A 140,601-nucleotide genomic window follows, 5' to 3' on the forward strand; every position below is an offset into this window, starting at 1 on the left:
TCAAACTAATCGGCCTCCAGGGCTTCTCAGAGCTGCCCTGATGGCTACTCTGTCCACACCTATTAGAACTCTATAGTTCTCCTCCCCTGCAGGCTTTAAAGCTGCAGCCACAGGGAAAAGGGCTTGTAGCAGAAGGAAGGTCCTGCTAGCCCTGTGCCACACAGCACCACCCTTGTCTGCAGGGCTCCCACCGAGACCCCAGGCACAAAACAAGCTCAAACTAGCTCCAGACATAAAGGGAAACAAGAAGACATTTTATAAATATATTAGAAACAAGACGAAGACCAAGGGCAGGGTAGGCCCACTGCTCAGTGAGGAGGGAGAAACAGTAACAGGAAACTTGGAAATGGGAGAGGAACTTAATGACTTCTTTGTTTCCGTCTTCACCAAGAAATCTGATGATGAAGGAATGCCTAACATAGTGAATGCTAGTGGGAATGGGGTAGGTTTAGAAGATAACAAAAAAGAACTAGTTAAAAATTACTTAGAAAAGTTAGATGTCTGCAAGTCACCAGGGCCTGATGAAATGCATCCTAAAATACTCTGGGAGCTGACAGAGGAGGTATCTGAGCTTTTAGCTATCATCTTTGGAAAATCATGGAAGACGGGAGAGATTCCAGAAGAATGGAAAAGGGCAAATATAGTGCCCATCTATAAAAAGAGAAATAAGAACAACCCAGGAAACTACAGACCAGTCAGTTTAACTTCTGTGCCAGGAAAGATAATGGAGCAAGTAATTAAGGAAATCATCTGCAAACACTTGGAAGATAATAAGGTGATAGGTAACAGCCAGCATGGATTTGAAAAGAAGAAATCATGTCAAACCAATCTGATAGCTTTCTTTGATAGTATAACGAGTCTTGTAGACATGGTATACCTAGACTTTAGGGCATTTGATACAGTCTTGCATGATATTCTTATCAATAAACTAGGCAAATAGGGGTTACAACTGCTTTGGAGAATAGGGTTATAATTCAAAATGATCTGGAAAAACTGGAGAAATGGTCTGAGGTAAATAGGATGAAGTTTAATAAGGACAAATGCAAAGTACTCCACTTAGGAACGAACAATCAGTCTCACACATAGGGTACGTCTACACTACAACGTTAATTCGAACTAACTTAGTTCGAATTAGTTAATTCAAACTAAGTTAATTCGAACTAACGGATCCAGACTAAAAAACTAGTTCGAATTAGCGTTTTGCTATTCCAACTAGCATGTCCACATTAAGTGGACCCTGAACCAGGCTTAAGGATGGCTGGAAGCAGTGCCGGCAGAGCATCAGATGAGGACTTAGAGTGTGGTGCTGCTGTCTCAGGCTAGGCGAGGGCTGTGCTTAAAGGGACCCTACCCCCATCCCGGACAGACAGTTCTCAGGGGTTCCCCACTTGCAAAGCAGTCCTGGCTTGGATTGCCCGGAGTACCCACACTGGGCACATCACAGCACTCGGCCATCAGCCCGGCTGCACTTGCCGCAGGCTGCCATCTGGGGAGAGGAGGCAATTGGGGGGCTGCAGGAGAGCTTCCACCCCCAGAAGCCCGCAGAGCCAGCCCAGTCCTCCCCATCGGGGGCTCGTACCCCATTCCTCCCTCACCTCCTTCCACTTACCCTTCCCTAGCCCCCCTTTCTGATGTACAAAATAAAGAAAACGTGTGGTCAAAAATAGAATCTCTCTTTATTGAACAAAACTGGGGGAGACTGGGAAAAGGAGGTGGGAGAGGGGAAGAGAGAGGGTGGGAGAGGGGAGGGCAACTAAAATGATCAGAGGTTTGGAACAGGTCCCATATGAAGAGAGGCCAAAGAGACTGGGACTTTTCAGTTTAGAAAAGAGGAGACTGAGGGGGGATAGGATGGAGGTCTATAAAAGCGTGAGTGGGTGGGAGAGGGTGCATCAAGAAAAGTTCTTCATTAGTTCCCATAATAGAAGGACTAGAGGACACCAAACGAAAGGAATGGGTAACAGGCTTCAAACTAGTAACAGAAAGTTGTTCTTCACAAAGCAAAGAGTCAACCTGTGGAACTCCTTGCTGCAGGAGGCTGTGAAGGCTACAACTAGAACAGAGTTGAAAGGGAAGTGAAATCAAGTCATGGAGGTTGGGTCCATGGAGTGGTATTAGCCAGGGGGTAGGAGTGGTGTCCCTGCCCAAAGTTTGTGGAAGGCTGGAGAGGGATGGCACGAGACAAATGGCTTGGTCACTGTCTTCAGTCCATCCCCTCCAGGGTCCCTAGGGTTGGCCGCTGTCGGCAGAAAGGCTACTGGGCTAGATGGACCTTTGGTCTCACCCAGTATGGCCATTGTAAGCTCAGGCTCAGAGTCGGGGGTCTCAGCGGACCACCTTGATTTTCATGCACACCTGCTCCTGGGTGGCCAGGCTGGCAGCTCTTTTGCCATAGCCGGATACTTTCCTGTGCCTAGTGCGGAGGTCGTGGATGAGGTCCATGATGTCCGCACTAGCCCAGGCGGGTGCCCGACTCTTGCGGTCCCAGGCAAGCTCCCGGGAGCCGCCAGCCTGGTCCCGGGAAGAGGGGGAGGGCTGGGGGGCATCGGTTGGGTGGCTCGATCCGTGCCAGGTGCAGTGTCTGCTGGCTGGGTGCTGGCAGACTTGCACCTGGCACGGGCACCGTAGCCAGCCCGTGCCCCTTTAAGAGGTCCGGGGCCGAGAGGGGGGCCACCAGGGAAACCTGGGGAGGGCTAGCCTCCCACTAGTTCGGATTAAGGGTCTACACAGCCCTTAATTCGAACTAGTAAATTCGAACTAGGCTTAATCCTCGTGGAATGAGGTTACCTAGTTCGAACTAAGCGCTCCGTTAGTACGAATTAAATTCGAACTAACGGAGCGCTAGTGTAGCGCCTATGAAAGTTAGTTCGAACTAACATCCGTTAGTTCGAACTAACTACATCCGTTAGTTCGAACTAACTTTGTAGTGTAGACATACCCATACAGATTGGGAAGTGACTGTCTAGGAAGGAGTACTGCAGAAAGGGATCTAGGGGTCATAGTGGACTACAAGCTAAATATGAGTCAACAGTGTGATGCTGTTGCAAAAAAAGCAAACATGATTCGAGGATGCATTAACAGGAGTGTTGTGAACACGACATAAGAAGTCATTCTTCTGCTCTGCTTTGTGCTGATCAGGCCTCAGCTGGAGTATTGTGTCCAGTTCTGGGCACCATATTTCAAGAAAGATGTGTAGAAATTGGAGAAGGTCCAGAGAAGAGCAACAAGAATGATTAAAGGTCTAAAGAACATGACCTATGAAGCAAGACTGAAAGAATTGGGCTTTTTTAGTTTGGAAAGGAGAAGACTGAGAGGGGACATAATAGAAGTTTTCAGGTATCTAAAAGGGTGTCACAAGAAGGACAGAGGAAAATTATTCTCCTTGGCCTCTGAGGATAGGACAAGAAGCAATGGGCTTATACTGCAGCAAGGGAGGTTTAGGCTGGACATTAGGAAAAACTTCCTAACTGTCACAGTGGTTAAATACTGGAATAAGTTGCCTAGGGAGATTGTGGAATCTCCATCTCTGGAGATATTTAAGAGCAGGTTAGATAGACATCTATCAGGGATGGTCTAGATGCTACTGGGTCCTGCCATGAGGGCAGGGGACTGGACTCGATGACCTCTTGAGGACCCTTCCAGTTCTAGTGTTCTATGATTCTGGGATTATCCTGCAGATGAGGATGGTCTTCACCTCCTGTAGAAGGATACAGACAAACACAGGGTTGCCAGAGCCCTCAGGAATTCCCCGAGCCCAACTCCCTTCCCACAGCAGGCGCAAACCCCAAATTGTCCTGTCCCTGGCAGGGCTTTGTGAAGGCAGGACTGCAAAACCTCCAAGGAGGGAGAGTCCGCTCCCCCTCTTCCCTAGGGAACCCCATTCCAGCTGTTCACCACTCTCTAGGACAATCATAAAAGAATCAAACCTGCATAATCATGGCCCTGACAGTTAATCTCCCCACACTGAACTGGTTCCTGATGGAGCGGTAGCTGTCTGGCGTGGTGTGCTTCCAGAGGGCGAAGGTGGGTCTCATGAGGGTGTCCTGTCATCTGAGACAGGGGCGAGCCACTCACATAGCTCCAGGAAGGTGTCCTCCCACATGCAGAAGTGCTGGAGCCACTGCTGGTCATCCCACCATTCCGTGATGATCCGATTCCACCAGTCGGAACTGGTGTCCCTGTGCCAGAATCAATGGTGCATGGTGTGCAGGGGGAGGGCGGGAGGGATTGTGCTGCATGAGCAGCATGTGGAGAGAGGTTAAGAGATGTCCCACAGGGTGTTGTGGGTCCTGGTCCTGCAGTGCTATGTGGGAGCCTGCAGTAACTGCACCAGGAAGTGCGGCAGGAGGTCTAAGAGCCAGCGAGTGCTTTGCAGCAGGTCTGGTTCCATGGCTGGATTGCTGTGGTATCCACAAGGACAACCAGAGCACATGGGGTGAGTTTGCTGTTCCTCAAGGAGGTAGGCAATGGACAAGAGTCTGAGACATGGCTGTAAAGAGGAGCCCCTTTAAGTAGGAGTCCCAAAAATCCTCAGGCAGCAGCTACAGGAAGTGACTGCTGTCCTGATGCCCTGCCCAGAGTGCTTCCGGAGGGCCTTAAATGTGATTCAGCCTCCAATCAGTGTGGATGTGCAATTTCGATATAGGTCTGCGCTATTGTGATGGGCATTTGTAGTGTAGGAGTTATTCTGAAATAGCTTATTTTGAAATAAGCACGTAGTGTAGACGTACCCTAAGGTGTCACAGGACTACTACTTGTTTTTAAAGTTACACACTAACATGGCTACCACTCTGAAATTATTTAAATCCCAAGCACAGTTTTCATCAGCCACTGTGCTTCAGTGCTCTATAACGGCTCAACGTGCCCAACAGCTGATTTAATTTTACACTTTTATTTCCACAACCACTTACTAGTATGGCCACTTTTCAGCACAGAACATGGGAAATTAGCAGGCAATGCCACTAATAAGAAAAGGTGTTGCACAACTAACTACTATGTATCTCAGTGAAAAGTTACTCTACTGTTTCTTGCTATAACTGGCTACCTAGTAGAGACAGTGAGAAATCATAATAATTAAGAGCAATGATTGCTGTATGTGCTCATTGCCATATGCATCTTTGAAGAATGAATGAGAGTAAAATGTAGGACTAATCCAGTAACTATGGGAAAGCAACTATTAAAAATATGACAATGTCAGGCTTTTACTAGCCTATCAGGTGAAATAAGAAAAGCAAATCCAACTTTAGAACATTTGTAATTGGTCTTTACAGTGGCGTACGGCCCATTTACCTCATCAGGAATACCTAAAAGCTGTGAGCAATTTAGAAGGAACTAAAAGAGAATGAAAGAGAGAAGGTGGCAAATGAAGAAGCAATCTCAGAAATATGGGCATTCAAGATAAGAGCATGTGCACCTAAGCACCTCCATAATGTCTATATATTCTGGGTCAGTTTGTCTCTCAGTATGTCTACACTACATTATTTTGAATTAACTGTAATAGCGTCTACACATACAAACCGCTATTTCGAAATAAATTCGAAATAGCGGAGCCCTTATTTCGAATTAGGTAAACTTCATTTTATGAGGAATAACACCTAATTCGAAATAGCAAATTTGAAATAAGTGCTGTGTAGACACTTATTTCGAAATAGGGGTCCTCCAGCCCTTCCCAGGGAGCCCTGATGGCCACTCTGGGCACAACCAAGAAAACTTACTCTCGTCTCCCCCACCCCCGGAGCCATTAAAGGGGTAAACCCTGGCCACAGTGCCTGTGCCATCTTCAAGCCTGCCAGCTCAGAGCCAGCAGTGGCCACTGGGGCACCTGATCCAGTGGCCCCAAAACATAAGGCAGCAAGCCACTGGCAGCCAGCCCTCCACCGCTCCCCAGGAGCAGTCTGCCAGCTCCCAGGAGTCTGACAGGGGCTGGAGAAGGTGGGCCCCGAAGTTCCATGATCTCAGCCCTAGATGAAGGAACACGGCCGTCTATGGTAGGATAGCTGCCAGCCTGGCCACCAAAGGCTACATGTCAACCCAGGAGCATGTTTGCATGAAAGTCAGGTTGGTCCAGCGAGACCACCAAACCTGAGCCCTGAGCTTCCCCTCCCCCTTCTTCCCCTTGTTTCCCCCTTCCAGCTCCCTCCTCTCAGGTTTCCCCCTCCCCTCTCCCACCCTCTCTCAGTGTGCTGAGCTTGTGTTTGTCTGTTTGGTTGGTTTGTTTGTTTGTTTGAAGGAGCTTCTAAAAGGTTTGAAATCTAGAAGCCTCTGTTAATTGGCTGAGCCTCAGTCAGGGGGAGGGGCTACCAGAGCTATATAAGCCTGTGACTCAGCGACCAGGAAGAGCGCGAACAGGAACAGCTAACAGGAGAGTTTGGAGATGGAGTTTAGAGGGGGAGGCTAGAGGGCAGTAGTGACTTCTGACCTTCTTTAAAACATAACTCTTAGAATAATTTATACTCCAGGGCTGTCTCTACACTGGCCACATTACCCGTAATAGCTATGGAAATGAGAGAAGTCAGAATAGGGAAATGCGCGGGGGATTTAAATATCCCCCGAGGGATTTAAATAAACATGGCCGCCGCTTTTTTCCGGCTTGGGGAAAAGCCGGAAAAGAGCGTCCAGACTGGCGCAATCCTCCGGAATAAAGCCCTATTCCGGAGGATCTCTCTTGCAAGTAGGAATAAGAGATCCTCCGGAATAGGGCTTTATTCCAGAGGACCGCGCCAGTCTGGACGCTCTTTTCCGGCTTTTCCCCAAGCCGGAAAAAAGCGGCGGCCATGTTTATTTAAATCCCACGGGGGATATTTAAATCCCCCGTGCATTTCCCTATTCTGACTTCTCTCATTTCCATAGCTATTACGGGTTATGTAACCAGTGTAGACACAGCCCAGAGGTTTAAAAAGAATCCCAGTTTACACTTAAACTTATTCATTAGAAAAATGGAGACAGAAGCCCAGCAGCCGAGTGGGGGCTATCCTGTTTATTGCGTCAAGTGTAACATGTATGATTACCTGCCCTGTAGGCGGGTGGCGTATGTGTGCACCCGTTGCAAGGAGCTCCTGACCCTCAGAGACCGAGTTCGGGCTTTGGAGGCCAGGGTGGCTGAACTGGAGGAGCTAAGGGAGGTAGAGAGCTATGTTGATGAGACTTTCCGGGACACTGTAGTACTATCCCACCTCCATTCTGAGAGCCCCAGTGCTCTTAAGGAGGACGAAAGTCTCAAGGGAACAGAGCATTCAATGGGAGCAGAGGGAAACCATCCTGTACTTGGGACCCTTCTCCCAGAGGATATTTCGGTATCCTCTCGCACTGAGGATACCTCTGAGGGGGAGGGAATGCCAGTTAGGAAGAGGCAGGTGTTAGTAGTGGGTGATTCGATCGTTAGAAACATGGATAGTTGGGTTTGTGATGACTGGGAGAACCGTATGGTCACTTGCCTGCCTGGTGCGAAGGTTGCAGATCTTTTGAGGCATCTAGATAGACTTATGTGTAGTGCTGGGGAGGAGCCGGTGGTCGTGGTACATGTAGGTACCAATGATGTAGGGAAGGGTAGGAGAGATGTCCTGGAGGCCAAATTTAGGCTACTAGGAAAGAGACTGAAATCCAGGACCTCTATGGTGGCATTCTCGGAAATGCTTCCAGTTCCACGCGCAGGGCCAGGTAGGCAGGCGGAGCTTCAGAGTCTCAATGCGTGGATGAGATGATGGTGTAGGGAAGAGGGGTTTAGATTTATTAAGAACTGGGGACACTTTTGGGAGAGGGGGAGCCTATACAGGAAGGATGGGCTCCACCTAAACCAGGGTGGAACCAGACTGCTGGCACTAAACATTAAAAAGGCCGTAGAGCAGTTTTTAAACTAAGAGATGGGGGAAAGCCAATTGGTGCAGAGATGCACGTGAATCGGAGGGAGACTTCTCTTAGAGGAGAATCCATTGATAGAGATTCTCTAAGCTGTAGTCAGAAAGAGAGCAGGGGAGAGGGCAAACCATGGGCCAGAGCAGACAAACAACCACATACAAAGGAATCCAATGCATCAGGGAAGGGCAGACAAATAACCAGTGGCAAATTTTTAAAGTGCTTGTACACAAATGCTAGGAGTCTGACTAATAAGATGGGTGAACTAGAGTACCTCGTATTAAATGAGGAGATAGACATAATAGGCATCACTGAAACCTGGTGGAATGAGGAAAATCTGTGGGAAACAATCATACCGGGATATAAAATATATAGAAAGGATAGAGCAGGCTGGGTGGGTGGCAGAGTAGCAATGTATGTGAAAGATAATGTAGAATCAAATGAAATAAAAATATTAAGTGAATCAATATGTTCCATAGAATCGCTATGGATAGAAATTCCATACTCCAATAATAAGAAATTAGCAGTAGGGATATATTACCGACCACCTGACCAGGACAGCAATACTGACATTGAAATGCTGAGGGAGATTAGAGAGGCTACCAAAATAGAGAACTCTATAATAATGGGGGATTTTAATTACCCCCATATTGACTGGAAACATGTCACCTCAGGAAGAGAAGCAGAGATAAAATTTCTCAGTGGCTTAAATGACTGCTTCTTGGAGCAGCTGGTGCAGGAACCCACAAGGGGAGAGGCAATTCTCGATGTAGTCGTCAGTGGAGTGCAGGATCAGGTCCAGGAAATAACCGTTACAGGACCGCTTGGGAATAGTGACCATAATATAATAACTTTCAACATTCCTGTGGTGGGAAGAACACTTCAGCAGTCCAGCACCCTGGCATTTAATTTCAAAAAGGGGAATTACACAAAAATGAGGAGGTTAGTTAAACAGAAATTAAAAGGCACAGTGATTAGAGCCAAATCCCTGAAAGCTGCATGGAAACTTTTTAAAAACACCATAATAGAGACCCAACTTAAATGTATACCCCAAATTAAAAAACATAGCAAGAGACCTAACAAAGTGTCACCGTGGCTTAACCACCATGTAAAAGAAGCAGTGAGGGACAAAAAGGTATCTTTTAAGAAGTGGAAGTCCAATCCTAGTGAGATAAATAGAAAGGAACATAAACACTGTCAAATCAAGTATAAAAATGTAATGAGAAAAGCAAAAAAAGGTTTTGAGGAACAGCTAGCCAAAAACTCAAGAAGAAATAACAAAATGTTTTTTAAGTACATTAGAAGCAGCAAGCCTGCTAAAAAACCTGTGGGTCCCCTAGATGATCGAGATATAAAAGGAGTAATCAAGGACGATAAAGCCATTGCGGAGAAACTAAATGATTTCTTTGCTTCAGTCTTCACGGCTGAGGACGTTGGGGAGATTCCCGAACCTGCACCGTCCTTCTGAGTGATGAATCTGAGGAACTGTCCTGGATTGAAGTGTCATTAGAGGAGGTTTTGGAACAAATAGAAAAACTTAATGTTAACAAATCTCCGGGACCAGATGGCATTCATCCAAGGGTTCTAAAAACTCAAATGGCAAATTGCTGAGCTATTATCTGTGGTTTGTAACCTATCCCTTAAATCGGCTTCCGTACCTAATGACTGGAAGGTAGCCAACGTGACACCAATATTTAAAAAGGGCTCTAAAGGCAATCCTGGCAATTACGGACCGATAAGTCTAACTTCAGTACCGGGCAAATTAGCCGAAACAATAGTAAAGAATAAAATTGTGAAGCATGTAGAACATAATTTGTTGGACAAAAGTCAACATGGTTTCTGTAAAGGGAAATTTTGTCTTACTAATCTATTAGGGTATGTCTACACTACAAAGTTAATTCGAACTAATGGACGATAGTTCGAACTAACGTTCATAGGCGCTACACTAGAGCTCCGCTAGTTCGAACTTAATTCGAACTAGCGTAGCGCTTAGTTCGAACTAGGTAAACCTCATTCTACGAGGACTAAGCCTAGTTCGAACTTACTAGTTCGAATTAAGGGGTGTGTAGCCACTTAATTCGAACTAGTGGGAGGCTAACCCTCCCCAGCTTTCCCTGGTGGCTGGCCAACACCAGGAAAACTCGTATGCCCCCCTCCCGGCCCCGGCCCCCTTAAAGGGGCATTGGCTGGCTACAGTGCCCGTGCCAGGTGCAAGCCTGCCAGCACCCAGCTAGCAGACCCTGCACCTGGCACGGCTCGAGCCACCCACCCGATGCCCCCCAGCCCTCCCCCTCTTCCCGGGACCAGGCTGGCAGCTCCCGGGAGCTTCACTGGGACTGCAAGAGGCGCGCACCTGCCTGGTCTAGTGTGGACATCGTGGACCTCGTCCATGACCTCCGCACTAGGCACGGGAAAGTGGCCATCTAGGGCAGGAGAGCTGCCAGCCTGGCCACCCAGGAGCAGGTGTGCATGAAAATCAAGGTGGTCCACTGAGACCCCCGACCCTGAGCCCTGAGCTTACAATGGCCGTACTGGGTCAGACCAAAGGTCCATCTAGCCCAGTAGCCTGTCTGCCGACAGCGGCCAAACCTAGGGACCCTGGAGGGGATGGACCGAAGACAGTGACCAAGCCATTTGTCTCGTGTCATCCCTCTCCAGCCTTCCACAAACTTTGGGCAGGGACACCACTCCTACCCCCTGGTTAATACCACTCCATGGACCCAACCTCCATGACTTGATCTCACTTCTCTTTAAACTCTGTTCTAGTTGTAGCCTTCACAGCCTCCTGCAGCAAGGAGTTCCACAGGTTGACTCTTTGCTTTGTGAAGAACAACTTTCTGTTACTAGTTTGAAGCCTGTTACCCATTCCTTTCGTTTGGTGTCCTCTAGTCCTTCTATTATGGGAACTAATGAAGAACTTTTCTTGATGCACCCTCTCCACCCCACTCACACTTTTATAGACCTCTATCCTATCCCCCCCTCAGTCTCCTCTTTTCTATACTGAAACATCCCAGTCTCTTTAGCCTCTCTTCATATGGGACCAGTTCCAAACCTCTGATCATTTTAGTTGCCCTCCCCTCGCCCACCCTCTCTCTTCCCCTCTCCCACCTCCTTTTCCCAGTCTCCCCCAGTTTTGTTCAATAAAGAGAGATTCTATTTTTGATCACACGTTTTCTTTATTTTGTACATCAGGAAGGGGGGCTAGGGAAGTGGAAGGAGGGGAGGGAGGAATGGGGTACGAGCCCCCGATGGGGAGGACTGGGCTGGCTCTGCGGGCTTCTGGGGGTGGAAGCTCTCCTGCAGCCCCCCAATTGCCCCCTCTCCCCAGATGGCAGCCTGCGGCAAGTGCAGCCGGGCTGATGGCCGAGTGCTGTGATGTGCCCAGTGTGGGCACTCAGGGCACTCCAAGCCAGAACTGCTTTGCAAGCGGGGAACCCCTGAGAACTGTCTGTCCGGGGTGGGGCTAGGGTCCCTTTAAGCACAGCCCTCGCCTAGCCTGAGACAGCAGCACCACACTCTTAAGTCCTCATCTGATGCCCTGCCGGCACTGCTTCCGGCCAGCCTTAACCCCGGTTCAGGGTCCACTTAATGTGGACATGCTAGTTCGAATTAGCAAAACGCTAATTCGAACTAGTTTTTTAGTCTGGATCCGTTAGTTCGAATTAGCTTAGTTTGAATTAACTAATTCGAACTAAATTAGTTCGAATTAGCGCTGTAGTGTAGACATACCCTTAGAGTTCTTTGAAGGGGTTAACAAACATGCGGATAAGGGGGATCCAGTAGATATAGTATACTTGGATTTTCAGAAAGCCTTTGACAAGGTCCCTCACCAAAGGCTCTTGTGTAAATTACATGGCCATGGGATAAGAGGGAAGGTCCTTTCTTGGATTGAGAACTGGTTAAAAGACAGGAAACAACGGGTAGGAATAAATGGTAAATTTTCAGATTGGAGAGGGGTAACTAGTGGTGTCCCCGAAGGGTCAGTCCTGGGACCAATCCTTTTCAACTTATTCATAAATGATCTGGAGAAAGGGTAAGCAGTGAGGTAGTAAAGTTTGCAGATTATACAAAACTGTTTAGGATAGTCAAGACAGAAGCAGACTGTGAGGGACTCCAAGAAGATCTCACGAAACTGAGTGATTGGGCAACAAAATGGCAAATGAAATTTAATGTGGATAAGTGTAAAGTAATGCACATCGGGAAAAATAACCCCAACTATACGTACATTATGAAGGGGGCTAATCTGGCTATGACAAATCAGGAAAGAGATCTTGGAGTTATCGTGGACAGTTCTCTAAAAACTTCCACGCAGTGTGCAGCGGCGGTCAAAAAGGCAAATAGGATGCTAGGAATTATTAGGAAAGGGATAGAAAATAAGACCCAGAATATCTTACTGCCCCTGTATAAAACTATGGTACTCCCACATCTTGAATACTGTGTACAGATGTGGTCTCCTCACCTCAAAAAAGATATTTTGGCCTTGGAAAGGGTTCAGAAAAGGGCAACTAAAATGATTAGGGGTTTGGAACGGGTTCCATATGAGGAGAGGTTAAAGCCACTGGGACTTTTCAGTTTAGAAAAGAGGAGACTGAGGGGGGATATGATAGAGGTCTATAAAATCATGAGTGGTGTGGAGAGGGCCGATAAAGAAAAGTTATTCATTAGTTCCCTAAATAGAAGAACTAGAGGACACCAAATGAAATTAATGGGTAGCAGGTTTAAAACTAATAAAAGAAAGTTCTTCTTCACACAGCGTGTAGTCAACCTGTGGAACTCCTTGCCAGAGGAGGCTGTGAAGGCTAGGACTATAAAAGAGTTTAAAGAGAAGCTAGATAATTTCATGGAGGTTAGGTCCATAAAAGGCTATTAGCCAGGGATAAAATGGTGTCCTTGCCCTTTGTTTGTCAGAGGCTGGAGAGAGATGGCAGGAGACAAATCGCTTGATCATTGTCTTCGGTCCACCCTCTCTGGGGTACCTGGTGCTGGCCACTGTCAGCAGACAGGATACTGGGCTAGAAGGACCTTTGGTTTGACCCAGTATGGCCTTTCTTATGTTCTTATGTTCTCTCTTCCCCTCTCCTACCTCCTTTTCCCCCACCCCCAGTTTTGTTCAATAAACCCAGTTTCTATTTTTGAACTTACGTGTCTTTTATTTGACATCAGGAATGGGGGTTACGGAAGGGTAAGTGGAAGGAAATGAAGGAGGAATGGGGCACGAGCCCCCGGTGGGGAGGACCAGAGAGGCTCTGAGGGCTTCTCGTGGTGGACGCTCTCCCTCAGGGCCTCCTGGATTCTGACAGTCCCCTGATGGACCCCCCGGATGGCAGCCTGCAGCAAGTGCAGCTGGGCTGATGGCACCATCCCCACGAGACGCACCGGCATACCCAGGGGCAGCTCTGGCTCCATGTGGCTGAGTGCTGTGGTGTCCCAAGTGTAAGTACCCAGGGCCCTCCAAGACAGGACTGCTTTGCTGTCCCTCATCGAGGTAAACAAGCAAGCAGGGAACCCTAAGAATTGTCTGTCCGGGGTGGGGGTAGAGTCTCTTTAAGCACGGAGCTCAGTTAGCCTCAGGCAGCAGCCCCACACAGAGCTCAGTTAGCCTCAGGCAGCAGCCCCACACACTCAAGTCCTAACCTGATGCCCTGCCAGCACTGGTTCCAGCCAGCCTTAACTTCGGTTCAGGGTCCACTCAGTGTGGACGTGATATTTCGAAATAGCAAAATGCTATTTCGAATAGTTTGTGTATAGATGCATTATTTCGAATTAGCTTAATTTGAATTAACTATTTTGAATTAAGTTAATTTGAAATAGTGCTGTAGTGTAGTCATACCCTCACAGAAAAGTCATTGTTAATTTCTGTTCCTTGGGTTTTTTTTTAATTTCCCCATTACTATCACAGAGGTATGAATAAAGAAATTGGCTGGATGGCCCACTGCATTCGCATCCTAATGACATAAAAAAACCAAACAATTGGTACTTAAGAACAATTAGCACTTTCTCTATCAGCTTCATGTAGCATGGATACTATTTCTTTCCCTTTTTTCTTCCTTCTCCCCCCATCCGCTATTTATTTGGAAACTGGACCTTTAATAACTCCATTCATCTGAAGAAGTGGGTTGCGACCATGAAAGGTCATGATATCATCTACATTTTTGTTAGTCTCTAAGGTGCTGCAAGGCTATTTGTTGTTTTTTAAGTTTTCCCCCTGTCATCAATGCAGCCTGATTTCTATCATATTTAACCAGCTTTCAGGGAAATTCATGGTGTCCTTCCTTACTGGAGGGGAGATAATACTGACGTCAACAATGGTTCTTTCTCCCTCTCCTTTCCCCCCTCCCCCCAACAAATAGTATCTGATGCTTGATGGTTTTGGTTCACTTAGATAGTTATGTCTCCCAAGCATAATGGCAATTCCAAAATAGCCAATCATTGACTAGCTCAAACCAGTTTCTGACAAACCCAAATCACCTAGATGGGCTGAATGGTTTGAATCCAGATTTTTTTTCCATTGAAAAGAAGAACAAAGCAATGGTTTCTCTCTTCTGCTATGTGTGCCCTAACAAGAGTTCTTTGCCATAGAAATCAGGTATGGTTTAATAATAAAAGGAATTGTCAGAGGCACTGCAATAAATAATGATTATTATATTCAGACCTGCTGAATTCCATTCCAGCACAGGAGGATTTTCTCATGACTTTGGAGAGTGATCAGGATATAAAATCAGTTCAAAACCAAAGCCATTGGCAGTCTCTTTACAGCAGCAGATGTTTATCAATAAGCAGAAATTTAACTGGGTCTCTCTGATGTTTCATTATCCAATGAAAAACATTGCTAAATATTTCAAATTTATATAGATTAATCTATTCTACATTACTTTGTAATATTCAACAAGCTCTAATGTTTATTGACAAGACCTCTGCATTTCCCTGATGGGAAAGTTAAATTCTATTAATATGAACATAAATAGGTTCTATCTGTATTGCATTCCTGGTGGCTATTCCCCAGCATATTTTCAATTTACTGAAGGACAAGATCCTCTTGTTTATTATGGAAAAGCCGTTGACTTAGAATTAAATACAGCAGCCTTGCATTATGGAGAAAGAAGGGAGGTCCTGCTCTTCCCCACTTTTTTCTATATTATCTAGTAGGTCAGTTCATGGCAATTCCATGTGATAGAGAATTTATTACAACCATAGTAATTTGTTTCAGTAGCTGTTTATGCTCACTGTTATGAATGATTGTTCAAGAAATGTAGTGTTTTTACTCTTTATACAACGTAAGGATGTGAGAAAACCACATGAATATAGCTGGGTGCCAAGTACTGTGTTTGCTACTTACGTACAAATATACAAGGCCTAGTACATATACACGGTTTCTCTAATAGAATCTGGTTGTTTGTGCAATAAAAGACAGGGAGGCCCATGAGACGACCCACAGACTATTTTGAAGGGATATTTCCTAATGCCTGCACACTCAAGAATCAATCTATTATTATTTTGTGTAACTATATATTTTCCTTGTTCCGTTTTGAGCTTAGATTTTCTTATTACTTTCTCATGATAAGGGAGAGAATAGAGTTCAGATAAGTTTCACTAATTAATTATACACTTTCAATCTTTTCACTAGCCCAGTTCTGTTGATTAAGATCAGCCTTTTAAAAATAACTGCTATTTAGCCTCTTCAGTTTCTCTCACAGAAATTCAGACATAGAACCCACCTCCCACTTTGAGAAAACAGGATTCCCCCTCCTCATAGCACAAAGAGAACAGGCATTTAGGATGTAGTTCAAAAAATGTATATTTTAAAATTGTTGTCCAAAGTCCACTGAAGTCAGTAAAGAGCTTCCCACTGACTTTTGGATCAGTCCCCAAGAGAGTAGGAACAAGAATTTCAGGTTGATATAGCATTTGCTTTCAGTAGCTTTGTCCATCCTGCCCATTCTCCATTATTGACTGTGTGGTTTTCAAAATGTAGCATCACTGTAGATGGTTGTGGATAACCTTGTAATATAATATACATTATGATCTAAGCATACTTTGGTCTTAACTTAGTTTACCTGGAACCACTGAATTCAGCAGGGCAAATGTAGATCCTCATCTTTGCAGGAAAAAAGGAACAATCTCCCAAGGCTGTTCTACACTGGTGCGTTCTTGCACGAAAACGGCCGATCTTGCACAAAACCATGCCACCGGTCTACACTGGCCGCGCGTTCTTGCGCAAGTAAACTGACGTTGTACTGTAGAAAATCAGGGCTTCTTGCGCCAGAACTCTGATGCTCCCTCTCAGGAAGAAGCCCTCTTGCACAAGAGCTCTTCCATAAGAGGCCAGTGTAGACAGACAACATGAATTTCTTGTGCAAGAAGCCCCTATGGTTAAAATGGCCATCAGAGCTTTCTTGTGGAAGAGAGCGTCTATACTGCCATGGATGCTCTTGTGCAAAAGCACATGTCAGTGTAGATGCACTCTTGTGGAAGAGTTTTTGCACAAGAATTCTTCCACAAAAGAGTTCTTGCACAAGATGCTGCCAGTGTAGACATAGCCACACAGATTACTGTGTGATGGATTTCAGGTGAGACTTTATAAATGGAGATCTAGCCAGTTCTGTCTCCACATAGAATCATAGAATCATAGAATTATAGGACTGGAAGGGACCTCAAGAGGTCATCGAGTCCAGCCCCCCGCCCTCAAGGCAGGACCAAGCTCCACCTACACCATCCCTGACAGATGTCTATCTAACCTGTTCTTAAATATCTCCAGAGAGGGAGATTCCACCACATCTCAGAGCCCATTCTTCATGACAACAGAAGCTTAACTAGTGTCTTAAATCAAAATGTCCTCTTCTCCCCACTGTCATTCTGCACTGTGTTGCACATAAGTTAATTAATGCCCTTCAACACTGGAGATGGATGTGGTTTTAAGTGATGCTGTCTACTCATAGTCTGCAAAGGACTTTGGGGTCCTCAGCGGTAATAGGTGTTATATACTCATTTTATTTATACAGTAGACATATGCTTATATTCTATCACATAGATATATAATAGTATAATAGTATAGTTGAAGTTATATTCACTAGTACTCACACAACATTAGAATTAAAAGTATTACCACTCTTTTGAAAATACTGTGCATGCAAAATATTCTCCACCCCACCTTTTGTGCCAAATTTATTTGATGTTTAGACTCATAACAATTTGAGATCCCAAACTAGAAGAAATGGGATAAGAAGAACCTCACAGAAGAAAGAACTAAGAAGAGGCTTTCAATTTTATCATATTGCAATAGCTGTATGTGATGGATCAGCAATGGGCTGAGCAACTTCAAAGGGGAAATTCAAGGAAGAATTCCCTATTAAACCCCAAAGCACATATTAATAATCAGCTAAAGTATTTTGGAAGCATCAGAAACTATTTGCAGCTCACTCTAGCTTTGTGATGAGGAGCAATTCAATGAACTGCAGTGAACTATGTCAGGCTATGTTAATGCTACAAAACAATGTAGCTTACACACAAATTGATTTACACAGGTTTGGGTTTTTTCAGTAGCATTTACTTACCAAAGTGACTTGGATTTTCTTCAAAAGAGAAAGTTATTTTCATTAACCTCACTACAGCTAAGCAACAGAGTTAGACAACTAATTTTCTGAAATGCTGAGTACAAATAAAGTCTACAACTAGGTGGCCTAAGTATTTTCAATTAAAGCAGCTCTGTTTGCAATTAAAAAAATCTAAATATTTTAGCATCTATCCAGTAAATCACACTCTCAAGAGATAATTGGATTACAGTAAGAAACCACTAGAAAAACTTTCTGCATATGGAATTCTGACTGATATTCTGTTTCCCAACATACACAATTAAAACCTGTTAGTTCTGTCTCTCTATAGCAAAAAGAACTTCAAGAACTTTAAGTAACAATAACTGTAGTTTCAACTTGAGAGCACTTTATAGATATAAATGAATTAATCCACATAGCTCTTCTGTAAACTGTGGAATTTATTACCCATAATGAAGAGAATGAGGAAATTGAGGCAGAGAGTTAAGTGATTCGTTGAGGACATAAAACTTCATGGATTAGATCTCAGGCTCTATGAAGAGTATATAAGGGATAAAAAGGAGAAACGATAGTCTTATGCTTCTGTCCCCATTGCAGAAGTTTGTGTAGATGATGGGACTAGGGGCAGGAGAATGTTGGAGAGGGTGTACCCAAAGTGCTTAAAATTACAGGGATTTTTGTCTGCCATCAATTAGAGCTGCCTCAGTGCCTAGGCCTATTTCAGCCCAAATAGCACACAGAAATCCAGCTCCTCAAGCAGAACAGAACAGTCTTCTGCTGATAAAGATATGTTGGATAGTGAACCCAGAACCCATCACAATAAGCAGACACTATTCTGCTGTAACAAAAGACAGAACTATATAGCACTTTAAAGACTAACAAGATGGTTTATTAGGTGATGAGCTTTCATGGGCCAGACCCACTTCCTCAGATCAATTCGTGGAAGAAAACTGGCACAACCATATATACCAAAGTGATACAATCAAAAAAATGAACGCATGTGAAATTGACAAATCAAATATTAGAACAGAGTGGGAGAGAAGGGGGAAGGTTAGTGGCTGTGAAGGATAGTGTCAGAACTTCCAGAACAGCCCAAATTCTAGACTTTCTGAGTGTGTTTTAGAAATGGTCTGTTCTGTATTTGTGCACCTGTAATTCATGGATCATAGTGGTGCTTAGGTAGCATGTAGTCAGTTAAACTTTGTCCAAAATTCTGAGAGCTCTCCATATTCAACAGTACACCAGCTTTAAACTATTTTCTTAAGTGGAGCTACTCTTGCTTGCTGGTTTCCTGCTCAATAGGGCTGGGCCCTGGATTCCTAAAAAGATCATCTCCAGGATCCAGTACAAAGACTGTGGTTGACAATTGTGCTTCCCAGGCATAATGGTGATGTTTTTACACAAGGGTATAGCTTGTCTGTGCTGAAGACAAAACTTCCTGGTCCAAAGCAATGGAACCACATCCCCCAGGATTTAAGAACCACCACCAACCTCTTTGCTTCCTATTCCAAATGTAATATGCAGTTCAGTTATAAACACAAAACAGATATTAAACATATAATAGTAATTAAATTGAGTTGAAAAATCTCATATAACCTATGTCTAGACTGCAGACACCTCCAAGGAATGCGTCCGCTTTTTCACAACAATTTCCAAAAAAGCGGACACATTCTTTTGCCATCCCTGTAATCCTCGTTCTATGAGGAAGAAGGAATGTGCCAAAAGAAGAGGTTATTCCAAAATTTGGCGCCATGTAGCGGGGCCAAATTTCAGAAACGCCTCTTTCGAAAGAAAAATAGAAAAAGATTTGCAAATTACGGTTCGCAATTTGTGTATCTTTTTCCGACTTTTCTTTGCAGTGTAGACCTAGCTATAGTTTCCCCATTGGAGAAAAAAAGGGAGAAAGAGAGCAACAGTCTTATCGGATACATCACTCACTGCACTGCTGGAAGGCCAACAGATGCTATGGTAATGTCAAGAACCAGGGTAGTACAAGAACCTGAGTAGACTGCAAAAGAAAAGAAGAAACATGGCTAGCCATTCTGCTACTCCCACTAATGAGGTAATATTTGTTCCAAAAAATGACTTCTCCTGGTGTGTGCCACGCCACCTTCTACTTGCCATCTTACTCACGTCACTAAAAAAACCTATTTTGGTCCTCATATTAATCAACTGTTTTAAATAAATACGATGAAAATGTTTGAAAGAATGCATATATTTGCTTCTTTTCTTACTTTTCTTTTTGCCATTTAATGTAATTGTAACTAGCCTTTTGAAACTGGGAAAACCATCAACATTACACATCTGCCTTTCTAAGAAGCTTACTGAATGCAGGAATAGGAAGATTTGAGCAGAGTCACTCAGGGATATTTTAGAGAAGGACAATGTTGGTGATGTGTTTATGGCAGGAAGTCCTGTGATACTGAAGTTAGCCAGTAGTAAAATGTAACTGGTGTCAAAGAATTAACACCTCCAGGGTTCGACTTTCATGTATTAATGGTTAGGCTAAACTTTGTCAACCTCAAAAAAAAGTGTTTTGAATGATATTTCAGGGTAAAGTCTAAAGATAAAAATGCCATCAAGAGTGGTAAGCAGAGAGCATTCTTAGAGAAAAACTTGAACACTTTATACTGAGGTATGCTAAGCACTCAAAAATAAATCTCAGTTCCCTATCTACCAAGGGAGAAGCTATAAAATCTGGATGGAGAAATAAAACATGTTAAAAAGCAAACCCAGGCCATTAGACATTTTTCAAAGGATCTGTCTTTCTCCTACCTATCTTGCTTTCAAAACCTTATGGTATTTTAAAGCATCATGCAGATCAATTCTCTCACTCATTTTAGCTCCACTGTCAAGAATCAAATCCAGTGATGATAGCATAGGGTGCTTACAGAGGTTTGGTAGATTTTACTTCATATCCTATGGCCTCAGTTATGTTTTGGTCTGTTTGCAGGATTTACCACTGTGGCAACAATTCCTTTTAGAAAAAACAAACGCAGCAATTTACAAAGGAAACACATTCCCACCCAGGCAAAATACATGGTCTCGGAGAAGTGTTTATTGAAATTTAAGTATAATAAGATGGGGTTCAGTAGGTTTCCAATATTTATCATAGCATTTTCTTTCTTTGAGAGGTTCTTTGTTTTGCCTTATTGTTCTTGACATTTCACACAGCATGTTATGAATTTTCTCAGAGGAATGCTGCCTTTTTCCAGAGAAGCACAAATTGCTGGGTTTTCTGTCATGCTAAGCATTATTAAAAGACACTCCTTTCCCAAATAATAGATGAAAGGCAAAGTGAGGTATGTGTACTTGCATAATGGAAGCACAAAGCCTCAGAGAGAGATGTGGTCTAATTTCCAATAATAAAAAGAAAATCCTCTGAGCAGGTTGGTGTGCATTAGCACTTCCCTTTATGCAGGTCTTCTGTGACTGTGATGTAATGCTTCACCAAGACTCATGATAAAAGCCATGTGAGACCACAGAAGCAAACCACTGTCCAGAATTTTATATATGTGGTATATGCCTAACGTTCTACAGGCTTCAGCTGAAAGATTGGAAAGCTCATCACTCGAAGCACAATTCCAGGGAGTCTGAAAGCCTAATCCAACTTGCATTCTCTTCAAAAACTGCAGAAGCAGACAAAAGATACAAATAAAAATAAAAATTTAGAATTTTAAGCTAGATCCATGTTCCCTCCTATAGTAAACAATTGTGATTTAACTATCTGTAGTGACTGTTAAGAAGATTCTATATAGTTAGTGGTTGACTTGCAAAAGTGTTTTGTTGTTCTCTGGCTGGACTTCTTTGGTGATTGCTCTTGATACAAACTGCTAGCACATCTACGTAGGCTGAAATTCTTAATCGCAATTATGCTTTTCAAAAGACTCAGTTTAGTCAGACATTTACTAAAGATCACAGATTACCTGGGGGTAAATACTAGGTTTTTCTCAAACCTCCCCTCTCTTATATCAGCTTCAATAGAAAAGCAGTTAGGGAACTAATTATTTATAACTTGTGTCAGAAATCACATGATGCCTGGGACAAACCCTTTCTAATTACACTCTTGTATTCAATTAACATACTTGTATTCCTTTTCTGCCCAAATCCTCAGGCTATTCAAGTGCTTTTCATCCTTACCTCCTTACTTTTTAGCAGTTTCCATAAAATCACACATTAATATAAATTGCTAATTAATTGACATAGTGAGCAATATTGCATCTACTTTTCTTTGCACTGGCCCAGTAAGGAGTAGAGGCTGAGAGTAATTAAACGTATCAGCATAAGCAGTTTGTTTCTGAAGCTCCTGCCTTTGTTTAATGCTGTGCTGTGGATAACAATCACAGATTAAGGGCCTGTCCCTACTGAAAGATTTGCAACTGACCTCCATAGGAGCAGGATTCCCATCTCAGTAATGTAGAGCTTTGAGATTTCTTATAATTTCTTATAATTTTCCAACCAATTTCCAGCTACTGTTAAGGAATTAAATTCTAAGCTTGCAATGATATATAAACAGTATTGCACTTAGAACCTTCTTTTTCAATCCACTTTATAAATAATATACTAATACTTTTCCAAACCCTGCTAAAACAACCACCATATGGTTACATATGGGAAAGAAGCAGAGGGCGGGTAATTACTGAATTACTCCAGGTTGTATAGTGAATCATTGGTAGAACTTCAGTCTTAGTTCCCTGTTCTTACTACTTGTCTATGTTTCATCTGTAGCTGTGGACTCAAATATTTTTCTTAACTAATCCCTTCACAGATGTTGAGTTTTCTTTTTGGAAATTGCAGTATCATATGTACCTATTCATCATAATGCTTGTGATCTGTGATTTGACAAAATCAATTTACATGTTTTATAGAGCCTTCTTACAGCGTGACCTAGCATCCCAACGGACAGTTAACAATTTGTTGAGACCTAATCGCCGGCTCCTATATGATTCCAAGCAAACTGGGTCTGCATAGATCCCAGACACTGTTTCCAGCTCTGGGACTTTAGGCACACTCACAGGCTCAGCCCCTTTGGATGACGCCCTTCTTTGGGATGGTGATACTGTCACATGATTGCCCTTACACCCTGAAATCAGTGTCTGAGGCCTCCTAAGCTACCCCTCCTCTCTGACATACTCGTTCAGAGTTCTACCTAAGATGTGAGCACTCCTGGTCTCTAGTGTAAGAGGAACATGGGCTTAGCAAAGGAATTTCTTAACCACAAATGCTTTACCTTAAAAGCAATTGAGAAGTACAGGACTCTGAAAGAAAAGAAAAAAAAAGGCCTGAAACACATCCTGCCTGAGGCTAAGCTCAGTGCTTCTTGTCAATCTCAGATTTTACAATGCTGGGTTGAATCTCTCTTGTTCTCCTTCCCCTGCAAACCTTTCTTAGGTATGCTGAGAGTTGGCCCCTCTGTTCAGAGCAGAACCCTGTCTGTAAGTAGGTCTCCATCTCTCTGCCACATGCTCCACTGGGAAGCCCCAAACCTCTCCCAGTCCACCTATCTGTCCCCGTGCAGAAAAAGTATGGGGGCAGGCTATTAATGGACAGTTATTCAACTAGTGTGGTGAATGGCTCCAGATCTAGGCCTTGAAGATTCTTTGTATTTGTCCAGCAGGGAGGTGTCATCTAATTTTTCCTGGGGGAAGGCAACTATCTGTATGTAGTGTAATAGGTTGTCTTTGCCAGTCTTGTGTTCAATAGAAGGTACAAACTGGAGTTCATGATTTGATACAGAAACTACACTGTCATAGGCCTGACTCCATTTTCGGATCCATGGACTATCACTAGCTCTTTTCCCCAAAGACAGCTCCTTATACATTATGCAGAGTCTCACTGAAGTCCCTGTGGATGGAGGAGTCCTTCACACAGCCTCAAGTCTGAGGGCCTTAGGATTTAAGTGCTTTCTTGTACTTAAATAGATAGATAGAAAATGGTGGATAGAAATGGTGTCCCTGGCCTCTGTTTGTCAGAGGCTGGAGAAGGATGGCAGGAGACAAATCGCTTGATCATTGTCTTCAGTCCACCCTCTCTGAGGCACCTGGTGCTGGCCACTGTCGGCAGACAGGCTACTGGGCTAGATGGACCTTTGGTCTGACCCTGTACAGCCGTTCTTATGTTCTTATGTACTTCCTCCTTCATTTTTTCTACTTTAATATATATTTGAGAACTCTGATCCTGCTTTGTTTTTACACACTAAACTAAGTGTACTTGTAAACTCAAGGAAGAGTTGGTCTGAAAAAGTTTCTGATTTGATTTTCCATCTGGAAAATTTAAACAAAAATGGAGTGGGAGAAGGGAATACATTTTCATTTACATTTTCCATGGAAAAATGTTGATTTTTTTTCAGTGAAAATTCAAACACTGAAAATTTTTGACCAAAATCATAAATATTTCAATTGAGGAATATTCCTCTGGTTCCTCATGGGAGTTGAAATTTAGGTGATGATAAAAATGTGCAGATAATACAATATTGCTCAAGATAGTTAAGTCCAAAGCAGACTGCGAAGAGCTTCAAAGGGATGTTGGAAATCATTAAGAAAGGGATAGAGAATAAGACACAAAATATCTGATTGTTTCTATATAAATCCATGGTACGCCCACGTCTTGAATACTGCATACAGATGTGATCGTCTTGTCTCAAAAAAATATATTTTGGCACTAGAAAAAGTTCAGAAAAGGGCATACAAAATTATAGGGGTAGGGAACGACTATCATGTGAGGAGAGTTTAATAAGACTAGGACTTTTCACCCTGGAAAAGAGATGACTAAAGGGGGGATGTGATAGAGGTCTATAAATTCATGACTGGTGTGGAGAAAGTAAATAAAAAAGGGTTATTTACTTGTTTCCATAAGACAAGAATGAGGGATCACCAAATGAATTTAATAAGTATCAGATTTAAAACAAACAAAAGGAAGTATTTCTTTACATAATGTTCAGTCAACATGAGGAACTCCTTGCCAGAGGATGTTGTGAAGGCAAAGACTATAACAGGGTTCCAAAAAGAGATAGATATATTCATGGAAGATAGGTCCATCAATGGTGAGGATGGACAGAGATGGTGTCCTTAGCCTCTGTTTCTCAGAACCCATGAATGGGCAACAGAGGTAGATCACTTGATAATTTCCTGTTTTGTTCATTCCCTGTTGGTTATCAGGCATTAGTCACTGTCCAAAGACAGAATACTAGGTTAGACGGCCCTTTTATCTGGCCGTTCTTATGTCCTTCTGTTTCATACTCCCATTCTCCTCCAATGACTGGATCCCTGATTTGGCTTATGTCTTCTGTCATTGCAGTACCCTTTCTTGGAGAAAAGATGCAGTGCACGATGAGAATTCCTGCTCATGAAGCACTTGGGAACATAGTTCAGCCAGGAAACCTAACACTTACAGAATGATGGGATTTAATGCAGCTGAACTACAGTTCCCATCAGACACCACAGCAACCCAATGCAAATGGAAATATTTCAGCTCTCGGGCATTCAGTTTTTCAACAAAAAAGAGTTGAAAATCAAAATTTTCCATGAAAATCAAACACTTGATGAAAAAAGTTGATTTGTCAAAAGCCCTTCCTTCTGTCAAAAAACAATTTGGACTAAAAAATTTCAGACAGCCTAAATGAGAATTCTGGGGGCATAGGGAATGTAGCATTTATTTCTTCTTTACATAGTCACCATTCTCTCTTGGCTTGTAATGTATGAACAAAGTCATTATAAAAAATAATCCTGGATCATCTTCTACATTCAAGCTGTGCTGATACTATAGCATGCATGCAATTTTAAGTAATAAGACAAAATGTGAGTTTTGAGGATTGTTTTACATATGGATGGAGTTTTGGAGGGCACATAGTTGTGGTAAAAAGGGTTTGTTTTCCTTAACTGAATAAGCATGAGTTATGGATTAAAGTGAAGCACATCCCATTTACAGTTGACTTTACCCTATTTAGAGCTGAGTTGCGTATTCTTGGTGCATAGCAGAACTGTGGCTACTTGTGCCAAGGGGGGGTATGAGAAGTTAATGGAATGCATAAAACTCTGAGGTTGTCTGGAGTGAAGCTGATCTTAAACCCACATAAGTGATGCCACACATTTTTGTGATACTGTTTTGAACTTAAGAAAACCAGCCATAATGTCTGAACCTCCTGGAAGAAATAACTAGTGAGCATCTGGTGCTAAGAACTGAATTCCTGTTCTAGAAATCATAGGCTATGGCAGGAAAGGGGCTCTGAAGATTTTCCCTAAAGATGCAGACAATTAAAACTTCTCTTGAAATTTGAGCCTGTAAGATGGAGCAAAGCTAAATGGCTGTATCTTCCATCCAATGATTATGAAAAAGATGCGGCAGATTCTGATCTCAGTTATACCAATTCAACCAAAATCAGACTTTGGACCAGCAGGTTCAATCCTGTGTTCATTACAAGCACCGGTTAGCAAAGGGTCAGATACCTTGTGGTTTTACTGCTCCCTCTGGGTATGTCTACGCTACAGCATTATTTCAAAATATCTTGTTTCAAAATAGTTAATTTGAAATAAGTTATTTCAAAATAGCACATCCACACTGATTGGATGCTGAATCGCATTTAAGGGCAGCTGAAACCGGTTCCAGCAGGGCATCAGGTCAGTAGTTGTTTTGTGTGGCTGCTGCCTAAGGCTATCTGAGGCTTGTGCTTAAAGGGTCCCCCCCTGGACAACCAGTTCTCAGCTTTCCCTGCTTGCTTGCCTACCTTGCTGAGGGACAGCAAAGCATTTTTCTCTCTGCTTGATTTGGTTGCCCTGACTCAGGACACCACAGCACTGGGCACCATGGAGACAGAGCTGCCCCTGGGCACTCTGATGCTCATTTTGGATGTCTTGCTGCAAGCCTGGCTGTAATTACTAGAGACTGCCTGGCAGCATCTGCTGCAGCCCAACCCCCAGGCCCTCTTCTGGACCCCACTGGGGGCCGGGGAGGAGCAGCAGCAGTGCCCGGATGCCATCGTGCCCCACTGCATCTGGTGTCTGGACACAAGCAGCGACTGGTGGGACCACGTCATCCTGGAGTGCTGGGGAGACCAACAATTGACCCAGAACTTCAGAATGAAGAAGGACACCCATCATGGAGCTCTGTGAGTGGCTCGCCCCTTCTCTGCGGTGACGGGACATGCACAAGAGGCCCGCCATTCCCCTCCACAAGTATGTGGCCATCGCGCTTCGGAAGCTCCCCATGCCGGATAGCTCCATGCCAGATAGCTCTCCATGCTGGATAGCTACCATGGCAAACCAGTTCAGCATGGGTAGATCCACCATCGGAACAGTGCTCATGCAGGTATGGCAGTCTCCAGCCACTGTTCCAGGAGGGGAGGGGGGTGCAAGGAGGGGATGGGATGCCCTAGGGAAAAGGGGGGGAGGTGGTGCAAGTCTCCTCCCCGGGAGGTTGTGTTCTGTCCCAGCCACACTACGGACTGCCCACGGTGGCCAGGATTGCGGGTGGGGGGGAGGGGTTGCTCCTGGGCAGTAGGGGGTGCAGGGCAGTGGTGGGGAAGGAGCACTCTCAGCCACCCTGGCACCCCAGTGACTCTCAGTTTTGTGTGTCTGTCTGCAGGTGGTCAAGGCCATCAATAGAGTGCTGCTCTGCAGAGTCATCCGCCTCACTGATGTGGATGTGGTCATCAAGGAGTTTGGTGCCATGAGCTTCCCCAACTGAAGGAGGGCAATCAATGGGCCGCACATCTCCATCTGTGCCCCGGAACACCAGGCCTCCCTGTACATCAACCAGAAAGGATACTTCTCGGTCATCCTGAAGGCTGTGTCTGACCACCGGGGCCAGTTCGTGGACATCAACGTTGGCTGGTTCGGCAAAGCACACGATACGTGGGTTTACCGCAACTCCTCCGTGTGCCAAAGGCTGCACTCCAGGACTTTCTTCCCCGACCACCACATCAAGGTCGGGGATTTGGACATGCCTGTGTGCCTGGTGGGGGATGCAACCTATCCCCTAGAAGCCTGGCTGATGAAACCTTACACGGGACACCTCAACCCCTCCAGACAGGCCTTTAATGCCAAGCTCAGCAGGGCCTGCATTGTGGTGGAGGGGGTGTTCAGCTGGTTGAAGTCCCTTTTTAGATGCTTCCTCACTCGCCTGGACCTATCCGAGCAGAATATTCTGCATACGGTGGCAGCGTGTTGTGTGCTACATAATTTGTGCGAGAGAAAGGCGGAGGCTTTCCTGCCAGCCTGGATGGCAGAGGCCAACCACTTGGCTGGCTTCTACGGGCAGCCCCGTATGGCTGCCAGCCGGGAGGCCCATAGGGGGGCTGTTCGTATCTGGGAGGCCCTGCAGGAGAGCTTCCACCGAGAGGAGGAGTGACGTCTCCCTGGCGTGCCCCTCTGGGACCTTATGTCTTATTCCACCCTCATGTCCTTCCACTTTCCCCTCTCTAACCCCCCTTCTTGATGTAAAATAAAAACACATGTGCTGCCAAAAACAAACTCTGTTTATTGACCATAACTGGGGTGAGGGAGGAATGAGGGTGGGAGAAGGGAGGGAGAAACCTGGGAGGAGGGAGCTGGAAGGGGGAGGCAGGGAAGGAAGGGAGAAGTTCAAGGTTGCGGGTCTTGCTGGTCCACCTGTCTCCCAGAACTGTGGTGCGGGGGCCTCGGCATCCCTGGGGGGGCGGGTGTGGGAGGGGGAGCAGGAGTGAGAGGAGGAGCGAGAGCTGGGGTGGCCACAAGGGCTGGAGCGGCAGCAGGGAGCAATCTCTGCACCAGGGTCTGCAGGTCGGCATGGATGGCACTGCCCTGGTCAAGCAGCTCCTGCAAGCTCTCCCACTGCAGCTGCAGGTCTTCATGCACCCAGTGCTCCTGGCTGTGGACCTGCCTTTAAAGTATCCCCAGGTGCTGTCGCTGGTATTCCTCTTGGTTCCGGGTGAGCCTGCTGGCCTGGGTGCAGGAGGCTGTCCTAGGCGGGGTGGCGTGCCTGGCACTCACAGCTGCTGCAGCTGTGGAGAAACACGAGAAGTGGTCAGTTCTCCCTGGGACACAATGGGTTAAGCCCAGTCCCCCTCTGCAAGGCAAGGATAGCACCATCATGTCCTGCTATCCCCGGGAGTGTGAGCTGGCCCCTGTGCTGTATATAGGTTGGGTGTGGGGGGAGGAGGAGGGAAGGGGAGACGTGCCCTACCTCTGCGTAGAGGGGGCTTCTGGGGGGATGGCATCGTGCAGTGCCCCTCCCCGGGGTCAGGAGCATGTCATGTGCCTTCATACAATCATGCATGTGGGTAACAGGCCAGGGTCCCTATGTGGCAGACAGCCAGGGCCACATGCCCAGGATGGCACGGCACATGCACAGGTTGCTGTGTGCTCCGTGGTTAGCAAGGCCCACACGTGCGGTTCCTGGGTTCCCTCTTCACCACCACCACCCCCCCCCCCCCCGGCCCCGCATAAGGAGACAGTGATGGCAATTACATGTCGAGGCCTCCCCGGCCTTGGATTACACCGGCGACAGGCTTGCTGGGATGGCTCGGGGGTCCTGGGTGCGGGGCATGCTCCCTCCAGGCTCCTGCGGCTCCTGGCCGTCCTCGTCCTCCTCGTTGTCATAGGCATGGCCCTCTGCCCCAGAATCGATAACCACCTGGGGGGCACAGACCATCTGACCCCCCCAGGATGCGGTCCAGGGCATCATAATAGGAGCACCTGGTTGGGAGCTGCCCTCTGAGGCCCTGGCATAGGCCTGCTGCAGTCTTTTATTTTCATACGCACCTGCTCCTGGGTGTGCATGTGGCCTTTGGTGGCCAGGCTGTCAGCCATCCACCTATAGATGGCCACATTCCTGTATCTAGTGCAGAGATCATGGACATTGGAGGCCTCCCCCAAACTTCAATGAGGTCCATGATCTCTGCACTAGACCAGGAAGGCGCCTGCCTTTTGCTGCCCCTGGCAGACTCCTGGGAGCTGCCAGCCTGCTCCTGGGGAGCAGGGGAGGGCTGGGTGCCACTGGGTTGCTGGCTCATGCTGGGCAAGGTGCACAGACTGTTGGCTCTGTGTTGGCAGACTTGCAGCTGGCACAGGCACTGTGGCCAGAGTCTACCCCTTTAAGGGCTCTAGGGCTGTGGGGGGAGCAGAAGAGTTTTCCTGGTTGTGCCCAGAGTGGCCACCAAGGCATCCTGGGAAGTGCTGGAGACCCTCATTTTGAAATAAGTATCTACACAGCACTTATTTTGATTTAGTTATTTCGAATTTGACGTTATTCCTCATGAAATGATGTTTATCAAATTCAAAATAAGCGCTCTGCTATTTTGAATTAATTTCAAAATAGCAGTTTGGCTGTGTAGATGCTAGGAAAGTTATTTCAAAATAACGGCTGTTATTTTGAAATCACTTTGCTGTGTAGACATGTCCTCCGTGAATAGTGCCAATACAGAGCTGTCAATATGCCAAAGGTGAGGACAGCCTTGTCCGTTTTGTGTTGCCCCTGCAGTTGAACCCTGCAAATCCAGCAGATCTTTATATCCACAGAGATCCACCTCCGCAGACGTCAATGTGGATATCCACAGCTCATTTTTGCGGATACAGATGCAGATATACATTTGCAGGGCTCGACAAACAATATAATCTACTTGCCCGTGGCAAGTAGATTTCAGCCGCGTGCCCTGTTCATTCACGGCGCGTGCATGCGCAATGCGGCTCTTGCGCATGCGCAGTACAAGGCTGGTGAGCGGTTTTCTCCACCGTTCGTCAAGCCCTGTACATTTGTATCCACACAGAGCTCTACCCTGCAGAAGCCCTTAGTACAGAGGGAATCTAAAGTTTGTAGAGAGTGGGAGAGAGCAGGCAGTGGGTGGATTGTTAGCTGCAGGACCTGGGGCCAGGACATTTCTCCAGCGTAGTGTATCTGCTGCTACACATACTGGGGTACTTTGGCAGTGAAGTCTGCCCTAGCCTATGGTTGGGGCTGGAAGAGACCTGAATGCAGAGATCTGCAAGTTCTAAATTGAGAAGATACAAACGTGGTTTCTGACATCTCTTAATCCAGTCCTTTGCATTAAACCTAAGCACATATGTTGTGTGTAGCTGAATGGTGTCCTTGGTTCTGCATGCAGATTTTCTATGCATTAGAACAAAACTACAGAAGTATATTATATCTAATAATCAATATTTTCATTTAGGAGACCCAGTAAAATCATTCCTCACAGGGGTATATCATGCTATTAATTTTTAAACCATTTCAAACTAAAGTAGGCCTAGGTACTTCAGATCCAGTACCTGGAATGAGCTCAGATAGCCTCAACAGAGACACAAAAGTACTTAATTTGCTAGATCAGGGACTCTTCTTCTTTTTCTCTTTTCCTTCTAGATGCTTTGGCAACAGCTGGAGAAATTATTCATGACAGATAATTCACTGTTCTTAATATTGCAGAAAGCAAATCAGAACTCACGAATAGAGATGGAACGGACAGCAAAGATTCAGAACAACAATCATGAAAATAAAAAGTTCATAACCTTCTTAGTACAAGGGAAACATGATTGTGTTGTATATGAAGTATCAGAGGGGTAGCCGTGTTAGTCTGAATCTGCAAAAGTGACGAGGAGTGCTGTGGTACCTTATAGACTAACAGATTTATTGGAGCATAAGCTTTCATGGAGCAAAGACCCACTTCATCAGATACATGTAGTGGAAATTCCAGAGGCAGGTATAAATATACAGGCATAAGAAAAGAGTACCAATCAAGAGTAAGGCTAGAGATAATGAGGTCAATTCAGTCAGGGAGGATGTGGCCCACTTCTAGCAGCTGATGTGGAGATGTGAACACCAAGAAAAGAGAATCTGCTTTTGTAGTTGTCTAACCATTCACAATCTTTGTTTAATTCTACACTGATGATGTCAAATTTGTAGATGAACTGTAGCTCAGCAGTTTCTCTTTGAAGTCTGAAACAAAATACAGGACTATGTAGCACTTTAAAGACTAACAAGATGGTTTATTAGATGATGAGCTTTCGTGGGCCAGACCCACTTCCTCAGATCAAATAGTGGAAGAAAATAGTCACAGCCATATATACCAAAGGATACAATTAAAAAAATGAACACATATGAAAAGGACAAATCAAATTTCAGAAGAGGGATGCGGGGGGGGAGGGGGAGGTAAATGTCTGTGACTTAATGATATTAGAGGTGATAATTGGGAAAGCTATCTTTGTAATGGGTAAAATAACTAGAGTCTTTGTTAAGACCCCAAAGACTCTAGTTATCTTACCCATTACAAAGATAGCTTCCCCAGTTATCACCTCTAATACCATTAGCTCACAGACATTTACCTCCTTCCGCCCCCGCCCACCCCCCGCATCCCCCTTCTGTTCTGAAATTTGATTTGTCCTTTTCATATGTGTTCATTTTTTAATTGTATCCTTTGGTATATATGGTTGTGACAATTTTCTTCCACTATTTGATCTGAGGAAGTGGGTCTGGCCCACGAAAGCTCATCACCTAATAAACCGTCTTGTTAGTCTTTAAAGTGCTACATAGTCCTGTATTTTGTTTCAGCTACACCAGACTAACACAGCTACATTTCCATCACTCTTCGAAGTCTGTTCTTCAAGGTTTTTTGTTGCAGGATGGCTACATTTAAATCTGCTGCTGTGTGTCCAGGGAAATTGAAGTGTTTTCCTACAGGTTTTTGTATATTACCATTCCTGATACCTGATTTGTGTCCATTTATTCTTTTATGTAGGGACTGTCCAGTTTGGCCAATGTATATGGCAGAGGGGCACTGCTGGCACATGATAGCGTATATGACATTGGTAGATGTGCAGGTGAACAAACCCATGATGGTGTGGATGATCTGATTAGGTACTGTGATGGTGTCGCTGGTGTAGATATGTGGGCAGATTTGGCACTGAAGTTTGTTGCAGAGATTGGTTCCTGAGTTAGAGTTACTGTAGTGCGGTATATAGTTGCCCGTGAGAATTTGTTTCAGGTTGGCAGGTTGTCTGTGGGCGAGGACTGGCCTGCCTCCAACGCCTGTGAAAGTGAGAGATCATATGAAAGCATAGATGTTAAATCATCGAAACAACAGCAGCTTCTGCTTTCTATTATTATTATGCAGATCAACATAAAGCAGCCAGAGAATATGGCTCTGGTCTATAGATTAGGTGATATTGCTACTAAAGGAGAGGGTTTACACAACAAGCAATTGTTTACATAGCAATTTGAAGCAAAGATCTGAAATTTAGTAATGAAAATTCAGATAACCAGGGAAATGTTCTGACTGTAAGAAACACACTTAATACATGCTACTTCAAACAAAAATAGAAATACCAGGAAGCTGTGGGATAGTCCCCCAAAGAGCATTGTGTTATCAGAGACATTTAAAACTAGCCTGGACAGGGCACCAGTAAATGTGACATTTCTGCACTAGTAGTGGGATGGAGTAATACTGTGGCTTAATAATGAATAGAGGTTTATCGCCCCCTTGTGCAAATGGAAAAAAATGCAACCTTGCAGGAAAAGGAACCCAATTGTTGCTTATAGATAATACTGAAAATTATTATAAAGTATGATTATACTAGGTACCTAAAGCAATTTCACTAAACCTAATAATAACAAAGCCAGAGGTACTGTTCTTATTAACAGACTGCAATAATTTTATGTGAAAGAGGTAAATACTAAGCATAAAAAAGGAAACTACAGGCATGAGGAATACAGTCAATTGGGAGTTTTCTTAAAAAGCAATTTAAACTGCCCAGTGCTCTATCCCCAAAGTTGTTTGTCTCAGTACTACCTATAAGTGGCATGAACTGGCCCATCTGGAGAAATCTGGGGCCCCAGTATAACATGTTCACTGTTTTGTGTACTGGCCTTCCACTAGACAAACATCCTCTCATTTTACCACTCATCTGTGCCCAGGTTTCCTGCATGGGCAGCCCAAGGACTGTCTGGTGCCTATCATTCCTCAGAAGCTCTAGAAGAAGACAGAGGGCCCTATGTATTTGATCTTCTTTACAGACTGTGTTGCCATCAAGATTCTTTACTGAGAGAAAAACTTAAAAAACAATGAATAGTCTAGTAGCACCTTAAAGACTAACAAAACATGTAGATAGTATCATGAGCCTTTGTGGGTACAACCCACTTCTTCAAATGACTGCAGTATTAGAAGTCCAGATCCAAGAATAAATAAGGGAGGCGCTAATTGTTCTTATCAGCCTCTTGTAACTGCTAACTAACTCATCTACTCCTCTGAAATTTATTGAGTGAGGAACTGTGACATATATGGTCTACCTCCTGCCTTCCACTGGGTGCATCTCTCCCCCCCCCCCCCCCCACACACTGTACAGTCTAATTCATACCCACTCACCATTAACCTCTTCCTTTTCATCTCCCTCATTTTCTGTTTTCTCATCCCCTTCCCACTTGGCCCCTGTCTTCTCCACTCTCTTTTCCCTGGCCCCTTACTACTTCCCATCTCATTTTCCCTCTCCATTGCTGCATCTCCCTACTTTCCTGCCACACAAACCACTTCTTCCTTCCCTCTTGCTTCTCCCTGAGCTTCTACCTACATCACGGAACACTCCTTAGATAAAATGACCACACATACTTACCAGCTTTCTCCCATCCTCTGCTGTCTTATCGATGTTAACTGTAAGCTCTTCAGAGGGGAGGAATAGTCTCTTGCAAAAACGGGGATTGCCTACCAAAAGATGCTGATGGCAGTTGAGGTCTTCTGGGCACTATGGCCCATATTGTTAAAAGTATTTAGGTATTGATGTGCTCAGCATTAACAAAGCCAAGTGATTTAGGAGTGTTACACTAGAGTCTTACACAGGTAGGAGCATAAATTCCATTGACATTCAATAAGACTTATGGTCCTAAAGTGTCCACCTTTAAAAATGAGACTTAATTCTGAACACAGTATTAGCTAGATACCTTTAAATATCCAGGCCAATGTCAATGCAAATCAGTACCACTACTTCTAATAATTAATAAAAATAATCATGATTAACATAATGTTTCTGTAGGTTTTTTTAGAATGAAATTCCACTTAAACACTAGTTTGTGAGATTTCCACCAAGTCATGGTAGCAATTCAACCCTAAATATGGCTTGATCATAAGTAAGGGGAATTACATTGTGAGAAACAAAATATATAATTCCCTCCTGCAGTAAGCCTGTCACTTCTACTGTGCTACATTGGGTTATATTGCCTCCCCTGATACAGAATAAACAAAGCATAAATCCTAGCCGAATAAAGGTTTTGCTAAGTCCTGCTAGCATAATGTAATACCCACTCATTACCACAAGCAGTGTATTATTACCACTTAGCTTAATAAATATTTAAAATTGTATTACAGTAAAGAATACAAATTCACCTACGTGCCTTTACTGAGCTTAGTTGTGACATTTAATAAACACAGTTTTACAGCTACTATATTTAAATACAATTAGTTCCATACATTTCCAGCTTAATAAGAAATAATGCATATTCATTTCTGTTCATTAACAGTCAGTAAATAACTCTTAGCTAATGAACATTCAATTATGCTCCATGCATACATTGTGGGATAAATTCTCTTTTTGTTGCTCATATCAGTTCACTTCAATTCAGTTGCTTTTAATTAAAATTATTTTGCCTCATGTAGACAAAACTGCGGTTTTTTTTAGTCCCTGGAGATGTCTGCAAAACTTCTTTTTTATCTCTATGTACTGTCAGCTCCCTGATTAATGTTTTAAATAGGGTAAACTTTACTGTTCCTCCTGGGTTTAGTTCAAAGAGGGAAAAAACCAGCATGATTTTATTTTTCATACACATGGAATTCACTGAGTTTCCCTTTTTCTTGTAAATCTACTTTTTTCTTTTGTTTTAAAGTGAACTCAGTGATAATGAAAGAAACATCTGAGAGCTTTGGAGCTGGATACCTAATCCTCCATTACCAATTTGGAGTCCCTCTGACCCAAGGAAATGTTCACATGTAAGACATTTTTATCCAAGTGTCCAGTTTTAGAGCTGCCTCAGGCAGGGCATCCTTGATGTAAATAAGAATGACATGGGCAGTGGCTGTTGAATTTGGCCCTAAGTGAATACTAACTTTCATTAAGAATCAATAAGCCACAGCTAATTGAGCTGCAATTTCATTTAGCTAACTCTTCAGCTAGCTTTATAGGCCTTGATCCAGTGAAGGATTTAAGCAAACGCTTCTCTTTAAATCCCATTGACTTTCATGGGACTAATCACATACAAGCTAAGCACACGTTTAAGTGCTTTGTGGTGGCCCTGTGCTGCACGTCTAATACATGACTTATAATCCTAAGGGACCTGATTGTGGGTGCTTGTTTTTTCCTTCTTTATTCCACTCCAGCCGAGCCATGGAATTCTCTCAGTATAGGGGAGTCTCCTCCCTGTTGTAGGATGCATGATAATGGGGATCAGGGCATTGCTTTGCTATCATTATATTCCAGCTATTCTTGGATGCCTGAATGACCCTTTAGAGAAATGGACAGTCCAACGCAGTAAGGCTGTTCTAACTTATGCTATGGATTGGGCTAGATCCCAATAGCTCCAAAATCCAGGAGGCTATGTATAGTTAATTACCCTCTCCTATTAATTACTAGTGCTCTAGTCACAGATTTCAAATTATTTTGCTAACTTACCCTGGCAGCCAGCATATGTGATGTCTTCTTGCTTCCGCCCAGGATAGAAAAGCTTTGAAAGTCTCTGTAAAGCAGAAAGAACAAGGGATGGAGTCAGAAATGGGAATTGTCTGAAAATACTCTAAGAATAGCCAAGCTCTAGAAAATGCTTAGATTTAGATATTATGTTGTTTAACAAAAAAGGAAACATACAGGCATTAGATAAGTTTGGATCACAGCCAAATTACCTGTGTTTGTGTTTTTGGAGGCTAAAACTTTGCAGACCTAGTTTCTTCCTGTGGGGAGATTTTGCTTAAAAGCTGAGGGAAAAAATACACCTCTACTATAATATAGGTACATAGTTTGTACCAAATCTTCAGCCTATTAAAGTCAATCTCAGAGATACACTATCTGAGTATATGGCCCTTTGAGCATTACATATAAAATCTGGTTTTATTTGTTTCATAGTTAAATAGATATTATTTCTAGAAACAGGACTCTCCTCACACATTTTACATTTCATCTTCTCTAATATGACTTTTTTCTGTTTCTAGATTTGCCATTTAAAATGATCCTTTATCTTTATGGGCCATAGATTGTGCTACTGATTTTTGTTTCTCAGTATTTTTGGCTACCTAACTAGTAGTAATTTCTACACGGAGTCTGATTCTTTTCTCGCACCAGTTTTACACCAATATAAGTGAATTGATTTCAACCAAACTACAGTACTTCTAATTTACAGCAGTGTAAACAAGAGGAGCATAAGGACTACCAACTTTAGTAATCTATTATGATACTATTTTGGCAGGGTTATTGTAGTCTGCCTTGAAAAAGGCCCAGAGATTCAATTACTGAACAAAGTGATAGAAATGTAGCCGTGTTAGTCTGGTGTAGCTGAAACAAAAAACAGGACTATGTAGCACTTTAAAGACTAACAAGATGGTTTATTAGGTGATGAGCTTTCGTGGACCAGACCCACTTCCTCAGACCAAATATTATTTTTCAATTTGATCTGAGGAAGTGGATCTGGCCCAAGAAAGCTGATCACCTAATGAACAAAGTGCTGAGTTTTGTTGTGGTAGAGTATTGTGACCACCAGATGGGGCTCGTTTTTCAAAAGCAAATGGAAATCTGCTTGAAACATAAAGTGGGTTTTCAATTTATAAGTTGAAAACACCTTTGTGAGTGTTTTATATAGCTAAGGCACAGGGCTAATTAGGATTATTAATCAGTGAAAGGCTATAAGGAGCAACATCTCTTAGCTTCTGGTATAGAGGAGAAATAATTGACAGCAAATTTTAAAAATGTGTGAGTGCATGTATTTAGTCTTACACTTCAGAATATGTATTTCTTCTGTTCCATGGTTATTTGGAAATAAATACTAAAATGAGTTTCTGATGTTTTATTTCCCATCATTATGGCATGAGGATATATAGGAACAAATTCTAGCTATTGCAAACAAAAGGAGAGTTAGTTCTTTCCAAAACATGTGCTAAAATTGCCATGGCTCCACTGACATCAGTGATGAAAATTTACACACCAAAGGAAGATCTGCCCTCTAAAGGATATATTCTGCAAAAGTGGCATTATTAGGAGTCCACAATCTGCTGACCTGTTTAGCAGAAGTTGTAAGAACACCATACAGCTATACTGTACAAAAGGGTTCAACATCAGCAGATTTAACTTTAAGAACAGGATCTTAGAGTGTAAGCTCTTCAGGGCAAGAATCTATCTTCCTACAGTCCTGCAAAGTGCTTAGAATAGTTTTTTGAGCTACATATTTTATAGTAATAAAAACAAACTATGATTAAATTGTATATATATTAAACTCTAAGCTTATCTGTGGATTTTGGTGATGTACAATAAAAAACACCAGACAGGCATAACATTCATGGTGGCAATATTATTTTCCATAGAAGTCATTGGTATTATGGCTTCACATAGAAACTTCAGTCATAGACCAGAACCTGATTGTGGTAGGGGATGTACAAACATAGAACAGCTGGTTACAGTCTAACTCACTGACAGAAATTCAGGAACTCTGGCTGGATTACAAATGAATGCCAATAAAACCTTTCCAATTCACCATCTCATTCTGCATCCTGGTACGTTACATATTTTACAGAAAGGCTATTTCAGAGTGTTAAAACATTTTATTTGTATTATGTGTTTCTTTCTCACTGCAAAGCCAGGATCCCTCAGTGTTACAGTGCAACAGTACTGACTACAGAAGGAAAAATAATATAATCACTACTTTTTAAATTGTGTGAAATAGCCTAACATAGATTTGCTATATACATATTAGGTATCTTTGAAGCAACACAAGAAGTGAATGAATTAGAAAGCTATGAATCTCCTCTTTCCAAAGGGATACAGCTCCTGGACAGCACTGGCAAATGGAAATGCATTTGATATAGAAAATAAGGGTCTGGTATTTGGAGATGCTAAGCATCCAACTCCCAATGATTTAAAATATCCTTATCACCAAAGCACTACATAAAAAACCTGGCTGTGCTCAAGAGATGGAAGGTTAGGGAGAATAAGCAACAGATATCACTCTTGAGTTGTTGCCAACAGGAACATTTATGTTTACTTAGCTTCGACTTGCTGCTTCCTGTGTGAAGACCACACTGTATCACTGTAAAGGGTAAAAAAATTGAGGCTCAGAATAGTTGGTCATGTGAAGTAAGGTCTAACCTTCAGCTTGATGTAAATTCTGTGTCTCCTGCATTAAGATGGGAGCTAATTTAGCCCGTACGCTAAAACTACAACCCAGATTTCTTTTCATCTCAGTTTAATTATAAAATGGACCATTAATCCACTCTGTCAATCCACTATAGAAACAAAACTTTCCAATGCTACAGGAAATTCCAGTTTCCATCTAGTTCTAGCCATGGTCCATGGAGTCAGGGCTTTAAAAAGCGATCAAGGATTGACAGAGGTCACTTTTGAATTCATGACATTGTGACTTTGGGCCTAGAAGCTTGACTCTTCGCATCATCCCAAATGGGAGGAATATGAATCAGAGATTTAGTACCTGAGGGGCTCTCATTATAAGTGAGAGAGAGGTCACAGAGGGAGAATTAGGCCACATCTTAATCTTTCCACAAAGCTCATTAAGCACTGTTATGGTGATTGCATTCTCTACGGAAGACTGGCTGCCAGTGAGAAAGGAATTGGTTGCTGCTCACCTAGTCATGCAGTCGGGTTTTGAACAAACTGTTATTGGTAGAGAAACTACAGCAATTACAGAACAACACACAATAAAATCTGCTCCCCATTCCCTCTAATTCCCTTGTCACTCAAAGAGCCCTTTGGATTTTTGGTCAGCCTTTTTGGGGGCCTATCGTCTCCTCTCCTCCCTGTCAGCATTTAGGTTTTCTCTTGCTCCATCTGTAACATTTCTAGATAGTTCAAGTGTGGCAGTCAAAAGGCCCCCACGACATTCCATGTTAAATCATTTTTTTGGTTGTCCTGTAGCTGTATCCTGACAGGGGGTGTGACAGGTGACAGTGAGAAACCTTAGCAATAGTAGTGAGGGGATGGCAGTAAGGACAGCAAGGAAAATCTTAGCCTGGTGAATGTTCCATTGCAGAGAGATGCTGCTGTGTGTGCATACCTGAGGTCAGAATTTGGCAGAATCCTTGTATCATTAATTAGTTGTAACACAGCACTTTGCGCTTTCAAAGCACAAATACTATTAAAAATCATTTGTGAAATGCAGGCCATGGTAGTACCCTGCCTCACAGGGATGTAGTGAGGAGAGAAATAGTAAAGACTTTGAGGCATTTGGAGGCCAGATAATTACTACAAATAGAAAGATGTAAAATTACCCAGGCTTTCTGTGTGCTACCTCTGTCCTGGGATGAATCCTATTCAACTTTTTTATAAATGATCTAGAGCAGTTGGTCTCCAACCTTTTTAACCACAAGATCGCTTTTTCAATTTAAGATCTACCTCAAACCCAAATGTGGCTTCCCTCAGGCCCTGCCTCTACTCCACCCCTTCTCTGAGGATGTTGTAAGAACTATGAGTTTAACAGGGTTCAGAAAACAACTAGATAGATTTATGGAGGTTAGGTCCATCAATGGCTATTAACCAGGATAGGTAGGAATGTTGTCCTGAGCCTCTGTTTGTCTAGAAGTGGATGAGAGGAGAGGGATCACCTGATGATTACCTGATGTGTTCCCTCGCTCTCAGGCATCTGGCATTGGCCACTGTCTGCAGACAGGCTACTGGGCTAGATGGACCTTTGTTCTGACCCAGTATGGCCATTGGTATGTTGTTCTCAGAGAGGCTGCACTCAAGAGTCCATCGAGGTGGAAACTCTGGGGGCCCACCTTCCTGCGTTAGCTTTGGCCACAGCTCCTGTAGGAGGAACAGGGACTCTACTCCTGGGGCAGTTTCTTTCCCAGCCCCCAGAAGAGGGGCCCACAAGGGCTCTGGGGCTGGCTGTGCTCGCTGGGCAGTGCCCACAAGAGACCAGTGGCCAGTCTAGGCTGCCTTTAACACCCCCCCCCCCCTTCTCAGCCTTCCTGCGGCTCTGTAGCCACCGACACCCGGGGCGGGACGGGAGAACCCAGGGCCCCCCCGCCGGGACAGCCTCCCACGGCCCCCGGGCGGCTCATGCGCACGGGGCTGCAGGAGGTGGAGCAGCCCGGCGCCGGGTTCCGCAGCAATGTCTCTGTGCACAGAGGCGGCAGCCGCCGGAGCGGGGCGCGGCGGGGCCATGGCGCAGCGTCTCTTCACCCTGCCCAGGCAGCAGTCCCTCTACCCGCCCAGCGTCCTCAACCCCTTCGTGCTCGAGCGGCGCCTGAGCGCCAAGGACAAAGTCCGGGTAAGGCGGGAGGGATCCACAGGGCAGCCACGGGCTCATGCAAGCGGGGTCCAGGGGAAGGGTCTGGCCCCGGCTGCGCGCGGTGCTCCGCTTCCCACCCCGGCCGCGCGCGCAGCTAGCGGCGGAGGCGCTGCGGCTAGTTCAAAGTGAAGGGAAGGAGGCTGCTTATGCCTGGGCGGGCGGCGCTAGTTACCCGGGCGGCCCTTCCCCTGCTTAAGCGCACCTAGCCGGCAGCAGGACTAAACAGTCTCCCTCCAGCAACTCTCCCTTGGGGAAAGCGGCCCGACTGGCCCTGCGGGTGTGCTGGCATGGGCTGGGCAGCATGCGCAGTGTTTAAACAGCGCGGTTTGCCTTTTCCCTCCATCAGCTTGTGGGGTTGTTGCAAGGTGTTTGCAACACCCATCTAAATTGAAAGGAAGGGGACCTCCTAAATTGCATATCCATATTGCATCCGGAAGAGTACAAAGTGCTTCCACTGTGTGATTAACGTAGGAGCTGTTCATACAAATAACCCCCCCCCCCCCAGCTCCACAGTATCTATACAGCTGTCAGTCATCTTACACAGAGAAAGTATCACGGGTACTGTATTAGTAAGTCTTGGTTTTGCCCTAAAAATTACCTCCCGTTGCGCTGGGAGATGTTACATTTTTTGGTCCAATGGATCAGAGATAGGCATAAAACTTCAGAGTTACAATCCCTTTTGATGTTGGCATTCTGGCACCTTCAGATCAAAACTGGCCCACGATTTGGTTCTAACACTGCAATTAGATCCAGTTGCAGCACTGGGTTTTTAGATTCTGGTGGGGGAACATTTATAAAATGTAATAGCAGAAGAAATTTTTCCAGGGAAAACAAATCCTATGGAAACATTTACTTTCCAATCAAAATCTAATTCTTCTAGTTCATGTCACCTTGAAAGTGAAATCATTAGCAATTAAAATGCACATGACTAGGCTGTTTATATTACCAAAGCTTAAAGGAAATGTAAAATAAATCAGCATAAAATATAAGTCATTGTTTAAAATGATCACATTTTAATAATCTAATGACCTGGACCTGCAAACGAGCATGGGCCTTGATGACAGACTTTTTTCCTTCATCTTCTGAAATTTAAAAAAAAATGTAGAAACAAATAAGAGTTTACAAGAATTTTAAAATAATAGTATTAAAATCTAAACTTTTGAACCAAATTTGACCTGACATTTCTCAATAAAGACAGTCAATACAACACAGTATGGCCTAATTATCTTCCACATTCTGCTGATACTTTATTAAATACCTGGGGTGAGTGTGTAATGGATTTCTAAATAGTTCTATATCATACAGCATATTTAAATCAGTAAAAGTACTAGTTGGGTGAGGTGGAGGAATGGTAAGACACTTGCATAATAACATGCAATTTTTGTTTACTCTACTCTGTTTTAATAGTGGACTGACATGCTTCAGATACAAAACCACCAGGATATTTACTCATGGACATGTCTGGATAGGTCTATTCACTTTAGTGTGATTTCTCCAAAGGTATATGTTTCCATGCTAGCAAAAACTTGTTTTCAAACAGAAGCCTGCAATTTGAAGCCATGGTCCATTACTCCAGGTTTCTATAATAATCTCCACTTTGTTCAGCAGTTGACATATGAAACTATAAAACTGGGGGTGGGAGGGAAAGGTGAGCTTATAAAATAGTACAATTTCAGGCCAGAGTGCTTCAAGGTGCACTGTGCAGTGAGCCTGGCACTCACTCACAGCCATTGGGTTTCTTCATGAGTGCAAAGTTTCGCCTTTGGTGCACCTTGCAGGTCAAGGCCTGACAGAGAAACTGGGGGCAGGGGCTATGGGAACTGAAGATTTTGCTTTTCAGGCACATTTTGCTATCTCATCTATGATCTTCAGCATAAAAAAAACCATATTTCTAGTTGAATCAGATATGGGCTCTCCCCTTTCTTGTACATTAGAGACTGTCTCAAATAGTTCAGTTCCCAAATCTGAGGCGGCTTTTCTGGCTTTAAAAGTTTTTTGACTCTTTAACAAAGCTTAATAGATAAAAAAATAAGATTTTAATGGTGTGTTGAGACTACTTTATTCTGCTGTATACCAAGGGCTCAACCAATGTGATAATGTATGGAAACTGGAAAATGAAACTTGTTAGTCTGTTTTCATTGTTGGATTTGAGTGCAACGCAAAAGGTAAATAGAATGTCAGTGATAATGAAAAGTGAAGTCAGCTGTAAAAGATCTCAAGCTTTATATATGGCAACATAGCAATTTACTTTTAAATAATATTTTTAATGTCAGAGTGCACCTGTTTAGAAGAGTAAGATTCTGGGTATGGTTTGCTTGTCACACAAGTTTAGTTGGATTTGGAACCACCTGAATAAAGTAATATAAATCTGTAGAAACAAGCAGCGGATGTTACCTAGCCTCGCATCCCACAATATAGGCAGTCATAGCTGCTGGAATAGGTTTAGCTGCTCAGGAGTCGTAAGACAGTAGGTTTAGTGGTCCTAAATTTGTCTGAGTACTTAATAATTTATTTACTTCCATTTATGATGTATCCCTCTAATATTAAATGTGTGTGTCCTGTCCTATAGGTGATGGAGAAAAAGGATCATAGTAACTTTGTTGTGTTAATTTGGATTTTATAGCTCAATAGCCCTCCATTAAAAATCTGTGCGTGTTAATGTCTGTAACAATAAAGGGGTGTTGTATCAGAATAGCCTGTCAAGTCAAGCAGAACACAAATGCTATTATTTATATTGTGGTTGTCATCAGAGGCACCAATTAAGATTTAAAAAAGATTATGCTGTACAAACTGACCAGGAAGATGTAGCCTTTGCTGCAGAGAGCTTGTAGTCAGATTTGAAACAGATGTAACAAACATGATTAAACAAAGTTAATGATGGAGAAGGCTGTTTAGAAATAAGATCACATGGCTGTACATGGATTTAACTATTCCCAAGCTTGATGGTGGCCTGCTATGTCCAGTCTGGAGCTAGTTCATTGAGGGGGTTGTCTTTTAAAATACATAAAATCTGCTAGCCTTGACTGCTGCACGATCTATCATTGACAGGTTGGCTGGTTTTCATGGGCCTAACACCAAAAGAGTGTATTGAGGAGACGGTAGTAATTTTGTAGATTAATTCAGAATGCATATTTATGTGTAACAGGCACCATCTTGGCCAACATTAGGAATTGAACTGGAGACCACTAGGGCTAAAAACTTGAGTCTCTGCATCTTGAGTTCAGGGTACACTCTCTAGCTGGGAGCTATCAGAGGCTTATCTTGTATGGCATGGGCACAGAGGAAAACACACAGACCAGTGAGTTACATAAGCATAATTGGTATCATGGAAGAAATCAGAAACACTCGTGGGAAAAGTAAACAAATGGAGTTTGCCTTAATTGGCAAAGTGAAGTAGGTAGGGATATAAAATTCCATTTAATCAGCTATAGGCTACGTCTACACTGGCCCCTTTTCCGGAAGGGGCATGTAAATTTCATGAGTCGTAGTAGGGAAATGCGCGGGGGATTTAAATATCCCCCGCGGCATTTAAATAAAAATGTCCGCCGCTTTTTTCCGGCTTTTAAAAAAGCCGGAAAAGAGCGTCTACACTGGCCCCGATCCTCCGGAAAAAGTGCCCTTTTCCGGAGGATCTTATTCCTACTTCAAAGTTTACATGGGATCCTGTGGATGAGGTGCTGCTCCCCCCACAGCTGGGTTGCCAGTAAACCGCGTAACTGCTGATATCCCAATAACAAAATGTGGGGGGGAAAAAGACTAGAATACCATATGTTAGAGGGACAGAATTTTGAAGAGCAGGGAAGATAAGGACAGGAAGCTTGAATCTGAAGGGCTGGAAAATGTGGACGGATTCAGAGAAAAGGATGATGTAGTGGGAGCAAAGGGTAAAGAACATGTTCTTGTCAACAGTATTTTTAATGGATTAGCAGGAATGGGGGCAATATGCTTGTCAGAGAAGCTAGAGAAGAGGAAGAGGCAGATGATACAGGCCTAGCTGGGTGGAGAGAAAAAGGGCTAGATTTTAGTAATGTTTTGGTATAAAACTTACCGTGTGAAGACATAGGGGAAGAAGGAGCCAAAGCTAACCCCAAGACTGACAGCATGTATTTTCAGATACTGGCTTAGAGCACTGGATTTGGGAGAGAGTCTAATGAGTTCAGTTTTGATTTTGTTCAGGGTAAACTAGTGGTGGACATCCAGGAGGTGGCAGAAAGACAGGCCAAAGTATGAGATTACATGAATGGAGACCAATGTGGAAAGGCAGAATTATAATTCATTGCTTTAAAGTTGGTACCTGTGGGCAGAAAAATCATCCTGGAAGTTTATAAAATAATGAATAAGAAGAAAAAGTGAATAGGGAAGTGTTATTTACTCATTCATATAACACAAGAACCTGGGATCACCTAATGAAATTAATAGGCAGTATGTTTAAAACAAAGAAAAGGAAGTATTTCTTCACACAACTCAGTCAGCCACTGGAACTCATTGCCACAGATGTGAAGGCCAAAAATGTAACTGGGTTTAGAAAAGAAATAGACAAGTTCATGGAGGATTGGTCTTGCAATAGCTGGTAGCCAAGAGGGTGCACCCCCATGCTTTGGATGTCCTTAAACTTCCACCTGTCAGAAGCTTGGACTGGACAACAAGAGTTGCATTACTCAAATTGCCCTAATCTGCTCATTCCTTTTCAAACATTGGGTGTGGGCCACTGTTAGAGACAGGATACAGGGCTAAATAGACCATTGGTCTGTCCTTGCGTGGCCATTCTTATGTTCTTAAGATCACATTGTAAGCAATTTGACTCAAAGATTGTCTTTTTTTGTTATGTGTATGTACAGTGCCTAGCAGAATGATAATATAAATAATTAAAGCCAATGCTACCTATTCTGTGTGTTTGTAATAATCACAGACCCTAGCGCTTTTTGGCCTGGGTAGCTCTCTTCCATTTTGGGTACGTCTAGACTACAGGCTTTTGTCGACAGATAGGGTACATCTAGATCAGGGGTCTCCAAACTACGGCCCGGGGGCCGGATGCGGCCCGCGAGGCCCTCTCATCCGGCCCGTGGAGACCTTTTTGGATTCAAAGGCAGAAGAAGTGAGATTGTTTCAAAACCCATTTGAAGCAGATGTGGCCAGTTGCCCAGATGAACTGCAGCTGGAAGTCATTGAGTTGCAAGCAAATGACCTCCTTAGGGACAAGTTCAAAATAGGACTGGTGGGTTTTTACCAGTTTTTGCCCAAGGAAGACTTTCCTAATGTCAAAACTTTTGCATCAAGGTACCTTTCAATCTTTGGAACAACATACCTGTGTGAACAAACATTTTCAAGAATGAAATACGTGAAGAACAATTTGAGAACAAACTTGTCCGATGATAATCTCAGGTCACTGTTGATGTTAGGGACAACAAATCTAAAGCCAGAAATGTCTGCTATTTTGGCATCCAGGAAACAATTTCACCATTCACACTAATACAGGTGTTCATGTGTAGTGTATGAATGTGTTATTAAATAATAACTGAATAAAATAATATTAAATAAATAATTAAAAACAACATCCATGTTTTGATTGTTTTTTATTTGGACCTCAAGTGTGTAGTCGGCCCCCGAACTGCTGTTTGATAGTTAATGCGGCCCTCGGGCTGAAAAGTTTGGAGACCCCTGATCTAGATTACATGCCTCTGGTGACAGAGGCATGTAGATTAGACTACCCGGCATAGGAAAATGAAGCAACGATTTAAATAATCGCCGCTTCATTTAAATTTAAATGGCTGCCGCGCTGAGCCAATCAGCTGTTTGTCGGCTCAGCGTGGTAGTCTGGACGCTCCCCGGTCAACATCAAAGGCATTTGTCGACCTCCCAGGTATGCCGGACTACCGTGCCAAGCCGACAAACAGCTGATCGGCTCAGCACAGCATCCATTTTAATTTAAATGAAGCGGCGATTATTTAAATCGTCGCTTCATTTTCCTATGCTGGGTAGTCTAATCTACATGCCTCTGTGTTATCAGAGGCATGTAGTCTAGACGTACACATACTGTCGACAAAGCTTCTGTCGACAAAGAGCATCTAGACTACAGCCAGTTCTGTCGACAAAGCAAGCCGCTTTGTCGACATGACAGTGTAGACGCAAAGCTCAGTGTAGATGCAATAAAGCCTTCTGTCGACAAAAGGCATTATTCCTCGTAGAATGAGGTTTACAGCCGTCAACAAAACTGCTGAGTTCTGTCGACGTTATGTTGACAGAACTCAGCGACAGTGTAGACGCAGGTATAGTTTTGTTGACAAAAGTCCAGTTTTGTCGACAAAACCCTGTAGTCTAGACACACTCTTTGTGAAAATAAATCTGGAGGTGTGTATGCATTGCCTGTGGTTAAAGGTTTAAAACAGCTGGAAGAGAAGGCCGTTCAGAAATCGTAAGAAATGTATTAATCTATTTCAGGCAGATGCACAGAAGGTGTTGATGCCAGGTGTTTGCTTTCTGGATCACTGTGTGGTTGATTTCTGCTTCATCACCTAGTAGAGGACAGAAAATAGCTCAGGCTAGATTTTGTGAGGTTAAAATAGGAAACTTAAAACTTATGGGCTACTGTGTCTGCTGATGTATCATACCATACCTGCTGTCATTCAGGGTCACTCGCGTAATCTGCCCTCTGGCTTGTGAAATCAGCCAAGAGTCTTCTACTGAGAAAAAAAATACTTTTTGCTACTGTCCTAGGGATGTTAAATTGCAGATAATTAGCTAATTGAGTAGTTAATGGAATTTCCATCAACTACTCAATTAGCTGATGGGGGAGGGCGGGGCATGCTCACTACCTCTGTTGCGACTCTGCCTTCCTTGCCCCTCCCCCCATGCAGACAGTGCTAGGGGGAACTGGCTTTTAAGCCATCTTCCCCCCAGCACCAGCTCCTGCTTCTCCCTCACCCTTTGCTGCTGCTGATATAGAGCCAGCAAGGGGAAGGGGTATGCGAGTAGTCAACTCAACTGCCCGATGAGCCTGGGCTTACTGGGCAGTCAACTGTTCGACTACCCTTTTACATCCCTTTACTGCCCACTAATAATTCATGTGGCTGATACCAACCTCATTAAAAGAACAGATTGCCATTAGCCACAAGTTTGTGATTTTTAACTCGTGACCATGGCATCTCTCAGATATGGATTCATTGCAGTGCAAATAATTAGAAGTGCACTCTCAAAGGCAACAGTGCCACTCTTCATAGTGCATTTTTTTAAACCAGCAATATTTGCTCCCATGTTGCTATTTCCATATGGAAGGAGTTCCTCCTGCGTATCTACAAAGCCACTACATTGCCCTCCGTCAAATCCCTCTTCAAAACTCATCTCTGCCACAGTGCTTACTCCATAATAGAGAACGGTTAGGCAGCTGGTGTATTATGACCACTCCCTTGTATGGTACTGATAATAATCACTCACACATTGTGTTTTCCCTGTTGCTTCTGTGTGTAGTTTTGTGCATTGCCTTGGGGGCAAGGACTGCCTTTATGCCTAGCACAATGAGCCCCAATCCTTGTCCTGGGCTTCTAGGCTGAGCAGTATTAATATTAATACTTCGAAAATAAATAAGGCCAAATTTACTTTTGAATGAAGAAGATCCAGTTGTCTTTGGAGCAGGGGGATGCCATGACAAGACTGAACGAATTCTGAAACAAGTGCGTGAGAGACAGACAAAAGGAACGTTGGAGCCAAAGGAATGTATGGAAGAATAGGCAGAGCTGTTCCATCCATAAGATGAATCGGGGCGGCTGCCCCAGACCCCATGTTTTTGGGGGCCTGCGGAGGCCATCCCAACTGTCCTATGGATGGGAGGGTCCTGCAGGATTATGGCCCAGCACAGCACCAGCAAGGGTCACCTTCCCCCGTTGCACTCACCACGTGCGCAGCGGGAGCCAGCGTGGTCTGGCAGCTCTCTCCATGCTGCCCTGCCACCCTCTCCTGGTCTGCTGTGCACGGCTGCTCAGTGGCAGCAAGAAGCAGAGCACTGCAGCCACGGTGCGCCCAACTTCCTGCCACTGTGGGGAAGTGAGGCACAGCAGACTGGGAGGGTGGTGTGCTAGAGTGGAGCAGGCTGCTGGGCTGCTCTGGCTTCCGCCCGCCGAGTGGTGAGTGTGTGTGGGGAGGGGACTCCTGCTGCCACTGCACTAGAGCCCAGTAATCCTCTGGGCTGTGTTGCTTCGGAGGTGGGGGTGGGGCAGTTGCCTCGGGTCCCATGACTGGGGCACTGGGAAGTGTTGCCCAGGCCCTGTGCCCCCCCTTGCGATGGCCCTAAAAATAGGATGAATAATACTTAGAAATGTTTTAAATCTCCAGCATGAATTATAAACAATAGTTCATTTAAAAGGGAGAGGTAAGAATCAATACAGCGGATTGATAGTTTGGTAGAGATCATTCAGCTGCATTAATGTTTTCAGAGGTTATTTCCTGAGTGGGGCAGATGTTTGGCCTTTATTTACTGACCACAAAGTAGTCATTTGTAAAAATCAGATTAGAAATGCTGTCTTTGAGGGAGGAATGCTGCTACTGGTTTAAAAATGGTAATGCTTGCATGGTTGCTAATTAGAGCCAATTATCTGATCTGACGCTAAAATAACTTGCTTGTTTTTTGCATGATACACTTCTTGCTGCAATGCACCTGTCTAGTGTTGGAAGTTCATTGGTAAATGGATATGAATGTAATGATAATTGAGATATAACTTTCAAAATGAGGGGTTCCCAAAATAGCTACTTTTGTTTATACTGAATTTTGTTTTTGACCTGATTGAAAAACATTGTGGAATTATTTCAAGATTTCTTAAATGATTAAGTAATTATCCTATTTCATTGTGATTAGTTATGTTGAGAGTCTTCATGGCATCTAGTCATATCTTGTGATGACTATGATTTGCGCATATACATGTTATACACAGCAGCAGTATCTACTATATATTTTAAGAGTTTAAAATCATAGGGCTGGAAGAGACCTCAGGAAGTCATCGAGTCCAACTCCAACTAAATCATCCAAGGATTATATCAAGGGGCTTTGTCAAGCCGGGACTTAAAAACCTCTAGGGATGGAGATTCTACCATCTCCCCAGGGAACCCATTCCAGTGCTTCATCACCCTCCTGGTAAAATAGTATTTCCTAATATCCAACCTAGACCTCCCCCACTGCAGCTTGAGACCATTGTTCCTAATTCTGTCATCCGTCACTACTGAGAACAGCCTCTCTCCATCCTCTTTGGAACCTCCCTTCAGGTAGTTAAAGGCTGCTATCAAATCCCCCCTCACTCTTCTGCAGATTAAACAAGCCCAAATCCCACAGCCTCTCCTCGTAAGTCATGTGCTCTAGCCCCCTAATTATTTTGTTGCCCTCTGCTGAACCTTCTCCAGTGTGTCCACATCCTTTCTGTAGCAGACGCAATACTCCAGATGTGGCCTCACCAGTGCCGAATAAAGGGGAATAATAACTTCTCTAGATGTGCTGGCAATACTCCTCCTAATGCACCTTCTTGGCTACAAGGGCACACTGTTGACTAATATCCAGCTTCTCATCCACTGTAACCCTCAGTCCTTTTCTGCCGAATTGCTGCTTAGCCAGTTGATCCCCATCTTGTAGCAGTGCTTGGGATTCTTCCTTCCTAAGTGCAGGATTCTGCACTTCTCCTGTTGATCCTCATCAGTTTTCTTTTGGCCCAATCCCCCAATATGTCTAGGTCACTCTGGACCAGGGATGGGCAAAAGGGCCTCCGTGGGCAGAATCCGGCCCGCCAAGTGGGTGGATCCGGCCTGCGGAGGCTTTGCCGCTCCCCTGCCACTAGGCCAATTAGGGCCTGGGGGTGGGGGGAGTGTGCGAAGTTTCCTCTGCTCTGCCAGGAGCATGCTGTGCTTGGAAGCGCCAGGCACTCCTGGCAGGGCTGGAGGAGGCTTTGCACACTCCCTCATCCCCAGGCCAGTTAGGGCCTGAGGGTGGAGGAGCGCACAAAGTTTCCTCTGCCCTGGCCCTGCCCTGTGAGGAGCACGCAGCACTTAGAAGTGCTGCATGTTCCTGGCAAGGCGGGAGAAGACTTTGCGCGCTCCCCTGCCCCCGGCCCTGATTAGCCTGGGGGTGGGGAGCACACGATGCCTCCTCCTGCCCTGCCAGGAGCTTATGGTGCTTTTAAGCGCTATGCAGGGCAGGGACAGAGCGGAGGAAACTTCAAATGCTCCCCCACCCCCAGGCCCTGATTGACCAGGGGGCGGGGGAGCATGGGAAGTCTCCTCCCAGCCAGGGGCATGGGCACCTAGGGAAAACGGGGAGGTGTGGACGGTTGGACAAAGGTGCTCTCCCACCCCCAGACCAATCATGGTTTCGGGTGGTGGGGAGCCCGGAAGTATCCTGGTCTCGCCCCTTCTGCTTGAGGCCCCGCCAAAAATTATTACAAAAATTACAAAAAATTATTGCCCACCTCTGCTCTGGACCGTATTCCTACCCTCCAGCAGTTTGTCTGTTTGCTCAAGAACTTCTCCTAAACAGTAAGGGCAAGGACCACCAAATTCAGTATACAGTTTCCTCCTATCAGAGCTTAAAGCAAAGTAAGGGTTTGGTTGTACCAAGAAATTGGGATATGCCTGGAAAGGTATTGCTTCTCATAAAACTATACAGGAAACAGTCAGAATCACCAAGCCGGTGAGAGAGGGTGGGGAGGGACATGCCCCCCTCTAGGACTGCCACAGCCTCAAGCCCCACCAAGGGCACCCTTTAGGGAGGGCGGTGGGGCTGAAGCCCTCCTCTCTCCCCGATTTGTACAAGGACATTGCTGACTGTTCCTCTTCATTGGGAAGTGAGGGGAAAGTGCTAAGGATGTGAAAGGTCAACCAGTAAGCCTCACCCTAAATGGGTAATGCTTACTGATCCCAGTTTACCAATAGGGGCTGGAGGGGCTTCCCATCCACCCCTGGAAGGGGGCTGCTCCATCCTTGCAGAGCCTGCCGAAGCAGCCTCTTGTCTGTGGTGCATTCAACTGCCAGTATTTAAGCAGAGCCGGCAGCACATGCAACCATTATGATTCAGAGTGGTTATATGGTTACATTTTTAATCACATTTTTACATCTCTAGAAAGTGCACAGTTTGCTGCATTCCTCAGTCTGGATGGTGAACGCAGGGGGCAAACTTGGATCTAACCCAGCTGGGGGATACGCACTCCTCCCTTGGCTGTGCCTGTGGGAGCTGCAGCCACCATAGAGAGGTGCTTCTTCCCTAGCCCCAAACTGCTGCCATAAGAGAGTGGGGTAGTCCTCTTTCTCCAGAGCAACCTGCAACCCCTCATCCCCAACTCCATCCCAGAGCAATGATTCAAATTATGCACGGACATTTTCATTTTATTTTCCAAAACATAAAAATGAAGTACCTGTGCAACTAAATCTTCTAGTTGTAGAATAAAGCAGAATAGAGTTACAGCATAATAAAGTTTAGTACTCTGTCAAATATTTGCATTCCAGATTAGTTTGTGGTTCTGCTGAGGCTGTTCCAAAATTAGGCTTTGCATTGTGGGTGTGTTCCCTAGGACCAGGACTGAGAAAACAAAAAGATGGTAATGCTGTTTGGTTACTGACTATCTCAACTGGATGGAAATTTGTCATGTAGTTCAATCTTTTCTTTCTTTTTTTCCCTCTCTGCAGACTGTCCTGTTGGGAATTATCCTGCTTCCACTTCGTGCTATATGCATTGCATTAATTTTGCTGCTAGCATGGCCATTTGCAGCACTTGCAGCTTTCTGCTCTTCTGGGAGAGAGTCTGTGCCACTCGTGGGATGGAAGAGGTAAAAAGCAATTGTCAAACTTTGGGTAACTTTTAGTGGTGTATTTTAAAAGCTCCAAACTTTAATAAAATGTTTCCTTTAGAAATAACCAAAGATATTTTAAATGATAGATCAAAGAAGGATTGCAAATACATGTTGTGGATAATTGTGTTTGCTTCACATCTTGAAATTTAACAGCATTTTTGGTGCATTTGTTCTGAGTGATTGTAAAACAGAAATAAGGGTTTTGCAGCCTCATGCAATTTTCAAATAATCTGTGTGGCGAGCTATGTAGCATGCTCAGCTCATTACTGCAGAGACTTTGGGATTAATTTAGTTGTTAAAGACAGGCATTTTGCAAGACAGGCCTTTCCTTACAGGTGGTGCGGGAAAGGAATATTTGGACTGTGGATTGGAGTACTTACTAAGAAAGGAAGTAAAAACACCTTTGGATTTCTACTCAAGAATGATGGGAACAAGAAAATACATTCATGTATATTGCTGATGTTTCATTATAGACAGAGTTTATGTTTGGCCACCTTTGTGCTCAGATTGCTCAATATTATTATGGATGACAGCAAAAATGTGACACCTCACAAGTCTCTTCTAGCTGTGATGTCACCAAAGAGCTGTTTCACAGTTATGTTTATTAAGTAGGGATTCTGGGATTTTATCACTCAGCTTTGGGCCTTTCAATATCTTGGGTGCATTCCAGATTCTTCCCTCATTGCAGTCATATGATACCAGGCGTGAATAACAAATCGGAAATGGGTTGCAGAAAAACTGTGGAGTAGCTAAGAGTTAAAATGCCTCTTTAAAGGAACATGATCATTTTCTATCTTAATCAGGGTTTCTTTATTAAAACTGATCATTAAAAAATAAGATTGATGCTATTTGACAGGATAAGTTTGATTCAAAGTGGAATCTGTACGGTGTTTAAAATAAAAAGGAGCAGTAGCATCTGGTTTCCCACATAGATATAGTTCCAGTATGGAAACCCTACTTACATGCTCCTTATTTTAAGGTGGGAAAGAAATGATGGCCTGAGCAACTAATGGAATTTATTCACTTATGCATGCTATTTATTTTGTTTTTAAAGGACAATGACCCAGTGTGCCCTCCAGTGCTTTGCTCATGTTATTTTCTTCTTGATGGGCTTCCAAGTTAAAGTGAAGGGGAAAGTAGCAGGACCCTTGGAAGCCCCAATCTTCGTTGTAGCTCCTCACTCAAGCTTCTTTGATGGAATTGTTTGTGTCATAGCTGGATTGCCGTCCATGGTATCCAGATTAGAGAACCTGTCAGCCCCAGTATTTGGCAGTAAGTATTTATGAAGTTACAGATAAAGGATTAAAAGTATCATAGTGGCATAGGAGCCAAAGTCCTATTTAAAAAGTGCCAGATGTTCAGAGATTTAGGCACTTAAAAATGCAACTAGGTCCCTAGTGGGATTTTTGGAACTCAATGGAAGGTAGGCTCCTACCTTCCTTAGGCTTTTCTGAATATCCCACCATGCATCTTAGGAGTCTAAATATCTTTGAAAAGCTGACCTATATCTCCACTGTCTTACCCTACTTAACACTGTCTTGTCATTCTTTTTAGCTCCATTAAGACAATGGACATGACTTCTGTACATGACTCAAGTGACCTTTGACAGTTATCCCTCTAGTCATGAGCCAGAAGATTCTCCTGTTTGATGGTGTTTGGCTTTGGGCAACCTGAATGGAATGGGGAATGGTTGGGAGCTTCCCAGAAATTCCTGACTGTTGGGTGGAAGGAAGGAGGAGAAAGATAAAGGGGCTGTAAGTTGGGGATGTCGGTTTAAAAACAAATGACCTTATGTTCGATATATATGGTAACCTTATGTTCTATATATAAACTGATAGTTAAGCTGCCCACTTGCCAAGCTAAGTTGTCCTCTTGCCATCCTAAATTTATTACTTGACAGGGATGGATGAATGGATTTGTCAGGTCCTTAAAATGCTTGATTTGCAGATGAGCTACAAATTACTTAGTGTGTTGGGGGTGGAGAATTATATAAAGAAAATGCAGAACAAATCCATACTAAGGAAATTTTAAAAAATGGCATATTCTTGCCACTGCTTCCTAGGCTTAAGCTCTCTGAGTATTTCTGCTTTTTGTGTATGTGTCACAGGGCTGTGAAGAAGTTATGTAAAAAAGAAACCAGTTTTTAGAATAGGATATATGCTTGATTTTTCCCTTTGTCTGATCCTCCTCCGCCTCTCTCCCCAAGAAAAAAGAAGACTTGTACTTTTATTATTACTTTGGGACATATATATGCTGTAGCCCTTTCACTAATCTCACATCCTTTATTGTTTATGGTGGCCAGCCTGAAGTTTACAGCATTTTTCAAAAGCAATATAACTCAAAGCCCAACTCCCAGTAGGCAACTAGGAAAAATAACCCAAAAACACTAGGCTAGCATGAGAGATGTACTTATATTTGCTATGTAGCGTAGGGAGTACAGGGCAGGAAAGATGGTCTCACAGTCAGTGCAGGATTGGGACTTGGGAGACCTGCATTCAGTTTGTGCCACAGCTTGTTTGAACTTGGGTAGAAATCACACAATTTCTCTTTATTAGGGGCAGTAATATCATGATTTTCCCATCCTTGGTCTGTCTTTTCTATTTAGACTGGAAGCTGATCAAGGCAGGGTCTGTTTCTTACTATGCACTTATTCAGTGCCTAGGACAGTGGCACTTGATCTCAAGTTGGATTTCTGGGCTATTAGTCTGCTATGAATAATAAGGATAACTGGAATCTTTCTTTCACAGCAATTCTCAGAGCCCTCCAGCCAGTAGTGGTTTCACGTGTAGACCCAGATTCTCGAAGGAATACAATCAATGAGATAACTAAACGAGCAACATCAGGCGGCCAGTGGCCACAGGTAAAATGGGCTGTAAAGTGTCAGCTTTCCTTTTAAATTGTGAAGCTTAAGCTTTAAAAGTCCTATTCACGTGGGTACCGGCCTGTAGCTGTAACACTCAAACCAAAGGAGATAATATCAACCCTTTAGGATTTATAAAAGGCTTTTAAAAAAGGAAAGGGAATTAGTTCCAGCATAATTACTTTTGAATGAATTAGGAATCAATTAAGAAGCTAAATGTACTAATGTGAAAAATACATGTCCAGGACACTCACGGGGATGCTTTTTTCCCCTCTGTCCACCCCCAGGTTTGGGGCCTTGAGCCTGTTGACCAGGTTGCTTGAAATTTAATAGGCATTTGGCTTCACCTATATTTTGGAAGCCACTTTACCCTCTGTAAGAACATAACATAAGGACAACCATCCTGGGACAGACCAAAGGTCCATCCAGCCCAGTATCTTATCTTCTGACAGTGGCCAATGTCAGTTGCCCTAGAGGGAATGAACAGAACAGGCAATCATCACACGCAGGGCTCGCCGAACCGCGGCAAGCCCCGCTCGCCAGCCGCACTGTCCGGCGATCTGCGCATGCGCAGATCACCTGAACCTGGCTCTTCCGGGTTGAAATCTACTTGCCACAGGCGAGTAGATTATATTATTTGTCGCACCCTGATCACATGGACCATTCCCTGTAATCTAGTCCCAGATTCTGGCAAATAGAGTCTAGGGACACCATCTCTGTGCATCCTGGATAATAGCTGTTGATGGACCTATCCTCCATAAATTTAGCTTGTTCTTATTTGAACTCTGGTATAGTCTTGGCCTTTGCAAAATCCTCTGACAAGGAGTTCCACAGGTTGTGTGTTGCATTAAAAATACCTCTGTTTCTTTGTTTTAAACCTGCTGCCTATTAATTTCATGTGGTAAATCCTGATTCTTGTGTTATGAGAAGGACTAAATAGCACTTTCCATGTTTACTTTCTCCACACCAGTCATGATCATCTTATTTCCAAGCTGAAAAGTTCCAGCCTTATTAACCTTTCCTCATATGAAAGCCCTTCCATACGCCTAATAATTTTTGTTGCTCTTTTCTGAACCTTTTCCAATTCAAATAAATATTTCTTGCAACCACCCCTGCACACAGTATTCATGAAGTGGGTGTACTATGAATTTATATCGAGGCAATAAGATATTTTCTGTCTTATTATTTATCCCTTTCCTACTGGTTCCCAACGTTCTGTTAGCTTTTTTTTCTCGGAGTGTTGTTGCACAGCGAGTGGATGTTTTAAGACTCATAGACTTTAAGGTCAGAAGGGACCATTATGATCATCTAGTCTGACCCCCTGCACAGTGCAGGCCACAGAATCTCACCCACCCCTCCTAGAATAATCCTCTCACCTATATCTCAGATATTGAAGCCTTCAAATACTTTGAAGACCCCAAGATGCAGAGAATCCTCTAGCTGTGATCTGTACCCCATGCTACAGAGGAAGAGAACTATCCACAGTGATACCAACGTCTCTTTCTTGAGTGATCACAGCAAATTTACACCCCTCATTATCATTTGTCTGTCAAATTCAGCATGAGAATAATGAGACATCTGCTGCACACATACTTGCGTTGGGCAACTTTTCAGCACCTCTGCTTCGAGGATGACACCCTTTCCAGCCTGAATAGCTGGATGCTGAGGACCTCTGTGGAGAATTTCATGCTTGTGACAAATGGAAAAACAAAGCTGCTCCACAGTTACTGTGCCAGGCTAAGGGCTGGGCTGGGTCCTGGAGCCTTAGCATACCCCATTCTTCTTGGAAGAGCAAAGCCTAAAGGATCGCTGTAGAAAATGACCCTCTAGCTCTGACTTGAGCCCACTGCTGCCCCTTCATAACCCATTCCCCAGCTGAACTCCCCTAGACTCTCTGACCATTGGAATGGCACCTCTTCTACTATGTGTGGAGCTTTGAAAGACAAAGGAGCATCCAAGGTAGAAATCTGCACAAGATCTCATGCTGGTATCTGTGGTGTTTGCTTTTGTTTTTAGGGAACTGATTCGGTGGCTGAAATATCATGGGAGCTTTTTTTCTCAGAGCTGGTCCCTTCCTGAATGATTGGAACAGCATGAGGAAACTGGCTCTCGGTTTGTTTTTGTTTCTGAAGGAAAAATGAAAAGCCTGTGACAAATCAAAGACTCCACTAGCAAGATATTTGTGCTTCTGTTGAACTTGAACGTACAGCCCTCATTATAAGGGAGATGTTGGGACAGACAGCAGCCATAGATTCCCATTTCCAGGAGCAAAAAAATCCCACAATATATGTCATTTTCTCCCCAGGATGGATTACTTAAATGTAGCATGCATCATTTTCATTTCACAAGCAGCTTGCTCCAGGTTCTTTAGTTACAATTTAGGCTTCTTAAATTTGACTTACAAGTGCATGTTCAAATTTGCACTATGCGTTTATACAGCCTTCTTTGTTGTTTTTCCATTTGTCTCAGGTATGGAACTCTACCAGGCAGGCATTTTCATCAACCCCCTCCCCACAGGTCACTTCTAGGAAGGCTTTTGAATAATGTTGTGCTTAGAAATGGAGGTGTAATTGAGCAAGTGCAGTTCATTGTTTTGCATGAAATGCATGGGTGGATGGCATGTAGGCCGGTGCACCAGAGCTCTGCTGAAGACCAGGTCAGACACAAATATGGCTTTAAGATAGCTTTGCGCTATCCCACGTCCCCACAAGTATTGGGGGCTTCTTAGGCTTGTGGCATAAAGTAGAGTAGCTTTGTGGATTCCAGGCTGACCAAGGAGGAATAGCTAAGTGACCAACCCAGAGTTGTGAAATGAGACAGTGGCCAAGTTGAGCCCACGCTTCTCTGACTTTCTGTCCTGGGCATTACCTTTTCTCTTTTTTGGAGGAACCTGACCATGAACATACCTTGGGCCAATATGTAGGGCCAAATGCTACTACTATTACACGGATGCAGAGCAATCCACAGGCCCCTTCCCTTAGAACAGAACACATCAACAGAAGGACGCTCCCGTTAGCAAAAAGGGGGCCAGCTATTCTGGTTGTTTGTTCTTAGCATGTCTGCTGATATAAGTGGCAGATGCTAACCTGGAACACCTGCTGCTGCTGCTCTTATCATCTGTTTCCTTTAATTCCTCAAAAAGTGTTGCAACCTAGGGAGAACTGGCTTTATTTGTCCACTTGATTCTAGAGGTAGGCACATAAAAATTCCTCTGTCTGAGCACTAAGCCCATACCCTTTCATGCCCAAGTACCCAGGTAGTAGTTTTTGTTCTGTTTGCATTATGGTTGATACAGGAATGGTCATGTGTATACCACCTTCTTGCTTCCTCCTTCTTTGGAATTGCTCCTCTGTCATAAATTGGAGCAGCCTCTGGGTTTCCCTGTTTACACTTATGTGCCTATGGCCCCAAGTGGAGTGTCACTGGAGCATAGGAATGCTCACCCTCTCTTTCCCCAGCACTAGTAGGAAGCATCTCTGTGTAATGTTTGTTATGGTGATGCTGTTCAGGAGTTGCATGTTCTTGTCCAGAGAGTTCAGAATTCCAATAGAAATCCTTTGCCCCGAACAGGCAGAACCCTTGTTGTGAGCTATTTCCCTGTAAGGGTTGGCTGCACTGTGTCACACAGTATCTCTTTCTAATCCATTGGCTCCAGAAAAGGATTCTAAGTCCTCCTGAGTATCCTGTGTGTCTGATTCTGCCAGACGCCAAAGCCATTCAGAACTACGCAATGCTTGCAGAAGCCATCACATCACAGATGCCCCCGCCCTACAGCTGTGTTTTGCTGCTACTCCTTGAGCCGTGATCATATCCTCACAAATGGCATCTAGATTCATGTTGATAGCATCTGTGTTAAGTGCTTGAGTGCCTCCTATGCACTTGATGTCAACCCAGACTCAATGTGCATACAGCTTACAGATCTGTAAGGAGCTCCTAGCAGAAGAAAGAAACAACCACTCATTAAATCCAGCACTAGGTACTTCATGGGAAGCATTGGAGGCCTTTTGTTATCTACTTCAGATTTGTCAAATGACTTCTCCAACTTCCCTCTCTTACGAAGCATTTATTTCCAAATCCAGATGAATAAAATCACTGTCAATCATAGGCACCCTTCACTATTGCTTTCATTTCCTTGCTGACAAACTTGTGATAAACTTGTGATTCAGTATCAGGGCTCATCAACAGCTCAGAAAGCTTGAGTAAAAAGTCACACCTTCAGATATGTATAAGTTGTTACGGTGAAAGTATAAAATCTGTCTTTTATGTATCTTTTTTTCTAATCCAAGGTACTGATTTTCCCAGAAGGCACCTGTACAAATCGTTCTTGCCTGATCACCTTTAAACAAGGTGAGAGTCATTATGTTGCATTGCTTTTGTTAGAAAATTATAGGTAGACATGGTTTGCAAAGTCACTTCAGTTAATTCGAGCCAGTAGGTTTGTTTTGTTTAGTCTAAAAGGTAAGGTACGGTCAAATCAAGCACCGCTAAAAAAAGCTACTTTTTGTGCCTGTGCTAGTAATAGATTATTAGAATATTAAAACTTCAGTAGTTTTTGAAATCTCTACTACTTTATACCATTCGCTGCAAGTTTACTTTTAAATTTCTGGCAGCTTGTGGATTGATAATAGACTAGTTATTTGCACTTTGTTTCAGCAGTTTCTGAAACTTTTCAGTTGTTCAATTTTACTGTGTCCTTTTCATGCTTTAGAGCTGTGGCTCCCAAAACTGCTCTGTACGCCTGCTTTGGGAAAGCTGCTAGCAGGCCCCTGCCGCTTTGTTTACTTAACAGCTCCATAACCACATAGCCTTGTGTCTCCCATGGGCTCCAGTTTGTGGGCTGGGGCAGAAGCATGGGGTGCATGAAAGGGTAGGAGGTGCTGGCTCTCAGAGAGGGCTCAGGGCTGGGATATGGGTTGCTGGCTTTGTGGGGGGGAAGAGATGTAGGCGGGGGTGCTGGCTCTGGGAGATTGGCTGGGGATTGTGGTGTGGGTGACACTTACCGGCAGTTGCTACAGGTCGATGGTGCAGCGAGGCCAAGGTAGGTTTCCTGCCAGTCCTGGCTCCATGCTAGGGCCTTGTGTGTATACAGAGGTCTACCCATGGATAGAGATTGGTGTCCACTGAGCTGCAGGGCTCTGCTCTGAGGAGACGCTGTTAAGGTTGCCAGGTGTCCGGTATTGACCCGGACAGTCTGGTATTTTCGCCTCCTCTCTTGTAAATAAATTCAGAAAATACCAGACACCTAACATGTCCAGTATTTTCTAATTTTTTTTCCCAGCCAGGAGGCAAAAATCCTGGGTGCTTACGTGGTTCCGCAGGGAAGCTGTCTGTCCCGGAGCAGGGAGACAAGATGGCCGACGGCCGCCAGCAGCCTGTTAGGGCCAGAAAGCGTCATAAAGGGGCCATGCTGGTGTTTTGCTTTTTAGTTTTTTTTGCTGAACAACTTTGGTTCCCCCTCCTTTTTTTTCCTCAACAGAATCTTTTCCTCAGTGGTTATTTTTTGGGGGAGGGAGGTGTTCGGTATTTTTGGTTAAACCATCTCACAACCAAAGGAGAGGAGCACAGTGCCACCGCTGTCAGGATCCAGCTCCCCGCATCAGCAGCTCCTCACAGCATCAGCTCCTCCTAACCATGTAGCTGCACCACTCAGCCCCATCCCACCACTCAAATAGGAGAAGTGGCTGGTGGTGAGGATGTGGGTGTTGCATCTGCTTGGCCTGAAAGGACTCTGGTATCTCTTTTATCTGGTATCTGACTAGTCATGCTTTTAAAAAATAACTGTCAAGCACAACTTTTCTTTTTTTTACATTTCCACTTTTAAATTTAATTTCTCCTCCTACACCAATCCTCCCTTGTCTTAATCATTTAAAATTCTCACGTGGTATTCTTTTATATTAAAAAGTGATTTGTGATTTCAGGAGCCTTTATTCCAGGAGTTCCTGTGCAGCCAGTGCTGCTCCGATATCCAAACAAAGTGGTAAGTAGAATGTTCCCCTTTTTGCAGCTACCAAAGCCAGAAATCAAAACATTCTTAAAAGGCACTGAGGTAGTAGGCAGTCCACTGTCATCAAGTTTAAATGCATCATTAGAGGCCCAGCTGTTTTGCCTTTAAAGGGTGGTTGAGAATTCTCCTGACACGGAAAACTTCCATAATGGAAACCTGGTGTAACTGGCTCTACTGTATCTTTCCTCTTCCTTAATGTGACAGGAGTGTGAGGGCTGTCCTAGGATTGTGGGGAGAGAAAGGTTGCTTAGATTTCCACTCATGGCTCCACCAAAATTACACTTGGCACATCGGAAGACAGGACCTACCCAGGGCCGGCCCAAGCCTTTCTTGTGCCCTCGGCGCGTGGCCAGGGCCGCTCGAGCCATTCCTGTGCCCCGGGCAGCGGGTGCGCGATGCATGCGCGGCCCCACCCCTCGGCGCTATACACTTTACAACTGCAATCGGGTGCACGGCGCCTGACGGCAGCTCTAAGGGGCAATGCGCGGCCGGGCATGTGGCACCCCTTACAGCTGCCATCAGGTTCCCCCCATAGGTTGGCACCCCAGGCAGCTTCCTGGCTAGACCCCCCTTTAATCCAGCCCTGGACCTACCATTGTGTAATACAGCAGAGTGCGCTTAATAAATTAAATACTACTTTAAGAGCACTCTTGCCATATTTTGTTTACGATGTGTGGAAAGCAAATTTGTAAACTAATGTACAACAAGTTCCTTTTTGATTGATTGCAAGCAGGCTCGGCAGTGGGGAGGATGCGTGTGCAAAGGGGTATTTGCCCTGGGGCCCAGCAAGTAGCAGTGGCGGCCGGAGCCCTGGCCCTTTAAATCACCACTGGAACACCACATGGTGCTCCAGTGGGAGCTCGCAGTGCGGCATGACACACTCTGGGCAGTGCTAAGCGTTGCCCCAACTACACCCCTTCCATTTGAGGTCCCGCCCCTTCCGGGAGCATGGAACTAGGTCCCCTTCTCACCTTGTCCAGGAACCTGGCAAGTCTGTTGCCCCCCGACTGTAAGCCACTTGGAATCAATTCCCTCAGACTAAATTTGTTCTTATTTTTGGGGGGCAGGGTGCTTGGTCTTGGCTTGTCATACTTCTATAATTATTTTCCTAGTACAAATGAGATTACTGCATTCCTTTAAAGCATGTGCTTTGGAAATGCCCTGTTTAGTGCTTCAGTATTAGTATTTGTTTTTGCAATATCTTGTAAAAAATTATGATAACAACACAGTTATCTTTAATATACTTTTCATATTGTAGTATATGTGCAATTGGAAATCAAATACAGTACATTAGAAATGCTTGGGTCCTTCTCCAATGTAGTTAAGTTATGCCTCCGGCATAATTAAATTATTTAGAATAATAAACTCTGCTTTCCTTTTTGTTTCACACTAGTTTAATTAATTGTAATATGCCATAACTTGGTTAGCTTTGAGACAGAAACCATGCTTAATCTGTGTTCTGTAAAGCTGGATACCAGCTTGTGGCTATGTATCTTTCATAGTAATGTTGTGGGGCCCTCGAGAAAACAAATGTGATCTATTAAGAGAAACAACTTTGAAATAATTTCATAAGATAATTACTAGATGGGCCACAAATAGAGAGAGTACATTGCCTCTCAGAAACTTTTTATTAGGAAAGCAAGGAATTTTAAGAATTGTCCTTGATTGCACACCTTGTTCCATACTGCTGAAATATTTACATGGTTGTTTAAACTTGAGGAATACTTTGAACCCCCTGATGCATATATATAATCCCTATTAACTACTTACTCATACATCGGGCAAAACTTGCTGCCCCTGCTCTTACATGTACATAAGAATAATAGGTTGCACGGCATCCAAGAAACTCCAGAAACTTAGACATTAATGAATTTACCTTCACAACACGTGTGAGAAAGGTGAGGTAAATGTTACCCTTAGTTTACAGATGAAGAAACTGAAACATTTTGTCCAAGGTTCCATAAGAGGTGGGTAGCACAGCTGGGAATAAAATTGTGGTCTATTGACTCCTTCAGTGTTTTAATTAAAAAATAACCCTTTTACCTCCCCTCCCTCCCCCCCCCGGTGTATCCGCCACTGAATTGTCCTTATGTATTGGCTCCATCAGGCCCCAGTGGCAAGGGGGAGAAAGTCAACAAGAGTGATTACTAAAGGAAGAGTAAAGTCCTTTAATATTTACAAAGCTAAGTGTTTTACATCAGATTGGAAGTAAGCTGATTGAAGCCTTGGCCTTCTTAATATCATTAGATCCTGATCGAAAGCTTACTGAAATCAATGGAAATGTTCCCTTGACTTCAGTGGGCCTATATTGGATGTAGGTAAAATCCTGGCCCTATTAAAATCTATGAAAATTTTGCCATGGACCTGAGTGGGGTCAGATGTTACCCTAGTCTGAAATATACATAAAATGAAATACATTTTTCTCATCACCTCTCACAGTTAATTAAAGGTAACTTCAGTTTCCTATCAGTAGGCAGCTGCAAGCACTTGTCATATGGGAATTTGGGGACTTCTGATTCACAGTTTTACTCCTAGTGTCCACCACTCTATCCTTCCAAATGTTAGTAGCTATTAGAGCAATTAATGTCATTGAGCAAACATCAAAGACCCCATGTCACTTATTTAATGGTCATTGTTATAATGAATTAAGCTGTGATTTGGGAGGTACACTCTTCTTCCCTGACGCTTCATTATTAGTGCTTTAATACATTCAGCTTTCAGTGGTGTAGACCAGTATACTCCTGTTGTTTTCCTGCTGCCTCTGCACCTCCCCTCCTCTTCTCCGCATCATCACCACATGAAGCATCAAACATTTTGAGGTGGGAACCTGCAAATGGGATCACTTTTGTCGGGTTTTTTAGGGTAGGTGTACACTACTGTTTAAGTTGACCTAACTTACATCACTCAGGGATACCATCCTCCCTCCCCGAGCGATGCAAGTTTTTCACTATTTATAATCGCACTGTATTAGTGGGAGACAGTCTCCTGCCATCATAGCTTTCACTTCTTGCCATGGTAGAGTAGTTATGTCGATGGGAAAGCGCTCTTCCCTTGGCATAGCACATCTTCACCAGACATGTGACAGCGGTGTAGCTGCATCAGTGCAGCTGAGCCAGGGTGGCATGTAGTGAAGACATGCCCTTAGATGTCAGTACTCTCCTCTGATGTTATTTCTCCACACTGGTATTGGGAAGGAGCATTAGGTGAACTCTTTACTACCCTTGCTTTTTCTAATGCTACTTCCCATGCAGTTAAGTAGTGAATCACTTGATTACAATGCATGAATGTAATTTTGCTACTGCCACAAGATTTAGAAAGGTGTCCTTCAATTGACTTCCGTAGTGAAGTTGCAATCATTTCATTCCTTGCCACACTGCAACGTAGTCTGCAGGTTCAAATTAAGTTCAGGGGCAAAGACCCAGCGCAATTCATGATTTTTTTATTATTAAGAATAATGTTTGAAAATGAGTTTTGGTGGCTTCCTTTGAAGGAAAGGAAGGGTGTACAATTAAATGTTACAGCAGGAAGGGCCAGAAATTCAAGATGGGTGACAGAAGTTGCTGCTCACAGAGAAGGATGCAGAAATTGTTTTTCCGATTAGAGAAAGAAGTAGACAAGTAGTATGCTCACATTGCTGTTGTGGAATTTGACAAAATAGGTAAAATTAGTAAAATAGGTCATAAGTGTTCAATTAAGTTATCTCTTAAGTCTTTCTTAAAAGCTTGCTAACTGTGTTCTTGGATAATGTCAACTCATTATTAGCAGATCTTCTGTAACTTCCTGCACACAATAGAGAGGATATTTATAATAGCATGATAGCATAAAGCAACTGGCAAGGTTTTGCTTTCAGTTGTTAGCACTGGGTTATTACTTGGCTTGTACGCTCCTCAAGGGAAGGTGTATCTTTTCCCCCCTTGTGTTTGTTCAGCACCTAGCACTTCTGGTTCCTGGGCTGTGATTAAGGCCCCACAATATTGTAGTAATAAAAATAAAAATTAAAATAAACAGTTTAAAACCTGTAGAGTAGATCTTTTTTGTTTGTTTGTTTTTATAGAATCTGTGTCTAGAATATAGGTTGATAAAATAGGTTTTACAAGGCACCTTGATGAAAAAAGACTATGGTTGATTATTCATATGATTTTTTTGTCTTGTCCCACATTTAAAAGGCACTTTTATCATTTTTCATGATTGGCTGAAGTAACCTTGAAAATGTGCTTATCCTTGTAACAGTTTTGATAATGCAGCATAATTCATTAATGCAGGATTTGCGAGACATATTTTTAGTTCTGAATTTAAGGATGTGTAGATTGCAGGAGGCATCAGAATATCATGCGTTCAGAGTCTCCAAGCTTTCTTTAGAGTAGCTTTTGTAGAAAACATCTATAAATACAGTTCAGTGTGTTGAACCAACATTGGCTGGGTTGATGGATGGAACATATGAAGTTAATTTCTGTACCTAGTTACTGAGGCTTATCACAGCTCAGGGCAACCACATCTGTTCCCCCCTTCCCTCCCCCCCGATGGTCCATTGTCAGAGTTCTAGCTCTTGGACAGAGACAGAGACACACATTTCACTTCCTGTCCTGGGTATTTCCAGGTGGAATGGATCCCTGCCATTGCTGACTTCCCCAGTAAAGTAGACTCCCTCAGCAAGCCTACTCTGCCTTTTTTCATCAGAGGCTATAAGCAGCATAATGGCTCAGTTATCACACAGCTCTTCCTCAGCAAGCACTTTTAAGGTGAAAGTACCACAGAGAAAGTATATTACAAACAATAAAATAACCTATATCCTACTTTTAAGCTTAACTGGATGCCAACAAGGGCTCTGGCAGGTGAACAGTCCTACAAACTCATCAAAGGGTTTGCTGTAGTTACAAGTTCATATCAGCTGTTAGCCCAGAACAGGCACCCTACAAATTTGCTAGACACTGCTTTGTGCTTTGAGGCGCTTTGATCTGAGAATCAGCAATTCGTAGACCATAGTTCTCCTCAGGGTGATGCTACAAAAGGCTGAGTTCTTGCATAACAGAAGGGGGCACATTTTTATATGTTCCTCCCCTTAGAGATTTTCTGGAAACTTACTTAAAGTTAAGTGTTCAAATTGTTTCAAATAGTCCTTTGAAGTCCCCAACACCTTCCCATGCTTTACATTATTCATGTCTCCCTCTAGAGATGTTACATACATCCCACAATACTACATCAGTGTTTGCATTTTTAATCCAATGAACTCATGTTCTTAAACATAATTTGGTAAGGTTTATCTTCATCCTATCATGTATGTCCAGGATATTGCAAGAAACTGCTATATCTGTGCACAAAGGTGTTCAAATATGTTTGTGTTCTTTGATTCCACTAGTCTTCTAGATCCATACTCAATTGACTGGGACTTATTTCCAGAGTTTCAGAGCAAAATCCTCCTTCAGAGATCCAGTAATCGGAATCACTTATATAGTATTTGGGTACGTCTACACTACAGCGCTAATTCGAACTAACTTAGTTCGAATTAGTTAATTCGAACTAACGCATCTAGAACTAAAAACTAGTTTGAATTAGCGTTTTGCTCATTCGAACTAGCGCGTCCACATTAAGTGGACCCTGAAGCGGGGTTGAGGATGGCCGGAAGCAGTGCATCTTTTTAGCATCAAAATTTGGTTGCTTCTTCTCAGTTGTGAAAACCCCCGATAGTTGGGTTCTTTAGTTATTAGATGTAGCTGAAGTAAAACAGTAAGCAAAAGAAGTTAGATTATAGCAGAAGTTGGACGTTTCTTGCCCGCCTCTTGAACCTTAGATTCCCCCAAAGTACCATCAACAATTCTTCTGGTGTTTCCCTCTTCTGTTAAGATTCCAGTATTTCATCATAACAAGTTTCAGCAAACAGGGTCAAAAGAGTAGATACAGACAAGAAGGCCATAACCTAATTGAACATATAGTCAGATTTTGTTATGTTTGTACTTTCTTACAGGAGTATTTTCCACAGTAATGTCTCTCTGGCATACAGAGGCAGGCATTACAGTCTTATTTCAAATACATGAAATAACTGTTATCTATGATACCATAAGGTGATCATGGGGGATATTTAATGGCGAATGCTTTAAATATAGAAGTGGCTTTGATCAAGTGATGTAGAAATGTTGCCTTCATCATGAGATCTGAGTCATGTGTGGTTGTTTTGCTGCAGATTTGATGCTTTCTATACCAAGCCTTTTCAAGACTCTTTTAGGGTATGTCTACACTACAGCGCTAATTCGAACTAACTTAGTTCGAATTAGTTAATTCGAACTAAGCTAATTCGAACTAACGCGTCTAGAACTAAAAACTAGTTCGAATTAGTGTTTTGCTAATTCGAACTAGCAAGTCCACATTGAGTGGACCCTGAACAGGGCTTAAGGATGGCCGGAAGCAGTGCCGGCAGGGCATCAGAGGAGGACTTAGAGCGTGGAGATGCTGTCTCAGGCTAGCCGAGGGCTGCGCTTAAAGGGTCCCAACCCCCACCCCGGACAGACAGTTCTAAGGGGTGCCCCGCTTGCAAAGCAGTCCTGGCTTGGATTGCCCGGAGTACCCACACTGGGCACATCACACCACTCGGCCATCAGCCCGGCTGCACTTGCCACAGGCTGCCATCTGGGGAGAGGGGGCAATCGGGGGGCTGCAGGAGAGCTTCCACCCCCAGAAGCCCGCAGAGCCAGCCCAGTCCTCCCCATCGGGGGCTCGTTCCCCATTCCTCCCTCACCTCCTTACACTTACCCTTCCCTAGCCCCCCTTCTTATTGATGTACAAAATAAAGATAACGTTTCTTCCAACATTGACTCTGTCTTTATTGAACAAAACTGGGGGAGACTTGGAAAAGGAGGTGGGAGAGGGGAAGAGAAAGGCTGGGAGAGGGGAGGGCAACTAACATGATCAGGGGTTGGGAACAGGTCCCAGATGAAGAGAGGCTACAGAGACTGGGACTGTTCAGCTTAGAAAAGAGGAGATGGAGCGGGGACAGGATAGAGGTCTCTAAAAGCAGGGGTTGGGTGGAGAGGGTGCATTCATAAAAGTTCTTCCTGAGTTCCCATAAAGAAGGACTAGAGGACACCAAAGGAAAGGAATGGGTAGCAGGCTTGAAACTAGTAAGAGACAGTTGTTGTTCTTGACGAAGCAAATAGTTAACCTGTGGAACTCCTTGCTGCAGGAGGCTGTGAAGGCTAGAACTGGAACAGAGTTTAAAGGGAAGTGAGATCAAGTCATGGAGGCTGGGTCCATGGAGTAGTCTTAGCCAGGGGGTAGGAGTGGTGTCCCTGCCCAAAGTTTGTGGAAGGCTGGAGAGGGATGGCACGAGACAAATGGCTTGGTCACTGTCTTCGGTCCATCCCCTCCAGGGTCCCTAGGGTTGGCCGCTGTCGGCAGACAGGCTACTGGGCTAGATGGACCTTTGGTCTGACCCAGGACGGCCATTGTAAGCTCAGGGCTCAGGGTCGGGGGTCTCAGTGGACCCCCTTGATTCTCTTGCACACCTGCTCCTGGGTGGCCAGGCTGGCAGCTCTCCTGCCCTAGACGGCCACTTTCCTGTGCCTAGTGCGGAGATCGTGGACAAGGTCCACGATGTCCGCACTAGCCCAGGAAGGTGCCCGCCTCTTGCGGTCCAGGGCAAGCTCCTGGGAGCCGCCAGCCTGGTCCCGGGAAGAGGGGGTGGGTTGGGGGACATCGGGTGGGTGGCTCTGTGCCGTGCCAGGTGCAGGGTCTGCTGGCTGGGTGCTGGCAGGCTTGCACCTGGCACGGGCACCGTAGCCAGCCCGTGCCCCTTTAAGGGGTCCGGGGCTGGGAGGGGGCATAGAGTTTCCCTGGTGTTGGCCAGAGTGGCCACCAGGGAAACCTGGGGAGGGCTAGCCTCCCACTAGTTCGAATTAAGGGTCTACACACCCCTTAATTCGAACTAGTAAGTTCGAACTAGGCTTAATCCTCGTAAAATGAGGTTTTCCTAGTTCGAACTAAGCGCTCCGCTAGTTCGATTCAAATTCGAACTAGCGGAGCACTAGTGTAGCGCCTATGAATGTTAGTTCGAACTAACGTCCGTTAGTTCGAACTAACATTGTAGTGTAGACATACCCTTACAGATAGAGGAGACCTGAGTTCTTGTCGGAGTGACTAGTCTTGTTCAGATTGTCAGACTAGAATTGTATTAACCAGTATTTCTCCTGAAGAGTTTGAGATAGCATATGGTCAGCTGCAGTTAGAACAGTGCTGAGTCTGACAAATGACAATAAAGGGTGACAGAATGGACTATTAGTGGTTGGGGAATGGCCAGTAAGTCAGATCTGGGTTCTGTTCCTGCCTTTGCCACTGGTACACTGTATGTAGCTACATCTTGCCTTGCCTTAGCCTGACCACCAGTAAAATGGGGATAATGATATTTTTTGTAAATTACCTTGACATCTATGGATGGAGGTAACTAATTAAAATATTTTTACTAGGCAGAAATATTTACAACTTAAAAATACACCAGACTATTTATAGAGAGAACACTAAAGACAAAATTGGAGGAGGAAGCTAAGAGTTCATAAAGCAGTTTAATGAGGCAGTCAGTAAGTTCAGGGTATTGAGAATAAGATACAAATTGGCAATCTTGTCTATAGAATACGAATAGGGTAAATCTGTTTCCTTATATATAGAAAGTTTGAACAGGTATCAAGCCATTTTACAGATTAAAAATTGAAATATTATAGATGCAATAGCATTTTTTGGCAACATTATGTAATAATGGCCAGACTAGATCACACCATCTAGCCCAGTATACTGTCTTCCACCAGTGGTCAATGTTAGGTGCTTCAGTGGGAATGAAAGAAACAGGTAATCCTCAAGTGTTCCATCTTCCATTTCCCATTCCCAGCTTCTGATAAACAGAGGCTAAAAACACTTCAGAGCATGGTTTTGGTAAATTTTAATCTGCAATATAGTCATCCTCTAGTTATAAGAACATGAGGAAATGTACACTACATTTTGTTTCTGGTTAGGGCCCTTTTTTCTTCTAATTGTGCTCAGTATGGAAGATAGGAACTGCCTATAACAACTTTTTTTTAAAATATCATTTCAAATAAGCTGTGTTTATCCCCGGTGTGATTCTCTACAAGATGTTAGGGAAAATAAGGGTTCATGCCTCCCTTTAGCTTCTTTGTGCTGTGTAAAGAAAGCCTGAAAGGTAATTATTGTGGTTGGGTTTGTTTGCTGTTTTAAGAATTTCTGAATGTTTCTACCCTGGAAATTCAGATAATGTCTAGATTCATAGATTCCAAGACCAAAAGGGATCCTCTAGAGTGATCTCTTGTCTAACACAGGCTATCAAGTTTCCCCCAAAAATAATTCCCAAAGAAAATCTTTTAGAAAAATATCGTATCTTGATTTTAAAAATGTCAGAGTTGGAAAGTCCACCACAAACCCCGTTAAACTGAATCAGTGGTAAATTGAACCCTCCTTGTCAAAAAATTGCACCTTTTGTCCAGTCTGAATTTGTCTCGCTTTAGCTGCCAGTCTAGCCTGGAAGACTTTTTGATGACTAGAGTCTCTTGTATAAACGATGAGCTCATACATGCCAGAGGAGTAAAAGCATTACTGTTAAGTGAGAGAAGATCATCTTAGACTGTGTAAAAATAACATCTCTTTGACCTCACTAATATTTCTGAAAAAATGAAAAATGTGTTGAAGACTTGACATTCTTTCAATAGGAAGATAAGAAGTTCCAAATAAACCGCCTTAGTACCTCCCACTTGTCTTCCTGCAATAGCAGAGAAGATCAGACTTCACGTTCCTAAAAACTGTCACATCCATTCGGACCCTAAACTAAGTTCCTCAACTCCTCATTTGCCCGCTCTCCACCCTATCCCACCTCCCACCCTCCCCCCTTTTTTTTTTTTTTTGGTAACCTTTGGAGGTCAACTTTAAAACACAGGAGTGAAGATGTAAATACGTTTGCTTTAATAAGCCAAGGAAATAGGCAAGTCCATGCATATTGTAGAACGATGTTGTGGCACATCTTGTGCTGACATCTCAAGCAAAACTACTTGTTCTTCCTGAAAGACAAGGAATTGATTATAATTAGTTTAGATCTGAACATGACTTTATAATAATGCCTTTTATAGGGCAAATACTAAATACCAGTGAAATTTTTTAATGGGAACACAATAAAAATCACAGTAAGGTTTTTTTTTTTCTACTCCAGTTTATCTGAAGAAGTGGGTTTTGCCCACAAAAACAAATAATACTATATATAGTTTTGTTAATATCTAAGGTGCCACAGGACTAAATTGTTTTTTAATAAGAACTAGGTGATGGAAAACATCAGTCAGCACAGAAATGCATGGGCAAGCTAAAGCATGGATTTAATTGTTTCTGCTGCACACCTGTCACATTAACCTTCTTTTTAAAATGATTATCATATTAAAACACTATCTGCCTCACTTAATTCTATGTTTATAATTTTCTATTGTGTCCTTTCTGTTCTTCCTTTGTTTTGACTTGACATACATTTCTGTTTTTCTTTAGGATACTGTGACCTGGACATGGCAAGGGTATTCATTGTAAGTCTCCTAATGCTATTAAAAACAACACACAAGAATTTTCCCCAGTAGTAAATATACTGGCAATGTCAAAACAATTTCTTGTTTTTTTCTTCTAATGAAATGTATTTGTATCACACTTAGACTATATCTAGACTACAGGCTTCTTTCAGAAGAAGCTTTTCCGAAAGAGATTTTCCGAAAAAACTTCTTTCGAAAGAGAGCGTCCACACTGCCAAAGTGCATAAAAAAAGTGATTTGCTTTTTTGAAAGGACACTATCTCGCATGTAAGCTGTGATTACTATGGGCGGAATGGCCACCAGGGCACCTGTGCTTTTTCCTCTTTCCTCTTCTTGCAAAAGAACTCCCTCTTCCCCGTCCACACACGCTTTTTTCCAAAAGAGCTCTTTCGGAAAAAGGCTTCTTCCTTGTAGAAAGAGGTTTACCAATGTTGGAAAAAATCCCTTTGTTCTTTCAGTTTTCTTTCAAAAGAACATGATTGCAGTGTGGACGTAAGTGAAGTTTTTTCAGAAAAATGGTGTTTTTTTCCCCCAAAAAAACTCTGTAGTGTAGATATAGCCTGACATTATGAGACAGGCTCCAATATTTAATATCTTAACAGCTAGATTAAACTGGGATTCCAAGACACCTGCCATTGGTTGGCTGGGTGACTTTGGGTGAATAACTTCATCTCTCTGTGCTTCAGTTTCCCCATCTATGAAAAGGAGTTAATAATGCTAATTTCCTTTGTACAGAGCTGTGTGATCTCCTGCTAAAAAGCACTGTATAAAAGCTAGGTATTATTATTGTGGCACCAAATTTTGTACTTGTTTTATTTTTCTGCTCTATAAGGATTTGTCCTTTTCCAGTTATACCACCCTGAGAATCCCTTTGTTTTTATTAGTTTCAGTTTGGAGTAACTCTAGTGCATTCAAAAGTTTTAAATCCGTATGCAAAGGGTGATAATAGAGGGAAACCAAGTGCTATTGTACGTAGAGCTGCAGGTGCATTGCATTCGTATAATTTCCAAATCATTTTTTCAGTTATTCAAGAATTAAAATTTATAAATGCCCCAGTTGTAGTAAGTTCAAAGAAAATTCTAGGCTTGACTCCTTTAAGCTTTTGCATTGCAGCTAAATCAGAATTTTCTGGTTCTAGTAACATCAGAATAATAACTGATATAGAAGAAAAAAGTTATAGTGAAATGACTGTTTAGATATTGTCAAAAGCTGATTTCATTTACTCATACTGGCTTTTTGCTTTTTCACATTTTACAGTAAAGCAGTCAGGGACATGAAATACTTAACATTTTTGTTCCCTTTTCTTTTAGACTGTCGCTATTGAAAAACCATAGGCATCAGCAATTTACATCATTTTTATCTTTTTTTAGTATTTTAACCTATAGCATACTTATTTTTCTATATGACTTGAAGTTCCACCCCAAGGCTATGTCTAGACTGCAAGCCTCTTTCGAAAGAGGCTTTTTCGAAAGATACATGTGCTATCTTTTCCTTTTCCTGACCCTAGATTTGGAGCTGAGATTTGTTTGCCTTAAGAAAGTAGTTGCTTTTTAAAAGTGGCATCTTGGTACAGTCATGGGTACATTAGAAATACTGAGATTAATTAATGGGCTATATTTATCAGAGTAATAGATGAGAAGATTGGGATATTGTAAACATCCATACAAAATTCCATATAAAATTATAGTAGACCCTTGCAATTAGACCATATCTATCAAGCCATTTCTTTAGCCAATTATTTCAAGTATCCTAAGAGAGAATCGTGCTAGAAAAGAATTTTACAAATACATTTAAAAGAAAATGCTGGAAACAAATGAGTGCTAATGGGATCTAATAGAATTGTATATGTAGATATACAATTGCACAAAACACATGAAAAATCCCACACTTATTTAACAGTAGCATGAGTAAATGAACTATGTATAAATGTTAATAACATATATTGCAGAGAGAGAGTTTTAAAAGAAACATGATGATAGACTAATAGGATATTACTTCCTTGTGAAAAAAGGACAGCATGAAATGGCATAGGTCGATGTAAACAGATATAAACGAAAAATCTTGATTTAATACTTGAATAACTGAACATTTAATCAAACCTTTTAAAGCTGCATTCCTTACTCAAATATGACATCAGTTTTTAAACCTTAAAAGGAAACCTCTTTAGACTGATAACAGCATAAAAAAATAAAACTCTCTCTGGGAATCAGTCAGTAAACCAGAGTATGAGAAAATGTCTAGATACAAGTATAGCTGAGACTTTTTCTTCTGCTTCCCATACTGGGTTCCTCTATTAGTTACTCTCAGTTCTCCTCCTGGCACAAACCCTTATGATTAGTAGGATGTGACTGAAGAACTTAAGACTTGCCAGAGTAGATATCGAGCATAGGGCAGGGATTCCCAAACTTTGTGACACGGAGACCAGTAAATCCATTCACGAGCTTTTGGATGACCAGTAACATTCATTTGCATATTTGCATATTTATTAAGCAAATGATGAATATTCAAATACGTTGTTTCTGGTCCTCCCAAAGCCCCCAGTGCCAGCGTTAGCAAAGCTTTTGATACAGTCACCCACAATATTCATGCCAGCAAGTTAAGGGAATATGGATTGGATAAATAGACTGTAAGATGGATAGAAAGCTGGCTAGATCAGGGTTTCCCAAACTTTTTACTTTAGTTGCAACCCGTTTTTTTTCAGTACTGTCTTTTGCAGCCCAAAAATATTAACGCATATTAAAAAAAAGAATGAAAAATGAATAAATGTTCAGTGTTTCACCCGGCTGCAACCTCCACCCAGCCTGGGGCAGGGCTTAGGGGACCCGGTGCCACATGAGCACTTCAGGAGGTGGGAGCAGGAGCAGATTGGGGGTAGGGTATCTGGCTAAGAGGGAGGGTGCAAGGAAGGGAAAGGTTGCCAGGTGTCCGGTTTTGTACTGGACAGTGCGGTATTTGAAGGTTTTGTCTGGGGAAAAAACTGAGAAATTACCAGACATATAAAATGCCTGGTATTTTCTAATTAGGTGCGTTTTATTATAATTAGGTGTATTAGTCCTTAGCTGCCTGGCTGGTAGATATGCTCACGCTGTCTGAGTGTGTCTACCTGCCAGGCAGTTCGCAACTACTCCAGGGAGGGTATGTGGCGGGGAGGGGACAAAATGGAATCCCCGTCCAGACTCACTCATCTGCCAGGGTCTGCATGTCCCCAGGTCAGTCCCGCCCTCCCCCCTTTCTCTTCCCGATCTCCCCTGTCCAGCCCTGCTTCCAGCGGCCAGTTCCCCCTGCCTCCCACCAATCTCCTCCGGTCAGCCCTGCTTCCCCAACGACCCCCGCCCCCCCATCCAGCTTTGCTTCCTGCAGCTGGTTCTCCCATCCTTTCCTCCTGTTTTCCCCTGGCTAGCTCCCCCGTCCAGCCCTGGTTCTGCCGCCTGCCCTCCCCGATTTCTGCTGGACAGCCCCACTGCCTCCAACCCTGCTTCTGCCACCCGCTTGTCCTCTCTTTCCCCATCTCCACGGGACAGCCCCGTTGCCGCCAACCCTGTTTCTGCCACCTGCCCGCCTGGATCACCACAGGACAGCGCCGCTGCCTCCAACCCTGCTTTCGCCGCCCACCCACCTTGATCTCCACGGGACAGCCCTGCTACCCCTAACTGTGCTTCCACTGGCCACCCACCTGCCTGCCCTGATCTTCGTGGGACAGCCCCGCTGCCCCCAACCCTTCTTCCCAGCGGCCGGTTCTCCCTTCCCTCCACCGCCACCTCCTCCCAGCCCACCCTGCTCTGCTCCCCTACCGGCAGCCACGCTGAGGCCCGATATTTTTTGTACTGGGCCGCGGCCCATAGTTTGGGAAACACTGGCATAGGGAATGCATGATTGAAAGGTTGGGAGGAGAGGATGAAGGGAAGAAGGTTTGGGAAAAGCATAAGGGACAAATGGGGAAGGTAGCAGGAAATGAGAGCAACAGTGAAGGGGAGATTTAGACTCTTGTAGGCCCTCGAATGAAATCTCGAGATATCACAAATAATGTTTCTCTTCTTTCTCCATCTGGAAATAGTGCCAGAAGACTAATAAAAGAGCTAATCAATTGTAGCTTGCAGCATTGGCATGAACTTGGTACAGCACTTCTTGGCCCCTCCCTGAAACCTTTCTGCGCCGGGTCTACTTTCACTTACTCCTTTTGTGTAACCCTTTTAACTATGGGATAGGTGCCTAAAATTGTTTTATATATTATAAACTCAGCTGTTAACATTAATAAGAAAGGACCAAATGGCCCTCCTCCTCCACCATCTCTTCTGTACTCTTGCCTTCTCAGAAATCTCTTCTGAAACAGAGTAAAGTTGTTTCTAGGATTTGCCTTCAATATTTACTATGTTTGAGGTTACCAGGAAAAGCTTCTCTCTTTCTTTCAGCTTGAAAGTGTTAACAGAATGAGAATTTTGCAGTCAAATATGGAAGTGGCTAACCGTACCTCATTTCCCAACTTCCTCATGTTAAAACTACGTACTGCCTTTTAGACCATTCAACACCCAAAGTGCACTGGTGGTTTCTCATAATAATAATATTTAGCATTTAGAGACTACTGGAAATGTGCAAAATTCATATAAAACCTTAACCAGTCCTTCCGCTACTCTCAGGACAGTGGTCAATAGGTATTAGCCTCACTTTTCAGAATGAACACACAGAGATGAAGTTAACCTCAGCTCTGGCTTTTACACATTTTATGAACAGTTAAAACTCAAGATTTCCTGTTTGCCAACCCAGTAAACTTCACCTCTCATAGAGTGATAGATTTTAAGTGCAGAAGGAACTGTTAGATCATCTTATCTGGCTTCCTGCATGACAGATCAGTAACCCCGCTGTTGAGCCAAACAATTTGGGTTTGAATAATATCTTCCAGAAAGGCAGTCAGTTATGTTTTGCCATGTCTTAAATGCATCTTCAGCCTTTTTTAAAAATAATAATTGCTAGCAAGATGTGAACTCTTGACTTTTATATAAAGCATAGTGAATCTCTGTGTGAGAACTACATATATAGCCCTGTAAATACATCTAGCATTAGAAGTGCATCACGTTCTTTCCCCCAGAGAGCTTGCAACATAAATCCTGCTAAAATGGCTTTAACTTTAATACAAGCAGGAACCAGCTCTATGAGGAAGAAAAACCTTAGATAGCAGCTCAAGAAAGTTCAGCTCAGGGTGTATAGAGATTATTGCCAAAACTAACAGATAATGAAAAAATGTTTGCAAATGGTATTTGTAAGTCAGCTGTAAGTAGGTTGCTACTTTAAAAAAAATAACATCTTTTTCCCCCTTCCCTAGCAAACAACTTTGTGCAATGACTTTATGTCAACTGTTCACAAGGGTGGAAGTTGAGGTAAGAAATAGAGAAACATTATTAAGTTTGGATTTTTTATGAACAAATTGTTCTTGTATTTTTTTCAATATGTAAAAGGAAACAAATGTCTTTTGGCAACAAATACTGTTTATGGCTTAACTGATTAGCTCACTTTACAGGGAAATATGGTGAGTGCAACTTTTAATCTGCTGCCAGTGTTTACATCTTTTAACTTGACAAGAGCCTATTAGTGTAAGTGGTCAACTTGAAAGATTAACATAAAAGCTGTTATGAAATTGCTATTAAATATCTTTGCTCACAAACATTTGGACTCGCTGTTTTTGTAAAGATTGAAGATGGAATTGCAAAGTAACTTGTTCCCCCTCACCGCCCCCCCCCCCCCCCGCCACTCTAGAAAAGCTGTAGAATGCCATCTAGACTGACTTCCATCACGTGGCAGTTGCCAGGTGATCTGTGTAACATGTTTACATTACTCGTTCCCTATCGCTCAGAGCTAAATACCTTTAAGGAATTCAAGGACTACAATGAATAGTTTCATTCTCAAAAAAGTGTGCCTTTTCTAATGAACCTATTATCTTCTTGCTTACTCTTAACTTTATTAACTCATACAAAGAAGTGTATTTGATTAGAGAGAAAAATAAATGCAAGTCTTAGATCTCGATGAACACGAAAATGAACACTCACATCTCAGCAAAGACTTATGAACCAAGTGTAATAGCGAGGGACTATCTTACTCATTATTTTGGCAAAAGATTCAATATGGTACTTATTAATAAACCAGGAAGCTCTAAGAAATAATGTAAGCTAATTTATACCTGTTAAATAGAAGAACAATGTTCGTTTTGTTGGAATACAGTGCCCTCTCTGTTATTTATTTCCAAAATTTAAGTTATAGCAATGGGTCTTCCAGTAAAGGTATGTATCAGTGAGTTTCCTTTTTGGGAGAGCGTTGATATTAATATGCATAAATTACTTTATAATGCCAAAGAAAATACAGCATTCCCATTGTATATTTGTATGCAAATACTGTGGCTTTGGTTCTTCTCTCAACTACAGTATTGCAGTTTTACACAAGTGTAACTCATTTGACATAAATGTCCTTAGTAGACATAGACAAAATAGTTAACTATGTTCTGTTCTGTGGTGTATTTTTAAAGGACTGTTTCTGTTTCAGAATTTAATACTAGTCCACCTGTAATTAAACAAAACTGCCCTCTAATTATAAAATTATAAAAATTAGACATTGAAGTATTTCACTAATATGCATATCCCCCAACAGAAAGAATTAAATTCACTGAATTAAAGTGAATTAAAATAAATTAGATATCACCATGAGCTTCCATATATTTCTATACAGAGATATACGGCAATGCACCAATTGTATTTTAAGAACATACTGACATATGTTCATGATGAATAGTATATATTGAATATGAAACAGTTACACTGAGAATCTGATTGTCAAACTTATTGCAAAAGATATACATGGTAAATATCATGGAAGAGAGGGATAGGGACAAGAATAGGTTAGGGAGGATTTTTCATTACTTGAGTGAGTTTCAAAGGATTTTATCTCACAGGGCTGGAATTTCTCTCTGCCCATATTCAGAGTACTTATTAATCATCAGCTGGAAAATAGTTGTGAAGCCCCAGTCACTGGATGGGACAAGTCCTTCTTCTCAGTGTGTGTGGTTTGGGCAAGTCACATGCAGTGAGTCTCAAATATCATCATTGCCTTTGGAGGAGCGAGAGAGAGGTATAGTCCCAGTCGGTAAAGAGTACGTTTGTTCTTTCATACCAGGACCTGCAACACAAGCAAGCAGGCTTATGTAAATCATTCATGTCTGTGGTCCACATTTCTTCCAGTGTGCTTTGACTTCATCCTCCTTGCATGCCTGCAGCCAGGAATTGTGTACAGTGTGACTAGCTGTGACTCAGAGGGTGTCAGTGCTTTGCTTAGCAAGCCTGAGAGTGTTAACCACTGTTTCGCTCAGGAAATGTGGAGGAGGAGTTAATTTAATAATGAGCAGGGCAGTATCTGGCTCAGAACAGTGTGAGAATGGTCATCCTCAGGGATCAGCTCCAGAGCCTTCCATGCCGGAAGGTAAGGCCACTTATACACGTCCCATCTGAGAGCACTCTAGCTGGGAGTAAGTGGTTGGTTGTTAGCACCACTTAAAAAGACATGCTTACAGGCAGTTAGCCAGGGTGTACACAGGCAGCAGGAAGGAGATGGCTCACCAAACTGCAATAGAAAACTTTTGTTGTTCAGACTGTGTTTATACAGAAAGTACATGCACTACATAACATTACAAATGATTAGCATATAGCATTATATGGCAAATTACTTACTACACAAGGCTGTGTGATTTAGCTAGAATTTTGCATGCCTCCATACTGCTTTGAAAATGAACTTTTGCTTGTTTGTTTTACATGGAAGTCAACTGTATTTACACAAGACAAGCCCATTTTTATTGTCCTCCTTAGGGCTGCTAACTTTCTACTTACACAAAACCTCTTTCCCCGCCCCTGCTCACTTTGTCCCCCTTTCTCTGACACTTACTTTCCCCATCCTCACTCACTCACTTATTTTCATTGGGTTGGCAGAGCAGGCTCCAGCTGGGAATGTGGGCTCCAGGGTGGAGCAACAAATATGGAGTTCAGGATGTGGGAGGGGGCTCGGGGCAGAGGCAGAGGGTGGAGCACAGGTGGTGAGAAGGTAGGGCTGGGAATGTGAGTTTGGGGTGCAGGAGGGGATTCTTCAGCCTGGGATCAAAAGACTTGGAGGGAGATCAGGACAGAAGGTTGGGGAGGGACTCAGGGGTGCACGCTCTGGGTGAGGCTTACCTCAAGCAGCTCCCAGAAGTAACGGCATGGCCCCACTCCAGCTCCTCTGCAGACCAGGGGGACGGGGGGGGCAAAGCAGAGCCAAGCCGCGGAGCGCGCGGTCAGCTGACAGAGCAAAGCCACGGAGCTGTCCCGCTGCCCCCGTGCTCCATGGCTTTGCTCCGGACACCTGTGGTACAGCAGCTGGGGCGCTGCCAGTTGGTCCTGTAGCGCCGCTCTGGGCGCTACTGGACCAACCAGGCAGCACCCAAGCTGTTCTGCCCCAGGCGTCCCCAAGTCAGCCACTGCTGAAACTGACCAGTGGCTGACTACAGGAAGCCCCTGCCCCAGGCTTCCTGGAATCAGCCGCTGATCAGTTTCAGCAGCAGCTGACTTGGGGATGCCTGGGGTTCTTAAGTTGAATCTGTATGTAAGTCAGAACTGGCGTCCGGATTCAGCCGCTGTTGAAACTGATCAGTTTCAGCAGCGGCTGAATCTGGATGCCAGTTCCGACTTACATACAGATTCAACTTAAGAACAAACCTACAGTCCCTATCTTGTACGTAACCCGGGGACTGCCTGTACATAAATGTTATGCATTTATGCCCCCAAAGTGGATAAAGACTCAACTGTTTCAAATAGCAGCATACAAATGATTTCAGTAATGCCCATTTGGGGTCCAGAAGCTATCTTTTGGAAATTTTCTGTCACCCAAATATGAGTCTAATAATTCTTTGCATTTGGTCAGCCTCTTAACTTTGTAATTCAGATTTCAAAAAAGGAAAATATATAATCTACTTCGTCCTGAAATAAGACCATTTATATTTTTTTTTCAATTGGGAGGATTTCTAATAATTTATTTCTCCATGTCACTAATGATGGGGCATCTGCCCTTTCCCAAAAAACAAGCTATAGAATACCAGTACTGAAATTTCTCTAATTTAACTGCAGCATCAGTATGTTTTCAATAGATTAGTATAAGTATGGACTGAACTTAAATGATAATATAGTAGTAGGTACCTTAGTATTAAGGACACAGAGTTTTAAAAGTGTGTGTACAGTCCTGAGCCCTAAATACAGGATCACAATCCTAATTTTATGAAGAAAAATGTATTTAGGCTATTTGTCCCATTGATTTTGGATTTTGTGTTAAAACAGCTACAGCAGAACTGACCAAAGCAACAAGTAGCAGTAGTGGAACAAATCTTCTGGGGGTTGTTTGTTTTTGTAAGTTAACAAAACACTGAGCTGTTTCTAAGCCTATGGAGACCTCTAGTGGCTGATTACTTAAATGTTTGATTGGTATTTTTTCCCCTTTAATGATGCAAAATCCTGCTCATTTTCTATCCGTAATAAGTAAGTGGCTGTGCAGATTTACTGAATATATTATATTTTTCAGTTTCTACCTGTTCATGTTCCTACTGAGGAAGAGAAAAAGGATCCTACTCTTTTTGCCAACAAAGTCCGTAATACCATGGCAACGTATGTATCCATATTAAAAAAAAACAAACCCTCAAGCCCTTACCAAGAATTGTTCTTATATACACTGGGCATTGGTTCAAATATATTTTGAATGGTTTTAGGGTTCTAAAATATTTCAGGGAGTGATTGACAAAGCCATGATTCACCTGAGTCCTAGATTGTGTGTTTGAAGCTTTACATTAATTGTATGAGGTGTAATGCCTCTGTGACTAGACAGTCCCTAATTAGCAAATTACAACTGACTAGTAATAAGTTAAGTGTTCTGTGTTCCACTATAATGCATTTAATTGGTGAAAAGATGCATCACAAGACATACGTGCAGATTGCTTTCTCTGCTATGGTTAATGGTCCTAATTCTGCTTTGTTTAAATAGTGTAAATCTCAAACAATTGTCTTGACTCCAGTGTACTGACTCTGGATTTGCACTGGTGTAGCTATAAACAGAATTTGACCCAGCAACTATACTAACTGTGTAAGTGGTGCAAGGATAAATTCTCATCTTGGCTCCTTACATATCAACTTTGAGACCAGTACTGAGGAAGATTGGGGAGATCGTACGATTCAAAAATCTCCTTAAGATGTTTGTCTTTCTACAACATTTCAGGGCTTTGAATGTTCCAGTTACAGACCATACTTTTGAGGACTGCAGACTCATGATTTCAGCAGGACAGCTGACCTTGCCTATGGAAGCAGGCCTGGTGGAATTTACCAAAATCAGCAAGAAACTGAAGTAAGAGAGGTTTTGCTATCCAGAGTTGTTTAATTACTTCAGAGCTGCACAGGACATGGTCATGTTCTCCAGCAACAGAGAACAAATTGCCTGGTTGATGATTTGATTGTATGTCATGTTATTTTAGGGTTTGAAATGTAATATAATCTCTGTGTAAATTACAGAAGGAAAAGGCCCAAAGAGGCGAAATTATGTCTTGGACTATGTGAAGAAGTGAGAACCTGCCTATTGTAGTTACATAGCCCCTGCTTAGCACTTTGTAGCCTTTAATGTGTTTATCCCCATGGCTCCTCTGCAAGGTAGGGAAGTGCTATTAACCCCATTTCACAGATGGGGTGCTGAGGTACAGAGACACTCAGTGACTGTCTCTCAGTCACACAGGGAATTTGAACCAGAGCAGGAAATTGAACCTGGATCTCCCAAGTACCACCTTGTACCCTGATCACTGGACCACACTTCTCTGAGTTGGGTGTTAGGAACTGTCACTTTTCCTGGCTGGCTGAGATGTGTATTCCTGGGTGCACCAAAATCATTACTCAGCTGGTGGATTAGTTACAGAGCTAAGAGATGCTCTCTCCCATTTGTGACCTAATGGTGTGATATAAAACAATGGGTGAAACGGGTGGGTGAATTCAAATGTAAGGCAGTTAAATGTTTTCTTTAGTTCTGTTGCCAGATGTTGCTTCTGAAAACTCTGATCTTCTGTGCAGTAAGTGCTAAGATACCTAAGCACAGAATTATCTTTAATAAAAAAAATAGTTTTGTGGGTTTTTAAATGGTGATTTAGTATGAAATCACCCATTGAAAGCCCCACCTTTTTATTGTAGTACACACTCCAATCTAGCCAGCTTTCTCTTTAGAAACTGCAATCACTCTCATGTTACTAAAACTCTGTCTGTCTTTAGCTTTGCTGTGAAGAAGTTAATTATTTCTCCCTCTGATTTTTAGTCTAAAATGGGATCCTATCCGAAATCGATTGGATACATTTGCTGCTATTGCAAGTGCCTCCAAAGGGGGAAGAATTGGAATTGAGGAGTTTGCTGAGCACTTGAAGCTGCCTGTCTCAGATGTTCTCAAAGAGCTCTTCCTACTCTTTGATAGGGTAAGGATTTATGATACTGCCTGAGGTAAGGTGTCTTTGGAACATTCTCTTAAGAATCATTTTCTCTAAAGATATTTGCAGGCATAAGTCCAGCTCAGTAAAGTAGTGAATTGCTAATCAAAATCCTTTAGATTAGAGAAACAGTGGCTGCCTTTCTACATTGTTTAGCAATACAAGTTTAGGTTAATACCTTGCTTGTAAGACTCCAGTCTTGGAACATAGACTAATAGACTCATAGACTTTAAGTTCAGAAGGGACCATTATGATAATCTAGTCTGACCCCCTGCACAGTCCGGGCCACAGAATCTCACCCACCCCGCCCAGAATAATCCTCTCACCTATATGTCAGATATTGAAGCCCTCAAATACTTTGAAGACCCCAAGATGCAGAGAATCCTCCAGCTGTGATCTGTACCCCATGCTGCAGAGGAAGGCGAAAAACCTCCAGGGCCTCTGAAGTCCTCTGGTTGCCCTAAAAGTGTAGCACAAGCAGTGGTATACCACAACATGCAAATGATACAATAAGAGCTCAAGAGACCTTGGCCTGGAGGGGGCAAGACAATATCTGCAGATAAAGGAATAGTCTAGTTCTCGTGTTCTTTCTATACTTGACCTTTCTGTTCTACAAAGGTGCTAGTTGTGATGAGTATGTGAATGTGTTTGTGAACTAGCAACTGGACTCAGTCTTTTCACATAGGCCACTGAGCAGTCAATAGATGGCAATAACATAGAGTTTGTCAGACAGATAATTCACTTTGCTCCAGTGGGTCCAATTCTGAGAGTCAGATTCTGTGCTTTGTTACAGCTGGGTAGTGTCATAGCAAACTGAGAGGATTGTAAGGCTGCAGGTATCTGAGGGAGCCCTACACATGTATGCGAGGGCACGTTCATGCTTGTGAAAACATGCTGTATTTTGAAAGGCTGCCATTCGGCACTATGTGCTGTGTGCAAGCAGTATGGTGGTGCTGCAACAAGCACTCAAGGATCTATTGCTCACATTTTATTTTGGGAGGTTCACAAACTCAGCATGTTTTTTCTAGTCCTCCTTTTAGTAAACAACCCCTACCAAGGGATTGTGCAATATAGCTTTGATACAGCTTCCTTTGAGATTCTCCAGATCTTAATGAATTCATCAGCAGAAAATGAAAGGTCCAGTTTCTTCTTTGTTTTAAACACAAACTGTATTGCAAGTGCCTGACCTACAGGAATGTGTGAACATTTCAGCATCATAGACCATAGTTACTCCCAGATGTCCTGTAATGACCCTAGTGTATCTTTCTGGGAAACTGTTGGCTAAGGACTTTCACATCCCCAAGCTGGAACTTTCTGTATATGAAATAAGCAGTAGTCATTTGAGGATCACTCTCCAGGCTTACAACATAGTATTTATTACCAGCCGAAGGCAGGGGCGGCAGGTTTGTATAATTTTTGGTGGTGCCCCATTAGCCACACCCCCATTGTTGTTGTTCGTCCATCGTATTCGAAGAGGACCTTGACATCTAACAGGTTATGGACTGTTCATGGTGTGTCCGCAAATGGCTGATAAGGCCGATACGGGCACGGAATGTTCTACCACAGGTCGGGCAGACATGTGTGGGCACCACTGTCGCAGCTTTTGCAACTCTGGCTTTACGGAGTGCTCGCTTCTCTTGTGCTATGGTTGTCCTTCTGGCTTCAGATGTTTGACAGCCTTGGTAGATCAGCGTGTGCCATGTTGATCGGTCTTGTGCCAGGGTCTCCCAGGAGGTGGTGTCAATATCCAGGGACTTGAGAGAGGCTTTAAGCGTATCTTTGTATCGCTTCTTTTGTCCCCCGTGCGATCGCTTCCCTTGAAACAGCTCACCATAGAAGAGCTGTTTAGGGATGCGATGATCTGGCATCCTTGCAACATGGCCTGCCCAGCGTGTCTGAGCTTTCATCAGCAGGGTGTAAACTGACGGCAGACCTGCTCTAGAAAGGACTTCTGTGTCTGGCACCTTATCCTGCCACCGGATCCTCAGAAGTCTGCGGAGGCAAATCGTGTGGAAGTGGTTCAGTTGCCTAGCGTGCCTCCTGTATACAGTCCAAGTCTCACTGGTGTACATCAGGGTAGTTAACACTACTGCTCGATAGACTTTAAGCTTTGTAGCAAGGCTTATTCCACGGCGGTCCCACACTTTGGTCAACAGTCTGCCGAACGCAGAGCTTGCCTTGGCGACTCTGCAGTTGACCTCGATGTCAATTGTCACTGAGCGGGAGAGGGTGCTGCCAAGATATGTAAATTGGTCCACTGCTTGCAGCTTTTGTCCCTTCACTGTGATGGTGGGCACTTGATGCTGAGCTTTTGGAGCTGGCTGGTGCATCACTTCGGTTTTCTTTGTGTTGATGAGAAGGCCGAAGTTGTCGCATGCTGCTGCAAATTTGTCCATGCTGGCTTGCATTTCCTGCTCTGATCCAGCATTCAGGGCGCAGTCATCAGCAAAAAGGAGATCTCGTAACACAGTCTCTTTTATCTTGGTGACAGCCTGGAGTCTTCGCAGGTTAAACAATTTCCCATCGGTCCTGTATCTCAGTCTGATTCCCAAGGAACTGTTCTGAAAGGCGTCTGACAGCATGGCTGAAAACATTATGCTGAACAGGGTCGGTGCCAGCACACACCCTTGCTTGACGCCGTTTGTGACAGGAAAGGCCTCTGAAGCTTCTCCATCATCCAAAACACGAGCCGTCATGCCGTCGTGGAACTGACGTACCATCAAGATGAATCTGTCAGGGCACCCAAACTTCGACATGATGCGCCACAGACCTTCGCGACTGACAGTGTCAAAAGCCTTGGTGAGATCCACGAAGGTGGTGTACAGTTCACGATTCTGCTCTTGACACTTCTCTTGAAGCTGTCGGGCTGCGAAGATCATATCCACCGTGCCACGCTCTTTGCGGAAGCCGCACTGTGTCTCGGGTAATAAACCCTGTTCCAAGTGGTTAATCAGACGATTCAGCAACACTCGTGCAAGGATCTTACCTGCGATGGAAAGCAGTGATATTCCTCTATGATTATCGCAAACTTGTCGATTTCCTTTCCTCTTGTAGAGGTGTACGATAGACGCATCTTTCAGTTCCTGAGGAATAGATCCTTGATTCCAGAAGGACTGGAACAGCTGAGTGAGTTTGTTGACAAGCACTGCACCACCACCCTTATAGACTTCCGCTGGAATCGCATCAGATCCTGGGGCCTTGCCACTGGACAGCTGGCTGATGGCCTGTAAGGTTTCAGTCTCTGATGGTGAGACATCCAGGCTGTGGTTGATATCCGCCTGGGGCATTCTATCAATCGCCTCGTTATTGATGGAAGATGGGCGGTTCAGTACGGATTGGAAGTGCTCAGCCCAACGCTGTAAAATCAGAGCCTTCTCAGTAATGAGAGTTGCACCATCTGAGTCCAGTAGAGGGGAACTCCCTGAGGGCTGAGGTCCATACAAGGATCTAAGGGCTTCGTAGAACCGTTTGGCATCGTTTCTATCAGAAAACTTCTGGATTTCATCTGCTTTGGCACTCAACCAGGAGTCCTGCATCTTACGAAGCTTGTTCTGTACGATCCTGCGAATGTTGTTGAAGGCATTTTTCTTAGCTGTTGACGATGGGTCATTCTGGTGAGCACGGTGAAGGCGATGCTTTTCAGCAAGTATGGCCTTGATCTCTTCATCGTTTTCATCAAACCAGTCCTGCTGTTTCCTGTGTGAGGGTCCAAGAACCTTTAGTGCAGAAGAGTGCACAATATCCCGGAAGCGTTCCCAGTCCTTCTCAGCATTTTCCTCTAATTGCAGCTCTAAAAGTTGGTTGCCAAGATCTTCTGCTAGTAAAGTTGCTGTGTTGGGGTTCCTCAGTCTACTGACATTGATCTTTTTCATCACAGCTTTGTTTCCCTGCGGACGTCTCTTTGGCTTGATGCGAAAGCTTAATTTGGAGATGATAAGTCTGTGGTCAGTCCAACAGTCAGCACTCGGCATGGCCTTGGTCACCCTTACATCCTGTCTGTCTTTCCTCCGCACAATGACATAATCAATGAGATGCCAGTGCTTAGAGCGTGGGTGCATCCAGGACGTCTTTTTGCAAGTGGGCAGGCGGAAGATGGTATTGGTGATGATCAAATCATGAGCCGCACATGTCTTCAGTAATAGTAGGCCATTGCTGTTACATTTACCGATTCCATTTTTTCCAATGACGCCATCCCAGGCAGTGTGATCAGATCCTACTCTCGCGTTGAAATCGCCAAGTAGAATCAGCCTGTCAGTGCGCTTCATGGATGAGAGTAGGGCATCGAGATCTTCATAAAACTTGTCCTTTACTTCATCCGGATTCGTCATTGTGGGCGCGTAAGCGCTGATCAGTGTGGCTTGCTTTCCTCTCGGTAGTGGAAGATGCAGTGTCATGAGTCGGTCATTCACGCCCTTGGGAAGACTGGCAAGTTTGCGGACAAGATGATTCTTAACCGCAAAGCCAACTCCAGATTCACGACGTTCGTCACTGCTGCGTCCACGCCAGAAGAATGTGTAACCACCTCCTGTTTCCATGAGCTGACCTTCATTTGCTAGACGAGTTTCACACAGTGCCACAATATCGATGTTAAATCTTGTGAGCTCTCTGGCGACCAGGGCTGTTCTTCTTTCTGGGCGGTCTGCTGAAGGGTTGTCCTGAAGCGTGCGTACGTTCCATGTGCCAATAGTGAGTGGTGTCACCTTGCATTTTGTTCAAAATTTTATTGTTCGACCGCATGAGATGGGATCCCCTCCAGCCGCGGTAAGCTGGCCAGGGTTCTGTGAAGCAAACAATGTTTAGGGCACCTTTTCTAGCCCCTTCCTCTTACTACGGAGGTGAGCAGTGCAATCCTAAAGAGGGCTGCTCAGTCACTCAGGTAGACGCCGAATCCAGCTGTTGCTTCCACCAGCAAGAAGACGACCATTAGACCTGAGCCGCCTGTGTGCAGGTCCGCGGCTACAGCTCCCAGTGTATCCACACCTGCTGCTTCGTCGCTCGCCCGTCGCCACAGGACTTAGGAGATGTCGAGATGTCAAGACTTGCGCGTGAATTGGATTAAAGTGAGGGAGAGGTGCGCATAGTCAGCCTCACTCTCTCTTCCCAGATTCCATCTTACTCCAATGGCAGGACTAAAGTCGAGACGGTTGGAGATGGGCTGGGCGCAGTGGTTGACCAGGGCATCTTTCATGTCTTGCCGTGCTCTTAGCGTACCACATCGCTTGCAGAAACCACCTTCATGACCGTTGGTCCTATTCTAGTAGGTCTCATCCGCTCGATCCGCCGGAGTCTGTCTTCACATGCTCGGGATAGACAAGTCCCTATCTCACCGAAGGTCGATGACCCGACGGCTACTCTCAACCTGGTTTAGCCAGCCTGTCGAAGCTGTTGCCCGGGGTGTGGCCGCTGCACATGCTACAGCTACTAGGAGCCACAGGTGAGAGTTGAGTGACAAGTGGGGACCAAAGGTGGACGAGCTGCCCTAAAAGGACACGACATGCCCGTACATCAGAGGTGCTACCCCTCCCTGAACACCCCATACACCCCCATTAACCATGCCCTGATCCCCATTAGCCACACATCCTAACCCCCGTTAACCAGGCCTCTGGAGGTAACACGCTTGGGGCAAGATGGACACATGACCAGAAGTAAAAGGTTTCATGTCACCCCTCTCGAAGGATTTTTCCCACCATCCTCCTACCAACAGGGGTTAGTTTGGCCCCCACCAGTCCCCCCTCATGTAACTATCCTGCAATTGCATTAACCCAACGTGTGTGACATTAACTCGAAGGCAGAGAGGCTGGGGGAAGTGTACCTTATAAGGCTATGTCTACACTCACGGCTTCTTGCACAAGTACAGCTGTTCTTGCGCAAGAACCCACAGAGCAACCACACTGCCCGCCTGCTCTTGTGGAAGGAAATTTACAGTATGGTGTGGTAAGAGAGGACGTCTTGCACAAGAGCTATGCTCTTTTCTAACAGGTGTAATCTCTCTTGCGCAAGAGGGCAGTGTGGATGTTCGGCAGGGATTTCTTGCGCAAGAAACCCCTATGGCTAAAATGGCCATTGGAGCTTTCTTGCGCTAGAGAGCGTCCACACTGCCATGGATGCTCTTGCGCAAAAGCACAGCTCGCACATGGCAGTGTGGACGTGTTCTTGCGCAAGAAGCTGCCAGTGTAGACATAGCCTTAGAGTTTCCTCCCATGAGCAGAATGGATTTTGTGTTGTGCACCTGTACTGAGTTCATGTGGCTTGTTTGGATGTGCCACTGTGGCACCCAAGTTATTAATAAATATTTTATAAACCTTTACCTTTTCTCTCTGCTGCCCTGTCTCCTCCCCTTGCTCTATCAGATCCCCTGGTGCCTGCTGCCCCCCAACTCCTCACCCTCCTCTGTTGTCCTGACTCCTGCCCTTCTCACTGCCCTCAGCCCTCCTGCAACCTGCTCCCCTTCACCAGCCCTTCTCTCCCCCCTGTGCCCACTCCTCCAGTAGCCCCACTCTGATCATGTGAGCTACCCCTCCTCATCCCCTCTTCTAACACCTCCCTCTACACCTGCCCTGTCTCCCTCCTCTGGTGCTGGTCTCTCTCCTGCAGGTATCTGCCCTTCTGCTTCACCCCCAGAATCCCCTGGCACCTGCACCTTCCCTTAGCCCTGCACCCTCCTGGTGCCTCCCCCTTCCCTTACTGCCTCTGACCCCTTTTCCCTCTTTTTCCCTGATGCTCACCCCTGTTCCCCTCTTGCCCCTCTGTGTCCTCACACATGACTTGCTCCATCCCCACCTTTCTCATGCCCACCCCTTCTTTCAAGCCTTCTCCCAGCATCTCCCCCTTCCCCCTCTAGCCCCCAATGCCCTTCCCCTCTCCTCTCCTTTCCCAGCATCACCCTTTCCCCCCTCCCACTGACACCTCCCCTCCTGCCCTTTTCTTCATTGTCTGCACTTGGCCCCCTGGCATTTGTCTCTCCTCCATGCTGTCCCTTGGTGCCTTCCCCTTTCTTTCCCCTCCCCTCTGCACAAGCCCCTTCCTCTCCCACCTCTTCCCCCTAGTTTTCCCCCTCCCTTACCTTCTGCCTTCCACTTTGCGGGGCCGGAATCTACGCTCGGGCCCCGGACTCCGAACCCGGAGCTAGGCCGAGCGGCACAACGTGGCGCCAAGCAGTTTTAAAGTCCCACGCCATGACGTCACGTCACACCCGGGTGTTTCCCCACTCACCTGGGAACGCTGCGCATGGCAGCAGCAGCAGCCGGCAGCGCACGCCGGCGAGAGGGAGCCATAATAAAAGCTGCGCATGGACGGGACGGGGCTGAGGGGGACGCTCTGGGGCCCGGGTGGGAGGATGCGCAGGGAGGCCGGCAGGTGGAGTCCGGGGACTGCTCCAGGCAGAGCCAGGGGAGAGACCCAGCTCCAAATATTGCTGGAGCAGGGCCTCTGGCTCTGCATATTGGTGGAGCATGGGCAACATGAGCCCATATAACTTGCCGCCCATGGCTGAAGGTATGGCTGCATGCAGCAGGGTCCTAGAGCATTAGAATAGCTGAGATTTTTATTTTCACTGAGATTTCTATATACTTGTCCCAACTGAAATCGGCTATGCTTACATGCTTAAATCACAGCTCTTTGATTCAGGAGAGCAAGCATAATGCTCATACTTACGTAAGTCTGGTTTAAGCATCTCATCAGCGTCCTTTTCTTCCTTCCTTTTTTTAAATTTCAAAACACTCAACTTGCACACAGGAATTCATCTGTTTGTGGAAGGAAGGGAAATGGGTCATGCCAATTCTCAGCTCTAAGTCACTGACTTGAACCTCACCCAAATTTGTAGGCAACAAAAGGCAATCCAAATCTCAGTAAAATGACTGGAGAGGGACTATAATAAACAAAACCCCATCCGACTTGACCGTTGTTCAGTCCTAGCAAAGAGTCCACAAATAAACAAGTGAGACTAAACTATCCTGACCATTAGGCCATGGCCATCACAATAAGTGGAGGGTTGAGGCCTTCTGGCATATCTGGTTGAGCAATCTGCTATTGTTGCAGGCCACACTGCACCTATTTGGACATACAAGTGACTTCAATTTCTGGGTCTGTCAATGCAGCACTCAACTCCAACAAAATTAAAGACATTGGAAAGGAGAATGCTGGGATGGATACAGCCGTGGCAAACTGAGCCGATGTCTTTGGGAAGTGAAGGGAAGAGATGTCTAATCTTGGCTGTGTTGCATTGCTCACTGTGAAACTGCTACAGTTAAAGGAGACGTATCATCCAAGGACATTTGGAACATTTTGCTGTCTGGTTTTCAGCCTCTCGGTTTTACCCTAAAATGGTTTTGCGTCAGCTAAAACGAATCGGATCTATAAAATTTAAAAAGGAAGCACTGAGAGAGAGAAATACTTTATAACTTTTCAAAAACTGAGTATGGCTTCAGGGAGCTGATGGAATTCAGGTAACCAAAGTCTGCATCAGACATGTCTGGGCTTGGTGAATACTAATAGTTCAGACAGATAATCTGCATTTTGCTCACACCCAGCTGCAGCTCCATTACAGCTCTCAGAGGCTGCAGGATTTTCAGCTCTCATCTGGTTAATTCTCTGTAAAGAATTCACCATGTTCCTCGCTCAAGCCTTGCTTGGTGGAGGTAGTAGTGGTGGAGGGAACCTTGTAAGAGGCCTTGGGGGTCTATTAGCAGGAGGCGGACAAGGAGGAGGAAATCTTGGGGGGCTCGTTGGAGGACTAGTCAACATTATTAGTGAGGTAGCAGCTCAGTACACACCAGAGCCACCCCCACCTCCTCGCAGCCACTTCATGAATGTGGAAGCCGGTGAGACCGAGGAGGAACGTCAGTTTCGCCGACTGTTTGTCCAGCTGGCTGGAGATGACATGGAAGTGTGCGCCACCGAGTTGATGAACATTCTGAACAAAGTGGTTGCCCGACATCAAGACCTGAAGACAGAGGGCTTCACCCTGGACACATGCCGGAGCATGGTGTCGGTCATGGACAGTGATACAACTGGCAAACTGGGCTATCAGGACTTTAAGTACCTGTGGAACAACATCAAGAAATGGCAATGTGTGTACAAAGAACACAGCACCAGCCAGTCAGGAACTGTTGAGAGAGCTCAGTTGCCAGATGCTTTCAAGGCTGCAGGATTCCAGCTGAATGAACAGCTCTACCAGCTGATCATTCGCAGATACTCAGATGAAAATGGGAGCATGGATTTCAATAACTTCATCAGTTGCTTGGTGCGACTGGATGGCATGTTCCGTTCCTTCAAATCCCTGGACCAAGATGGAGACGGCCTAGTGAACATGAACATTCAAGAGTGGCTGCAGCTGACCATGTACTCTTAAGAGAGCACGCTGGAATGGAATACACTTCAGCTGCATGATGTTGTTTATATCTGTGTTAACTAATTGGAGCCTTTCTGCTTGTTGTTCAAAAGCAACTGTTCGTGTAAAGTCAAACAAGTTTTGTTGCTGTGAAAGAGCAGGCAATACTTTAATGTTTAACAAACCCTTAGTTTATTGTGATTTTGGGGGGCTTTTTTCTTATTATGTACATTTTACAGTTGTTTAGATTGCTGAGGAGCTAGCCAATGGAAAAGTTGTTGAACTGTTGAAGATTGTGTGTGTCTGCACGTGCATACTAATGCATATGGGTACCTATAATAGAAAACTAAGTTTGGAGTAAAAAAGTAAAGAATATTGGTGGAGCAGAATAGTTGTTGTTAAGGCTTTCTTTCTCATATAGCATGCTGTGGCTAGTGAATGTATACCTATAATACAAAATACAATTATGTTTTTTTCTTAAGGTTGGGGTTCTGTATGTGTTATCTATCCGTGCTTATTTTGCTGAAGACAGAAGCTGTGGTTGCTTATAGGGAACTTGCTAGTAAATAGAGGTGTATTGATTTCTAATTTGTAAGGAATTATTTGTAACGGGGAAAATAAATTGAAGTTGAAATTATTATAACAATTTTGAAAGATGAATTAAATCTCTTTTCTATTTTTGCTGTCTCGTTTTCAGTTGAAATGCTTCCTGGGGATCTGGTGCTGCGTTTATACTATTTTTTCCTTGCAATCTTCTAATAAATATTTGTTCTGTAAAGCGTAGTAATTTGAGTAGCACGAAAGTACAGAATTGCCTATCCAGAAGGCTGCTGAACTGCTGCTGTCAGCTATTAGACAGACAGACAAATTCAGCTGTGGCTTATCTCCATTGAAGTGGAGTTTCCTCAGGGATAAATTTGACCCACAATTTCCAACAACAGTAGCTCCATTCATGTCAGGGCAGAGATGCTTGCAGTGGAGGTAAAAGGCAAGAAGCAGCAAGTATATGCCTGCAGTTCAGCGTGTCCTTGGCTGCTTTAAATCAATATGTATTTTACATCTGTCTAGTCGATATAAAAGTGAGTGAGTGTGCGTGTGTATGTCTAGTCACAAATATCCAGCCGCCTACGCCCTTCCCAGACCACCCTTGTAAGAACGTGTTATCAGTAACTAACTAGCTAAACAATAGGGGGATTGCATTTGATTAACAACAGAATGAGGCAACTTGTCAGTGAAATCTGATCACCTGTTTGTATTGTATGAACTATCATTTAAATAACTTACAGTGCACGATATCAGACTGAATAACGGAGCTTAATAAAAAGAAAAGAATAATCAAATTATGACAAAATAGGCTAACTTCTGAACAACATGAACCACTCATCTACACATTATTAAATCACAGAAGGCCCATTTTTATCTCTGTAAGCATTAAATGGGTAGTAATCCCAACAGAAGAGTGAGTGAAAGGCAGAGAATGACTTTTTTTTGCAAATGTTGCTATATTAATGTTTGCTTTAGAATCTTTGTCTGTCAGGCTAGTGAGAGCTCACCTGGGGTACAGATAGTTGTTTGCCAGGGAAGGATTAAAATAACAACCTTCTACATCATATTCCCAGTTATGAAAATGAGACATGTAAAGGCTTATGTGTGCTGTGTCCAATAGGAATTCCTCTCTCTCTCTCTCTGTTGCAGACCTGTAAGTGACTGTTTTCTTTGACATGCACGAACAGTTCTAGAAAATATGGTTTCTAAATCAAACTAGAAACATGAAAACTAGCTCCATTATAACACTTTTTATAAGCACAGTGCAAGTTGGGCCCCTTGGGCAGTGGCACCATATCCCTTTTCCCACTTGGCCTTGGAAGAGGTTTTGCTAATTGGGGAAAAAAGGGTAATTTGGGTGCCAGTGCCCTATCTTTCTCCCTATGGGGAACCTAACAGACCTTTTACTTGGAAGGCAGAATACAAGCTTTACTGCTACTGAGACCAACATACATGTTAACTGAGCTCATGCCTCTGACTCAAAAACACAAAATACTTCTTAAATACATAGTGACCCATACTGAAAATGGCAATGCAATGCTGAAGTCTGGTTTAAAATGAGAACACTTAGTAAACTTAAGTTATATCTAACACTTTATTTTTGTTTAACAACATACAGATATTTAAATGAGCTATATTTTTTCTATGTCATATACACAATTAATAATAATAGTAATATCTGGGGAGTGGTATACAACACAGAGCAGGTTTCCCAACGTCACATTGGTCAGCCACTGCTTCATTCATGCTTTCCAGACCCGTATAAAACACAGTCCAGTGTCATAGCCACCCTGAACTCAGCTGGCATTTAGCAGGTGGCTAGCCCATGGAAGCCTGGTAAATGCTATGATTAGAACAGTGACGGACATTTCACTGTACAATAGCAATGAGTTAATGTGATAGGCCAGACCATGTGTATGATGGAATTGTAAATTCTGGAAAAACAATTCTAGTGGAATCAGAAAATGAGGCAACTTGTCAGTGAAATCTGATAACCTGTTTGTATTGTATGAACTATTATTTAAATAACTTTAACTAATTATGTATAATACAAGATTTCCTGCACGTTTGATGAGAAATTAACAATGCTAGCATTCAAAATATAAATCTACACAATAAAATGCAATGATACATTTAATATCTAGTGCTTTGGATGTCACAAGTTCCATAATGTTAAAATGTCTGGCATCAGAAACCATTGAACAAAAAAGCAGGTTTGGGGTATACTAAGGTAGCAGATGACTATTAATTACAGAGGCTGAAGTGCAGAGATTGACCACAAAACTGCCAATAAACATCAAATATATTGTGCTGCCAGTCTAACAGAATACTTTTATAAGGGAACTTGTTTTGTAACCTCCAGGTCTCTAACCAGTAGGTGATATGTTCAACATTCCAAGTGCTTTGACAAAGATTAATTCCCCCATCAAGAGAAAACAAAACATGGGTTTCTGTAAACTGGCATGGTATTAGCTTCAGAAGCTGAGTAAACTTGGATCTAGGTAGCAGTTGTTTTAAATCTTGCTAAATGTATTGGTTATTTCTATTTGTTAAAGAGTATTACATACTTTCTTACCACCTATCTGAATCCAGGACTGTCCAAAGTACAGAAGCACTGATTCAGTAATGGAAATCTGCAGTATGCAGTTCTCATGGCACTCTACAATTTGGGGTTGGCACTGTACCATTGGGGTAACTTATTATTCCATTATAAGTCTGATCCGGGAATTGAGAGAGGCTAAATGTGTTATGTTCAAGAGGACAGCACAAGTGGGTAGCAGATCCTATACGTCATTCAGATCTCCTGACTGCTATTTGTGTTTACCCACAAGATCATTCTTTCTTCATTTGTCTGCAAATAGTTTGACAGTGATCAACTTTGGAAGTTTATTACATTATTGCTTTGCCTCCTGGAAGAATATTTTTATTCAGAAATGGCCCGTTTTTATTCATAAATTCTGTACCATTAGAATTTAGTTTTTTACAAATGTGTTTGCTGTTCAAAAATTTTTTATGAATGTCTCATGGGAGTCACTTTAATCAATGCTTTGAGTGCTTGGTCTGTGTCTGGTCACCCAACTCTCAAATTCTGCTGTTTCTTACAGGGATGTAAAGGATAACCAGGAAGCATCACTCTTAACAGGTTATGATTATCTGCTCCGATTAACTGGTGGGGTTTGGAGCAGCTCCCCGCAGGGCCTGCCACAGACAGGAGCCACTCCCCTTTTCCTATCATGACAGAATATCTTCCAAGCCCACAAAATTTTTTAAAATGGTCATGTAATTACAATCAACTCAAATATGCACATGTATTTCAGTGCTTTCTCTTACTGCAAATAAACTTGCAAACGATTTCACCTCACCCAGGCCTGATCACCCAGCCCATCAAGGGACCTGCAGTTTAGGATTAAATGAATGTATTATAATATCTTTCTACTTAACACAATCTTTTTTTCCTAGTTCCAATACAGGCCATTATGATTAAACAACAGTATCTTGTAGTTTGACTCATTAAGTGTCTCATATTTTAACAGCACTGTGAACGTAGTACTTGCTCCACAGAATACCTATGTAGTCTTCTTGGCTATGCATATGCTGTATCATATCTCAATGTGTTCTATTTCTTATCACTAAAAGTACTTTTGGGGTGATCAAAAGCCAAAACTCTCTTCTTACACTGGTAATTGTAATCCTTTTGTGAACAGTGCTTAGAAAACACCATTGAGAAGTTAATTGTTAATCTGTAGAAATGATTTCTCCAATAATTTTTATATGGTACAAATGTACAGACTTTTTTCCAGAAAAAAAAAGAAAATAATAAATTAAGCATTAGTACAGATTGCATCGCTGAATTATATTTGTCATATGTTGAGCCTTTGAAGTGATCCAAGCTATTAACTCTAACTTGCCATCTGTCTTTGTGGTTACAGAATGGAGATGGCACCATAGACTTCCGAGAATATGTGATTGGTTTGTCTGTTCTTTGTAACCCTGCCAACACAGAAGAGACTATTCAGATGGCATTTAAGGTACATTCAATGTAATACAGCATTGTAAACTTGACAAACCTGGGCTGACTGTAAATCTGTTATCTTTCAAATCATAACATAAAAGTATAGATTCAGTCTGTCAGGCAGATATGAGTATCGTTCTTAAATCAATTGACATTTGGAGTGAAGAAAATGCAGGTGTCAGCTTCATAGCGAAGTTCTTCAAAAGCGATGTGAAGCCACTAAGGAATATGAAGCTTGGCCAGATAACGCCAAAAAATGATTTGGCAACGTTATACACTTCTGTGAGGTGTTTTGTGAGCGATACGTAGATCAGGATAATGTGATGGGATTCAAGTTCTGGCTGCTCTTTTTTAAAAAAATCAGTGGACATGGTCAAGGCTAGCAAATCAAAAATTAGTTATCAGCTTAGACTTTGGACACTTAGACTTTGATTCCCCACTTAGACTTCTCTGCTTTCCCCACTGCTCTGTTCTTGTATATTCATCATGCAGTGTCTTGAGACGTGAAGGACAGTTACCCTGAATAGATTCTTATAAGAGAGACCAGTGTTTACTCAACAAGCTGCCTATTTTTTATGTGAAATTATTGTATCCTATTGCTTGTCTATGTAGATAAGTTTTCCAGCCATCCAGCCCATTCAGCTACTGCTCCAAAAGGTAGCTGTGCTTTCTCACAGATGTTTTGTCTCTGAAGATCCTCAGAAAAATTGGCCTCCAAACTATAGCAATCACCAATGAAATATTAACTGTTGCATTTACTTTGAAGGAGATAATGTGGTCATCATTACGATTCTCAGTTGCACGTGTTCTGCTCTGAAATGGAGTTAGGACTTTTCTTCCATTAACTACTGTCAGACTTGGTGTCACTTGCAGTGGGTTCTAGGGGTGTCAACATATAGATGACTACATGATTAACCGATAAGCCTAGATTTATTGGTTAATCCTGTCGACTACACACATGCCCCTGCCGTCCCGCCCCGTTTCTTCTGTATGAAAGGCAGCAAGGTGGGGGGCAGGCCGGAGCTGGTGCCAGTGAGGAGCTGGCTTTTAAGCCAACTCCCCACACACAGGATCCACCTGGTCCTTTCACTCCCTCCCCCCTCCCCGTGCTGCTGCCTCTGATAGAGAGGCAGAGCACGTAGGGTGAGGGGGGCAGGCAGGAAGTGATGCATGCAAGCAACTGGCTTTCAAGCATACAGAGGCAGGGGAGGCTAGGGGGAGCTTGGGCACCCTGCAGACAGGGGCTGCTGCTGCCCCACTCTGCCGCCTCTGTATCTGGTTTTTAAACTGGCTCCCCTCACGGACCGGCTCCTGCCTGCCACCCTGCACTGCTGCTTCAGATAGAGAGGCAGCAGCACAGGGTGGCAGGGGTTCTACGGGAGTAGGAACATTTTCGTCCTCATAGAAATGGCATCAAGTTCAGTCATTGTCTTAAGTTTAACTTGCAGAAAAAGAAGACAAAAGCCTGATGGTATCTTTTTTATTACTCATTTGCTTGTAATAGGCTAGCCAGAGGCTGTCTATTTTGTAGCTTATCTGTTTTAAATATAACTGTTTATAACTATGGTCTGTACTTCTAAAAAAGCTAATTTAGAAGTATTTTTCATGGCTAGTTTCTAAGCATATCCTCTAGTACAGCATATTTATATCCAGTTACAGGTTGAATTTCTCTAGTCCAGCACCCTTGGGACCGGACTGGTTCTGAACTAGAGAATTTTCCAGACGATGGGAGGTCAATATTGTCTAGCAGCATTACTAATACTTCCACTGCTTACTGGGCTGTTAGAGGACATTTAGGGGTAAATTAGAGCTAAGTAACAGCAAAGAACACTGACAGCTAGGACTGGTGTCTGTAAACAAACTATGGGACCACAGGAAACTTGGCCTCACCCATGAAAAGTGGATATCTGACTAGCCAAAATCATTCCGAACGACAGATGTTTCTGCACTAAGGATGTTAAATATTAGTTAATTTTCTAGTCAAGTAGTTGATGGAATTTCCATCCACTAGTCGATAGGTACTTCCGCATTCCTCCTTTGAAATGTACAAGAGCCCCCGCTGATTCCTGGCTGCACGCAGGCGTGCCAGCTTTGAAATGCCACATGGAGTCTGGGGTCAGCTGGGGACTCCCAGGTTCCACAGAAATGCCGCAAGGAGCATGGATTCTGTGTGGCATTTTCCGAGAACCCAGGTTCCATGGAAATTACGCAAAAAGCCCAGGATCAAATGGGGACTCCCCAGCTAATCCCGGGTTCTGTAGACATGCTGCACAGAGCCTGGGATGAGCTGGAGTCCCCAGCTGACCCTGGGCTCCACACAACACTGCTGCTTTGGAACGCAATAGCGGCATTTCAAAGGGGAAGCGCCGCACAGCTGATCCCAGGCTCTGTTCAGCAATGCTGCTTTTAAGTATTCCCTCTTCCCACCCACCCCCACCACCTGCTATCTGGTAGAGGCAGCAAGGGAAGGGGGAATTGTCTAGTCGACTTGACTATCTGATAAGCATTTGCTTAATCCTTATCATCCTTATTCTGCACCAGACAGTTCTGCACTAGAGAGGTTCAACCTCTGATACATTTGATATCGGTAATGTCTGTCTTTGGAAAAGTTCCTTGAAAAATGTCCCATCATTCTCTGAAAAAATATTTATTTTAAAATTTGTAATAAAAATTAGCTGTTGGGACTTCAGATCACAGTGGAAACTGCTGAGACATCTTGAATGACAGAGACTATTACTGTGTGCTTTCAAAGTGTAATTTGAATAGGCAAATTGATATGAGGGGTGTTGACATTACAATTTTGTAAACTTTCTGCTTCAGCTTTTTGACATTGATGATGACGGCAGCATAACAGAAGAACAATTTGCTTGTATTCTCCGGTCAGCTCTTGGAGTGCCTGACCTTGATGTTTCTAAACTCTTTAAGGAAATAGACACAGATAATTCTGGGAAGGTCACCTATAGTAAGTATATTCCATAGAACAAATAAGCTTACACTAAGAAAGAGCTTTGATATTATTACTCTAAGACTTCAGTCTCTGATTATTACAGAGTCAGAACTCTTTTTTCCACAAAAAAAGTTTGACAGGTGCTTAGACACCTCAAATGTTGTAACTTTTGGAATAATATGTAGATGGGGAGCATGGACCAAGATGATGTATTAATATATTTCTCCTTAAGGCTATGTGTATCCTTAGAGCTGGGGGCGTGAGTCCCATTTGAGAAGACTTGTGCTAGCATGCCAAAAACCCTAGGCACACACTCAGGGCTGCTAGCCAGTCCTGCTGTTCTCACTGCCAGAGCTACATTTTGCTTTTAGCACAGAAGCTTAATGGGAGCAAATGCAAGTATTTTTTCTCACGCTGGCAATCACACCCCAGCTCCAAGTATACAAAGCTTAAGAGATCTTGCAGCATCATTTTGTTTATTTTCAATGCCCTCTCCATCACAGTGAGCTTCTTAAAAGAGATTCCCACAAACAATTAATGGATTAACTTCCTCTGTACTTCCCCTGATACAATCACAACACTTTGTATATTTTCTTTCCATCTGTACTCCCTTTATTCTTCCTTCATTGCTGGTTTTGTTGTGTCTGAAAGAAAGCTATACCGAAGCAACAAGCTTTGCACTTCCCTTTTAAGGAAACAAGACTTGTGCCCATTGTAAACTCCTGTATTAGGCAATTCCAAAGGATGGGATATATGCTGTGAAGTCCCACTCTGCCACATAAGTGAATTCCACCATTGAGACTGACCTCTTATGCCTCATGGCAGCTGTGGACCATTATTTGTAATGAAATAGTCCAGAATATTCTCACTTGTTGCCAGAGTTTTGACAGATATAAAATTAATTTTTCAAGTTGCCATTCAATTGGCACTTCAGCTTCTGGTTTTTTAGGAAGACTTAAATATAAAATAACCACCAATAATCATTCCAAAATTGCCCTCTCTGGAGCTTGTTGCCCCTTCCTCTGAAACATCTTGTCCTGGTCACTGTCAGTGAAGAAGTACTCAGTGTGACAGTCACTATGATTTTCTTTGTTATAATCCTATTGTTGTGCAGCTGTATATTTTGCATAGCTGCTGCTCAGCACAGTGTTTTTTATTGTCTTTCATTTCAGATGAGTTTAAGGACTTTGCATTCAAACATCCAGAATATGCCAAGTTATTTACTACCTACCTAGAACTACAGAGGTACCATGTACAGACATTAGATGACAAAGACAATCCTCAGACATCAGAATCCACATACTCACACTATACAACATCAGTCTCAGAAAAGACCCCAATTGCAAGAAATAAAGTTTGTCCAGAAGATAATGAAGAAGACCTCTCAAGTATGTCAGACAAAAAGGATGACTAAGTATAAAGAACCTGATAATTTTGCATTTACACTATGCAGATTTCACTGAGCTTATTTTATATCAAATGTGCTTGTTGAATATAGATACAAATTAATATTTTAAGATTACTTTTTTTTGTATTTCTCTGTATGTCAAAATGGGATGAGGGTGTTTAAATAATGTATTGCATTCTGACATTTGGCGGTGTGAGTAAAAATGTTCCCTCTTAGATTCAGATTGTATTGGGCAATTTACCTAAGTGAAATGAATACTATAGCTTCTGTTTTTCTTGGTGTCAGTCTCACAGGATTGTGAATAATGTTTACTCTCTTCCAAGCAACATATTTACAAGGTAGCAAACACTGCTGGGGTAGCCACTGAGGAAAAGTAATCCCCCAAAAGTGGGATGAGACAGCTGTTAGTGGGCCTTCCGGAGAAGATTTCCTGTTCTTCCTCACTATCGGACATATAAATGTCAGATGTTTTCTTTAGTCCGTGGACACCCTTCAACATTTATGAAATTTCAAAGGTATAAAAATTTAGAATTCACAGGAAAACAAGTGTGAAATAGTTGATATTTTCTGTTAGTGCATGGCTGCTGTAAAGCTTTCCTTAATTTGTTGTCAATCACAGTCAAAATCTCTCAGCAAAGCCATGTTGATTGCAACTTCTTTGGACTCAGGCCTACTGAAGATGGAATGAGTTGTATTTGCAACAATAAATATGAATTGGAGTTCAAAAAGAACAGATCATGATTTGAATAGGAAAACAGGGTCTCAATTATTAGAACTCTAACTGAAAAAGGCACCTGGCATATCGAAACTAGAGGAAAATTTCAAACTAATTGTAGTTAATTGATCGTGGTCTTGTTCTAGATAATTAATAGGCAGTTGTCAAGCCATAGATTAATAGTTAGAATCAACTGTAAAATATTATTTCAGAACCATATGTGCACTTAATAAACCCTGAGAGTGTGATCCAAAGGCCATTTAATGTCAGCAGAAAGATTCTGATTAACTGTAGTATTTTTTTGCCTCTGGCCCCTATCATGCTTGTACAATCTAGGACCTGAGTTTTTTGAAATGCTGTTCCTTTGTCCCATTAACTTGTAAGGGGAGTTAAACTCTTCCTTGCATAAAAATCTATAAGGGAGACCTGGCAAGTTAGCGTCAATTAGAGCCTACCTGCCAGAGATGAACAAGAGGCTCAGGAACATAACATCAAAATCCTGGGATGTAATGCGTAGCATCAACAAGAGACCTGCTTCTGCTATTTAAGGTCCATCTGCCATGGTTGCATCTGTCCTTTGACCAATCAATGATTTTACTGTCCCAGGGTACGTTTACATGTTTTATCTTTCATGTATATTCTTCTGTAAGATTGTGGCTTTCCTCATGTTCCAGATGCTTTAAATAAATAAATATTTTTCTAAAGTGTGTGAGTATTGAGAGAAGGACGCACTGTCAACATTGGCCGCTGTGATTTTCCAGCATGTCATCCCTTGCAATATCTTCACATGGAAGGTAAAAATGTAAGTTGCAGTCAGCGGTGAAAGTAACTTAAAATTCCTTAAAGGTACTGTCCTATTGCAACCCGGGGTCCTGCAAGCTCTTTAAATAGCTCTTGCCAGAGCTGCACACCAGGATGCACCCGCTCAGTTTCACCTCTGGTTGTAGTTGCCATTTTTAGCTGTCACTTACTGCAAGACGAGAGACGTGGGATATGATTGCTGCTTTCCTGGAGAAAAATGGCAGACAATCCTCCCTACTGACTCCCCCAGCAAAAGGGAATATTGGCACAAAGGAACAGGACACAAAGGAAAAAGAATTTTCCAGACATCCCTTTTGTGGAGCTTCTGAGATGCTTTCTGTCCACAGAGAGTGAATGAGGACACGTCATAGGCAAGTAAAAGGAATCAGTGACTCGAACCATAATTCATACATAGAAATTATGTCTGTAAGTTGAACTCTAGGAATGTGCGCTCTGACCCTCAACAGCTGATACCAGTAGGAGGATCTAACCACCATGATTTCTGAGACACCTTCCTACATGCAGAGACAGTTGTTCCCCCACTTTCAGAATTTGTAGATGAGAGTGTGCATATGGATCCAGCATGTTACAGATTTTTGCCTTGCCTGTTCAGCCAGCTAAAGAGATTTCTTATTGTCACCTGTTGCTAAGTGAACAGATTTCTCAACAAAATTAGGAATTGCCCTTATTTTTTAAAAAAAGTTACCTATGTGTGCGATCCAGCTGAAACTTCAGTCTCAAGAACTTCCCTGGGACCACTTCCCTACCACCTTTGGCCTCAGCATGGCATGGCTATATAGCCCCCCATTTGCTGAGGGCTTGTCTAAATGAACACTTACTGCCTGTGAATCTACCTTGCACTAGCACGCATGCCGTGCATTATGTGTACTTTATGTGTACATGTATGTTACGTGTACCTGCTGGTGTACTCTAATACTTCCCTCATGCACTTTGAAGTACTACTGCTTAAAACAACAGTACATCAGTGTGCTCTAAGGAACTTCCAACATGTATCAGTAAGGTCCACATGGAAACTGTGCTGGAAGCCAGTTCAGAATAGTTTCAACCCCCAGCTTGCAATGTAGTCAGTGTTCATTTAAACAAGCCATTAGAGGAAAAGTAAATATGAATGAGCAAAGGGGATTTTGCCTTACACACGTATCAAAGGGGACTGGAAGTGTAGCTCATGAATTGTGTCAAGATAGAGAAGGGAGGCTTCTGTTCCAGGTAACTAAAGTAAGAGAGGTAGTGTTAGTGGATAGACAAAACCAATTTTTCTCTAGAGCTTTTATATGGTGAGAGTTGCTTATCATACACTCCTTGAACATAGTGGGAGGCAATAAGTGAAACCCCACATACTGTAGAATAGTGTAGTGCATAGAGGCAATTGTGTTACACAGTGGACAGATCCCACAGCTTAAATAGTATATAGCCCTATATATTAAATAGAGAAGGCCACAAGTGGTTGCTGAATGTAGCAGTGATTCCACTGGAGAGAATCAACTGGACACGAGAGACACTAACTCAGTATATGCATAGCTGGCTCGTGTACAAGAAGACAATAAATAATTTCTAGGCACCCTCAGGGCTATTGGGTGCATTTTACAGACAAACTAAAAGCACTTTGCTGTAATCAGGGAGGGTACGTCTACACTACAGCGCTAATTCGAACTAAGCTAATTCGAACTAACGCGTCTAGAACTAAAAACTAGTTCGAATTAGTGTTTTGCTAATTCGAACTAGCGCATCCACATTAAGTGGACCCTGAAGCGGGGTTAAGGATGGCCGGAAGCAGTGCCAGCAGGGCATCAGAGGAGGACTTAGAGCGTGGAGATGCTGTCTCAGGCTAGCCGAGGGCTGTGCTTAAAGGGACCCGACCCCCACCCCGGACAGACAGTTCTCAGGGGTGTCCCGCTTGCAAAGCAGTCCTGGCTTGGAGTGCCCTGAGTGCCCACACTGGGCACATCACAGCACTCGGCCATCAGCCCGGCTGCACTTGCCGCAGGCTGCCATCTGGGAAGAGGGGGCAATTGGGGGGCTGCAGGAGAGCTTCCACCCCCAGAAGCCCGCAGAGCCAGCCCAGTCCCCCCCATCGGGGGCTCGTACCCCATTCCTCCCTCACCTCCTTCCACTTATCCTTTCCTAGCCCCTCTTCTTGATGTACAAAATAAAGATAACGTGTCTTCCAAAATGGAATCTGTCTTTATTGAACAAAACTGGGGGAGACTGGGAAAAGGAGGTGGGAGAGGGGAAGAAAGAGGCTGGGAGAGGGGAGGGCAACTAAAATGATCAGGGGTTGGGAACAGGTCCCAAATGAAGAGAGGCTAAGGAGACTGGGACTTTTCAGCTTAGAAAAGAGGAGACGGAGGGGGGACAGGATAGAGGTCTCTAAAAGCAGGAGTTGGGTGGAGACGGTGCATATAGAAAAGTTCTTCATTGTTCCCATAAAGAAGGACTAGAGGACACCAAAGGAAAGGAATGGGTAGCAGGCTTCAAACTAATAACAGAAAGTTCTTCTTCACAAAGCAAAGAGTCAACCTGTGGAACTCCTTGCTGCAGGAGGCTGTGAAGGCTAGAACTGGAACAGAGTTTAAAGGGAAGTGAGATCAAGTCATGGAGGCTGGGTCCATGGAGTGGTATTAGCCAGGGGGTAGGAGTGGTGTCCCTGCCCAAGGTTTGTGGAAGGCTGGAGAGGGATGGCACGAGAGAAATGGCTTGGTCACTGTCTTCGGTCCATCCCCTCCAGGGTCCCTAGGGTTGGCCGCTGTCGGCAGACAGGCTACTAGGCTAGATGGACCTTTGGTCTGACCCAGGACGGCCATTGTAAGCTCAGGGTCGGGGGTCTCAGTGGACCACCTTGATTCTCTTGCACACCTGCTCCTGGGTGGCCAGGCTGGCAGCTATCCTGCCCAAGCCGGCCACTTGCCTGTGCCTAGTGCGGAGATCGTGGACGAGGTCCATGATGTCCGCACTAGCCCAGGCGGGTGCCCGCCTCTTGCGGTCCCGGGCAATTTCCCGGCAGCCGCCAGCCTGGTCCCGGGAAGAGGGGGAGGGCTGGGGGGCATCGGGTGGGTGGCTCGATCCGTGCCAGGTGCAGGGTCTGCTGGCTGGGTGCTGGCAGGCTTGCACCTGGCACGGGCACCGTAGCCAGCCCGTGCCCCTTTAAGGGGGTCGGGAGGGGGGCAGTAGAGTTTCCCTGGGGTTGGCCAGAGTGGCCACCAGGGAAAGCTGGGGAGGGCTAGCCTCCCACTAGTTCGAATTAAGGGGCTACACACCCCTTAATTCAAACTAGCTAGTTCGAACTAGGCTTAATCCTCGTGGAATGAGGATTACCTAGTTCGAACTAAGCGGTCCGTTAGTTCGAATTAAATTAGAACTAACGGAGCACTAGTGTAGCGCCTATGAAAGTTAGTTCGAACTAACGTCTGTTAGTTCGAACTAACTTTGTAGTGTAGACATACCCGGACTCTGTCTAGCTGACTAACGAGGGGAAATTGACTTGGACATGAAAGTTTTAAAAAGCCAGGCTAAAATAAAGGAAGTAGTTCTTCGTCTAGCACTGAGGGATGGTACATTACTACGTTAGCACAGGTTCAGCGTAAGAGTTCAGCAGCAGTGTATCCCTGGTATGTAGGATTCTCACCATGTAGTAAAAAGAACATTATTTTGAACCCCATTTGCCTCTGTGGGATGAACTGAATCAATAGCCAGAGCTATTACCAGGCAGGTCAGGTCATCCAGTTGTTTATTCGGCCCTATCAGTAATACCTTCTTATGGGGAGTGTTGCATACAGTTGTTAGGCATGCACTGTTCTCTGTCAGCCAAGCAACATGATGACAAGTCAGCTCAGAAACAGAGATAAAAGAATACCAGTCTGGCTTACCCATGCACCTTCAGAGACATTCAGCAGCAGTGGGGATGTAACAGACTTGCTCAGGAGTCCATACAAGAGGGCTTACAGGCTGATGAGAAATTACCCAACACCTCTGATGGAAACTTACCCAGAAAGGACTGGACAGGATCAGTGAGGTCAGTAATACATTGATGGCTAGCAGACAAAGCATCTAATAGTTTCTCTATAGCCAGCTGCCTAGCATCCACCACAGATGCCAAACCAGCTCTGATTCACTTGTGCCTTGAGCTGTTTCCAAGATTGTGCTTTTGTTTTGTTTTTACTCTAGAGCTTTTGTACTTACAGTAACTAAGCCTTCTCCCCACTCTCACTTTTTAAATCCCTCCTTTCAAAAAAATCCCCGGTAGTTCAGCTTTTGACCATAAAAATGAAAATTCATAACAGAATTAAAATTAAAATCCTAGGGCTTGGTGGGAATTGGCATTCATAACTGTGCAGGCAGCATACTAAATGAAGTCGCATGTAATCAGAGGATGTATCTGGTTTTAATGACATTTAATTAATTAATTTTAAATCCCTGGAGTAAGAGTACCCTTTCCAATGAAATCACATTTATTAGATTGATTAACAATGAGGTGAAGTTTGTCAGTAGCTCTTAAGTTAGCAGAGATGCTGTTACTATACATAGTCAGAGAAGCGGAAAGTAAACATCTTACAGGCTTAGTAACTATGTTCATAGCGTGGTTGAAATTTGGCCATTTCATTAGTACAAGACAGATTCTGACATTTCATAAAGCCAAAATGCTAACAAAAATTAATCTGCTACAAATACTGTATGAGATAAAGTTCAAGACATGCAGTACAATGAGCGCCACAATGGAGAAAGAGTAGAGTGTTCATTTAGGCTCCAATTTGGCAAAACACCTAAGCCTGTATTTAATCCTGTTGCCATGAACTATATATTTTGCTGAATTGGGTCCTTAATCAAGAGGGCCATGATAATAATGCACAGCATGAAAAAAATTGCACTGACACTTTATCATCAGCATTATCAATAATCATATATCACAAACAGTGAATACAAATGGTTGAATAGCACGTACATTTTGATTTATAATGTGACTTTAAACCTTATTTTTAGACTGTTATTTTCTGCTCCTTAAGTTTATATTCAAATGGCTTGAAAAAATTAACTCATTGTGCCAAGGGTGAAATGTTCAGATAATCAACTGAATATTAAATTATTTGGCTATCTGTATAATGTTTCTTTCTGGCCCCTATTTCAAATGTAAAATGAGGGGTTTATCTTTAAAAGGTTGGGTTTTTTTTGGGGGGGGCTATTTGTATGATTTTGGTCTAACATTAACAGGGTTCAAAAAAGAGCTAAATAGATTCATGGAGCTTAGGTCCATCCATGGCTATTAGCCAGGATGGGTAGGAATTGTGTCTCTAGCCTCTGTTTTTCTGGAGGAGGGTGACAGGGAAGGGATCATGTGTGATCTGGGGCACCTGGCATTGGCCACTGTCAGCAGACAGGATACTGGGCTAGATGGACTTTTGGTCTGACCCAGTATGACCATTCTTGTGTTTTAACCTGAATAAACATACGTAGAACATCTTATCACCTTATTGTGTAACCAGAGCTTGAGTGTGTTAGCCTATTAAGGCAGCCTTATTCGTTTCAGTCCTGGAATAGTATATATAAGCACTGGGCATTTTAGTACTTACACAAGTTTTGTTCATCATCAGACCCAATCCTGCAACCCTTACAGTACAAGGCAGGTTATTTCTCAGCTTCAGAAGAAAAGTCTAAGTGTCAATGTAATTATTATTTCAGAGGCTTACAGAAAGATAATGTTCATATAACATAACCCTATCATTACCATTTTTATCCATTACTGATATTATCCATTTCGAAGAAGGTGATAATTGTCCTTAAGGATTGAGAGAACTAACGTGAAAGTATTTAAATCTCAAATCTGCTATTAACTGTATTCTCTTAAAGGCCCCGATTCAGGAAAACTCAAACACATATTTAAGCAGCCTTCCTGAATAAGGATGCTTACATAAAGTGGTGTCATTAGGCTTGATCCAAACCCCAATGAGACATCTCAGCTTGCCATGCACTAACTTAATTTATCCACGAAAGCTCACAATGTCATTTTTATTAGTCTTTAAGGTGCTATAGGACTACTTGTTTTTAACTTCATCTAGACAAGCAGCTTACTGAGGGTCACTCAATTGGTATACCATGCACAAAATAAACTGGCTTGTGAGCCTATTCCTCCCTGTCCCATGCTGTTGGGGGGTGGCTGCAGAATGGGGCGAGACTGAGCTTGTGTGGGGTGTTGCTGGGAGAGGAGTATTTCAACTCCAAGTATTCAAACAGGCAAGTTCTGCCTTCCTACTGGTCCCCTGCTTGCACTGGAGCACTTAGGTCATTTGTCCTATATCTTCATGCAAAGTCAACAGGTTTCAACCAAAACTCAAGTTACAATTTAATCTATGCTGCTTGGAACAGCAAGCCGAGGCTTAAAGCATCTCCAAACTTAGAGTGAGAGGTCTTTGCATGTGGACTGGAGCAAGGTTCAGTCTAAAACTTAGGTAAGAGCCTGAGTTAATTGTACAGTATATGTATATCCTTAATTAGATATTGGTTTATGCTTGTGGTGTTCAGAGAGTTCTGAAGCAGTTGCTACTATAGTAACTACTATAGTGAACTAGCCACATTCAACTGGCCAAATAGGCACATGTGGCTAGTGGCTAGCATGTTGGACACCATGGCTGTGTCTACATTGGCACCCCTTTCTGGAAAAGGGATGCTAATGTGACACTTCGGAATTGCAAATCCACGGGGGATTTAAATATCTCCCGTGGCATTTGCATTTACATGGCTGCCGCTCTTTTCCGGCTCGGGGTTTTGCCGGAGAAAAGCGCAAGTCTAGACGCGATTTTCCGGAAAATAAACCCTTTTCCAGAAAATCGCGTCTAGACTGGCGCTTTTCTCTGGCATAACCCTGAGCCGGAAAAAAGTGGCAGCCATGTAAATGCAAATGCCGCAGGGGATATTTAAATCCCCCGCGGATTTGCAATTCCGAAGTGTCACATTAGTATCCTTTTTCCGGAAAGGGGTGCTAATGTAGACACAGACCATGGGTTTAAGCCATGGAGCACATTGCTGTTGACTGTGTTTTAATGGGGAAAAAAGCACCGTAAAAGATTTAAAATTAGATCAGCTCAGGTTTTTTTTTAAGTTTTCTTTAAAACATCCCTACAACTTTCCCTGTTGTTTCTTGACATTACTGCTCCGAATGTTTCCGAAGCATTGGACAGTATGCTAAAAGCAAAGTGATACAAATTAGAAAGTCATGGTTATAGCAAAGGCTTTGAGACTATAATTATTCCAAAAGAACAATTCTTTTCCAAAGGTAAACATCTGCCTTGCAAACAAAGATAAGGCCAAGTGCCCATTAAGACTACATTTCTGCTCATATTTCCCGCTATCAAAGATTTTAGGAAAATTCAAAATGTTTGCTAAAGGGTAAAAAAAAAAAAGTCAACAAGAAAATGTGTATGGGAATAAATGGAGTCACTAGACACTGCTGACAGCTTTCAGAGCAACTGTTTTTTTCAATGTAGGAATCCTTTTTGAATCTGGACATAACCAGCCATGAAATAGAGCAGCTTTTCAAAGGAGAAATAGCGTAAGTGTTGAGGATTTGCACATTTCTCTTTGAACAAAAACATGCTAGTGTTGAAAGATGTTCTTGAATTAAATTTCATCAACAACTTGGTAGCTAAAACCTTTGTAACAGAAAATATGTGAAAAAACGATATTTAATATAAACAACAGAAGATAGAGTGGTGCTGTAGTACTCATATCCATGCATCTTGAACCTAGGTTTGGACTAGTGCCAACTGAAACCCAATCCAAACCTAGAATCCCCTGTGAAGGTTTTTTTTATCTTTGCCTTTTCCACTTTAAATGTAGGTAAGACATCCTTCAGTGTGAACCATTTCTTAATAGATTAACCTCCCCACCCCTCCCATGAGGAGCCACCACCCAGCCCAGCTCTGGCCCCCTCTGTGAGGAGCCACCAGGGGAGCCCAGCCCCAGCAAAGAGCTGTCAGGAGGGGATCCTGCTAGAAGCCAGCTCCCCCACCCCCAAGAGGAGCTACTGGGGGAGCCAGGCAGCCCAACCCTGGCACCCCCTCCAAGAGGAGCCACCTCTGGGAGGAACTGCTAATAGAGCAGTGCCACCGCTGCCACCATGGGCAACCCCAGTAAGCCTGCCTGACCTCCCAGCACCCTGCCATGAGCCCCCCCATCCTGAATCCTACACCTCTATCATAAGCCTCCCCGCACCTCCCACCCCCCTGCGCTGAGCCCCCAACTCCTGCCCTGATTCCTGCACTATCCACACCCGCAGCCCTTGCCCTGAAGGAGCCACGCAACCCCAGATACATCTTGTAGTAATTTGATAATTCAGTGTCAGTTAAACCCTTTTGCCTTGCTCCCCAGGTCTCCTCTCTGTTTTCTCATAAAGAACCCATGTGCCTTTCATCAAAGGCTTGGACTCTAAGCCATTGTTTTCTACGTTTGTTAATATTTTCCTGCCCATATCACAGAAGAACCTGCCAAGAGAAATACATTAACAGGAAAACAACTGACAGGCAGCATTTGGCATGCATTACTCCCAGTTTGGATGGATAAATAAACCGTAGATCAAATATTGATGGGGGAAAACAGTGTTTATCCATAGTGGGTTCATTTCTTACGCACATCTCTCCCCCAGCATGGGGACAAGCACGTTCTGTACCTGGGAAAGGGCTGTTGCTGTGAACTGGACAACATATTCTCTCCTTACCAATTGTGTCAATCTCTTGGGGGAAAGCTATGAGTTTATATAGTGTTGTTAAAATATATTTAAGAATTTAAGCAAGCCAAAATGCAGCCTTTCAAAGTAGCACTGTAGGAGCACAAACATTACGATATGATACAAGATCAAGCCATCTATTCTTGTATCCTATCTCCAACGCTGGTCAGGAAAAGGTGTGTCTCCATCTTCTCTTCTCTCTTGCATGTATCAGGCCAATGGTGCCCAACCTTCCCAGATTACTGCACTCCTTTCAGGAGACTAATTTGTCATGGCACTATGTAGGTTTCACCCCATTTCAAAACTATTTGCTTACAAATTCAGATATAACATTTTAAAAAAGTGTCCTAGCTCATGATTACGGAAAAATTTCTAACTCTCCTATTTTACTATATCATTACAAAGCAAATCAACTGGAATATCAATATTATATACTTACATTTCCATGTCCAGTATATACAGCAATGAATTTTAGTTTGTACAGGCTTTGCTAGTTCTGTTTGTGTAGCCTGTTGTAAAACTAGGCAAATATCTAAGGGTGTGTCTACACTACAGCATTATTTCAAAATATCTTATTTTGAAATAGTTAATTCGAAATAAGTTATTTCGAAATAACGTGTCTACACACAAAATGCATTTCAAAATAGCATTTTGCTCTTTTGAAATACTGCGTCCACACTGAGTGGACACTGATTCGGAGTTAAGGCTGGCTGGAACCAGGTCAGAGTTTGGGCATCAGGTAAGGAGTGTCTTTGTGTGGCTGTTGCCTGAGGCTATCTGAGGCCTGTGCTTAAAGAGCACGCCCCTTCCCCAAGCAGCTGGTTCTCAGGTGTCCCTACTTGCTTGCCTGCCTTCCACTTACCCCTCCCTAACGTCAAATAAAATACACGTATTTTCAAAAATATAAACTCTCTTTATTTAACAAAACTGGGGGGGGGGGTGAAACTCTGGGGAGACTGGGGAAAGGAGGCAGGAGAGGGGAGAAGAGAGGGTGGGAGAGGGGAGGGGGGAAATGGGAGGAGGGAGCTGGAAGTGGGAAGCAAGGAGAAGAAGGGGGAGGGGAAGCTCAGGGGTGAGAGTCTCGCCGGGCCAACTGTCTCCCAGCACGGTGGGTGAAGGGGCCTTGGCGTCCCCAGGGGGATGGGGAGGAGGGTGTGCAGGTTGAGGAGAAGCGGGAGCTGGGGAGGCAGCAGGTGCTGGAGCGGCATGAGGCAGCACACTCTGCACCAGGATCTGCAGATGGGCACAGATGGCACGACCCTGGGCAAGCAGCTCCTGCTGGAACTCCCGGTCATCTTGCACCCTCTGCTCCATGGTGCAGTGCAGAGCTCACAGAGCCCCCAGCTGCTGATCTTGTTACCCCTGCAGTGTTGCGGTGGATCTGCTGAGCCCTCGGGTGCAGGAGGCTGTCCCTGCAGGGTGGTGCGGCTGTGAAGAAAGAAGAGGAGTGGTCAGTTCTCCCTGGGGATGCAGTGGGTAAAGCCCAGCCCCCCCTCTGAGAGGTGAGGATGACCGTGCCCTGCACCGTCAGAGCTGCTATGCTTGCACAGAGACCATGGTCAGAATGTCCAGCTATCCCCGGGAGTGGGGGATGCCCCGAGACCGCACCCATGCCCCTGTGCTGTGTATAGTGTGGCTGAGGTGGGGGGATATGTTCCCTGCCTCTGTGTAGAGGGAGCTTGTGAAGAGAGGGCGTCCTGCTGTGTCCTGCTGGGTCAGGAGCATGTCAGGTCTCTTCACACACGCGTGTGGCTATCAGGCCACGGCCCCTGTGTGCCATGCAGCTGGAACCACCTGCCCAGGGGTGGCACAGCATGTGCTCGCACATGCACAGGTTGCTGCATGATCCTTGGTAAGCAAGGCCCACATGCACGGTCACTGGTCTCCCTCCCACCCCAGGAAGGGGACAGTGATGGCACTCACCTGGTGTGGCCTCTCCGGATTACCCTGGTAACTCCGCTGCTGAGACAACACGGAGGTCCTGTCGGCGTGGCACCTTCTGTGGCAGCTCCTGCGGCTCCTCCTCTGCACCCTAGTCAGGGCCCTCTGCTCCCTGCTTGCTGCCCCCCGGGGTGGCACAAACCATCCTGCCCCCCATGATGCGGTCCAGGGTGTCAAAATAGGGGCAGGTGTCTTCCCCTGTTGAGGAGCTGCCCCAAGTGGCCCTGGCGTACGCCTGCCACGGCTCTTTAATTTTCATGCACACCCGCTCTCAGGTGCGCATGTGGCCTTTGGTGGCCATGGTGGCAGCTATGCAGCCATACACGGTGGTGTTCCTCCGTCTACTGCAGAGATCATTGAGATTGGGGGCCTCCCCCCAAACCTCAGTGAGGTCCATGATCTCCACACTAGTCCAGGAGGGTGCCTGCCGCCTCCTGCCCCTGGCTGGCTCCTGGGAGCTGGGGGCCTGGGCGGGGGACCACTGGCTGGCTCTGGCTGCTTGGCTCATTGTGTGGCCACTGGGTCAGGGGCAGCGACTGCTGGCAGGCCTGGCTCTGGCATGTGAACTGTGGCCCGAGTCTACCCCTTTAAGAGCTCTGGGGCTGGGATAGAGGAGTTTTCTTGGTTTGGCCCAGAGTGGCCACCAGGAGAAACTGGGAAGTGCTAGAGGCTCCTATTTCAAAATAAGTGTCTACACAGTGCTTATTTCAAATTAGCTATTTCAAATTTGGTGTTATTCCTCGTAGAATGAGGTTTAACTAATTTGAATTAAGTGCTCCACTATTTTGAATTTATTTCAAAATACTGGTTTGCCTTTATAGACGCTATTGAAGTTCATTCGAAATAACAGCTATTATTTCAAATTAACTTTGATGTGTAGAGATACCCTTGATGAGTTGACGCAACCTCAGAATACCCCTGTGTATCCTGGGATATGTGTACCCTGGTTGAAACCTACAGTATCAGGTCACTAAGAGCAGTATTCATTAGTATTGGTATTGCAGTAGCACCTCAGAGCCCTGGTCATATGTCAGGACCCCTTTATGCCAGACATTGTACTGACCTGTAACACAAAGATAGTTCCTAGCCCACACAGCTTGCAATCTAAGTATAAGACAACAGGTGGATGCAGACAGACGGAGAGCATACGGAACAATGAGTGTGGTAAGTTGGGAAACAACGTCTGAGATGCTTTTACTATGCGGATGACATGTACCTCATTGGATGCAGATAATGCATTTGAATATCAGACCTAAATAGAGATGAGAACAAGACACAGGTAAGAACAGAAGCTAGAATTCCATGCATATGAGTCAGTATGTAAAAAGACTTAGTTAAAACAGTGGAGCACCTATAGGGACATCACTCAAAAAGGAAAAGGAAGTTACCCTGTGCAATAACAATGGTTCTTCGAGATGTATGTCCCTGTGGGTGCTCCACAACCCACCCTTCTCCTTCAGCTTGACCATGCTAGAGGACGCATTCATGTGATGTTAAGTCTGAGTTTTATAACACCAGAGAAACATAGAATTGGGTTTCCATACCAATTATAGTTCTGCTGCTCTCCTCATATATATTACAATAAGTTCTTTCACTGTGAATAATGACCCTATGTACTGTAGGCACTCTCTCCAAACTTCATTGTGTGTGGGAACAGCACTGGTTAGAAGCAACTGAAAAGGAAGCTACTCACCCTGTACAGTAATGATGGTTCTTTGAGATGTGTGTCCCCGTGGGTGCTCCACTGTGGCTGTCGGACTCATCCCAGCACTGCAGATCAGAGTTTTCTAGCAGCATCTAGTTGGGCCTCACATGATCCAAGGGGGGAAGGGGAGGTGGAAAAGGTGCTGTTCATGCCTTTGGACTTCGCAGCCCAACTCCCTCTAGCATGGTCAAGCTGAAGAAGAGGGGAGGAGGGTGGGTCATGGAGCACCCATGGGGACACACATCTTGAAGAACCATCATTACTGAACAGGATGAGTAACTTCCTTTTCTTCATTGAGTGATGTCCCCGTGGGTGGTCCACTGTCGGGGTATGTCTACACTACAAAGTTAATTCGAACTAACAGCCATTAGTTCGAATTAACTTTCATAGGCGCTATACATACAAACCGCTAGTTGAAACTTAATTCGAACTAGTGGTGCGCTTAATTCGAACTAGGTAAACCTCATTCTACGAGGACTAACGCCTAGTGCGAATTAAGTAGTTCGAATTAAGGGCTGTGTAGCTGTGACGTAGTGTGGGTACTTGCTGGGCTGTGGTGACCTCTGCTGTCTGGAGCAAGACCCAGCAGGGAAAACCTCACTATGCAAAGGTGATGCCAAACCTGTTGAACCAGATAAACCCCATGGAGAGGAACAAAGGAAGGGGGAATGCTGCCCTGGCTGGGGGGCAGGGCTGGAAGAGAGTTAGTTAGAGTGGCTGGCTGGGAGCATGGAGGAGACAGCCTAGAGAAAGGGGCTGGAGTTTAGGGGCCCAGTCTTCCCCCATCTCAAGGGGGCCTGAGGCATCCTAGCCCAGCTCTGTGACCAGATTACATCTGTGCTGTGCTGTATCCTGGAGAGGGAATAAAGTCCCTCTATTCCACCGGCTGGTGCAGTCTGTTTGTGCCATTTCGGGGCTGCAGGAGACGGGGGACCCCCAACGCGCCGTCACAGTAGCCACTTAATTCGAACTAGTGGGAGGCTAGCCCTTCCCAGCTTGCCCTGGTGGCCACTCTGGGAAACTCTACTGCCCCCCTCCCGGCCCACGGTGCCCGTGTCAGGTGCAAGCCGGCCAGCACCCAGCCAGCAGACCCTGCACCTGGCATGGCTCGAGCCAGCCACCCGATGTCCCCCAGCCCTCCCCCTCTTCCCGGGACCAGGCTGGCGGCTCTCGGGAGCTTGCCCAGGACCGCAAGAGGAGGGCACCCGCCTGGTCCAGTGCAGACACCGTGGACCTCGTCCACGACCTCTGAACTAGGCACAGGAAAGCGGCTGTCTAGGGCAGGAGAGCTGCTAGCCTGGCCACCCAGGAGCAGATTTGCATGAAAATCAAGGTGGTCCACTGAGACCCCCGACCCTGAGCCCTGAGCTTACAATGGCCGTATTGGGTCAGACCAAAGATCCATCTACTCCAGTAGCCTGTCTGCCAACAGCAGCCAACCCTAGGTACCCTGGAGGGGATGGACCAAAGACAGTGACCAAGCCATTTGTCTCATGCCATCCTTCTCCAGCTTTCCATAAACTTTGGGCAGGGACACCATTCCTACCCCCGGGCTAATAGCACTCCATGAACCCAACCTCCATGAATTGATCTAACTCTGTTCTAGTTGTAGCCTTCACAGCCTCCTGCAGCAAGGAGTTCCACAGGTTGACTATTTGCTTTGTGAAGAATAACTTTCTTTTATTAGTTTGAAGCCTGCTACCCATTCATTTCATTTGGTGTCCTCTAGTCCTTCTATTATGGGAACTAATGAAGAACTTTTCTTTATGCACCCTTTCCACACCACTCATGATTTTATAGACCTCTATCATATCCCCCATCAGTCTCCTTTTTTCTAAGCTGAAAAGTCCCAGTCTCTTTAGCCTCTCTTCATATGGGACCTGTTCCAAACCCCTAATCATTTTAGTTGCTCTTTTCTGAACCCTTTCCAAGGCCAAAACATCTCTTTTGAGGTGAGGAGACCATATCTGTACACAGTACTGAAGATATGGCGTACCATAGTTTTATACTTCCCCTCCTCCTTCTTCCCCTTGCTTCCCCCTTCCAGCTCCCTCCTCCCAGGTTTCCCCCTCCCCTCTTCCACCCTATCTCTTCCCCTCTCCCACTTCCTTTTCCCAGTCTCCGCAGAGGTTAATCCCCCACCCCACCCCCAGTTTTGTTAAATAAAGAGAGTTTCTATTTTTGAACACGTGTCCTTTATTGTGTACATCAGGAAGGGGTGCTAGGGAGAGGTAAGTGGAAGGAGGTGAGGGAGGAATGGGATACGAGTCCCCGATGGGGAGGACTGGGGTGGCTCTGCGGGCTCCTCAGGGTGGAGGCTCTCCTGCAGGGTCTCTTGGATCCTGACAGCCCCCCGATTGACCTTCTCCCCCCCGCGGATGGCAGCCTGCAGCAAGTGCAGCTGGGCTGATGGCCGAGTGCTGCGATGTGTCGAGTGCAAGCACTCAGGGCACTCCAAGACAGGACTGCTTTGCTGTCCTTCATCGAGGTAGACAAGCAAGCGGGGAACCCTGAGAACTGTCTGTCCGGAGGAGGGGGGGGGTCGGGTCCCTTTAAGCACAGCCCTCGGCTAGCCTGAGGCAGCAGCTCCATGCTCTAAGTCCTAACCTGATGCCCTACCAGCATCTGTTCCGGCCTGCCTTAACTTCGGTTCAGGGTCCACTCAATGTGGACATGCTAGTTCGAATTAACAAAACGCTAATTCGAATTAGTTTTTAGGTCTAGATGCACTAGTTCGAATTAGCTTAGTTCAAATTAACTAATTCGAATTAAGTTAGTCCGAATTAGTGCTGTAGTGTAGACATACCCTTGGTGACTACATAGCTGAACCCCACCTGCCATCTTTGGGTACTGCTATGTGTAGATGAAAGGACTGCGTCAACCACGACAGCGCTTGTGTCTGCTCTTGTGGAAATTGTGTAGTGCCTTGTGAAAGTCAGGTTAGAAGACCAGGTAGCAGCCCATCAGATATCGTTGAGTGGTACTCCCTTGAGGAAGGCTGTTGATGCTGCCATTGCTCAAGTGGAATGCATCCTGGGGAGCATAGAGAGATGTCTGCCTTGAAGTGAGTAACATTGAATGATGCGGGATATTATCAATTTTCAGGCACGTTGTGATGAAAATGGCCTTTCCCTGGCATGCTCCACTAGTGAGATGAATAGATTCTGTGATTTGTGGAATGGTCGGGTACAGTCTATGCAGAACGATAATGCCTTTCTGACATATAGTGTATGTAAAATGGACTCCTCTTGGGAAGCATGAGGCTTTGGACAGAAGGTAGAGAGAACAACAGGTTCATTGATGTGGAAATCTGGACAGATTTAGGCAGGAAGAAAGAGTGGGGTTGGAGGACGACTTTGTCTTTGTGAAAAATGGTGTATGGTGGTGATGCTGCAAGAGCAGCAAGCTCACTAACTCACCTTGCTGATATGATGACCAGCAGAAACACCATCTTTACTGTTAATAGGTGGAGCGTGCATTTGGCCATGGGCTCAAATGGCTGTCTGGAAAGTGCCTTAAGAACCAATTCCACATCCCAGGTGGGTGGTATAGGTCTATGCAGCAGATTGAGATTATGTAGGCCTTTCAGAAATCTCTTAGAGATAGGGTGACCAAATACAGAGAAACCGTCAATCAGATGGTGAAAGACTGTGAGCACAGTGAGGTACACCCTGAGGATATGTCTACACTACCCCGCTAGTTCGAACTAGCGGGGTAATGTAGGCATACCGCACTTGCAAATGAAGCCCGGGATTTGAATTTCCCGGGCTTCATTTGCATAAGCGGGGCGCCGCCATTTTTAAAACCCCGCTCATTCGAACCCCGTGCAGCGCGGCTACACGGGGCACGAACTAAGTAGTTCGAACTAGGCTTCCTAGTTCAAACTACCATTACTCCTCATTCCACGAGGAGTAACGGTAGGCTAGGAACTAGGAAGCCTAGTTCGAACTACCTAGTTCGTGCCCCGTGTAGCCGCGCTGCACGGGGTTCGAACGAGCGGGGTTTTAAAAATGGCGGCGCCCCGCTTATGCAAATGAAGCCCGGGAAATTCAAATCCCGGGCTTCATTTGCAAGTGCGGTATGCATACATTACCCCGCTAGTTCGAACTAGCGGGGTAGTGTGGACATACTCTGAGAGATTAAATTGACCTTGCTGTTTCATGAAAATAATTTAGTCAAGGACCTTGTGAAGAGGTGCACAGGATAGCTGAGTCCCGTTACTCGCACACCAGGCTGTAAAGTGGTTCCACTTATATAGGTAAGTATTGCGAGTGGTCTGACATCTACTGTGAAGTAACACATTCTTTACTTGTTGCGAACATCTCTGTTCCATCTCTGAGGACCAGAGAGAAACCATGCCATCAAATGTAGTGTTTGTGGCTAAAAGTGGAGAAGCGTGCCCCTGTTTTGTGACAGGAGATTTGGAAGGTTCACAAGTGGGTAAGGAGGTCAGAAACACATCTGATAGAGATAAGGAAACCAGGTCTGCCTGGCCCATGCTGGGGTTATGAGGATGATTAAGGCATTGTCCAACTGTATTTTGTACAGGACTCTGGGGATGAGTGGGATGGGAGGAAAGGCATAAAATAAGTGAATATTCCATGAGATAATCTGGGTCCTATGCTTGTTCTGGAACAGTATTGTGGACACTTGGGCTACGTCTACACTGGCCCCTTTTCCGGAAGGGGCATGTAAATTTCAGCAGTCGTCGTAGGGAAATCCGCGGGGGATTTAAATATCCCCCGCGGCATTTAAATAAAAATGTCCGCCGCTTTTTTCCGGCTTTTAAAAAAGCCGGAAAAGAGCGTCTAGACTGGCCCCGATCCTCCGGAAAAAGTGCCTTTTTCCGGAGGCTCTTATTCTTACTTCAAAGGCGCTTTTTCCGGAGGATCGGGGCCAGTCTAGACGCTCTTTTCCGGCTTTTTTAAAAGCCGGAAAAAAGCGGCGGACATTTTTATTTAAATGCCGCGGGGGATATTTAAATCCCCCGCGGATTTCCCTACGACGACTGCTGAAATTTACATGCCCCTTCCGGAAAAGGGGCCAGTGTAGACGTAGCCTTGGTGTTTTGGCAAGTCGTAAAGAGGTCTATGGATGTTGTGTAGGATCTGGGTTTGGATTTCCGACTCATGGTCCCCTGCAAACTGCTGACTGAGGATATCTGCAGTCATATTCTTGACTCCAGGTAAGTATGATGCAGTGATATTATGTTGTTGTGTATACACCAATTGCACAAAGAGATTGAGATGGGACATCCTTTCTGCCAGTTGATGTAAAACATGGTAGTTACATTGTTTGTGAGGATGAATATCGTGGAACCCCAAATATGATGGAGAAAATGTTTGCAGGCACTGCGGACGGCACAGAGCTCCAAGAGACTGATATGGAGTACGAACTCCTGGATGGACCATTTGCCCTAAATACAGTATTGGTTGCAGTTAGCACCCTAGCTGAGAAGAGAAGCATCTGTGGTAATATGAATGGATGGCTGCACCTGATGGAATGGGACACCTGAAAGAAGGTTTTGAGGATTGGTCCCCCAAGGTAACAGAGAGAGAATCCTCTGGGGAATCAATATTTGTTTGTGCCCATGGTGCTTGGCTGGTGTGTACACAGAGGCAAGCCAGTGCTGAAGGCAGCAGAAGTGCAGGCGTACACGTGGGCCCACACATGTGGTAATGGCCATGTGGCCTATGAGCCAAAGGCAGGTTAGTATTGAGATGGACTCAATATCATGATTGAGATCCAACTTTTTATGACATCAAAGCACTGATTCGGAAGGTATACTCATGCTATTGTGGCACTGAGATGATCTCCTATAAATTCTATGGATTGGATGGGGCATAAAGTAGACTTCTGTTGGTTGATAACAAGGCCCAGAGATTCAAAAACCCCTTTTATGAAAAGAAGCATATCCCCTGTGGCTTGGAAAAATCATGATGCTTTTGTGGCGTAGGTATGCTGCGATTACTGCCAGGGTCTTGAGAGCAGATGAAAGACCAAAAAGGAAGAATTCTATATTGGAAATGGTCTGAAGCTACAGTAAAGTGGAGAAAGTGTCTGTGCGCTGGGTGTATGGTTAGATGAAAATAAGCGTCTTGAAGCTTGAGGGCTGCAAATCAGTCTCCCTGGTCCAGTTCTGGGATGACTGTCGCCAGTGTGACCATCTTGAATCATTGCTTGTGGAGGTATTTGTTTAGATGACAAAGGTCAAGGATGAACCTCCAACTGCCTGTCCGGTTTTCTGTAAGGAAGTAATTTGAGTAAAATCTCCTTCCCTGATATTGCTTGGAAACTTTCTCTATTGCTCCTATGTGAAGGAGGTGGTGTACCTCTCGATGAAGTAGCTTGTTTGTGAGAGGGGTCCCTGAAGAGGGATCGGGGGGGGGGGTGAGGTTGGTGGTACTGAACTCAGAGGGATAAAATAACCGGACTTGACGATTTCTAGGACCCAGAGGTCCATGGTAATTTCTCCCCATTGATTGTAGTAAGGGCACAAATGGTTATGGAATGTAGCAAATTTGGAAGGCACTGATAGAGTGGAAAGGTTGTGCAGGCCCCTGACCAAAGTTTCAAACCTGCTGTCTGGAGGCCTGTTAATTGCACAAGCAGTGTTAGGAGTCTGCCAGTGCTGGTTTTGGTCAAATGGTCTTTGCTGTTGCAGTCAGAGGGTACGTCTACACTGCATCCCTAGTTCGAACTAGGGATGCAAATGGAGACAATCGAAGTAGTTAATGAAGCGGGGATTTAAATATCCCGCGCTCCATTAACATGATCTCGCCGGCGCGCTAGTTCGAATCACAGCTGATTCGAACCAGGAAGTGCGCGCCGGGACGCGTTAGTTCGGACTAAAGCCCTTAGTCCAAACTAATGTTACTCCTCATTTTTTGAGGAGTAACGTTAGTTCGGACTAAGGGCTTTAGTCCGAACTAACGCGTCCCGGCGCGCACTTCCTGGTTCGAATCAGCTGTGATTCGAACTAGCGCGCCGGCGAGATCATGTTAATGGAGCGCGGGATATTTAAATCCCCGCTTCATTAACTACTTCGATTGTCTCCATTTGCATCCCTAGTTCGAACTAGGGATGCATTGTAGACATACCCAGACAAATTAAAAGTCTCTCTGGCTCTGATAGAGAGTGTACCATCTCCTACGGTATGGGGGCATGTACAACCATAAAGCACACAAGGTGGTCGGGAATCTTTGCTGGAATGAAGCACTTCATCAGTTTGTGCAGCAAAAAGTTTGTCCTTATCAAATGGTAGGTCTTCGACCTCGGTTTGCAGTTGTTTGGGAACACCTGCTGTTTGCAACCATGAGGAACACCTCATTACTATACATGTAGCAGTATCAGTGGAGTCTAGCAGCATTTTCAATACTGTGAGAGATGTATTGTAACCTTCCTGCACTATAGATTTTTATATTTGCCTTTTATCATCTGGGGAATGTTGCATTACTGCCGTCAATTTTACATAATTATCAAAATCACGATTGACTAATAATGCTGTGTAATTGGCTATATGAAGCTGCAAGGTTGAGGAGGAATACATTTTCCTGCTGAACAGGTCTAAGCATTTATAGTCCTTATCAGAGAATCACAGAATACTAGAATTAGAAGGGACCTCAAGAGATCATTAAGTCCATGAGTAGTAGATTTAAATTGCAGGGTCTTGGATCTATGTTGTGCAGCATCTACCACAAGGGAGTTCAGCTGAGGGTGAAGAAATAGAAAATCCATGCCCTTGGAGGCGATGAAGTACTTTCTCTCTGCCCTCTTATTGGTCAGTGGGATAGTGTCTGGTGTCTACCAAACCTCATCCACTGCTTCCATAATTGCTTTGTCTATGGATTTTGTGGCAGGTCGGAAGTTCTTAAAAGCTTATGCTGTTTCTCTTGCACCTCTGATAATATCATCTCTGGCTGGCAGCAACCCTTCTGAACAAGTCCTAAAATTGTTTCAGATCATCAGTCAGTGACAGGTTATCAGGAATAACTGCTGTGTCTGGTGAGGAGGAGGATTTATCAGTTGGTGAAACGTCAGGTTGTTGAGCATCAGGATCATCAACAATTTGCCCCTTTACTGTGTCTGGATCCTCTGTTGGTGAGGGAGAAGTATGAGGATAGGAGTAGTGTTTTGACCTCTGGGCCGGGGTTGATGGTGCCATCGACCATAGCCGTGGGGGTGCCCAGTGATGGTATGGGGACCAGCAAGGTGGGTAATAAGGATGGTAGAACCATTCTGGATACCACGGAGGATGATGAGAGTATCGTGGTTGACATCTTTCAGATGGTGTGTGAGCCCGGGCTGGAGAGGAGTGTTGAGAAGAGAATACACTCTTGCGATCCTCATCATAACCACTGTAATGAGAAAGAACAGGCAATCATGGTGGATGAAGAGGGCCACAGAGTAATAAAGGAGATCGAGATCGATGTCTCCCAGAATGGTTGTATTGAAATCTAGCTCTCGGTTCTGGATCCCATATTGGAACATTGTTGCCTTGAGAGCGAACAGAAGGATGAAGACTGCTTGATGGAGGCTCCTGTGGTGCCAGTGAACTCAGTGCCAGCGGCATCGGTGCCGTCAAGAATGGCATCAACTTCAGGTTTCGGTTGCAGGGCAAGAACTTGGCAGATTAAGACCTCGCCTTCATTGGCACTGAGGTCTTAGTCGGCACCGGTGGTGCTAGAGTCCTGTCAGTTCCGGGGCCACCAAGCCCTTTGGTGTCGAGCTCTTGGGTGCTAGGGTCTGATCAGACTGTGATTTTGGTTCTGTTACCGATGTAGCATGGGGACATCTGGTGCCGGAGTTGCCCGGCCAGTTTCCCATACTAACTTGAGGTGATAGGGAGCGAGCTGGAGAAACCCTTCTTTTAGCTGAGGGTTTTGGTGAAGGGGCACTCATGGTCTTTTTCTGAGTAGTGGCATTGTCCTGCTGTTTGGTGCCCTCCTTGTTTGATTGAGGCTCAAATGCTTTTGGCTGTGAGGCTACGGCAATGCACACACTTCTGGGGAACATATGCCCCTCCCAAGCAATGAATGCAAGACACTTGGCCATTGGAGGCAGGCATAGGGTCACAACATTTTTCACATTTTTTGAATCTAGAGAAAGCCTGGCATTCTGTTGAGTTCTTTTCTTCCTTTTTCTTCTTTTTTTTTTTAAATGACAGGGCCAAGGCTCTCTGCCTCCACACATCGGGAATTGCGTCTTAGCTATTTATAACAATAAACTTGAAATATAACTCTATATCTATATATTTTTAAAACTAAGTACTGCTAAGTATGAAAAATGCAAAGAACAACTTTTTAACTAATTTTAACTCTATTCATGTCTACAGATGACTGAAGAGGAAGAGAGGGATCAATCTCTGTCTACAGCTGAGGGTAGCAACAAAAGAACTGTGGGGAGTTGGGCCACATGCGTGAACTCCAAAGGTGTGAATGGTGTATGCATGTGTGCGTGTGTGCACACGCACGCATGCACACACAGCTCAACTAGATAGTGCTAGAAAAAGACTCCAATCTGTGGTGCCGGGACAAGCCTGACACAGGAGAAGCAAATAGACATGTTTGAAAAGGTAAAAGAATTGGAAGGAAAGGAAAAGAGGAGGGAAAGAAATAAAGAAGTGGGAAGAGGGATAATATTAGATTGATATTTTTCAATATATACATGCCTCTTATATAGATTTGGAAGAATTAGATTTCACCATAGGCATAACAGTCAATGAAATAATATTCCCATCACTAATAATCAAAATTTACAGAAAAAGGAAGAAGAATGGTTCTTGAGAACTTACCAGAGTTTAATTTAAGACTATTTATTTTTGTATTTGAATGTGATGTTGGCCATTTTTATTTAATGGGTATAAAGCTCTATTTCTTTTAATCTCAATGTCTACTGTCATTAAATAATTGTTGGCCCCTCCCCCACAATTTCCCACAATTGCAATTTGATAAAATTGAAAAAAATAACCCTAAAACTTATAATTTTGTATAACGGTGAAAACAATGCAAATGGTTAAAACCAAACATTGATATTATCTGTTGATATAAAAAATAAAAATTAAATTCTGCCACGAACACTCTTATGGCATTTTTATCAGTACATCTGAAGGCACTGAACAGTAGCCTGTCCTCTACGTGTTCATAGGCTGAACAAGACCGTGCAATTCTTAAAAGCTGGAAGTTACAGGCCAAATATTAATTTTGCCTAGACTCGAGACTTTTATAGCAAAACGTAGAGACTTTTCATTCTCTCTTCTTCATAAGTGGTCAGCTGCACAGATCTGGGTCTCCTCATGTTTTACTCTCCTAGACTTATTTAATGAAGTTCACATATGTCACTTGTGCGTCAGGATGTAGCATTCCCTTTGAGTGGTCTACTGTTCAGAAATGGATTTGGCACAGATGTGCCAGAACCAGGGATCTGCAGAATGAATGATCTGCAGAAAGTCTCACAGTAGATTCAGGTTAAGCAAATCCACCTGTTCTACCCAACAACAACAAATAACTCACTAGAATTTCAAGTTTAATTATACGGCTCACGTGTTAAAGCAAAAGGACAGAAACCAGTGAAGTCTCTGGCCACATTGCCTTGAGATAACTTACCAGGGTAAACACCAAACACATAGTATCAGCTTAGTAGAGAACAAACACGCCAGTTCTTAGGTGGCCAGCACTCCTTGCCCTAGCTTCCAATCAGAAAATCCCCCTCTCACCTTCTCATGAAAGGGCAGTCCAACCTTTCCCAAGGTTTTGAGTGCATCAGCACATCAGCATCAGAGTGTTTCATCTCAGAATGCTCCCAGAAGAGTCTGAAACCTGGCTGGAGTTTTACCCAAAGCAAACCAGGATGCTTCTGTCCCTGCAGTTCTGCACAAGCAGGCATTGACCATACTGTACATTCCAGACTCCTAACAAGTAGCACTCAAACCATGCTAATAGGAGGCAGGACCTGGGGTGAGTGGCTCTTTGATTGCTTCCAGCAGAAATTCCAGAAGCTCTGGAAGATCCCAGTCCTGGGCCAAATGTTCCCCTTGGAAGTAAGAGCAAAAGTGCAGAAAAGTGCAGTGGTCAGATCTTTAAGAATGTATTAATAAACAGAGCTGCCTAGGTGAATGTATACCCTGTCACCTGCTCTCAGGAATGGGCAGTATGTGTGGTCATTGCTGAAGAGCTCAGAATCTGAGCTACTGCTGGGAGAGGTGCTGTGCTGTGCTACTATGCATGTGGCAGGTTCTGTAGTAAAGGCCATATGGAAACATACAGCCAATTATCCCCAGCTTCTTCCAGTTGGAGATGAAACCCACATGCATTCCCTATTTGAAGATGTCTTCAGAAAGCTTAGACATCCTGGTGAACTCTTACAGTATGTCTCACTGGAGTGCAGTTCCTCGCACTAGAAAGTCATAGCCACTCAGAGCAGCATTTGCTTACATTTCCTGTATTAACATACTATGATTAGCCATGATTACACATGACACAGCCTGACCCTCTCATTTGTATCTCTAACCCCACTCTGCTTTTTTGGTGGAGGGCATCCACATATTCCTATGTGAGACCATTTCTTGTGCTATATTTGTCTGGCTACACGACCAAAGACATTTCAGATGCTGTAAAAAGTTCTTCATCACACCCTTTTCTCCACACAACCTCACAATAGTAAAACTAGTGGGAAGGGAAGTATTTCTCAAAGGACTCCTTGATATTTTCTGATTGGTAAGGGTTTGCAAATATCCTCCTGGTTAGTAAAAAATTATGAATAAAGCTCCCCAAAGAACCATAAGCTTACCTGTCCAGCCACTACTCCATCATGTCAGCAGAGAAGGGACTCCACCATTACATCACCCAGTTTTGGTCAAGGCCTCTCTTCTAACCTCCTCAGGTACTAGGAAACATTCATTACACTGAAATTCTTCTGGGGAGGCTGTCTCTTTCTAACCTAACCTAACCCAACCCAGTGGTTCGCTGATCCTGACTGAGGCTTTGGGTGCTAACACTGAACAAACAATTAGACCTTTTATAAATATAGTGTATGCAATGCCAGTGCTCACTCTCACAGAAAGATTAAAAATAATCATCCTCATGCCTCCAATGAATACCACAAAACAACCTCAGCAAATATAAGGCACGAAGTTTAACTAATCACAGCGCAGGAAAATAAGACAGACTGGTAGTTGGGAAAGACAGTGGATAGGAGCTGGCCTGGAACTTAAGAACAAGGGTCGTAGTGCTGGCGCTGCCACTGAGCTGTTGCAAGATCTTATGCAAGTCACAACACCTGTCTCCCCTTCTTCTTTTGTCTGACCTATCTGCTTACACTGTAAACTCTTTAATGTTGGTCCCTCTGTGTGTGTACAAGTACCTAGCTCAATGGAACCATGCTTACTATAGGGGCTTCTGTAATACAAACAATGATATCTCTTCCCAAATTAGATTTAAATCCTTTAGCAATGCTATATGTCTCATTGACACAGTCTGTTTCCTCATGGAACACTGAACAGCTGTTCTTTTTTTACATTGTTCTTCAGCCCTTGAAGAATGATACACCTAAGCACCACCAAATGAATGAGATCCCTGGGCAGCCAAGGGGGCAATAGACCAACTTGAAAACCTTCAGGGACCTAGCAAATATTGTTAATGTTGGGAGATGCTTGATTCTGCATTGCTTTGTCATATACATTTGTCAAGTATCCAAGTTATGAACAGTTTCTATTATGTAAGTGCCCTAGCTTCTCTTTAGAGTTAATCCTTCAAAAGAAGTTTGTTACCTTGACTATCCTTCTGCCACTATTATTATCCCAAACATAAATAAAATCACGCTATTACAGTTACTACATTTTAAATGACACATCAATCATAAAAATTATCTGGCCTAGCTGAGCAACAAGGAGGTGATTTTCATGGCTTACTGACAGAGTTTACATGCTTATATTTTAGTGGGATGCAAGCAATACTCTCTGAATAGAATTGTGTATGGAAAGTTAACAGTCAGAGTAGAAGGGGGACTATTTCTCTACTGGCTGAATCTTAACAGATTCAGTTGAAATGAACAAAGGCGGAGTCAATTTTTTAAAAATCAAAATCTGTGTTTATAAACCTATAGTTTTATAAACTTTCCTTGAGATTACATGCTCTTTGTTCGCTCCTGGTAGAAAGTTTGGTACTAGTTTTATCAAACCTTGTGCATCTTTTCCCCTAAAAGTCAAGAAAACCAATTATTCCAACTGAAGTCTGAGAGGTCAGTACTGTCCTGAAAAGGGTATTGCACAGGTGCAACAGAGTACAAGTATTTCTAGGCTATGGAACTTCCATTTCTAGATCCATAGTTTGGCTCTACCTCACATTAATAAAGGTCCTAAAAGAGGTCACCAATTCAGGATGGACCAAGGAGGCCAGTTTTTGGTTCTGGATTTGCAAAGTCAACCTTGTCATCTTTTGGTTTTGGAAAAATGAAACTAGAAAGGTTTGGGGTTGGGTTCTAATTTAGTGGTGCCGCCTCCATGGATAGGGAGGATGAAAAGGTGAAGAAGTGGGTTTAAACATTTTAGTTTTGGTGGCTCTCTTATACTACTAGATAGGGTGACCATATTTCCCTATGCCAAATATAGGACACCTGGTAAAATTGCTCTGATTTAAATGAGTTCAACAGCAATCAACTAAAGCTATGCAGTACACATGTTAAAAATAACATTAAGTTTGCTGAGCATCCATTAATAAGGCAAACCACATTATTATTTAAGTCTATATTTTAGAAATGTGTATCTGACTGTCTGTTCATCCGGTGTTGAGCCTGTTTGTTCAACAACTGCTCCTAATGGTAAGAGCTAGGACCACCAAAGTTACTATGCAGCCTCCTCTTATCCTAACTTAAAGCAAAGTCAGGGTTTAGTTGTGCCAGAAAAATGGGGTCTGCCTGGATTTTGATTGTTTTCCAAAACATGGAAAGGGAAGAAACACCAAGGGACCATGAGTAGAAGCCTGGGGGGGGGGGCAAGAAGCGCAGTTCCGTCTCCCATGAGTAGAGGCTGAGATGGCCAGGCATCACAGCCCTCCATTCCCGAGGAGCAGTTTGCGGGGGAGGAGAGAGGCAAGCATGCTGGTCAGCTGGGGAAGCCATATAGCCCCCCTAGGAGGAGCGAACAGCCAGGAAGGCTGGGCAATGCAGCTCCTGCCCCCTGGAAAAAGCTGCTGACCTTCCTGAGGGAAGAGGTGGATGGGGCCAGATAGCCCATCCCCTCCCCCAGAGCCACCAGCCAGGGGGTCTGGATAGTGCAATCCCAGCCCCCTCGCATGAGCTATCAGCCCACCCTGGGAGGATTCACCAGAGTAGTGCAACCCTGGCTCCCCAGAAGGAGCTGCAGCTGGAGAAGCTCACCACCACGGATCGCCTTAGCAAGCCCCCTCCACCTCTCAGCACTCTGCCCTAAGCCCCCCCTCCCAATTCCTGAAGATATCTCCCCTTTGATTCCCCCCACTACCTGCCATGAGTCCCCTGCCCTGAACCCCCAAACACCTGCCCTGAGTCCTGCACCTTCCAAGGACTGCACTGAGCCCCTCCCACACCACAGCTGCATTCCCTGTCCCCAACCTTTATCCCCACAAGGACCCAGGCAAGGCTGGGCAAATCCTCTATTAACTAATAATAGGTAAACATTAAAATACATATTTACAATTGAGTGGTTACTGCTCTTTAGAAGTGCCTGCCCTGTCCTCCATGGTGTGATGCTTCTTGTGGACTGTATTTGTCATGTGAAACAATTTTTCGAAGGATCTGCTTGCTTTTCAGCAACTTGTCATAAAATGCAGCACAGTCTAGGTCAAAAAACACTTGCAAAAAACAAAATAACCTTCAAGGGAGAAACACTGAGATGTGATTTTTCAGGTATCCAAACTACATTCAAAGACATACTGAAAAGACATACTCAGCCCAGGCTCTGGTGCCTGGCACAAAACAAACTCAAATGCCTTTGCCAGATCTGAGTATTTTACTGTCTTATTGTCTATCTCTTGAAAAACAATCCACCACCTTTCAGAAATGGGGGTTTCTGAGTGTTCCAAAATAGACGACAGGATATTATTGGTTTTGCATTTGTCCATTTATCAAAAAGACAATTCTCATCTATCAAACTTAGAGTGGAATTCTTGTTACCCCACATTGGCATGCTTCTCAACAGGGACAACTCAAGCTTTTCTGTGAACTCAAACACAGGTTCCAACTACTACGGAGATGTTGAATAAAAATTCTCACCTGCATTGTAAAATTCCTGTTCCTTAATTTCCTCACCCTCAAACAAAGACGGCAGCAGCTCTTTGTGTGTGACGTGACAAATCTTTCTCTGAGCCTCATTATAAATTATTTTGAAGGGTTCAAATATGCATTGCAACTTCTGTCACCAATTAGGGTACGTCTACACTACAGCGCTAATTCGACCTAATTTAGTTCGAATTAGTTAATTCGAACTAAGGTAATTCGAACTAACACATCTAGAACTAAAAACTAGTTCGAATTAGCGTTTTGCTAATTCGAACTAGCGCGTCCACATTAAGTGGACCCTGAACCAGGCTTAAGGATGGCCGGAAGCAGTGCCAGCAGGGCATCAGAGGAGGACTTAGAGCGTGGAGATGCTGTCTCAGGCTAGCCAAGGGCTGTACTTAAAGGGTCCCGACCCCCACCCCGGACAGACAGTTCTCAGGGTGCCCCGCTTGCAAAACAGTCCTGGCTTGGATTGCCCGGAGTACCCACACTGGGCACATCACAGCACTTGGTCATCAGACCGGCTGCACTTGCCGCAGGCTGCCATCTGGGGAGAGGAGGCAATTGGGGGGCTGCAGGAGAGCTTCCACCCCCAGAAGCCCGCAGAGCCAGCCCAGTCCTCCCCATCGGGGGCGTGTACCCCATTCCTCCCTCACCTCCTTCCACTTACCCTTCCCTAGCCCCTCTTCTTGATGTACAAAATAAAGGACAATTGTGTTCAAAAATGGAATCTGTCTTTATTGAACAAAACTGGGGGAGACTGAGAAAAGGAGGTGGGAGAGGGGAAGAGAGAGGGTGGGAGAGGGGAGGGCAACTAAAATGATCAGGGGTTGGAAACAGGTCACATATGAAGAGAGGCTAAAGAGACTGGGACTTTTCAGCTTAGAAAAGAGGAGACGGAGGGGGGACAGGATAGAGGTCTCTAAAAGCAGGAGTTGGGTGGAGAGGGTGCATACAGAAAAGTTCTTCATTAGTTCCCATAAAGAAGGACTAGAGGACACCAAAGGAAAGGAATGGGTAGCAGGCTTCAAACTAGTAAGAGAAAGTTGTTCTTCACAAAGCAAAGAGTCAACCTGTGGAACTCCTTGCTGCAGGAGGCTGTGAAGGCTACAACTAGAACAGAGTTTAAAGGGACGTGAGATCAAGTGATGGAGGTTGGGTCCACGGAGTGCTATTAGCCAGGGGATAGGAGTGGTGTCCCTGTCCAAGGTTTGTGGAAGGCTGGAGAGGGATGGTACGAGACAAATGGCTTGGTCACTGTCTTCGGTCCATCCCCTCCAGGGTCCCTAGGGTTGGCCGCTGTCGGCAGACAGGCTACTGGGCTAGATGGACCTTTGGTCTGACCCAGGACGGCCATTGTAAGCTCAGGGCTCAGGGTCGGGGGTCTCAGTGGACCCCCTTGATTTTCATGCACACCTGCTCCTGGGTGGTCAGGCTGACAGCTCTCCTGCCCTGGCCGGCCACTTTCCTGTGCCTAGTGCGGAGGTCGTGGACGAGGTCCACGATGTCCGCACTAGCCCAGGCGGGTGCCCGCCTCTTGCGGTCCCGGGCAAGCTCCCGGGAGCCACCAGCCTGGTCCTGAGAAGAGGGGGAGGGCTGGGGGGCATCGGATGGGTGGCTCGATCTGTGCCAGGTGCAGGGTCTGCTGGCTGGGTGCTGGCAGGCTTGCACCTGGCACGGGCACCGTAGCCAGCCCGTGCCCCTTTAAGGGGGCCGGGGCCGGGAGGGGGGCATAGAGTTTCCCTGGTTTTGGCCAGAGTGGCCACCAGGGAAACCTGGGGAGGGCTAGCCTCCCACTAGTTTGAATTAAGGGGCTACACAGCCCTTAATTCGAACTAGTAAATTCGAACTAGGCTTAATCCTCGTGGAATGAGGATTATGTAGTTCGAACTAAGCGCTCCGTTAGTTCGAATTAAATTCGAACTAACGGAGCGCTAGTGTAGCGCCTATGAAAGTTAGTTCGAACTAACGTCCGTTAGTTCGAACTAACTTTGTAGTGTAGACATACCCTTAGTCATTTTTATCAATAGCCTCTACCGTCTTTGGAAAGGTGACTGTTTTCTTACTAGCAAAAGCAAGCTCCAGTTTTGTGCAAGAGTCACTGAATGCTTTCTTCGACAATGATGGGCATGTGTCTTGAGAGACAAAATATGCCTTGAGCTCATAAAAAAAATCTGTCTTGTTCTGGTCCCAGAGAATGGAATTGTGCACTGCCATTCTCTAGCAATATAAAATACTCAAGATTGATAAATTGGCAGAAGTCTTTCAATTCTTCAGCACAGTGTAAATGTGAAAGTATTTATAAACTTTCATGGCAAATTACTCCAAAACAATTGGAAAACCGTCAGGTGCTGTTTGTAGCAGTTATAAATTATATGAATGCCACAACCAAAACCAAAGATCTCTTCCCCTAGTTCAATTTGCAGTTTTTACCAAACGTTTTTTCCAGCACGTTTAGCACCATCAGAATTTGTACTGGCATTGTCTGCATACAGCCCAAGAAGCTTTCCACTAAGAGAAAGCTTCTTATTCAGTTGATATAGAAATCTGCATTGCATATCAGAAGTTTCATATGGTAGAGAAGAAAACACAGTAATGTTTACCCCATCAGAGGGAGCAGCTAGGATCTGTGTGTGGCCAAGGTGTAGCCTAGGGGGAAAGGAGAGGGTAGCTAGAGGCTGAGTGTGGCCAAACTGGTCAGAGGGCAGGGAGAGAGAAGGAGTGGGTCTTTTCCCAGAACTGCCCTTCACTTTCACTCAAATCTGGGGAGGGGGGAAGACAACATCCACAGCACCCCAAATCTCTGCTCATGAGCTCAGGAGCTTCTGCTGCACTGGGAGCACCAAGGATCCAGGATTCAGCCCTGTACCTCCTGGCTTCAGATTTTGGGAAGTGGAGATTGGGACTTTAACCCCCGAGTTCCTGCTTTCAGCCCTGCAGAAGTTGTCAGGGCTTATGGCTTCAACCCTCAGAGGAGGGGAACATGAGGGATTTGGGCTTGAGCTGTGGGGAACGGACATGTTGGTGATTGGGGCAGCTACCCAAGGGGGAAGGGCACTTTGGGGATCAGGGCTTAAACCTGGGTGATACTGGGAAATCAGGGGGTACACCACAGATAGGGCTTCAGTCTCAGCATACTGAGAATTCAATATGGGAAGAGCCACTGGGGAGCAAGATTTCAGGTACACAGCAAATGCTGGGGATCTTGACTTGAGTTCTGCAGCATGAAGGGGCTGGCAGAACCTCCCCTTAGGAAACACTACTTTAGGGTGCACATGGGTTGACACATCCCCCTCACTCACCGCTTTACCCTTACCACTCTTATCACACACAGGCTGCCTCTCCTCCTACTGGCTTCCTGCCTCTGCACTCTACCTGAGAGCATCACCTGCTGGCTACTACCCACCTGCATTCATCTGCCAGCCACAAACAGGAGACTGCTGCGGGTGTGCTGAGCGAGACTCACCAGCGGGGGCTGAAAATACCAGACAATTCACCCCCCCCCCCACCCTTTTTTTTAAGTTAGGACAGCTGCAAGAGAGCTTAAAAAAGGGGCTGTCACTTTAAAAACAGAACAGATGGTCACCCCACTACTAGGTCATGCAAGTTTCCACATAACACCTGTGAGCTGGAGAACAGATATGCAGGTTGGTTTCTGTATTGTCCATTGCACTAATCAGAGAACAACTTGAGCACAGTGCACTGTCCCCACCCTCGTTTCCTCTGACCTTGGTATGTCCCTATGGTAGGAGATAAGAAGTGGTATAGAATCATTGCCCAGCACCAGGCAACGAATACCCCAATGTTCAGTGCTTGACACCTAATGGGAATTTGCCTGCAATACCAAGCATACACAGAACTAGAGCGCTGAATGGGAGGGTTTCCAGCAGCAACCATAGTTGGAAGGAGTTCTAGTCTCAGCTCTTATGCTGATGTGGATCAATCAGAGTGCAATTCACAGCTCTTTTCAGTTGGGCAAGTCCTCATAAACCTATCTTTAGTCACACCCGTGGTGCATTTTGAGGTCTTTAAGCATGTGATCATATACTATTTGTTCTATAGGGCCATGGCCACATTCAGTGGACAGGTCACACTGGGAATGAGGCAGAAGGTTCCAACAAGAAAAAAGATGTTCTCTTATGTTTAAGGCAAGGACCCAGGAAAGTTTTATTCTATTCCTGGCTCTGACACAGATTTCTATTGTGATGTTGGACTAGACTGGTAGCACCAGATGGGTTTGAATGGAATAGGGGTGCACAGAAAACTCAACTTTTTAATGCTTGACTTTCAACCCTAAACATTTTAACACAATTTTAAATTATTTAACTATATGATTTAAATAATTCACTTTTTTAGGCTACTTGTGCCTACAATAGTTTGAAGCAGGTGATTTCAATTTCCACAGAAAATCACTGAGCCTCCTGGCTGGCTGCAAACCAGAATATTGTAGAAGACAGCAGGAAACAAGAACAAACAAGTGGTAGTTGCCTTATGGGATCATAAAAAAGGGCCCTTTGTCATCAGCATCAGTTGTTCTACATCCTATTATCTTCACACTGCAACCTTTCTGTCATCCCTCCAACTGAATTGAACTTTAACCAGCAGGTGGAGCTTTAGGGCTACCCAAAAAGAGTTTTACAAATCTTTGCACAGCACCAGCCTGAAAGTTACATTTACTGTGTATCCGCTTCCAGGCAGTCAAGACAATGCTTCTGCCAGAAAAAGCAGGCGAGTTCAGAAAACTGCAGCTGAAGTACTGCAATTATTACATCTCCAGATCCTTAATTGATACACACAATCTAGATAAATGCCACGCTTTCTGTCAGCCCATTTCATCCTCCCCGTTAGATACATGGTGAGAGGATTGTTGGTTAGAATTCTGAGGAAAGGGACACTACCTCTAGGGATTTGTTGTGTGTTGTTCCCCTTCTCTCTCTCCCTCCCCCCAAGCTTTGACACAGTCTGAAGACAAGCACATATAACCCTCAACTTGATAGATCTACCATTAGTGTGTATACAGCATTAACACCAACATGGCCTTGAACGCATTTTTGTTTTTTTTTGTGAAATAAAGTAACAGCCCATAAAAATATTTCAGCCTTCTTTAGAAATGTGAAACAAGAATTACTGGGCAAAGGGAGAATTAATGGCCTAACATCACTTTGATCTATATCTGTATAATTCTATGGGGTCAAATATGTCTGCATGAATTATCTGAAACTGGTCTTTCAGAGTAAAGTACTGGTCCTATTTCATTTTTAAAAGAACAGAAATCATTAAAAAAAACTATTTCATGCCTTGACCCAGTTCTTTAGGTTTCTACTCAGATTCTGTTCCATATATCAGTATTCACTGTTTATTCTACTTGTGAGGGATGGAGTTTAATATGTGCTAAAACTATTTGCCAAAAAAATGTTTAGATACCAATATTTGGGTTGCTTGCCTTTAATAATAACAATAATAATTCATAAATGTATATATGGCCTGTAGAGTGGGTTCCATAGTGCTGAGTTTGGCTTACCTTCAAGGGGAATGATTTTCAGAAAGTGTGGAACTACTTACTCTCTGAAAAAATCTGACACCCATGGAGGAGTACCCAAAATAAGGTACCCAGCACCTCCTGTTGCTTTTTAGCTGTGAAAGTGTACCGCTCCGAACATGTTTAGGATCTAAGAGTAAGCTTGTTTTACTCAGACTTCCTATTTTATCTCTTCCGTTCAATTCCTTGTTTCTAACCTTTCAGCTTATCAGCATTACTTTATTTAATATAAAGTAGTGAGGTTACCTTGGATCAATTATACCTTTTCTGTGTAATTTCCAAAGCGTAATATATCTATTACTGCTCAGCCGCAGGGACAACTTGTCCAGCTGGATCCTAAATTATTTCAACCCTTAATTCAATTGTATTTTTGCCACAGACCAGCCAATGAGCATAATTCTTTTATGGCTAAGAAGCCTCTTTAGAAATAATGCAATAGCCCATATTAAAATATAGGTCACTGTGAGAGCTGACAAGCGGCTGACTTGTCATAACTTTGAAGATCGGCTCTAAGTCTCTTTGGGTGTTGTTGATGCTTCCAGTGCTTGCAGGCTTAATTTTAAAACAATCAGCTCAACAAAAACAATTTACTTACAACTGTCCAAACTACTCAATGTTAGCTCAGAAGCTAATTCACTAATTCGCTACTTGCTGCTGTGGTTGGGTAAATGCTGTACTAAGGCAAGTGAAGGCTTCCTGTTACAAAGTCATTTTATAAATCTAAGTACCTATATAAATCCATTGCTGTAGTATCAGAGGGTATGTCTACACTACCCTCCTAATTTGAAATAGGAGGGTAATGTAGTCATACCGCAATTGCAAATGAAGCCCGGGATCATGGAATGAGGAGTACAGCTAGTTCGGATTAGGAAGCCTAATCCGAACTAGCTACTCCGTGCCGCGTGTAGCCGCGTGGCACGGGGTTCGAACTGCCGGCATTTAAAAATGGCGCCGGCCGGCTTTATGCAAATGAAGCCCGGGAAATTCAAATCCCGGGCTTCATTTGCAATTGCGGTATGACTACATTACCCTCCTATTTCGAATTAGGAGGGTAGTGTAGACATACCCAGACAGAATTTGGGCCAAAGGACATGAGGAAAATACATAAAAACAACACAAAAAATAAAAAAAATGCTTCATATGCTCAGAAGTGAAATATTATTAACTAGGATGTTCTACCTTAGCTCCTTTGCTAATACTGTAAATTATATGTATTAGGCTATGTCTACACTACAGAGGTTTTTTTTGGAAAAACAGACATTTTTCAAAAAAAACCCTTCACTTACATCCACACTGTAATCACGTTCTTTTGAAAGAAAATCAAAAGAACAGAGGGCTTTTTCCGACATTGGTAAACCTGTCTATGAGGAAGAAGCCTTTTCCCCAAAGAGCTCTTACAGAAAAAGGCATGTGCAGACAGGGAAAGGGAAGTTCTTTCAAAAGAAGAGGAAAGAGGAAAAAGCACAGGTGCCCTGGTGGCTACGCTGTCCATAGTAATCACAGCTGAAATGTGAGATAGCATCCACACTGAATGAATGCTATCTTTAGAAAAATCAGATCGCTTTTTCAATGCGTTTTGGCAGTGTGGATGCTCTCTTTTGGAAGAATTTTTTTTCAGAAGATCTCTTCCGGAAAAGCTTCATCCAAAAGAAGCCTGCTGTATAGATGTAGCCACAGTTTCCTTTCAGACAAATGAAAAGATTACCTGCATTTTTACCTTGGTTTAAAAAGAAATCTGCTCAGTGGATTGATGTCTTGGGAAACCTTCAATTATTAATTAGCTTTTCTACCTCTTTCTTGAGGAAACAGAACTTAATCCAAAGGTCACTGAAGTCAATAGGATAAACCACAGATCTTTACTGGGAAGGCATCTTATTTATTTAGAATAAATCACTTATTCCTGGGTTTCCTTAGCAAAGCCAAAGATGACAAATTATAGGATTTAGATAAGTAGAATTTCTAATCATTCCCTCTCCTTGGATATGGTATGTAATTCCCACTAGCCATAAAGGGAGCTTTGAATTTGAATCAGAGGCCATAAATTGGCCCCAAATGTTCATATTAGTACAAGTAGCATTCTCCCACAGTGAACAATTCAGATGTATTCATTGTTTGCTTTGGATTTAGTGAAATTAATGCTTCAATTGCTGATTTCCAGTTGAGAAGAGAGTACTTTGATGGTCCATTTGTGCCTTTGGATGCTGACCATGAGTTTTGTTAAAATCATTGGAAGTTGTGTCTCTACGGACAAAAGCTGATCTCAGCTGTTTCAGAGTTGTACATGATACACTTGGGGCCTCTTAGGGTGCATCTACACAGCAAAATTATTTCGGAATAACAGTTGTCAGATAAATCACATTTTACACTTGCTCCACCTGCCATTTATCATAAGTACAAAAGAGAGACTTCCATAAAGATAATGGGATAGACTATGTGCTTTAACTGTGTGCCCAAAATCTTCAATGGCAGCTGGGATAGGCCATAAATTCCTAACACTTTAGGGTCATATTTAATAGCCAACATTCTCTAAATCAAGGGTGGGGAACCTCAGGCCCAGGAGCCAAATGCAGCCCCTAGATTGTCTGGATCCGGCTCCCAAGGCTCAGGGTTCCCCCTCCCCGCCCCCAGCATTGGGAAGCTGTTACTGTTGCTCCAGTCCTCTCCTCCCCTGCTGCCTCACCAAGGGGTTGGAACACACAAAATCTACTAGCTTGGGCTTTCTTGCAGCATGATCTGATGCATTGGACCCCAGCATCAAAATGTGTCTTTGGAAGGGGTATTAGAGTGACCCACAACATCTCAAAGCCCCTGCTTTTTTTTTTCCCCGAAGTGAGAAAAGGCTGTAGCCTCCTAGTACAGCCCCATAGGCTGTTAGTGCTAGCAAGAAAGTGTGGTCAGGACATATACTTAAGCAGCATCTCTTGGGGACCTTCCTTCAGATCCTAAATTAGAATGGCCTTCCCTGAGCAGAACCCTCGAGGAGTACATTGGTTTTGCCCTTTGACACTTCCACTCCTCTACTCTCGGCCCTGTACAATCTCTTGCCAGCTTGCTATCTTCCAGTTCTATTCTGGAACACTAAACATTACTCTGTATTAGTAATTAAGTTTCAATTTATTCTTTTTTCATTTCCTGTCTTAAAATTGGTGGCTAAGGTTGCTATGTGCAACTTAAACAGCTGTTCTTTCCATCTGAGAGGTGGCTCCATTTACAGTCTGTATATATTCGAACTTGTAAAGGAATTTAATATCTTTGGGAATGAAAGGCAAAGTACACAGAAGGCATTCTTATTTCTTTCATTCTTTCACGTTGTTTTTTACCTATAAAAACTTTTAGTTCCAGAGTTCAAGATGCAAGCATTATATCCATTTCAATTTTAGTTGTGCTCAGCCTTTTGATATTATTTCATTGGCTACTGGCAAAGTCATGATCATTTAGAAGTTATCCAATTTATTTACCTCAAATGTTAGGTGGCAAGTATGTTACAATGATATAGTGATTGCCATTTTTTTTCAAACAGCTGGTCCACGTGATGGATAACAGCTTACTAATGCTTCCAGGTAATGGAGCTAGTTCTTCAATTCCAATGGGGCTGTGCTATGTTGGTAGGCCATGGATTCAGGCCCTATTGACAGCCTCTGTGTCTACAATTTGTGAAACCGCTTTTGCGCAAAAACATGCTACCTGTCTACACTGGCCGTGAGTTCTTGCGCAAGTACACTGATGTTCTAATGTATGAAATCAGTGCTTCTTGCACAAGAACTCTGATGCTCCCGCTCAGGAATAAGCCCTCTTGTGCAACTGTTCTTGCGCAAGAGGACAGTGTAGACAGGCAACATGAATTTCTTGCGCAATAAAGCCCTATGGTTAAAATGGCCATTAGCGCTTTCTTGCACAAGAGAGCATCTACACTGGCCTGGATGCCCACATGCCAGTGTAGACGCTCTCTTCTGGAAGAGTTTTTGCACCAGAATTCTTCTGCAAAAGAGTTCTTGTGCAAGATCATGCCAGTGTAGACGTAGCAAAGCAGAAAAGCCCAGCTGTCTTTGTGGAAATTTAGAAGCAAAATGCCAAATCTAGACAACTC

General features: G+C 44.0%; 2 protein-coding genes and 1 long non-coding RNA gene across 3 annotated transcripts; 2 read left to right on the top strand and 1 right to left on the bottom strand.

Moving 5' to 3' along the window:
• Positions 1-31,721: 31,721 nt before the first annotated feature.
• Positions 31,722-36,078, bottom strand: LOC142831165 (uncharacterized). Its single transcript, XR_012906836.1, has 3 exons — positions 36,014-36,078; positions 33,968-34,056; positions 31,722-32,390 (listed from the first exon to the last, which is right to left on the bottom strand). It is a non-coding gene; the product is annotated as an uncharacterized LOC142831165 (long non-coding RNA).
• Positions 36,079-40,594: 4,516 nt separating this feature from the next.
• LPCAT2 (lysophosphatidylcholine acyltransferase 2) lies at positions 40,595-103,252 on the top strand. Its single transcript, XM_006121110.3, has 14 exons — positions 40,595-40,829; positions 52,503-52,642; positions 53,721-53,938; positions 55,414-55,526; positions 59,813-59,873; positions 61,445-61,503; positions 72,049-72,083; positions 77,401-77,455; positions 81,663-81,745; positions 82,350-82,475; positions 83,424-83,577; positions 97,393-97,491; positions 100,296-100,437; positions 101,595-103,252. Exons 1-14 carry the CDS (start codon positions 40,671-40,673, stop codon positions 101,834-101,836), a joined length of 1,686 nt encoding a protein of 561 aa, XP_006121172.2. The 5' UTR covers positions 40,595-40,670; the 3' UTR covers positions 101,837-103,252.
• On the top strand, positions 91,844-93,598 carry CAPNS2 (calpain small subunit 2). The gene has a single exon (XM_006121109.4). The coding sequence runs from the start codon at positions 92,195-92,197 to the stop codon at positions 92,936-92,938; it is 744 nt and encodes a 247-aa protein (XP_006121171.1). The 5' UTR covers positions 91,844-92,194; the 3' UTR covers positions 92,939-93,598.
• Positions 103,253-140,601: the final 37,349 nt, after the last annotated feature.

This window comes from Pelodiscus sinensis, chromosome 12, assembly GCF_049634645.1.
Source record: "Pelodiscus sinensis isolate JC-2024 chromosome 12, ASM4963464v1, whole genome shotgun sequence".
Lineage (NCBI taxonomy): Eukaryota > Metazoa > Chordata > Testudines > Trionychidae > Pelodiscus > Pelodiscus sinensis.

Bases quoted from the DNA above. Each gene is read 5' to 3' on its own strand.
- LPCAT2 (XM_006121110.3), top strand. From the start codon at position 40,671: ATGTCTCTGTGCACAGAGGCGGCAGCCGCCGGAGCGGGGCGCGGCGGG. The intron at 53,939-55,413 runs GTAAGTATTTAT...TTTCTTTCACAG, and splicing joins GTCAGCCCCAGTATTTGGCA to CAATTCTCAGAGCCCTCCAG. The intron at 72,084-77,400 runs GTAAGTCTCCTA...CCCCTTCCCTAG, and splicing joins ACATGGCAAGGGTATTCATT to CAAACAACTTTGTGCAATGA.
- CAPNS2 (XM_006121109.4), top strand. From the start codon at position 92,195: ATGTTCCTCGCTCAAGCCTTGCTTGGTGGAGGTAGTAGTGGTGGAGGG.